General features: G+C 34.7%; 3 protein-coding genes across 7 annotated transcripts; 1 reads left to right on the top strand and 2 right to left on the bottom strand.

Moving 5' to 3' along the window:
- Positions 1-8,714: 8,714 nt before the first annotated feature.
- On the bottom strand, positions 8,715-9,584 carry LOC148947350 (uncharacterized). The gene has a single exon (XM_089095772.1). It carries the CDS (start codon positions 9,582-9,584, stop codon positions 8,715-8,717), a length of 870 nt encoding a protein of 289 aa, XP_088951898.1.
- Positions 9,585-25,265: 15,681 nt separating this feature from the next.
- Positions 25,266-68,357, top strand: LOC148947351 (uncharacterized). Its single transcript, XM_089095801.1, has 4 exons — positions 25,266-25,322; positions 28,884-29,061; positions 64,823-64,990; positions 68,052-68,357. Coding segments are annotated over exons 1-4 (603 nt in total). The 5' UTR covers positions 25,266-25,321; the 3' UTR covers positions 68,308-68,357.
- Positions 68,358-92,579: 24,222 nt separating this feature from the next.
- On the bottom strand, positions 92,580-118,363 carry RagC-D (Ras-related GTP binding C/D). Of its 5 annotated transcripts, none has more exons than XM_089095803.1 (2): positions 118,325-118,363; positions 92,580-94,126 (listed from the first exon to the last, which is right to left on the bottom strand). In XM_089095803.1, exon 2 carries the CDS (start codon positions 94,115-94,117, stop codon positions 93,032-93,034), a length of 1,086 nt encoding a protein of 361 aa, XP_088951929.1. In that variant the 5' UTR covers positions 94,118-94,126; positions 118,325-118,363; the 3' UTR covers positions 92,580-93,031. The 5 variants fall into 5 exon arrangements, with proteins under 5 accessions (XP_088951929.1, XP_088951932.1, XP_088951930.1 ...); XM_089095806.1 differs by lacking the exon at positions 118,325-118,363 and adding an exon at positions 117,983-118,113; XM_089095804.1 differs by lacking the exon at positions 118,325-118,363 and adding an exon at positions 118,039-118,063.
- Between the last annotated feature and the right edge of the window lie 25,816 nt (positions 118,364-144,179).

Genomic DNA, 144,179 nt, shown 5'->3' on the forward strand with positions numbered 1-144,179 from the left:
CGCCTATTGAATTGTTGGAAGACACCCAGTCCCCTGTATTATCCTTCCTTTGTCCCAAGGGCACTATAAATAGGAGTCCCGTGCAAAGCCCTCGTCTCCCATGGGGAGTATAAATAGAAGTCCCATGCAATGCATTCATGCCCAGGACACTATAAATAGATACCGGAAATGTGAGTTTCTATCAGTCTTATATAGCCTAATGGAGGTAATACAACTCTCTAAGAAAATGGACAATTCTAAAAAATTCCAAGAAGTAAGTCTCTTTTCTCTATTAGTACTAATTCGAAAGCAATCCAGTAACCCCTCCGTCCCCACCCTATCCTCCCCTCTTTTATACATAATGATGTTTGTACTCATTTTTCATCTCATATTATCCCTTATTTAGCATTTAAAAGCCTCTTCCCCCATCCCCCAATCGATGATAATTTATCCATTCAGAAAAATTGATCTTTTCCTCTAATAAATATTTTATTCGGGAAAAGCCGTCTTTTTGTCCCCACGCGCTTTAAACCTTGGCATACGACTCATCAAATTAGATCCCTCTCTCTCTCTCTCTCTCGCTTGTGGTCTATAATTTAACAATAAGATGTGTGAACAAGGCTGTTATTTCTGGGCGTAATTATTCAAGGTCTTTTTTTCACAAATAATAAATCTTATGGAGAAGAAATATACCATTTTTAATATGATTACCCAGTGTTTTATTTTGAGGTGGAAATTGTGTAGGGGGCGCCTATAACAACAACACACTAAAGTGAAATGTAACTTATTTGTGAAAGTATTCATTAAGCCAAAAAATTATGTATCTCCCCTGAAGTTCAGTGATTGCCTGGTTTATTTCTCGCAAGGCGCGTGATAATTCTTTCGATTAGCGAATTTTTTCTAAATATTAAAACAAAAAGATTTATTTTCCATCCTATGGTAAATTGTAAGCCTAGACTACAGACTAGTTTTTTATTTGGGGGATGCAAATTGTGTGTAAGGGGCACTTCTAACAAGTGGAAACTAAGGTGAAATGTAAGTCCAGGCTATAGACTAGTAATTGCCAGGTTTATTTCTCGCAAGACGCAATTTAAAGCATTCGCTTTGTCTAAATGGTAAAACATTTATTTGCAGTCCTATGCCTAGACTAAAAGTCTATTTTATTTCCTGCAAATTCTACTCTTTGCTTTCTTGAAAAGGGTTTGGAGAGATGAGATGGGTTCACAGACCTCTCCTATGAACGTATTTTGAAGCCATATTTTTCGACCATTCTCTGTCTATTAAAGTCAAATTTATTCTTTTTATAATACATTTAAACGGCCTTGCATTAAACATTTCTACCTCGAGTGTGAAAGCTTCACTATTGCCTATTATAGAGAGAATGAAATACTTGGGGTATATGATGCTCATTCAGAACACAGTTTCTAGTCAAAATATTCACTTTTTTCTCCGTGCACACTTTATTATTTGATTACTTGAACTCTATACCTGTCTAGCACCTCCTTATCTTTGATAAAGGATGTAATTACCTGAATTTAAGAGGGGATATCTGGAAGGTATTTGTAGCCCCCCCCCTGTTAATTAGGATGAATTTTTATACTAAATTTTATTTTATTTTCTAGAATTTCCCAGCCCTTCCATCATCTGCAAAGAGGGTAAGGTGCACTGAGGCGAAACTTTTAAGGCCTTCGATCATTATACCAGCCCAAGCTCTCACCCATCCAAGACCAGCGCTGCCTACGCAACCCCCCACCCATCAAGCTAAGGCTCAATCTGACACCACTAGTCCAACTGTCCAATGCCATAATGCAGCCCTCCACAAGCAAGATGTGATAACTGGGCCATCCAGCGCCCAAACCCGAGCTGTCTCCTGTCATGTAATACCTGAGCCATCAAGTGTCGGCATAATTTGAAGATGTAAGTAAATTTATTTATATTTATTGGCGCAATAAAAAACTTTCTGCGTTTTCTAGCTAATTTATATTCTTGTTCTGGCTAATGAAGGAAAATAACTAGGGTCTTGCTGGTTCTAAGAATAATATATTCTTCTCAAGTTTTCATTAGCTTTTTGCTAAATTTTATATTACTGTCGGAGAAAACCCTCCTAAGACATTAAAAAAATTGCAGGGCTTTTTGTTATGATTTAGCGCTAAAAAACAAAATTATTTATGTGAGATATACTTCACCAGCTATTTCCCTATAAAAATTTATATAATCCATTCTTTTAGGCTAATAAGGGCTTACTCGTTAGTGTTGAAAATTCTTTGATTATGTGACTCTATAGACCTGTTAGTTCAATCTGCTCTCCCCATTAGTTTTGAAGGCTTTTTCAATATAATAGCGGCCCCTTTTAGATTAATAGTTTTGTGAGAAAAATAGCTACATAAGACATTCTTTTCGGCCTAATAAAAGGCGTTTCTTGCAATTTTTTTAGTCTAATAAAGACAATTTTTTGCTAATTATTTTTTCAACCTAATAAAACCATATTTTCGCTAATTTTTTAGTTTATTGTCAGAAAAACCCCCTCCTAAGACATTAAAAGTATTGCAAGGCTATTTCACTAATTTCTTCTGGAAACTATTAAGAATGCTGACACTATTATCCCCAAAAGATTTTTTCAGCCTTATAAGGGATATGAAGGTTCTTATTCGCTAGAAAATTGAAGTTCTAGGCTATATGCTATTACACTTCAAACGAAATAGCTAACACTAGTGCTCTTGTCCTCTAAGAAGGTTGTTTGAAGGACCTAGTCTTGAATTTTTTCAGAGTAACTATAATATTCCTTTCACTGCTATTTTCAGGCCGAATTCGACATTGAAGGCCTGCTAACCGAGTTCTCTGGTGGAGAAGCAGTACCAGAGAACACGCTTATAAAATAAAGGCATGGATCGATGATATACTCGAAGCCTGCCCAAATGCAAATGCCCCTCGGTGAGTTCTCCGAGACTTAAACAAAACATTATAATAGCTGAAATGTAAGCTCTAAAATTCTTACCTGCTAGTGGGGGTGTCCGAGCTCTCAATACATTCAAAGGAGTATGTCTGTTAAATCTATAGCCACTAGTATGGCCCCAAATGAGGCTATGGAGAGCCATTTCATATATGGTTTTTCCCGCGGTTCTATGACTTTGAGGGGGTCACGGTACCCTTCTATACTCATAATACATACGAAGGGTTCCTATTGAGGGGCATTACATTTGAAGCAAGTAGTAGGGGGTCAAAATGCCCTTATATGCTTATAATACATACAAAGGTTCCTTATGGAAGGACATTACATTTATTGTCACTAGTAAGCCTCTGGTCATGTTTGATTTAGAGGCGTTTTTGCAGGTCCTCGGCCTCGATACGGACTATGAATGGGTCGAAAAGTTACCAGCTAGTGAGGATGAGACAGTGCCCGTACCGCAAAGTAATGAGAAGGGAGCAGGAAAAACTGGAGATCTATTGCCTCTATCGTCCCCTCTATTGCCTGATTTTTATTTGGCTATTACCGCTTTGTGCAATATTCATGTTCTTAGGGCTGAGTTTCGAGACCCATTTAAAAGTCTTACAAATTGTAGTATCCATACGACCCACAAGTTGTAGTATACAATTGACATAGCTCACTCATATGTCAGTAAGATTCAGACACTTTTCGAAAACCATATTCGGGTGGTGAGAGGGCGCAATAGTATAAAATCATCAATTACAGTTAAAATAATTTCTTAAATGCAAGTACGAGTGATTTGCTCCCGTATCACCTGCAAACAAGGATGCAAATGCTTCACCCTGACTTGCATAATTTTGAGTGAGTTTTTTTTGTATTGGGTGGGGGAATTTTAATAGGATGGAGGGGTATAATTAAATGAGAGCGGGTTGGGAGTTTTGTTTATTTACAAATTATAAATTAATATTACAAAATTCAAAAAAGAATTTGTTTTAAGGGGTGGGAAGGGGGAGTAATGCAGATTTAAAGGAGTGTAGAGGTCTTCAACACTTTTGTTTCGATACGGGCTTACAGTGTTACAAATATTCAGTCCTGATCACGGGGCAAAGACTCGAAGCAAAGGTTGTCAATAAGACTCATTTGGACGGTTTAGCAGTTAATGGGGGCAAGGGGAAGGCAGAACTTTCTAAAGTTAATTCTAATTGTTTAAAAGGGCATTACCCTGTAACACTAACGAGGATTGACATTTTTGAGTGGGCCAAAGAACAATTGAACATTGGGGCTACAATGTGGCAGTATGATACAGAATTCGAAAAAGGGGAACTAGCATATAAAAGGGGTGTTTTATATTCCGTAAGGGCTCTGTTCACTGACTCAGTGAAACACTGGGTATGGCATCTCTACGAGCCTGACAAAGAGCTTGATTCAATTGGACATATCTTATCCATTCCACATATTAGCAGGGTTTTAAGTGAGGGTAAAAATTTTAATCAAGGGAAGATCTGTTATTACTGTTCAATGTGTCTGTCTAGATTTTATACAGAGTTAAAATTGAAAAATTACTTGAAACACTGCAAGCATAATGGGTACCAGTCGTGAAAAGGGTTTCGTGCGACAATGCCATCTTGCGGTTCAAAAATTTTCAGAACAAGCTCCTGCAGAGTTACAAGGTTGTATTAGACACAGAAGCTGCACTCACGGATGTGTACGATTCATCACATTTGAAATGTGCCAAAGAACACGAATTCATTGTAGTCTCTTTTTCCCATGCGCAAAGAGACTCTAGTAATATCATGTAATTGGTTAATTTACTTGAGACATTTGATGGGGAGTATTGTGTATGCGTAGCTATGGTTGCACATATTACAAAAGCTAATAAGGCAATTTCACGATCGCGCAATACACAATTTCAAATGGCTCCATCACCAGAAGACGAGTTGACTATTAAAAATCAAGATAAATTCTGGGTTTGTAAGAAAAAAAATTTTGAGGATAGTGGAGATGCGAAAGTCTGCGACCAAGACAATTTGAGTGACCCTACTGAATCGGCGGGGGGAGTAACTTTCGGGGGATTGCTCATATATCATGTAGTGTAAATGATGTTAAGTTGCAATACTTTCTACCGGTTTACATGCATAATTCCAACTACGATTTGAAATTCATATTACCAGCGTTGGCACGTTTGAAGAAAGGTGAAGTTGTAGATGACACATAGATAGATAGTTCCAGATGTTGAAATGCATGATTTATTAACGTGCAAGAGCATATACCCGTACAAGTACAACAAAATCCGCCTCGAGGCTATATGAGGAAGGATTACCGTCCATCGAAGAGTTTTATTATTCTTTTCGCGACCGTGAATGCACCACTGTTCATTATGAATTTGCAAAGAGGGTTTGGGCTAAGGGAGGGCGCAAAAATGGGTGGGATTGTTGTTAAGTGTACCTGGCCATTGGTGTATTGGCGTTGTTGGATATTTTCTGTAAGAACACGGATAAAATTTATTAAGAACTTGGGTTGGATATAGGGTATTATTTTTCAACTCCTAAACTGGTGATGGATTTAATGGAAAAATTAGTGATGTTAAGACAGGGCTGATAACCAGTGTGGATAACACTTATTTGTAGAGAGATCCACGCGGGGAGGGTATGTTTTCCACAGGGATCGTATACTGACCCGACCGGACAACGTACCGGTGAAAAGTCGAATGTCATTTTCTTGGATATGAATTATCTTTATCCGTCGACAATGTCTCTTTTTTATTTGCCGTGTGGGAATTACCAATGGCTTAACAATCCTTCTGCTCCAATTTTCCTCAACATACATACTGTTAAGGAGAATTGACCACAAGGATGTTTTTTTAAATTGATAGTGACATAACTTTGGAACTTCATGATTCGGTAAAGGACGTTGTTTTCCTATACATAAATAGACCAGTGACTAGGGACTCTTTGAGTGCCTATAATTTATCTTTGGTAGAGGACGGGGATATGTACTGGAAACCTTCAAACCAAATGCTTATTGCCGACTTTGAACAAAAACGGAATATTGTTGTACATCACGTTCTTTTCCGGTGGATGCTGGCCAACCGTTACAAGATCACAAAGATTCACAGAGCTTTCCAATTCGATCAAAAGACATATATAAGGACGTTTGTTGACACCTTTGTCAAGAAACAGTCTTAAGCAAAAAAAGGCTGAAGAAGAGATCTTTAAACTCATTTTGAATTCGGCCTTTGGTAAAATGTGCGAGATTGTGTGCAATGAGAGTCGTTGTGAAGTTGTGACCGATCCAAAACAATTTGCCCTAATCATTGCAGATCCGAACTTCACATCGTTCACGATCATAAACTCCAATATGGTCCTCTTACATAGGAAAAAAGATACGTAAAATTAAATAAAAACATTGCCGCTGGCAGTGCCATTTTAGAAATTTAAAAATAACTCATGTTGGAGTTTTATTACAATGTGTGTAAGCTACGATGGCCAGGGGAGAAGGAGACTCACTATTGCTAAAAGTTACAACTGATAATCTAATAAACAATTTGGAAAATGGTACGTATATTAGCTTCCGAATGGATTACACAAACTTCGATTAGTCCGTTTATCCGGAGCTAGGGAAGCACAAGGGACCAAATCAGTTGTTAAAGTTAAAATCCGAGACGGGGAACAATTTGGTATTCTACGGTGTGTTTCCAGGTACGAAGGTGTACTGTGTGGAACCGCATAATGAGGTTACCAAACAAGTCTGCAAGGGGCTGCCGTCAAGTTCAAGTTCTTTTAATTTCTCATTAAATCACTACAAGACAAAATAACACTTTTACAATATGAATCATTGGAATCGAAATTATTTACAGAGGGTGCCTACACAGTGTGTTATACTCAAAAACAGGCACCCTAAAAAAAATAATAATTATTATAACAGATGATGAAAAGAAATAATAATACATCAGATATACTCGGAAGAAAAATGAGACACCACACTGAACCCAAAGCCCACACCTCAAATCAATATAATACTACATATTTAAAAATTTATCAACAATAGCACCGGCCTACATGACTTCAAATAAATAAATAATTATCTATAATTACTTATTAGATATAGTTTGAATTTAGATTTAGAAACTGGAATAGAAAAACGCGAATCTATATTACTGTCATAAATATTCCAGAACTTTATTATTGAATTTTAGGAGAAAATCTGGATCTTTCAGTTCGAATTCTAGGGCAAGGTAATTTGGCTGAACTTCTTCTTAAATTATAGTTATTCTGGACAAAAGAAACTAAAGAGAAGTTGCTAGAATTTAAAGCCAATGGTAATAATTCTTGTATTTGTTTTAGTCTTAAAAGGACACAATGAACAGGAACGACTAGATCAACTGGCAATATTCTTAAAAATTTATAAAGGCTCTTTGTAGGGGATTTATCGGGGAGGGAAGATGGGGAAGGATGGAGTGCTTTTAACGTACGAAGGGCATTTTTTTTAAGACGTTGAAGGGGCTTAATTAGAGATTTGAAAGTATTTAAATAAGCAATCGGAAAATAATTAAAACAAGAATGGATTAGAGAATAATAAACTGACTTAAGAGCAGGAAAAGGGAGGTGGAATTTTAGATACCGCAGTAAACCCACATTCCTTCTTAGCTGTATCCTTAGCCTATCAAGATGAAGTTTCTAAGATAAAATTTCATCAACTGTTAGCCCTAGATACTTACAAGACTCCTTCCTGGCAATGGTAACTAGTTCTCCATTAAAACGGACAGATATCTGAGAAATCGACGGTACGGCACGTGAAATTCGAGAGAAGATGATAAAATGGGTCTTCGAAGTGTTTAACACCATGAGGTTGTCAGCAAACCACTGCAATAGCTTCTTTAGACCAGAACAAAGGTTTTTTTTACGGATGATTCATCTGTGCCTGTGACAGAGTTAGCCGTGTCGTTTGTGAAAAGTACAGCAAGTCCGTCATCGGTGATAGTGTCCAGAAGGTCATTGGCGTATATTAAAAATATTAGTGGTCCAAGAATTGAACCGTGTGGTAATCCTACCTTTTCAGAACATGGCGTTTTTACCGATCTTACTGCACCTCCATCCACAAATTGATTCTGACCACTGAGGTAAGACTGTATGAGTAAGAGAGCATTACCTCTTATTCCTAAGTTGTCAAGCTTATCCAGAAGAATCAGATAACAAATCGTGTCAAATGCTTTTTTTACATCCACAAATATTGTAGCTGGTATCACATCACGGTCCATCGCATCATTCAAAACTGTAGCAAAACCAATATAGAATGTTCGGTTGAGTGCCCAGACCTAAATCCAAACTGAAGCTTGTTGAAGAAGTTAGACATAGTCAGATAATTCATCAGTCTTTTGTAGATGCAACGCTCCATAATTTTCGAAAAAGCAGAGAGAATAGAGATAGGGCGGTAGTTTGAAGGCAGCTTGGGGTCGCTATTGTGGAGGGGTATAACCTTCGCTGACTTGAAGACAGTAGGAAAGATGCCATCTTTAAATGAAGAATTGACGATGTGTGCGATAACGCCGACATAGCAATTGATGGTCTTCTTTTTTTTAAAGAGAAATTACTTTATTTACATAAATATTTACAAACTTCCAGAAGCCTGGTCATCCAGGCTTTTCAGGCACTAACTCCTTTCAACTTAACATCCTCGCATCTTTAAAAAAAAAAAAAAAAGACGAGACACCTCTTGCTCACTCGATTCTCCGACGGGTACCCGTAATATTCACTACCGATCCTCATACTGTTTGGCACTACTTTAGGTAAGAAAAAAACAAAAAAATACATTAATCAAAATCATAACAACCAGCACAATGGCCCCTTAGCAACCTACGGAAATCGAGTCTAACCGTCTGGTCTAGAATCTCACCTGGTAGTCTTTCCCATGTTAACGGAAGCTGGTGTCTGACCGAGGAGCCAGACCGACTCGATGGTTTCCTTGGTCGTTGAATCATACCTGTGTTACGAGTAACATATTGATGACGTTCAGAAACGGAATAAAAGATATTATGCGTGAAATCCGGTACTACATTATTCAAAATATTGAACATTAACTGTTCTCTATAGAACTTAAATAAACCAGAAGTCGGTAGTATGTGTAAACTCTTATACAGATCCCTTACCGAAGAACGAGAATCATTATCTGAAAGAATCCTGATAGCCCCATTCTGGAGAACCCGTAACTGCCTAAGATGTGCAATGAATGTGGACGACCACACTGAACAAAAGTAAGGTATATAGGGGTGCACTAATGAAAAATAAATAAGACGCAGTATTCTAACAGAAACATTACGGGCCACTTTAGAAGATACACACTGTATATGTTCTACAAACGAGAGGGTCTCATCCAATATAACTCCCAGGTATTTCACCGTACTTGTCCGAGATATCTGGGACGGACCAGCATTCAGGGTTGTTGACCATGAACAGTAATTCTTAGATCTCCCATAAATAATCCAGTTAGATTTATTAAAATTGATAGCCAGTTTGTTCGATGTCATCCATCGTTCAGTATTATGCAGGTCACCTTCTAACAATCCGACTAACTCTTGCTCCGTACGAGCAATAATCGTGAGATTTGTGTCACCTACCAACAATAAAAGGACCTTCTTTCGGCCTCTAAAATCTGAACTTAGGTCATTTCTAAGGCCAGACATAACGTTGCATAGGTCTTTAATATAAACAGCGAACAACAGTGGACCGAGTGGAGATCCTTAAGGAACACCGCACTGGATTGGGTAACGGCTATACGCGATACCTCCTACTTCCATATATAGTTACCTATATGCTAGATAAGATTCAATTAGCTTGATCATATTACCATGGACACCACAATTCCTAAGGCTCCCTAACAAAATCTGGTGGTTAACAGTATCAAAAGCTTTCAGTATATCTAAAAATAAAGTACCCACTTGATTTTTTTTTTTTAATCTGATTAAATCTAGAATTTTTTTGGTTCTCGCGAGTTTACATTTCAGAATAGTGAAGAATCAGATTCTGGCATATGTTTTGATACCAGACGTCAAGAGGGATTGGCTAAACTAGTCTCTTAACCTCCAACGGTTAAAGAATTCCACAAATCAATTACAATGCGAATTACACCCTGGCCTAACTCAAGTTTGTTCATGGTAAAAAAAAATGCAAGGATCAACGAAAACGATAGGGGTACAGGGAAATCAGTTGAAAAATCTAATAAAAATTTCAATAAAAATTTAAGCATAAAACACGTGCAGTAAAAGACAAGGCACGTGTGACGAAATAGCTTGAGCCCCATAGAAAAGAAAATAGAATTGTCATTCAGCATCCGCCAGTGAAGGTCATATATATTTTAAAAAGGATTAAAGAGTGACACAATTTTGTAATGGATTAAATCTTACGCAATTACCTGAATGCACTCAAATATTGGAGATTGGATTTTTTGACTGGATCGGTGACGTCACTGATTAGTTGTACACCTGAATTTTGAAGATTGCTTATAATTTGAATTGTTTGGATACTTGTGTATTTAAAAAAAAAATATTATCTGAGTTAATAACCTTAAATGGAATAAGGTGTGTTTGTTCGATAGAAGTGAATGAGTGAACATTTTAACTCAAATTGTAATAATGGATTATGATTTACGATCTATTACTGACTAGTTTTTGAATTGCCAAGTTGGTTAGTTTGGAATAAATTAACATTTGTAATGTTTTTCAACATGTATGTATTGTGGGTAACATGTCAACATGTGGGTATTTATCAACATGTATTATAATCTTTCGCAATGACTTGATGCTGTTGGTGAGCTAAGAATACAAATACCCACTTAAAGCGATGAAAAACAAATGATAACCGGAGATTTTGGTCGTAACGAACGTCAAATTAAACAAGTGAGAGACAAACAAGGTTAAAATAATTGGCTCTCGAGTGACCTTAGAAGATATAGCCTCCTTTGAAGGTGTATTTGTCTTTAAGAAACAACAGATTGTTAATGTTTAAACTTTTACATACGACAAGAGAAAGAGAGAGAGAGAGATAGAGAGAGAGAGGGAGAGAAAGAGAGAGAGAAAGAGTGTTTTTTTAAATTTTGTTTACTATGGACTACTGTTCGCTATTTACTACATTGCAGCTACTGCTGCAACCATGATAACTAGCTGATCATTTCTAATTTTAACAATTCCTTGCATACATCTTTCAAAAATGATAAACTCAGCCTTGGAGAGATTTGGGATTGAACCATTGCAAGAAAACCAGTGAATAACTGAATTTATTTTCATTATTAGACTTCACACAAACAATGAAGGGGATTTTAACTTCAACAGATACCAATGTGTCATCTGCAAACATAAATACAATGCAATTCATGTCGAATAAACAATTATGGCGATCTTTTATAATATTAATTTGAAAAACTTTTTCCACAAAATAAGTTTTTCAAAGAAAAGCAAAGAACTTCGTTAAACGAAAATTGGCAAGAATAAAATCGAATAATCTACGAATTGTGAAACTACCCCAAATCAGCATAAATTCATAAATGAAACACAAAACGAACAGAAATTACAATAATTAACCGAGTCAAACTCAAACCGAACAGAAATTACCATAGGTTGGGCACAAACCCCATTAGCATTCCCAAGGTCAGAACAAAATTATACACGTACATTATTTGTTTGTAGAAAAAGAAAGTCATAGAAAAGATTCAATTTACAGAAAACCAAGTCAGTTTCAAATCTTAGAAAATTAACAACTGTTTATCCTCGATATACAAAAATTCTCTCATGTCTTAAAAAGCTGTTTAAAATTACATCAGACATTGAAGAATCGACGACTACATTTGAGGTATTCATCACTTTTTTCTATCTATATTTCAATTTGCACTGGAGTTAAAACCTTCAAACAGCTAATAATAAACAGTAATAACGGTTAATTATTACCAAAATCATAAGGGAGAGGAATCTAGAAGAGTCACCGTCCACAATTCATCATTTAACCCCCTTGGGAGAGATTTCGAGCAGAAATACACATATTTCATCATTTAGATATTTAATTCTTCTCCGAAACGTCACTTTTTCCAAAATTGTCTAATCATTTTCAATCAATCAATCATTTTATTAATACTAAACTATATTACAAACGTAAAGAAAAATTATTTAGCCCATGAAGCTTGGCTTGTTGTGGGCCTTACAACAATAATAAAGTACTAAGACAACCATAAATATTGCTCTAAATCAAACAATATATATGAAATAAAGATTAAAGAGAATAAACAATACCATACAATAAAAAAAAAAAAAAAAAAAAAAAAAAAAAAAAAAAAAAAAAAGAATAACGATATATAAGGGAAAAATACAAAAGGAGAAACACTAGGAAAAGAGAAAACAGGGAAAATAAACGAAGGAGAGAGAAATTACTAAACTGGAAATACACGACGAATAACTGCCTTTGCAGACAGAAATAACGGGACATCCGGTGAGATTGAATTCCATAATTGAATTGATTTATAAACAGGAGACCTCTGGGCTGCTGTAGATGAACGTTTGGGCAAAATAAATCTACGAGAAGAACTACGTAGAAAAGTAGAGTACCTACCTGAGCCTGTCCGTGAAAAAAATTGCTGTAGAGGCGGTGGAAGTGTACCTAGAAAAGCAGAATGCGCTAAATAAAGATTACTTTTACTCACAATACGATCCAGCGGAGATATTCCAGTATCATTATAAAGATCAGAGGAAGGGTAAAGCCGAGGGAGAAGAAAAGTAGCCTTCACTGCCCTATTTTGGGCTCTTTGAAGTGAGCAGAGAAGAGATTTATTAGTATTACCCCAGACAGAGCAGCAATAAGAAAGGTAAGGATATATAGAAGCATAATAAAGAGAAAGCATAACATCTGGGGGAAGAAATGAGTTAACCCGGTGCAACATTGAAGACTGGCGGAAGATGAGGGAACGGGTGTGAGTTATATGAGGCTTAAAAGAGAGAAAACAGTCAAGATACACACCAAGAAATTTCACCATAGCAGCTTCCGGTATAACATCATTCCCATAAGTAAGGATGATTGGCTCCCTTACGTCTCTCATACGATAAGGGGTACTGAAGTGTATAATGGCACTTTTTTGGCTGTTGAGAGTCATACCATTTGACCAGCACCAATCTTTTACTTTATCAAGAAGACCTTGAGCTAGGGAAGTGGCAGATGGCAAGTCTACTGCAGCAATGAAAAAGTTACTGTCATCAGCAAAAAGAATAGGGTGCACAAGGGGATGAAGACCATCAACGAGATCATTAATATAAATTAAAAACAAAAGTGGTCCAAGCACAGAGCCCTGTGGGACACCCTTCAATATAGGCAAAGTAGTGGAAGAATTACCATTAACTGAAACATACTGAGATCTTCCTGACAGATAAGACCTTAACCATTCTAGTGGGACTCCATGCACTCCAAATGAAGATAGTTTAGACAAAAGAACAGAGTGGTCAACCATATCAAAGGCCTTTGAAAAGTCAAGAAATAGACCCAAAACACACAAGCCCTTGTCCAGATTAACACGCACAAACTCTGTTGCATCTGAAAGTGCATGTAAGGTAGAGAAAGTGGGACAAAAACCATACTGATGGTTAGTTATGAGAGAATTTCCTGCAGTTGTATTAGTACTAAATACAAATGAAGAGAGTCTACAATACAATACCCTTTCAACAACCTTAGAGATGACAGGAAGAAGAGAAATGGGTCTATAATTTGAAATTAGAGATGAATCACCTTTTTTATGTAAAGGTAAAACATTTGCAACTTTAAATAAATGAGGGAAAACACAAGAAGAAAGAGAGAGGTTAGTTATGTGTGAGATGCGGTTAGAAATAAACTGAACAATTTTTTTAAGAACATTATTACTCAAACCAAAACAATCAACTGAACGGCTACTTGGAAGCTGGGAAATAATACTATAAATTTCAATATCACTGCATGGGGAAAGGAAAAATGGCTTTTCTGCTATGGGAAAACTACTTACTCTATTCTTGGGTTGAATGGGAACTGAAGGAAGAGTGGTGAAATACGAATTGAAGGCATTTGCTGAAGAATTTTTATCCACAATAGATCCATCAGCATTCCTGTAATGACATGGGGGGGACTGTTTGAGTTTCTTGCGAGAAATAGCTTCATTAACTGCATTCCAAACCTTACGCAGGTTCCCCTTACACTCATCAATTCGACGCAAAAAATAGAGCTTTTTGGCTGCACGTACTGAAGTCGTTAGTACATTTTTGTAATGTTTATACTTCAAAAGATCATCCTGTGTTTTACTTTTACACGCAACCTTGAACAGAGACGCCTTCATATGTGTAGCATTAATCAGACCTATGGACATCCATGGGCATTTGGGTGTAGAATTCCTTAGTGTCTTCCTAAGAGGAAAATGCTTATCCAATAGAGCTCCCATACGACACACAAATAAACTTGTTGCACATTCAACATCATTAGCTTCAAGAACACTAGACCAATCATTACTCTGAAGACTAAGAATTAAATTAGAAATTTCATTATCTGTAAAAGTTCTAAAAGAAGATTCACCTTGCTTATTCACAGCAATCTCAGTATAAGGTACAAAAAGTGATAGATAAATAGGGAAGTGATCAGACAGATCAGTGAAAACAAGACCAGAAGTAAACTTCAATTTTGGAGAATGAAAAATGAAAATATTATATATCAAAGTGGCAGAATTTCTTGTAGGATCAACACGAGAAGGAAAAAAAATTGAAGGAAGTAGCCCAGAAGAAGAAAGCACATCAAACAGATGGTCACATTCATCACTTGATCCAACATTTAACATATTACAATTAAAATCTCCCAAAACACAAATACGTTTTTTTAGAGAAAGTCCCTGCGCCAGAAAGCTGATCAAGCAAATCACAGAACAGATGTGTGGGAAAAGGAGGGGGCTTATGAAACAAACAAACAATATCACATGCAAACTGGCTTTTCAGATCAATGACAAGAGAATAAACAGTCCTACTATTAGACACTACTGAATTAAACAAGGATTCAAGGTCATACCGTCTACTGAATTTAATATCAGATTTTATAAATAAAGAAATGCCCCCGGAGCACTTTATTACCACTCTAGGGACATGAATAGCAATATAACCATGCATATCATAAGCTGTTAAATTTTCACTATCAGATAACCATGTTTCTGTTTATCCAATTACATCAAAAGGTCAAGAATTATCAGACCACAGGTAAGATTTCAGACTATCCCACTTATCTCGTATCCCACGGACATTCAAGAAAAATACATGAAAGCAACTCTTTAATGAGAGAGAATTCATTATTTTATCACAAAATTAAATAGTGGTGTTATAATTTCCACTAGACCTAACAAGAGATTCAAGAAGAGGGTCAATTGCGTGTGCTTCTTGTTTGCCAGCACTAATCGGTTGATCAGAGATAGTTGAATCAATAATAGAATAATTCAAAAGAAAAGAAAAATCACCCAGAATTACCAGACATAACAAATGCACACAATATATTCACAAATGAACAAAATATCAAACAAACATGCTAAAATATCAGAGGGTAAATTTAAACTAAAAAAGTGAAAATTTTAGGCAAAAAAGAAAATAAAGATAAGAAAAAAAAAAGCGTGCAAGACAAAGAACAATAACAAGCTACTAAGCTCAAAAAGATTAAAAAATAACAAACAATTACAAGGATAAAGGCAAAAACAAAGTAAAGAAAAAGGCAAAACAATAAAGGATAAAGGCAAAAACAAAGTAAAGAAAAAGTCAAAACAATAAAGAAGCAACCAGAGGAAAGATTTATAAATGGTTTATTGATATAATTTAAAAAAAAAATTTAAAAAACAGAAAATGAAAGAATAATTAAAAACATTAGAAAAAAAAGGGTTAAAAAAAAAAAAAAAAACAACAAAACAACAGAGCTAAAATGGGCAAAATGGTTTATTTAAGTCCGGGGCGGGGGTTGGATGGGCGGTAGTTTAATGACGGATAAAATAAACTTTAGTTGCCTCGTTAACAGTGATAACTTTACCATCAGAAAGCTTGGTAAGTATTTCTCCTCCACTGGACCATGTAGACCTCTTCCCAAGCTTTGATTTAGCATAGTTAAGTAACTGAAGTCTAGGCTTTGTCAATGACTCAGAAATAAAGACACCCCTACCTTGCAAACTCTTCTTTTCTCTAAGAATAAGATACTGCATTATTGGACTACAGAAGTCAACAACAAGTAGCCAAAATTTCAAACCTGAGCCTTTTTTTCCCATTCTTTTAACAGAGACTATGTCATTCTTAGTCAGAGGACTACCAGGAAATCTAGTACTGCAAAATCCAAGAAATTTGTTTTCAGAAGCTTCTGGATAAGGGTCTTCTTTGAAACCAAATAGGATCAGCTGATTTGAAATTTTCATTTGGTCAAACTGATCGCTCAGACGATCCACATTGAGTTGAATTGTCTTCAGAGATTTCCGCAGCTCTGACAAACCTGAGTCAAGCAAATGAAGAGATGATTCAAGCTTTGACATCCTCAAATCATATTGTTTTAGTGATTTTTCCACAAGCACATCAAAATCCATTTTAAGACTATTATATACCTCTTGTTTAATAATTTCCATGTTGTTAGCATCAAAAGCAGGAGGTAGGTGACTAGAGGCAAGTTTTTTAACAGAGGCCTCAACCAAAGAACCAACCTCATTAGACAGTGCCTCACTGACAACTTCTGCAATAGTAGATTTAAGGTTTTGGTCATTTATTGAATCTGCAATTAGCTTCTGCTTGTTTTTAAGGGTATTAATGTGTGAGGTGAGCATAGTAATCTGCTCATTAATAGATTCAGCTCCACTTTATTAGATGGAGCTGTCTGATCTCATCTCTCTGTGACTAGGTGGTCTATAGCTCCTTTTAGAGTTGTCACCCATGATGTAGGCTACAGTGAACTCTAAACTAGGCTAATCAAGCTACACGCCAACAGCAGAAGACAAGGGATCTTCCAGCGGGCACAAGAACTTATAAAAGGTTCTAATACTTGCGAATCAGTGATGTAGGAACCAGGCAGACAAAAACTTGACAGGTCCTGGGGGGTCCCCAATCGCACTTCAGGGGTTGCGGCTGGTAGGCGTGCCTACCTTTTCCACTGGGCTGTTAGGCAGAGTAAACCAGTTCTTCAGATCAATTCAATTGTCTCAATGACTGTCTCAATCACCAAAATTAGATCAAAATATCCCACAATTATTTTTTAACATTGTTCTTCTCCTTCTTCTTTTTCGATTTTAGAGATGGATTTTTTTTTCAGCATAGTTGAAAGGCACAATAACTATGTCTCTAGAGATAAAATGCCCCCCCCCTCTTTAGCCCCTGGGGAAAGGTTTTATAAGTTATGAAATTTATACATAAAGCCAGTAAAAGTTGGGTATAGTTAGGTTAGGATAATTAACCTATTAAATGATATTGAGAAAAAATATAATTTATTTGTGAGAGGACCCCCACTCCTCCCACGTCACCTCTTTCCAAAATCGTCTAATCAATTTAGAGAAGGATTTTATATATATTAGGTTAAGTGGCGGGCCACAACCACGGTGCTTCCCGACCCACCGCAGTGACCACCCCAAAAGCGGGCGGACCGGGGAGCGCCGCGGGCCCGCTGGGGCAGGCCGAGGAGCGCCACGAGGTCCGCTGTGGTGGGCTGGGGAGCACCATGGGGCCCGCGGCAGGGTCCGCTGCGGTGGGCTGGGGAGCGCAGTTGGGCCCGCCACGGGGTCCCCTGTGATGGGCTGGGGAGCGCCGTTGGGCCTGCCACGAGCCCGCCGCGATGGGCTGGGGAGAGCCGTGGGGTCTGCCGCAAGCCCCCGTGGCGGGCTGGAGAGCGCCGTGGTTGTGGCGTCCCATTTAACCTAATATATATAAAATCCATCTCTAAATTGATTAGACGATTTTGGAGAGAGGTGACGTGGGAGGAGTGGGGGTCCTCTCACGCATAAATTATATTTTTTCTCAATATCATTAATAGGTTAATTATCCTAACCTAACTATACCCAACTTTTACTGCCTTTATGTATAAATTTCATAACTTATAAAACCTTCCCCCAGGGGCTGAAGGGGGGGGCCATTTTATTTCTAAAGACATAGTTATTGTGCCTTTCAACTATGCTGAAGAAAAAAAATCCATCTCTAAATTGATTAGACAATTTTGGAAAAAGTCACGTTTCGGAGAAGAATCAAATATCTAAATGATGAAATATGTGTATTTCTGCTCGAAAACTCTCCCAGGGGGGTTAAATGATGAATGGTGGACAGTGGCTCTTCTATATTCCTCTCCCTTATGATTTTCATAATAATTAACCGTTATTACTGTTTATTATTAGCTGTTTGAAGGTTTTAACTCCAGTGCAAATTGAAATATAGATAGAAAAAAGTGATGAATACCTCAAATGTAGTCGTCGATTCTTCAATGTCTGTTGTGATTTTAAATAGCTTTTTAAGACATGATAGAATTTTTGTATAGCGATGATAGACAGATGTTAATTTTCTAAGAATTGAAACTGACTTGGTTTTCCGTAAATTGAATCTTTTCTATGACTTTCTATTTCTAAATTCAAATAGTGTATGTGTATAATTTTGTTCCGACCTTGAGAATGCATATGGGGTTTTGTGCCCAACTTATGTTAATTTCTGCTCGTTTTGAGTTTGACTCGGTTAATTATTGTAATTTCTGTTCGTATTAGGTTTCATTTATTTATCGATGCTGATTTGGGGCAGTTTCCCACTTCGTAGATTATTTGATTTTATTCTTGCCCATTTTTGTTTAACGAAGTTCTTTACTTTTTCTTTGAAAAACTTATTTTGTGGAAAAATTTTTTCAAATTAATAATATGAAAGATTGCCATAATTGTTTATTCGATATGAATTGCATTGTATTTATGTTTGCAGATGACACATTGGTATCTGTTGAAGTTAAAATCCCCTTCATTGTTTGTGTGAAGTCTAATGATGAAAATAAATTCAGTTATTCACTGGTTTTCTTGCAATTGTTCAATCCCAAATCTCACCAAGGCTGAGTTTATTATGCTTGAAAGATGTATACAAGGAATTGTTAAATTAAAAATGATCAGCTAGTTATCATGGTTGCAGCAGTAGCTGCAATGTAGTAAATAGTGAACAGCAGTCCATAGTAAACAAAATTTAAAAAACACTCTTTCTCTCTCTCTCTCTCTCTCTCTCTCTTCTCTCTTTCTCTTTCTCTTGTCGTATTTAAAAGTTTAAAAATTAACAATCTGTTGATTCTTAAAGACAAATGCACCTTCAAAGGAGGCTATATCTTCTAAGGTCACTCGAGGGCCAATTATTTTAACCTTGTTTGTCTCTCACTTGTTTAATTTGGCGTTCGTTACGACCAAAATCTCCGGTTATCATTTGTTTTTCATCGCTTTAAGTGGGTATTTGTATTCTTAGCCCATCAACAGCATCAAGTCATTGCGAAAGATTATAATACATGTTGATAAATACCACTCTCTCTCTCTCTCTTTCTCTCACTCTCTCTCTCTCTCTCTCTTTCTCTTTCTCTTGTCTTACGTAAAAGTTTAAACATTAACAATCTGTTGATTCTTAAAGACAATTGCACCTTCAAAGGAGGCTATATCTTCTAAGGTCGCTCGGGGCCAATTATTTTAACCTTGTTTGTCTCTCACTTGTTTAATTTGGCGTTCGTTACGACCAAAACCTCCGTTTATCATTTGTTTTTCATCGCTTTAAGTGGGTATTTGTATTCTTAGCTCACCGACAGCATCAAGTCATTGCGAAAGATTATAATACATGTTGATAAATACCCCTCTCTCTCTCTCTTTCTTTTTCTCTCTCTCTCTCTCTCTCTCTCTCTCTCTCTCTCTCTCTTTCTCTTTCTCTTGTCATACGTAAAAGTTTAAACATTAACAATCTGTTGATTCTTAAAGACAATTGCACCTTCAAAGGAGGCTATATCTTCTAAGGTCGCTCGGGGCCAATTATTTTATTCTTGTTTGTCTCTCACTTGTTTAATTTGGCGTTCGTTAGGACCAAAATCTCCGTTTATCATTTGTTTTTCATCGCTTTAAGTGGGTATTAGTATTCTTAGCTCACCAACAGCATCAAGTCATTGCGAAAGATTATAATACATGTTGATAAATACCCCCTCTCTCTCTCTCTCTCTCTCTCTCTCTCTCTCTCTCTCTCTCTCTCTCTTTCTCATTCTCTTGTGATACGAAAAAGTTTAAACATTAACAATCTGTCGATTCTTAAAGAGAATTGTACCTTCAAAGAAGACTCTATCTTCTAAGGTCGCTCGGGGCCAATTATTTTAACCTTGTTTGTCTCTCACTTTTTTTAATTTTGTGATCGTTACAACCAAAAATCTCCATCTACATGTGGAGATACTTTTCACTAAAAACCGAATTCCAATTTTTTCCGAATATTTTTAAACTATATCTGCTTATGTAAGTTTCCAGTTCAAAACTAAAGGGCATTGTCTTCCAGGAATCTTTGATTTCCAATATAGAATGTGTGTGTGTTTTTGTGTTTTTATTTGTGTGCGTTTGTGTGTGTGTGTGTGTGTATGTGTATGTGTGTGTTTGTGTATGTGTGTGTGTGTGTGTGTGTGTTTTGGTTCAAAAAATAAACTATTTCCATAAAATCTAAACTAATAAAGGTTTTTGACCGTAAACTCTAGTTTTTTGTAAGAAAATTATGGAAAATACATTTCTTTGGCCTAAATGTGAAACTTTGGTTAGAAAAAAAATCCAGTTTTGATTTGAAAATAAACTGTTTCCATAAAATCTGAACTAATAAACGTTTTGATCGTAAACTCTAGTTTTTTGTTAGAAAATTATGGAAAATACATTTCTCTGGCCTAAATGTAAAACTTTGGTCAGAAAAAAAAATCCAGTTTTGATTTGAAAATAAACTGTTTCCGTAAAATCTGAACGAATAAAGGGTTTTGACCGTAAACTCTAGCTTTTTGTAAGAAACTTATGGAAAATACATTTCTCTGGCCCAAATGTGAAACTTTGGTTAGAAAAAAAAATCCAGTTTTGATTTGAAAATAAACTGTTTCCGTAAAATCTGAACTAATAAAGGTTTTTGACCGTAAACTCTAGTTTTTGTAAGAAAATTATGGAAAATACATTTTTCTGGCCCAAATGTGAAACTTTGGTTAGAAAAAAAAATCCAGTTCTGATTTGAAAATAAACTGTTTCCGTAAAATCTGAACTAATAAAGGTTTTTGACCGTAAACTCTAGTTTTTTGCAAGAAAATTATGGAAAATACATTTCTTTGGCCCAAATGTGTAACTTTGGTTAGAAAAAAAATCCAGTTTTGATTTGAAAATAAACTTTTTCCTCAAAATCTGAACTAATAAAGGTTTTGATCGTAAACTCTAGTTTTTTGTAAGAAAATTATGGAAAATATATTTCTCTGGCCGAAATGTGAAACTTTGGTTAGAAAAAAAATCCAGTTTTGATTTGAAAATAAACTGTTTCCGTAAAATCTGAACGAATAAAGGTTTTTGACCGTAAACTCTAGTTTTTTGTAAGAAAATTATGGAAAATACATTTATCTCGACCAAATGTGAAACTTTGGTTAGGAAAAAAAATCCAGTTTTTATTTGAAAATAAACTGTTTCCGTAAAATCTGAACTAATAAAGGTTTTTGACCGTAAACTCTAGTTTTTGTTAGAAAATTATGGAAAATACATTACTCTCGCCTAAATGTGAAACTTTGGTTAGAAAAAAAAAATCCAGTTTTGATTTGAAAATAAACTGTTCCCGTAAAATCTTAACTAATAAAGGTTTTTGACCGTAAAATCTAGTTTTTTGTAAGAAAATTATAGAAAATACATTTCTCTGGCCCAAATGTGAAACTTTGGTTAGAAAAAAAAATCCAGTTTTGATTCGAAAATAAAGTATTTCTGTAAAATCTGAACTAATAAAGGTTTTTGACCGTAAACTCTAGTTTTTTGTAAGAAAATTATGAAAAATACATTTCTCTGGCCCAAATGTGAAATTTTGGTTAGAAAAAAAATCCAGTATTGGTTCGAAAATAAACTATTTCCGTAAAATCAGAACTAATAAAGGTTTTCGACCATAAATTGTAGTTTTTGATCATAGTGTTCTCAATCTTTTTCGGATGTATGGAGCGAGTGGGACCTCACGCTTGAGGAGGAGCTTCTTTTGTGTAATACATGCATAGATGATAGTGATGAAGTAAAGGAAATCCACTATATGTCTGATGATAGTGATGAAGTAATGGAAATCCATTATACATCACTAGGATTATCATATACATCAGATGATATAGTGAGGAGGGGGCCTTCTGGAAGAATGTGTATTGAAGACGATGAGCGGTGTCTGCTCATCATCTTCCTATAAGAGTACGTGAAGATTTATTTCAAGAGATGCCCCCATTGAACAATATAATGGTAAATGATGAACCGGAGGTTGAGATTGAATGTATACCATCCCCTCTGGTAGATATAATGGTAGTGGAGGATGGTGACGATGACATTCAGATAATTGAACCTGACATTGTTCATTTAAAAAGCATTGTAAATATTGATATTTAAAAAGAATAAAGATTAGAAGTATGAATTATTTTTTGTTATCTTTGATAGAAAACTTGGCTGTGGACTGATAATACTCTATGGAGTGATTTAATCAAACTGAACTATTCATGCACAGAAGTGTCTGATGGTATCCTTACTCTATATATATCTGGTATGAGAAAATTAAAATAGTACAAACAAATTTATTGTATGATTACAATATAAAACTCATTATACATATCAATAATTAGATCTATCGTTAAATCATATATGAGAACTCTTCCACCACGGTTTTCTTTGTTTAAAATCCTTTCCGTAGAATGACCTCTTATGTTGTCTCTTAAATGGCCACTTTTTCTCTTCTCTTAGAACATATTCATCATGATATTCAGAGTTATATCTTGCTTTATACACATTTTTAATTGGGTTTTCAGTGCTGTCTTTTACACTATAGAGAAAGCCCTCTTTTCCCAGTCTCTTCTTTTCATCTTCTTTTTCTGTCTTATGAAACCTTCTTTTCTGTGAGTTTACTTGCAATCGATATAGATTTTCTTCCATTTCACATATGGTTTTACTTCTCATTTCCTCCAGATTCTTCTCATCTATCTCAGTCTCTATGCTGTCTAAACATGCAGTAGGTTCATAAGAATGTTCAAAATCATGAAAATATCCTTTACAAATAGAACAGTTGCAATAAAAGGATATTTCAATAAAAAATAAAAAGGATATAAATGTTCAATAAATATGCACTAAAAAGGATATAAAAGGATATATATATATATATATATATATATATATATATATATATATATATATATATATATATATATATATATATATATATATATATATATATATATATATATATATATATATATATATATACATATATACATATATATATATATATATATATATATATATATATATATATATATATATATATATATATATATATATATATATATATATATATATATATATATATATATATATATATTCAGTCCTGTTAAATTCAGTCCAGATTTTTATAGTTCAGTCCTGTTAAAGGGATTTGTCCAGTTTAGATATTCCCAAAATTCGTCTTTCACATTACTCTTATCAACTGATATGTATCGATAAGAATTTCCAAAGAAAATATTCTTTTAATCGACCAAATTTTTCCCTTCCCCTACAAAATGTACCAACCCAAATGCAAATAACCCTAACACAACAATTCTATCAGTAGCCGATATCGGAGTTTTGGCAGTGGAAAATTATGATATGATGCGAATACTGATGAGTTTTGAATCAGATCAGTAGAGAAAAAGCTATTTATCATTTTCGGGTATTATTTTGTTGTGAACACTTCTGCATGTCATCTAATTCAGGATAGTTTACAATTGAACTTTGCAAATAAACATATTTAGTGAAAAAATCCTTCGGCAAAATAAAAAGCCAAAATGAAAACTCTCCAGGCTTGGTTAGCATTTACAGGGGCTCCCTATTTTTATACTTTAATGATGTTCAAAAGGCCCTTTCCTCCTCCAAAATGCGATACATCTTGTTTATTTGCTTATAGAAATAGCTAAAAAATTGGCCTTTTCGTACCTAACTTTGTTTTTACCATATCTTGGTAGCATGGAAAAGTTTCCTGTAAAAAACAAAAAAGGAAATATTTGAAACATACCGATTTTACTGTTGTGTATGTAATACTCTAGCCTTTAGGGGCTAGAGAGGATGGAGGCCCTGATCTTATTATATTAAATTCTATTTGTCTTTGCGATGACTCATTTTTATTTCTGCTCGTTTTAGGCGTCAATGTTTTTAATCAGGGTAAAAATGAGCACAATCAAGAATGAAGTCTTAAATATTAATATTGGATAAGGTTTATATTAACACACTTATCAGATATACACACACAAAAAAACTACTAGCATCAAAATTTCTTCCTGAATCCAAATATGACACTCATTTCTATCGTAAATGATTTTCAAAATTACTTCTAAGCTTCTTTAAGTTTCTTCAATTTTCTTGTTTTTTTTTTTACAGAAACGTCATGACGGCGATTCGATTTGAAAAATACAATAATTTTGCTGAAAGCTCTGATTTGAATTAAAATATACTAAATCTTTTTGAGAGGTGATTTGATCTGAAAATACTAAATCAAAATTTAGTATTTTTCAAATCGAATTGCCACCATGACATTTCTGTAAAAACAAAAAAAAAAGAAAATGGAAGAAACTTAAAGAAGCTTAGAACTAATTTTAAAAATAATTTGCGACGGGAATGAGTGTCATATTGGATTCAGGATGAAATTCTGATGCTAGTTGTATGTTTTTGTTTTATCAATCTGATTAGTGTGTTAATATAAACCTTACGCTTAATATTTTTAATACTAGGTCCATTCCAGGCTTTGGAACAAATGTTCACTGTTCTTACAACTATCATACAAGATACACGCGCAGATAAAGGGAGGGGTTGTATTCTTGCCGATAATTAGCATCCCCATTAAAATATTGATATCTGCACTCTTTAATATTTCAACATTCGAATAGAAAAATTTATATCTTCACTCTTTGTTTCATAATTTCTGATGATATGGATAAAAAACTCATTTTGACATAGAACTTGAAAATAATGCTTACCAAATTAACGGAAAAGCTTAAACGAGACCCCATTTTTTTTTTCCTGTTCTTCATTCGTCACCAATTAGGAAGCCTAGTGGTTATAATTCTTGCGAAGTACGAGATGACCCACATAAATGTCCGACGACCTCCCCATAATTAATTAGTATTAGTCCATCATACGCTTTACCCGAGTTAAGTTGTCTAGTGAAAGTAACAAAACTTGAGAGATTAAAGTGAGTATATATACGCATTATGTATTTACATAATTATATATGAGTAAAAATATATATATATATATATATATATATATATATATATATATATATATATATATATATATATATATATATATATATATATATATATATATATATATATATATATATATATATATATATATATATATATATATATATATATATATATATATATATATATATATATATATATATATAGTATATATATATATATATATATATATATATATATATATATATATATATATATATATATATATATATATATATATATATATATATATACATATATATATATTTCCAGACAGTAAGCCTACATTATTTTCAAAAAAATATATTTATATTACAAATTATTTTCCAGCTTTAAGAAGAATCTGTTCGCCTGCGGCAACTCAAACGGTGTTATGTCATACAACATCAATTTTAGAGGAGAGCAAAAGCACTGAAAAAAATTATTCAAATTTGACTGTTTCAATCAAATCTAAAATACTTCAATAACTGAAACATTTTCAAAAACTCACTTACTTCCAAATAACCTAATAGTGTTCATAAATTAATCAATTTTATAATTTCTTATGTAGCGGGATAATTTTGAAGTAAACGATTTGTAAAATTAACTCATAAAACTATTACAATTAATATTAGTTATTTCATAATAAAATTAATAATAAATAGTTTCACACTTTTCAAATAGCTAAAATTATAAGAACTTAGGGCCAGTTGTTTGTATGAAAAAGGGAGATTTTAAGGTATACACTAGATGGCCACAAAACCATTTTGACATCAGAAGCTCAATTTCTCAATTATTTCTGTAGGGTGAGAAAAGAGGATATAATACGTTTAAAAAAAAATAACTTTTGAATGTCTTGAAAACCAAATAAAACAGGAGAAAAGCAATAAAGCTAATGAACTTACATAGTCTAAGGCTGTGGACTGAAAATCCTTTTTTTTTTCTTTTTTTTTAACGACGCCCAACACTTTTTGAAATGGTCAAGCCAAATTGTCCAATCGTTTCTATGACTCAATTACAACACAGCAAAATATCCCCACTTTCCTACGACCCCCATAGTCAAGGTAATTACTTTTCACAAAAAGTTGCAGTGACTAAGCTGTAATATGTTCAACTTGATTGGCTTGACACTATATTAAGCCATTATCTATTCTGTTCTATCTGTGCAGAATAACTCTATATTACTATTTTCATAGGATATCACATTACGTAAATAAGTTTCAATACCTAATTGTAGGTCTCAAACATACTTAAAATAATACCTCTTTATTATCAAATTAATTTGTACTTCGAATAAACTATATTTCAAAAGGATATGTATATTTCTGTATTATTGTTCGAAATAGAGGCCTTTGGGTACTAGGCCATTTAGGTATTTGGTTTTTCCACAAAGTGTCTCCAACACTTACATGTAAGTCCCAAATGTGGTTTATAAAGTTACCTTTTCAATTAAAGGGTTACTCAATTAAAAGGAATCTACGGTTCAAAACGATATTTGCAGGTATAGGATTGTATTTGATATACTGTACAATCAAATTGTAACACATGACATAATCGGAACTTTGCGTCACTTTGTCAAGAACATGGAACAGCCCACCATCAAAACACTTAAAAGTGATTATATCTTATCTTAATTAACTGATCTGAGGACCTGATCTCAATCAAAATGCTTTATATCTCCCTCCTTCCCTTCTTCTTCTTCTTCGAAATAGAGGCTTTTCGGTACTAGCCCATTTAGGTCTCTTCTACTTCCGCAAAAATGTTTAATTTATAGAATTTGAGAGAAAAACACGGGTATAATTTAAATAAAACAATAAAACAAAAAACAAAACTTTAAGTATAATAAAAGTACGAATATTTCGACTCCACGTCCGGGAGACCTTATCAACGGAAAAATTAGATGCACTGGGTGTGAGTTTGAGTATGAGTGTTTGAGTGAGTGTGAGTGAGTGACTTTAAGTGTAAGTGTGAGTGAGAGAGTAAGTGAGTGTGAGCGTCAGTGAGTATGATTCTGTCTGAGTCTGAGCCCTCCTGTGAGTGTGAAAGTTTATATGATCACCCCTCCATAAGAAATATAATATGCCCCCAGGGCATACCTTAAAATATGTACCCCCATGCTCAGGAGGGTGACAACCCCGGAGTTATTGTTATAGGATATTTGGACTATTTTGAACAAAATGGCAATCTCAAAATTTGTATCGAATACATTTGGGGAAGATAGGGGGGGGGGTTAGTTGACACCTGATCACTTTTGACTCTTAAAAAGGGAATTTGAACTTTCAATTTCCAATTAAATGGAATTCTTATAAAGTTATGCGTCCAAACCTTTCATAAAAACCTTATATACCCCCAAGGAATAGCTTATAACACCTACCTCTGGGTTCTGGGGGGGGGGTTGACCCCGAAGTTATTGTTCTCTGATCTTTGGACTGTTTTGAACAAAATGGCTATTTCATAATTTCGATTGGATGCATTTGGGGAAAAGAGTTTGAGGGGGGGGATAGTTGACCTCGGATTACTTTTGACTCTTGAAAAGGGCACTAGACCTTCCAATTTTCAATCAAATGAGCCTCCTACAAAGTTTATACGACCACCCCTTTCACAAAAACCCAATATGCCCCCGGGGCATAACATACAATACTTGCCACCGGGCTCGGGGGGTTGTGTCGAATTTGCAGTTATTGTCATCTGATCTTTGGATTATTTTGAACAAAAACAACTTTCCCAAAATTTTGATCAGATGTATTTGGCAAAAAGAGATCTTGGCGGAGGGGGGGGGGCTAGTTGCCCTCGAATAACTTTTGACTCTTGAAAAGAGCACTAGAACTTCCGATTTCCAGTCCAACTATCCCCACTGAAGCTTTTGTGACTACCCCTTCCATGTGTAGTGCCCCTGGGAAAAAATAAATAAATAACAAATAATAATAATAAAACATTAAAGTCTTATGGCCTTAACTATAGGCAACGCCACAGCGTTACCTCTGATAAAGACCCTTGGTGCTTAGGCTACCCTTGTTCCGCAACGAGGAGGTAACTGGAGGCATTAGCTGAAAAAAAAACATAACCGAGCGGCAAGTGTGATTGATGGGAAAACTATGACTGCATTTATGAAGTTAGAATAAAAAGCTGCAACACCAAACCGATAACAGGTATGACAGCAATAACAGAACCAAATATAACCAGAAGCCTGAAAGGTAGAGGCAGGTCTCCAACCATTGTAGAAAAACTTAAGCGATTAGCCCCCCCCCTCCCTTTTTTCTGTTCCTATAGAGTTTATACAGAGCTATCTTCTCAGTCCAGATTATGTTCCCAAAAGAGGTAAAATTATACTTGATCCCAACGTAAAAAATTTCCCTTTCTTTCGACATATCTTAGAAAAAATCCCATAGGCCATAAAACCTCTCTCCGCCTCCAAATGGCTGAATTATCTGCATAATATATTCATCTGTTAGTTTTTAGAGGGTACTCTTGTCTAACGATCCACTTGATCAAAAGCCAGAAACTATCAATTTCATTTAATGTTACAGTGGCAGCAAGTCCGGTTTTAGCCCGAGCAAAATGGACGATTCTTAACCAGTTCACACTCCCTCTTGTAACACAAGGATCAGGAAAACTCTCGGTCCGTGGATTACTTCTAGTTAACATACCAGTCACGTTGTTTCTGGATACCCTATTCGAAGAAGAAGGATTTCCTATCCAAAAAAGGTATTACCATTATTTTTCCCTTTTCGAAGGATGTGCTTAGTGGGAGAAAAGGATAATGTCCCATAGAAAGTTCATAGTCCCCAAGCGAATTTTAAAATATCTGATTTAAAGAGAAGGATTTCTCAAGAAAAGGTTTCATACTCTTTTTTTTGCTTTTCATAAATGAACCAAGTGGGGAGATCATAGGCAGCGCAATCGCTCTGCCTAAGTAAAGAACGAAGTTGGCACAATGTATTATTTATTTATTTATTTTTCCCTTAGACCAAGGCACTTCGTATCGAAGGAGTTGTCGTAGAAACTTCGAAAAAAGCCCATTCGATTGGAAATTGGAGTGGCTTGTGCCCTTTTTAATAGTCGAAAGTTATTGGAAGGCAACTAACACCCCTTCCACGCCCACCTTTTCCCCAAACACATACAATCAAAATTTTTAGATCAGCGTAATTGATTTCCACATAAAAATTATATTTTTAAGGAAAACACTCCCCCAGAGCACTCAGGGCAAGGGTTGTAAGTTATGCCCTGGGTGCATATAAGGTTTTTATAGAAAATGTTTATGTAGAAACTTCAAAAAAGGTTCATTCGATTGGAAATTCAAAGGGCTAGTGCCCTTTTTCACAGTCGAAAGTGCTTGGAGGGCAATTAACGCCCCTCTCACGCCCACCTTTTCCCCAAACACACCCAATCAAAATTTTGAGAAAGCCATTTTGATCAACGTAGTTGAAAGTTTTAGAAATTAGATCTTTGAGGATAACCACCCCCCCCCCCGAAAATTCAGGGCAAGGGTTGTAAGTTATGCCCTGTGGGTATATAAGGTTTTTAGTGAATGTGTTGTCGTAGAAAATTCAAAATGGGCTCATTTAATTGGAAATTGAAATGGCTAGTGCCCTTATTAATAGTCGAAAGTGATTGGAAGGCAACTAACACCCTTTCCACGCCCACCAATTATCCAAACACATCCAATCAATCTTTTAAGATAGCCATTTTGTTCAAAGTAGTTGAAATGTTTGGAAATTATATCTTTGAGGATGACACTCCCCTCACAGCCCTCAGGGTAAGGGTTGTAAGTTATGCTCTGGGGTTATATAAAGTTTTTATTGAAAACTCTGTCGTAGAAACTTGAAAAAAGGCTCATTTGATTAGAAATTCAAAAGGCTGAGCCCTTTTAAATAGATCGAAAGTGATTGGAGGGCAACTAACCCCCCTCTCGCGTCCACCATTTCCCCAAACACATCCAATCAAGATTTTGAGATAGCCATTTTGTTCAACGGAGATAAAAGTTTTATAAATTAGGTTTTTGAGGATGATAACCCCCTCAGAGCCCTCGGGGCAAGGGTTGTAAGATATGCCCTGGGGGCATATACGGTTTTATAGATAGTGATGTTGTAGAAACTTCAAAAAGGGCTCATTCGATTGGAAATTAGAAGGGCTTGTGCCCTTGTTAATAGCCGAAAGGGATTGGAGGATAACTAACACCCCTCTCACACCAACCATTTCCCCAAACACATCCAATCAAAATTTTAGAGATAGCAATTTTATTCGACGTAGTTAAAATGTCCGGAAATTATATTTTTGAGGATGACACTCCCCCCAAAACCCTCACGGCAAGGGTTGTAAGTTATGCCCTGGGGGCATATAAGTATTTTCTTATAGAAAGTATTGTCGTAGAAAATTCAAAAAGAAATCGTTTGATTGGAAACTGAAACGGCTAGTGGCCTTTTTAATAGTCGAAAGTGATTGGAGGGCAACTAACCCCCTCTCACACCCACCATTTCCCCAAACACATACAATCAAAATTTTGAGATAGCCATTTTGTTCAACGGAGTTGAAAGTTCAGGAAATTAGGTCTTTGAGGATGATAACCCCACAGCCCTCAGGGCAAGGTTTGTAAGTTATGCCCAGGGGGCATATAAAGTTTTAATAGAAAGCGTTGTCGTAGAAACTTCAATAAGGGCTCATTTGATTGGAAATTGAAATGGCTAGTGCCCTTTTAAATAGTCGACAGCCATTGGAAGGCAAATAACACCCCTTTCACGCCCACCATTCATCCAAACACATCCAACAAAATTTTGATATAGCCATTTTGTTCAAAGTAGTTGAAAGGTCTAGAAGTAAAATTTTTGAGGATGACACTCCCCCCACAGCCCTCACGGTAAGGGTTGTAATTTAAGCCCTGGGGGCATATAAGGTTTTCATAGAAAGCTCAGTCGTAGAATCGTAGAAACTTGAAAAAGGCCTCATTCGATTGGAAATTCAAAGGGCTAGTGCCCTTTTTAATAGTCGAAAGTGATTTGAGGGCAACTAAACCCTCTCTCACGCCTACCTTTTCCCCAAACACATCCAATCAAAATTTTTAGATAGTTATTTTGTTCAAGGTAGTTAAAGTTTTAGAAATTATATCTTTGAGGATTATAACCCCCTCAGAGCACTCGGAGCAGGGGTTGTAAGTTATGCCCTTGAGGCATATATGGTTTTTATAGATAGTGATGTTGTAGAAACTTCAAAAAGGGCTAATTCGACTGGAAATTAGAAGGGCTTGTGCCCATTTTAATAGTTGAAAGTGATAGGAGGGCAACTAACCCCCCCTCTCACGCCCACCCTTTCCCCAAACACATCCAATCAAAATTTTGAGATAGCAATTTTCTTCAACGTAGTTGAAATTTCAGGAATTTAGGTCTTTGAGGATGGCCATCCCCCCCCCACCCTCAGGGCAAGGGTTGTAAGTTATGCCCTGGGGGCATATAAGATTTTATTGAAAGCGTTGTCGGTGAAACTTACAAAAGGGCTCATTTGATTGGAAATTAAAAAAGTTAATGCCTTGTTTAATAGTTGAAACTGATTGGAGATCAGCTAATGCCCTTTCACGCCCACCATTTCCTCAAACACATCCAAGCAAAATTTTGAGATAGCTGTTTTATTTAACGTAGTTTAAAGTTCTGGAAATTAGGTCTTAGAGGATGACATTCCCCTCACAGTCCTCAGGGCAAGAGTTGTAATTTATGCCCTGGGGGTATATGTGTTTATAGAAAGCTTTGTCGCAGAAACTCAAAAAGGGCTCATTCGATTGGAAATTGAAAGGGCTAGTTTTCTTTTTAATAGTCGAAAGTGATTGGAAGGCTTGACATTTTTATAGTAAAGATCGATGTGGGTACAATGTGTTTTTTTTTAGACCAGGGAACTTCGTATCGAAGGTGTTGTCGTAAAAACCTCGAAAAGAGCTCGTTCGATTGAAAATAGAAAGGGATAATGCCGTCTTTTATAGGCAAAAGTGATTGGAGGGCAACTAGTCCCCTTCCCACGCCCAAACATCCATTTACCCATTATGTTTAAAAACTAAATTCTGCCTTAAGATTGAATCAAAATGCACTGTGTTAATGCTACTTCCCAATAAGACATCTCAGCAGTATCCCAAGAACGACTGAGGGTATTATGTTCAAACTTTCAGGGCTACTTCTGCTCTTAAAATTTAATCAAATCAAAATAACGTGAGTGTATGCAAGCTATCAAAGAAAGTAAACAGATTTTTTTTCGAATGATATCAAGTTTTCTATTTCAGGTCAACTAGAGGAGGTATGAAAGTAAATTAAACATTACTATTTGTGTCAAGATTTTTAAAAGTGTGTATGTTGTCAAAAATTGCTGAAAATTTTTTTCCAGCATACAAATAGCAGGCCAAACTATAAAGTCTTATAAAAAAGAAAATATTTAAAGCATAATTTTCTTTTTCCCTGAAAAGACTATGTCAATATCAAAGGAACAGAAATTAACTAAAAAAAACTTTTTCCACAAATAAGTTTTTCAAAGAAAAGTAAAGAACTCCATTAAACTAAAAATGATCAAAAATCAAATCAAACAATCTACCAAGCTTGAAACTACCACAAATCAGCATCAATATACAAATGAAACCCAAAACGAACAGAAACTACAATAAATAGCCGAGTCAAAATCAAAACGAGCAGAAATTAACATAAGTTGGGCGCAAAACCCCTATGCCTTCCCAAGGAGATCACATTAAAGAGATCACAAAACCGTGCAGTTAAGGCCACATATTGCCTTCCCAGGCTATAACCCTCAACAGACCTATACAGAGACACTGGAACAATAGATATAACAGAGATAATCGACGTTAGTAATCTGCGTTTAGCAAACTCGGCAATATCGAATAGGATTCCTCAAGGTCTTTCCAGGTACTTCGAACTTTGTAGCACAGATCATCGAGGAAGAGCTCTCCGCTGCCACTAGTACAATTTTAAACTACCGACAAGAAGGCTTACAAGTTCTCAACACTCTCAAGTTTATAGAAGTATTTCTGTATGGAACTGGGTTAATTAATCTATTAAATCCATAAAATCATTTGCTACATTCCAAAAACGATACCTCTCTTACACAGTTTTGAATACTGCATGAGTTAACGTTTCAATTTTTAGTTTCTATCTCATCCTCTCGCTCTCCTTCTTTGACTCCACCTCGTCTCAATTCTTTCCTTTCTAATTCTTTATCCCTCTCTTATGTTATCAGCTCTTCTCTTTTCATTTCATAGTGTGATATAAATTTGTTTACCAATATCTGTGTGACTCGTACAAGCATTGCTTTGAGTCGAAATGTTCATGTGAATTGTTTCGTTTGTTCATTTATTTAAAAATAAAAGGTTGATTGATTTATTGATTGATTGATTGAAGGCCAGAACAAAATTTGCACTTTACTGAAAAGATACGAATGAATGTGCATTGTCAGTTTAATATAGATATACTGATGTTTAGTAATCAAAATGTTAGTATTATTTGATTTATTAAAGTTATAAAAGTAAAAACATTTATATTTTTTTCAGTAAAGTACAAATTTTGTTCTGGGCTTGGGAAGGCATAGAGGCTTTGTGCCAAACTTATGTTAATTTCTGCTCGTTCTGAGTTTGACTTGGTTATTTATTGTAATTTCTGTTCGTTTTGGGTTTAATTTTTTTATCGATGCTGATTTGTGGCAGTTTTACGCTTGGTAGATTATTTGATTTTATTTTTTGCTCATTTTTGGCTTAATGGAGCTCTTTAATTTTCTTTGAAAAACTTATTTAGTTGAGAAAATTTTCTATTTTAATTTTTGCTCGATTTGTATTGAAACTGCACTTTCAGGGAAACAGAAAGTAACACTTTAAATTTATTTATTTTTTAATACTTTATAGTTTGGCCTGCTATTTATATGCTAGAGAAAAAATTTCATCCATTTTTAAAAGCATATACCCTTTTATAAATCTGGTAACAAATAGAACTGTTTAATTTAGTTTCATACCTCCTCTAGTTGACCTGAAATGGAAAACTTGATACCATTCGCAAAAAATCTGTTTACTTTCTTTGAAAGCTTAGATACACTTACACTATTTTGATTTTGTTAAATTTTAAGAGCAGAAGTAGCCCCAAAAGTTTGAACATAATACCCTCAGTTGTTCTTGGGATACTGCTGAGATGCCTTATTGGGAATTAGCATTATCACAGTGCATTTTGATTTAATCTTAAGACAACATTTAGTTTTTTAACATAATGGGCAAATGGGAGGATGGGCGTGGGAAAGTGGGAGTGGAAGGGTGATTAGTTGCCCTCCAATCACTTTTGGCTATTAAAAAGGCATCAGCACTTTCTATTTTTAATCGAATGAGCCCTTTTCGAAGTTCCCACGACAACTCCTTCGATACGTAGTGCACTGGTCTAAACAACAACAACAACAAAAATATCACTAATCATTTTCGACTATTAAAAAGGGTACTAGCCCTTTGAATTTCAAATAGAATGAGCCCTTTTTCAAATTTCTACGACAAAGATTTCAATAAAAACCTTATATGCCCCCAGGGCATAACTTATAGTCCTTGCGCTGAGGGTTGTGGGGGAGTGTCCTCAAAAATATGTTTTCTATCTGGATATCAACTAAGTTAAAAAAAATGGCTATCTCAAAATTTTTATTGGATGTGTTTGGGGGAATGATGGGCGGGGGGCTAGTTGCCCTCCAATCACTTTCGACTATTAAAAAGGGCACTAGCCCTTTGAATTTCTAATCGAATGAGCTTTTTTGAAGTTTCTACGACAACACCTTCTATAAAAACCTTATATGTCCCCAGGAAATAACTTAAAACCCTTGCCCTGGGGGTTCTGGGGGAGTGTCATCCTCAAAAACATATTTTCTATCTGGAAATCAAATACGCTGAACATAATGGATATCTCAAAATTTTGATTGGATGTGTTTGGGGATATGATGGGCGTTGGGGGGGGGGCTAGTTGCCCTCCAATCCCTTTCGACTATTAAAAAGGGCACGAACTCTTTGAATTTCCAATCGAATGAGCATTTTTTGAAGTTTCAACGACAACGCCTTCTATAAAGATCTCATATGCCCCCAGGGCATAACTTAAAACCCTTGCCCTGAGGGTTTTAGGGGAGTGTCTTCCTCAAAACATATTTTCTATCTGGAAATCAACTACACTGAACAAAATGGGTATCTCAAAATTGTGATTGGATGTTTTTGGGGGAATGATGGGCGTGGGGGGGGGCTAGTTGCATTACAATCACTTTCGACTATTAAAAAGGGTACTAGCCCTTTGAATTTCCAATCGAATGAGCCTTTTTTGAACTTTCTACGACAACGCCTTCTATAAAAACCTTATATGCCCCCAGGGCATAGCTTAAAACCCGTGCCCTGAGGGTTGTGGGGGAGTGTCCTCCTCAAAAACATATTTTCTATCTGGAAATCAACCATGCTGAACAAAATGGCTATCTCAAAATTTTGATTGGATGTGTTTGATTGGATGATGGGCGTGGGGGGGGCTAGTTGCTCTCCAATCACTTTTGACTATTAAAAAGGGCACTAGCCACTCCAATTTCCAATCGAATGAGCCTTTTTCGAAGTTTCTACGAGAACTTCTTCGATACGAAGTGCCCGGGTATGGAGAACAAAAAAAACACATTGTGCCCACATCGTTCTTTGCTTAGGCAGCGCTAGCGCGCTGCCTATGATATAAAAAAGGCATTTGATACGCTACACCACGAAATTTTGCTGGAGAAAATTAATAACACGGGTATTAGAGGTAAAGGTCTAGATCTAATAAAATCTTACCTACATGGTCGAAAAATTCAGGTAGAAATATATGGACACCTGTCAAGCCATATTGCTATTGATGATATTGGAGTCCCCCAGGGATCAATATTAGGACCATTACTATTTTTGATTTATATAAATGACCTTCTGAGGTGTTTGCCCCAAGATAGTAGCTTAGCAGTAATTTTTGCAGATAATACGGCGGTGATAGTAAAAACTAAAACCCCATCTTTGTTGGTTGAGAAAATGGTGATAGTAACGAACTATTTGAATGAATGGTTTGCATGTAACTACCGAGCTCCAAATTTGTCTAAAACTGAATTCATGATTTTTGGGCGGTCACAGTGAACAGTAAATAAAATTACCACAGAAGGGTTAATTGTAAATCAAAGTTGGATAAAAATAGTAAAATCATTTCGTTACCTTGAGATTATTCGCGATGAGCTTTTATCCTTCCGTAAACATTCTGATTATTTCAGTTTGAAACTTGCCCATAACTTAGGTTGTCTTCATAGATTGAAACATGTCTTTCCTTTTTCCATCCTTAAAGTTTTATACCATTCTCTAATTGAATCATATCTAAATTTTTGCCCTGTAAATCTATCTCAACACATTTACGGTCCATCTGCAACCTCTTCAAATAATTCAAAATAAGGCAATTAGAATTCTGGGTACTTTTGTTCATCGCCCAATGAGTCTTCAAAATCTCTCTGAAACCCAAACTTTATATGTTTTTCTCAATATATTTAATCTTAAACAACTGAAAGATCTGCATACAGCAATGTGCTATTATGATATTCAATCTTCAACAAATAGCTTCCAGGATTTGGGTATAATTGAGATTCCCATTTCTCCTCCCACCCCGTCTGCCCCAAGAAGTATCGCCTTCCTCCAATTAAATCAGAAAGAGCTACATTCTCAATCAGATACCAGATTCCTCATATTGTAAATAAACTTAATTTAGTAGAAATGTTCCCAAGTTTCAAGAACAGATCTTCTTTGTAAAAACATATTTCAAAAATGGTTCTTTGTCTGGATGTTGGGATTGATGAATAATTGATATTAGTATGAATTGTGTTGTGGTGTTCTCGCGCTGGGGTGGCCTCCTCTGTTATCTCCTACCTTGTATGTTTTTTTGTTGTTTTTTGTATGTCCTGTATTTGTTAATTCGGCATTTTCTTATATTTGTTTATGGCCCATACATCGAGCCCTGCTCTCAGTCTACCAGTTTAGAAATTTATTTGTTATGTTTTTTTGTCAATAAAAGATTTTGTCTTGTCTTGTCTTGGGAAGGCATATGGGTTTTGAGCCCTACTCATATTAATTTATGCTCGTTTTGAGTTAGACTCGGTTATTTATTGTAATTTCTGTTCGTTTTGGGTTTCATTTATTCATCGATGCTGATTTATGGTAGTTTCACGCTTGGTAGATGATTTTATTTTATTTTTGCTCGTTTTTGGTTTAAGGGAGTTCTTTACTTTTCTTTGAAAAACTTATTTTGTGGAAAAGGTTTTTTTAATTAATAAGGAGTAATACCCAATAGAAAACTCATTGTTCCTTGTAATATCCTAAAAAAAACGAGAATAAAAGTAGGAATGATCTAATATCTCCTGACCCCACACCATATATGGGCATAGAATACTGACGGGCTATAATTTATTCAAGGATTATCGATCGAGTCTAATGAAGTCAAGGTCAATTGATTTGCTGTTGTTTGTCCAGGTGTATTGTCTCCGGGGCGAAGTTTGCACATGCGCATTGACGGGGGAGAGATGTATTGATCTGGGACTCGAGGGGGAATTGGATTTCCGAGAACTTGATTGCGTAACCGAGGGGGAAAAGTGGATTTCCGAGAAATTGATTGCGTAACCGAGGGGGAAGTGGATATCCGAGAAATTGATTGCGTAATCGACTAGGACAAGTTTTTATTAGTGTGTGAATAGAATTCACTCAGATTAGAGTTGGCAGTTTGATAACATGAGTTAACAAGTTGAGTTAGAAATATCCTTTTATTGCAACTGTTCTATTTGTAAAGGACATTTTCATGATTTTGAACATTCGCATGAGCCTACTGCATGCTTAGACAGCATAGATGCAGAGATAGATGAGAAGAATCTAGAGGAAATGAGAAGAAAAATCATACGTGATACGGAGAGAAATTTATATCGTTTGCAAGTAAACTCACATAAAACAAGGCTCGATATGGCAGAAAAGGAAGATCAAAAGAAGAGACCAGGAAAAGAGGGCTTTCTCTATAGAGATATCTCAAAATATAGTGTAAAAGACAGCAGTGAAAACCCAAAGAAAAATGTGTATAAAGCAAGATATAACACTGAATATTATAATGAATATGTTTTAAGAGAAGAGAAAAAGTGGACATTTAAGAGACAGCATAAGAGGTCATTCTATGGAACGGATTTTAAACAAAAAAAACCATGGTGGAAGAGTTCTCTTTTATCATCTAACGATAAATATAATTATCGATATATATAATGAGTTTTATATTGTAATCATACAATAAATTTGTACTATTTTAATTTTCTCATACTAGATATGCATAGAGTAAGGATACCAGCAGATACTTCTGTACATGAATAGTTCAGTTTGATTAGATCACTTAATAGAGTACATTCAGTCCACAGTCAAGTTTTCTATCAAAGATAATAAAAAAACATTCTTCTAATCTTTACTCATCTGAAAAATCAATATTTATAATGCTTTTCAAATATATAATGTCCGGTTCTATTATCTCTACATCACTATCTTCTTCTATTATCGCTATACCACATAGAGGGGGTGGGATAAATTCAATCCCGTCTTCATCGTCTATTGTTATATCAATCAATGGAGGGCATCTCTGTTATCGCTATATCACATAGAGGGGGTGGGATACATTCAATCCCGTCTTCATCGTCTATCGTTATATCAATCAATGGGGGGGCATCTCATGGAACAAATCGCCGCGTACTCTTATAGTTGGTAAACTTGGACCCAACCGCTCATCATTTTCAATGTAAAGTCTGCCTGAAGGTCCCCGCCTCACTAAATCCTCCGATGTATATGACAGACCTAATGACGTGTAACGAACTTCCATTACATCGTCACTAGCATCAGTGGTTATAGTACAAAGAAGAACCTCAACCTCAACTGTGAGTTTCCACCCAATTCATACATTCTAAAAAGATTGAGAACAGTTTTAAGTTCACCAAGACATAAAGAAATTTAAAATTCTGTTCCAAATTTTTCCGTAGTAGATAGAAAAAGCTATACCATAGTTGTGAATATTTTCCCGGAAGATAAAAAGTTCCACTTCAATTTTAAATTTTCTCTATGAAAAAGAAATAAGTTATTGTTCAATTCTATTTTTCCAAATAATATAAAAATTTTCCACTTCAATTCTAATCTTTCTCAAAGAGATGAAAAAAATTATAATAATGATCCAAATTTTTCATAGAAGATAGAAAAGTTCAACTTCACTTCTGAATTTTACCAAAGAACACAATTCAATTCTAATTTCTCCAGAGAAAATGCAAATCTTCCACTCCAGTTTTGACTTCACCAAGACATAGAGAAATTTAAAGTTCTGTTCCAAATTTTTCCGTAGTAGATAGAAAAAGCTATACCATAGTTGTGAATATTTTCCCGGAAGATAAAAAGTTCCACTTTAATTCTAAATTTTCTCTATGAAAAAGAAATAAGTTATTGTTCAATTCTATTTTTCCAAATAATATAAAAATTTTCCACTTTAATTCTGATCTTTCTCAAAGAGATGAAAAAATTTAAAATAATGATCCAAATTTTTCATAGAAGATAGAAAAGTTCAACTTCACTTCTGAATTTTACCAAAGAACACAATTCAATTCTAATTTCTCCAGAGAAAATGCAAATCTTCCACTCCAGTTTTGACTTCACCAAGACATAGAAAAATTTAAAGTTCTGTTCCAAATTTTTCCGTAGTAGATAGAAAAAGCTATACCATAGTTGTGAATATTTTCCTGGAAGATAAAAAGTTCAATTCTATTTTTCCCAAAATAATATAAAAATTTTCCACTCCAATTCAGATCTTTCTCAAAGAGATGAAAAAATTTAAAATAATGTTCCAAATTTTTGATAGAAGATAGAAAAGTTCAAATTCTCTTCTTAATTTAAACCAAATTGAAAGTCATGAAGAAAATTTTTAGATTTTTGGAAAGTAAGGAGACGAGAATGCATAGCCTTTTCAAATATTTCACTAAGTACTAATAAAACTGTAAGTGATTGAAAATTGGCTGGATCATTTCCTGTGCCTTAGAAATATTTAAAAAAGCTTCTAAAGTAGAATTTTAGAAAATTTGAGTTTGGGGGAAAGGGGGATTTCAAACACATCTTCCCATAACATAAATTGTCCTAGCGCTTTAGAAATATTTTAAAAGTTTCTAAAGTAGAATTTTGTAAAATGTGAGTTTGGGGGGAAGGGGGATTTCAAAAACCTCTTCCAATGACATAACTTGTCCTCTAAAGACGATTCTGATGTTTGTAGAGCTCTATCTATTAGTGGTATAGAAATATTTTAAAAGCTTCTAAAGTAGAATTTTGGAAAATTTTGACTTTGGGGGGAAGGGAGATTTCAAAAACATCTTCCCATGACATAATCTGTCCTCTAAAGTTGATTCTGATGTTTGTAGCGCTCTATGTCTTAGCGCTTTAAAAATATTTCAAAAAGCTTCTAAAGTAAAATTTTTGAAAATTTTGAGTTTGGGGGGAAGGGGGATTTCAAAAACATCTTCCCGTGATATAACGTGTCCTCTGAAGTCGGTTCTGATGTTTTTAGCACTCTATCTATTAGTGCTTTAGAAATATTTTAAAAGCTTCTAAAGTAGAATTTTGGAAAATTTGAGTTTAGAGGGAAGGGGGATTTCAAAAACATCTTCCCATAACATAATTTGTCCTCTAAAGTTGATTCTGATGTTTTTAGCGCTCTATGTCATAGCGCTTTAGAAATATTTAAAAAATCTTCTAAAGTAAAATTTTGTAAAATTTTGAGTTTGGGGGGAAGGGGGATTTCAAAAACATCTTCCCATGACATAATTTGTCCTCTGAAGTCGATTCTGATATTTGTAGCGCTCTATCTATTAGTGCCTTAGAAATATTTAAAACGCTTCTAAAGTAGAATTTTGGAAAATTTTGAGTTTGGGGGGAAGGGGGGTTTCAAGAACATCTCCCCATAATATAATTTGTCCTCTAAAGTTGATTCTGATGTTTATAGCGCTCTATGTCATAGCGCTTTAGAAATATTTAAAAAAGCTTCTAAAGTAAAATCTTGTAAAATTTTGAGTTTGGGGGGGGGGAAGGGGGACTTCAAAAAACATCTTCCCATAACATAATTTGTCCTCTGAAGTCGATTCTGATATTTGTAGATTTCTATCTATTAGTGGTTTAGAAATATTTTAATAGCTTCTAAAGTAGAATTTTGTATAATTTTGAGTTTGGGCGGAAGAGGGATTTCAAAAACATCTGCCCATAACATAATTTGTCCTCTGAAGTCGATTCTGATATTTGTAGCGCTCTATCTATTAGTGCTTTAGAAATATTTAAAACGCTTCTAAAGTAGAATTTTAGAAAATTTTGAGTTTGGGGGGAAGGGGGGTTTCAAGAACATCTCCCCATAACATAATTTGTCCTCTAAAGTTGATTCTGATGTTTATAGCGCTCTATGTCTTAGCGCTTTAGAAATATTTAAAAAAGCTTCTAAAGTAAAATTTTGTAAAATTTTGAGTTGGGGGGGGGGGAAGGGGGACTTCAAAAAACATCTTCAAATAACATAATTTGTCCTCTGAAGTCGATTCTGATATTTGTAGATTTCTATCTATTAGTGGTTTAGAAATATTTTAATAGCTTCTAAAGTAGAATTTTGGAAAATTTTGAGTTTGGGGGGAAGGGGGATTTCAAAAACATCTTCCCATAACATAATCTGTCCTCTAAAGTTGATTCTGATGTTTGTAACGATATATGTCTTAGCTCTGTAGAAATATTTAAAAAAGCTTCTAAAGTAAAATTTCTGAAAATTTTGAGTTTGGGGGGAAGGGGGACTTCAAAAACATCTTCCCATAACATAATTTGTCCTCTGAAGTCGATTCTGATATTTTTAGCCTTCTATCTATTAGTGGTTTAGAAATATTTTAATAGCTTCTAAAGTATAATTTTGGAAAATTTTGAGTTTGGGGGGAAGGGGGATTTCAATAACATCTTACCATAACATAATTTGTCCTCTAAAGTTGATTCTGATGTTTATAGCGATCTATGTCTTAGCGCTTTAGAAATATTTAAAAAAGCTTCTAAAGTAAAATTTTGTAAAATTTTGAGTTTGGGGGGAAGGGGGATTTCAAAAACCATCTTCACATAACATAATTTGTCCTCTGAATTCGATTCTGATATTTGTAGTGCTCTATCTATTGGTGGTTTAGAAATATTTTAAAAGCTTCTAAAGTAGAATTTTGGAAAATTTTGATTTTAGGGGGAAGGGGGATTTCAAGAACATCTTCCCATAACATAATTTGTCCTTTAAAGTTGATTCTGATGTTTTTAGGAAAAGAATGCTTCCTAACCAGAGAAAATACAAATCGTCGACTCCAGTTTTAAGTTCACATGACATAAAGAAATTTAAAGTTTAATTCTAAATTTTTCCGTAGTAGATAGAAAAAGCTATATCGTAGTTGTGAATATTTTCCCGGAAGATAAAAAGTTCCACTTTAATTCTAAATTTTCTCAATGAAAAAGAAATAAGTTATTGTTCAATTCTATTTTTCCAAATAATATAAAAATTTTCCGATTCAATTCAGATCTTTCTCAAAGAGATGAAAAATTTAAAATAATGTTCCAAATTTTTGATAGAAGATAGAAAAGTTCAAGTTCTCTTCTGAATTTAAACCAAATTGAAAATCATGAAGAAAATTTTTAGATTTTAAGAAAGTAAGGAGACGAGAAAGCATAACCTTTTCAAATATTTTACTAAATACTGATAAAATTGAAAGTGATCGACCGAGACAAAGTAATATTCTTACCAATACCAGTGCAGAATGAGGTGAATGCCTCTAAAAAGGCTATTTAAACTTACAGTAGCCATTGAAGAAGCGGTGATTTCATTTGGAGTATTCATCACTTTATTCCTATCTTTTATTTTAATATGCACTTGAGTTAAAGCCTTCAAACATCAAATAATATACAGTAATAACGGTTTATTTTCTTTTGTTAATCAAATTAACAATGCTATATAGGACTATGGAAAACAAGTTCATATATAGTTCTTCTTTACATTTACATAGGACCTTCAATGTCACACTCAACAAATCAGTTATACAGAAGGCTCAATAACTATGTCTTTAGAGATAAAATGTCCATCCTTCAGCCCCTGGGGAAAGGTTTTTTAACTTATGAAATTTATAGATAAAGCCAATAAAAGTTGGGTATGAAAAAGATTTGTCTTCCAGCTCGAAACATGGATTTAGGGTGAATATTAAGAAAACCACTTGTATTGAATTTATGAAAATAAAGCTTTTGAATTACATACGTGCACACAAGGGAACATCAAAACGATGGGTACAGACCCTTGAGAGAGGGTTCATTCTAATGGAAATAAAAGATTCTAGTACCCCTTTTAAGTGACAAAAATAATTGGAGGACAACTAGGTCCCCCTCCCATCATCACCTTTTCCAAAATCGTCTAATCAAATTTTGAGAACCTGAAATCACACTTTCAGATTCGATATGTCAGGGAACACACTTTCAGGTTCAACATGTTGGAGAACCCTAAATAGTCATCCCTAAAAAGGCAAGTTAACCCTAAAAGGTTAAAGAATTTTTCTGAAATCACACTTTCAGATTTGGCATGTCAGGGAACACACTTTTAGGTTCGACATGTAAGAGTTTCAAAATCTTGTAAAAGATTGTAAACTCAAATCTTGAGTTTGGGGGGAAGGGGGACTTCAAAAAACATCTTCCCATAACATAATTTGTCCTCTGAAGTCGATTCTGATATTTTTAGCTTTCTATCTATTAGTGGTTTAGAAATATTTTAATAGCTTCTAAAGTATAATTTTGGAAAATTTTGAGTTTGGGGGGAAGGGGGATTTCAATAACATCTTCCCATAACATAATTTGTCCTCTAAAGTTGATTCTGATGTTTATAGCGCTCTATGTCTTAGCGCTTTAGAAATATTTAAAAAAGCTTCTAAAGTAAAATTTTGTAAAATTTTGAGTTTGGGGGGAAGGGGGATTTCAAAAACCATCTTCACATAACATAATTTGTCCTCTGAATTCGATTCTGATATTTGTAGTGCTCTATCTATTGGTGGTTTAGAAATATTTTAAAAGCTTCTAAAGTAGAATTTTGGAAAATTTTGATTTTAGGGGGAAGGGGGATTTCAAGAACATCTTCCCATAACATAATTTGTCCTTTAAAGTTGATTCTGATGTTTTTAGGAAAAGAATGCTTCCTAACCAGAGAAAATACAAATCGTCGACTCCAGTTTTAAGTTCACATGACATAAAGAAATTTAAAGTTTAATTCTAAATTTTTCCGTAGTAGATAGAAAAAGCTATATCGTAGTTGTGAATATTTTCCCGGAAGATAAAAAGTTCCACTTTAATTCTAAATTTTCTCAATGAAAAAGAAATAAGTTATTGTTCAATTCTATTTTTCCAAAATAATATAAAAATTTTCCGATTCAATTCAGATTTTTCTCAAAGAGATGAAAAATTTAAAATAATTTTCCAAATTTTTTATAGAAGATAGAAAAGTTCAAGTTCTCTTCTGAATTTAAACCAAATTGAAAATCATGAAGAAAATTTTTAGATTTTAAGAAAGTAAAGAGATGAGAAAGCATAACCTTTTCAAATGTTTTACTAAATACTGATAAAATTGAAAGTGATCGACCGAGACAAAGTAATATTCTTACCAATACCAGTGCAGAATGAGGTGAATGCCTCTAAAAAGGCTATTTAAACTTACAGTAGCCATTGAAGAAGCGGTGATTTCATTTGGAGTATTCATCACTTTATTCCTATCTTTTATTTTAATATGCACTTGAGTTAAAGCCTTCAAACATCAAATAATATACAGTAATAACGGTATATTTTCTTTCGTTAATCAAATTAACAATGCTATATAGGACCATGGAAAACAAGTTCATATATAGTTCTTCTTTACATTTACATAGGACCTTTAATGACACACTCAACAAATCAGTTATACAGAAGGCTCAATAACTATGTCTTTAGAGATAAAATGTCCATCCTTCAGCCCCTGGGGAAAGGTTTTTTAACTTATGAAATTTATAGATAAAGCCAATAAAAGTTGGGTATGAAAAAGATTTGTCTTCCAGCTCGAAACATGGATTTAGGGTGAATATTAAGAAAACCACTTGTATTGAATTTATGAAAATAAAGCTTTTGAATTACATACGTGCACACAAGGGAACATCAAAACGATGGGTACAGACCCTTGAGAGAGGGTTCATTCTAATGGAAATAAAAGATTCTAGTACCCCTTTTAAGTGACAAAAATAATTGGAGGACAACTAGGTCCCCCTCCCATCATCACCTTTTCCAAAATCGTCTAATCAAATTTTGAGAACCTGAAATCACACTTTCAGATTCGATATGTCAGGGAACACACTTTCAGGTTCAGCATGTTGGAGAACCCTAAATAGTCATCCCTAAAAAGGCAAGTTAACCCTAAAAGGTTAAAGAATTTTTCTGAAATTACACTTTCAGATTTGGCATGTCAGGGAACACACTTTTAGGTTCGACATGTAAGAGTTTCAGGTTTAGCATGTCGGAGAACCCTAAATGGTCATCCCTAAAAAGATAAGTTAACCCTAAAAGGTTAGAGAATTTTTCTGAAATCACACTTTCAGGCTCAGCATGTCAGGGAACACACTTTCAGGTTCAACATGTTGGAGAACCCTATAAGGTCAACCCTACCACTTCCAATGTAAGAGCAACCATAAAGTACGTTTACAACAGCCGCAAACATGTATAGTGAGAAGGAAATACTAAGTTGACCTGGGGGGATTTTCCGGCGAGTATGGTTAGGTTAGGTTAGGCTAGATTAAGTTAGGTTAGGTTAAGTTAGGGTTAACTTGCCTTTTTAGGGATGACTATTTAGGGTTCTCCAACATGTTGAACCTGAAAGTGTGTTCCCTGACATGCTGAACCTGAAAGTGTGATTTCAGAAAAATTCTCTAACCTTTTAGGGTTAACATACCTTTTTAGGGATGACCATTTAGAGTTCTCCGACATGCTGAACCTGAAAGTCCTACATGTCGAACCTGTAAGTGTGTTCCCTGACATGCCGATTCTGAAAGTGTGATTTCAGAAAAATTCTTTAACCTTTTATGGTTAACTTGCCTTTTTAGGGATGACTATTTAGGGTTCTCCAACATGTTGAACCTGAAAGTGTGTTCCCTGACATGCCGAATCTGAAAGTCCTACATGTCGAACCTGAAAATGTGTTCCCTGACATGCCGAATCTGAAAGTGTAATTTCAGAAAAATTCTTTAACCTTTTAGGGTTAACTTGCCTTTTTAGGGATGACTATTTAGGGTTCTCCAACATGCTGAACCTGAAAGTGTGTTCCCTGACATGCCGAAAATGAAAGTGTGATTTCAGGTTCTCAAAATTTGATTAGACGATTTTGGAAAAGGTGATGATGGAAGGGGGACCTAGTTGTCCTCCAATTATTTTTGTCACTTAAAAGGGGGACTATAATCTTTTATTTCCATTAGAATGAACCCTCTCTCGAGGGTCTGTACCCATCGTTTTGATGTTCCCTTGTGTGCAAGTATGTAATTCAAAAGCTTTATTTAAATAAATTCAATACAAGTGGTTTTCTTAATATTCACCCTAAATCCATGTTTCGAGCTGGAGTACAAATCTTTTTCATTCCCAACTTTTATTGGCTTTCTCTATAAATTTCATAAGTTAAAAATCTTTCCCCAGGGGCTGAAGGGTGGACATTTTATCTCTAAAGACATAGTTATTGAGCCTTCTGTATAACTGATTTGTTGAGTGTGTCATTAAAGGTCCTATGTAAATTTAAAGAAGACCTATATATGAACTTGTTTTCCATGGTCCTATATAGCATTGTTAATTTGATTAACGAAAGAAAATATACCGTTATTACTGTATATTATTTGATGTTTGAAGGCTTTAACTCCAGTGCATATTAAAATAAAAGATACAAATAAAGTGATGAATACTCCAAATGAAATTACCGCTTCTTCAATGGCTACTGTAAGTTTAAATAGCTTTTTTAGAGGTTTTCACCTCATTCTGCGCTGATATTGGTAAGAATATTACTTTGTCTCGGTCAATCACTTTCAATTTTATCAGTACTTAGTAAAACATTTGAAAAGGTTATGCTTTCTCATCTCTTTACTTTCTTAAAATCTAAAAATTTTCTTCATGATTTTCAATTTGGTTTAAATTCAGAAGAGAACTTGAACTTTTCTATCTTCTATAAAAAATTTGGAAAATTATTTTAATTTTTTCATATTTTTGGGAAAAATCTGAACTGAAGTGGAAAATTTTTATATTATTTTGGAAAAATAGAATTGAACAATAACTTATTTTTTTTTCATTGAGAAAATTTAGAAATAAATTGGAACTTTTTATCTTCCGGGAAAATATTCACAACTACGATATAGCTTTTTCTATCTACTACGGAAAAATTTAGAATTAAACTTTAAATTTCTTTATGTCATGTGAACTTAAAACTGGAGTGGAAGATTAGTATTTTCTCTGGTTAGGAAGCATTCTTTTCTTACAAACATCAAAATAAACTTTAGAGGACAAATTATGTTGTGGGAAGATGTTCTTGAAATCCCCCTTCCCCCAAACTCAAAATTTTTCAAAATTCTAATTTAGAAGCTTTTAAAATATTTCTAAACCACTAATAGATAGAGCGCTACAAATATCATAATCAACTTTAGAGGACAAATTATGTTATGGGAAGATGTTTTTGAAATCCCCTTCCCCCAAAACTCAAAATTTTCCGAAATTTTGCTTTAGAAGCTTTTTTTAAATATTTCTAAAGAGCTAAGACATAGAGCGCTATAAACATCAGAATCAACTTTAGAGGACAAATTATGTTTTTGGAAGATATTTTTGAAATCCCCCTTCCCCCCAAACTCAAAATTTTCTAAAATTCTACTTAAGAAGCTTTTTAAATATTTCTAAAGCGCTAAGACATAGAGCACTACAAGCATCAGAATCAACTTTAGAGGATAAATTATGTTATGGGAAGATATTTTTGAAATCCCCCTTCCCCCCAAACTAAAAATTTTACAAAATTTTACTTTAGAAGCTTTTTTAAATATTTCTAAAGCGCTATGACATAGAGCGCTATAAACATCAGAATCAACTTTAGAGGACAAATTATGTTATGGGGAGATGTTCTTGAAATCCCCCTCCCCCCCCAAACTCAAAATTTTCCTAAATTCCACTTTAGAAGCTTTTTAAATATTTATAAAGCACTAATAGATAGAGCGCTACAAGTATCAGAATCTACTTCAGAGGACAAATTATGTTATGGGAAGATGTTTTTGAAATCCCCCTTCCCTCAAAACTCAAAATTTTCCAAAATTTTACTTTAGAAGCTTTTTAAAATATTTGTAAAGCGCTAAGACATAGAGCGCTACAAACATCATAATCAATTTTAGAGGACAGATAATGTTATGGGAAGATGTTTTTGAAATCCCCCTTCCCTCTAAACTCAAAATTTTCCAAAATTCTACTTTAGAAGCTTTTGAAATATTTCTAAAGCACTAATAGATAGAGTGCTAAAAACATCAGAATCGACTTCAGAGGACAAGTTATATCACGGGAAATTGTTCTTGAAATCCCCCTTCCCCCCAAACTCAAAATTTTACAAAATTTTACTTTAGAAGCTTTTTTAAATATTTCTAAAGCGCTATAACATAGAGCGCTACAAACATCAGAATCAACTTTAGAGGAAAAATTATGTTATGGGGAGATGTTCTTGAAATCCCCCTTCCCCCCAAACTCAAAATTTTCCAAAATTCTACTTTAGAAGCTTTTAAAATATTTCTAAAGCACTAATAGATAGAGTGCTCAAAACCTCAGAATCGACTTTAGAGGACAATTTATGTCATGGGAAGATGGTTTTGAAATCCCCCTTCCCCCCAAACTCAAAATTTTCCAAAATTCTACTTTAGAAGCTTTTTAAATATTTCTAAACCACTAATAGATAGAGCGCCACAAACATCAGAATCGGCTTTAGAGGACAAGTTATGTCATTGGAAGATGTTTTTGAAATCCCCCTTCCCCCCAAACTCACATTTTCCAAAATTCTACTTTAGAAGCTTTTAAAATATTTCTAAAGCGCTAAGACATAGAGTGCTATAAACATCAGAATCAACTTCAGAGGACACGTTATATTACGGGAAGATGTTCTTGATAACCCTCTTCCCCCAAACTCAAATTTACAAAATTCTACTTTAGAAGCTTTTTTAAATATTTGTAAAGCGCTAAGACATAGAGTGCTATAAACATCAGAATCGACTTTAGAGGACAATTTATGTTATGGGAAGATGTGTTTGAAATCCCCCTTCCCCCCAAACTCAAAATTTTCAATTTCAATCACTTTCAATTTTATCAGTATTTAGTAAAATATTTGAAAAGGTTATGCTTTCTCGTCTCCTTACTTTCTTAAAATCTCAAAATTTTCTTCGTAATTTTCAATTTGGTTTAAATTCAGAAGAGAACTTGAACTTTTCTATCTTCTATGAAAAATTTGGAACATTATTTTAAATTTTATCATCTCTTTGAGAAAGATCTGAATTGAAGTGAAAATTTTTTATTTTATTTTGGGAAAAATAGAATTGAACTTTTTATCTTCCGGGAAAATATTCACAACTATGGTATAGCTTTTTCTATCTACTACGGAAAAATTTGGAACAGAACTTTAAATTTCTTTATGTCTTGGTGAAGTTAAAACTGGAGTGGAAGATTTGCATTTCTCTGGAGAAATTAGAATTGAATTTTGTACTTTGGTAACATTCAGAAGTGAAGTTGAACTTTTCTATCTACTATGAAAAATTTGGATCATTATTTTAAATTTTTTCATCTCTTTGAGAAAGATCAGAACTGAAGTGGAACTTTTTTATATTATTTTGGAAAAATATAAGGGAACAACAAATTATTCCTTTTTCATAGATAAAATTTAGAAAAAAATGGGAACTTTTTACCCTCCGGGAAAATATTCACAACTATGGTATAGCTTTTTCTATCTACTACGGAAAAATTTAGAACAGAATTTTAAATTTCTTTATGTCTTGGTGAACTTAAAACTGGAGTGGAAGATTTGCATTTGCTCTGGAGAAATTAGAATTGAATTGTGTTCTTTGGTAAAATTCAGAAGTGAAGTTGAACTTTTCTATCTTCTATGAAAAATTTGGATCATTATTATAATTTTTTTCATCTCTTTGAGAAAGATTAGAATTGAAGTGGAAAATTTTTATATTATTTGGAAAAATAGAATTGAACAATAACTTATTTCTTTTTCATAGAGAAAATTTAGAATTAAAGTGGAACTTTTTATCTTCCGGGAAAATATTCACAACTATGGTATAGCTTCTTCTATCTACTACGGAAAAATTCGGAACAGAACTTTAAATTTCTTTATGTCTTTGTGAACTTAAAACTGAAGTGGAAAATTTGCATTTTCTTTTGAGAAATTAGAATTGAATTGTGTTCTTTGGTAAAATGCAGAAGAGAACTTTTCTATCTTCTATGAAAAATTTGGAACATTATTTTAAATTTTTTCATCTCTTTGAGAAAAATTTGAACTGAAGTGGAAAATTTGGTATTTTTAACCTAACCAAACTTGCTAGTTCGAACAGAAAAAGTGTTATCACTGATGAAAAATATTATTTCTATCAGAAATTTTGATTATAGTGTTCTCAATCTTTTTAGGATGTATGGCTCGGGTGGGAACTCACAGTTGAGGATGAGGTTCTTCTGTGTACTATAACCACTGATGCTAGTGACGATGTAATGGAAGTTCATTACACGTCATTAGGTCTGTCATATACATCGGAGGATTTAGTGAGGCGGGGACCTTCAGGCAGACTTTACATTGAAGATGATGAGCGGTTGGCTCCAAGTTTACCAACTATAAGAGTACGCGGCGATTTGTTTCATGAGATGCCCCCCCCCCCCCATTGATTGATATAACGATAGACGATGAAGACGGGATTGAATGTATGCCACCCCCTTTATGTGATATAGCGATAACAGAGATGCCCCCCTCATTGATTGATATAACGATAGACGATGAAGATGGGATTGAATATATCCCACCCCCTCTATGTGATATAGTGATATTAGATGAAGATAATGATGTACAGATAATATAACCGGACATTATATATTTGAAAAGCATTATAAATATTGATTTTTGAGATGAGTAAAGATTAGAAGAATGATAATTTTTTTTTATCTTTGATAGAAAACTTGGCTGTGGACTGAATGTACTCTATTGAGTGATCTAATAAAACTGAACTATTCATGTACAGAAGTCTCTGCTGGTATCCTTACTGTATGCATATCTAGTAAGAGAAAATTAAAATAGTAAAAACAAATTTATTGTATGATTACAATATAAAACTCATTATACATATCAATAATTAGATTTATCGTTAGATGATAAAAGAGAACTCTTCCACCATGGTTTTTGTTGTTTAAAATCCTTTCCATAGAATGGCCTCTTATGCTGTCTCTTAGATGTCCACTTTTTCTCTTTTCTTAAAACATATTCATTATAATATTCTGTGTTATATCTTGCTTTATACACATTTTTCTTTTGGTTTTCAATGCTGTCTTTTACACTATATTTTGAGATATCTCTATAGAGAAAGCCCTCTTTTCTTGGTCCCTTCTTTTGATCTTCTTTTTCTGCCATATCGAGCCTTGTTTTATGCGAGTTTACTTGCAATCGATATAAATTTCTCTCCGTATCACGTATGATTTTTCTTCTCATTTCCTCTAGATTCTTCTCATCTATCTCTACATCTATGCTGTCTAAACATGCAGTAGGTTCATGCAAATGTTCTAAATCATGAAAATGTCCTTTACAAATAGAACAGTTACAATAAAAGGATATTTCTAACTCAACTTGTTCAATCATTTTATCAAACTGATAACTATAAACTTAGTGAATTCTATTCAAAAGCTAATAAAAACTTGTCCTAGTCGATTACGCAATCAATTTTTCAGAAATCCACTTCCCTCTCGGTTACGCAATCAATTTCTTGGAAATCTACTTCCTCTTCGGTTACGCAATCAAGTTCTCGGAAATTCATTTCCCCCTCGAGTCCCAGATCAATACATCTCTTCCCCCCGTCAATGCGCATGTGCAAACTTCGCACCGGAGACAATAAACCTAGACAAACAACAACAAATCAATTGACCTTGACCCCATTAGACTCGATCGATAATCCTTGAATAAATTATAGCCCGTCAGTATTCTATGCCCATATATGGTGTGGGGTCAGGAGATATTAGATCATTCCTACTAATAAAGCCAATTTTTGTCAATGGACATGCATTCACCCCCCCCCCCCCCGCCCCCACTTAGCTGCCTCCCTTGGAAAATTCTCTAGCTACATTCACTTTCTTCTTTTCTTTTTTCGCAGGGAATTCCAACATCCTACTACTACTACTAAGGATTCACCGCAGCACCAAGCCGCCTGACGCCAACACATCTACGCACGCCCCTCCTGCATCCTAATATATTCAAAGCCTCCCTCTTTACACCGTCCCAGGAAGTTAATACTTCCTTTAAATCTTTTTTTACGACATCCTCCCATCCCAACCGCGGACGAACTGTTTTCAGTTCAGCCTTAGACGGCTGACCAAAAAGGACAATCTTTGGTAATCTGTCATTCTTCATTCGCAGAACGTGCCCTCGTCATTTCAACCTTTCTGTCATTATAGCCCTAGATAGCGGGATTGGACCAGAGTTTTCGTGCTGCCTACTGTTTGAAATACAGTCAGTCACCCGGGTACCCAGAGCAATCCGTAGGCAATTTCTCTGGAAAACATCTAGCATATCTCCCTCCGTTTTTCGGGTGTCTTCACTGTAACTTCCAATATTATAATATAGGGAGTTGGAGTTGAGTTAAAGGGGAGAGGTAGTTGAGTATATTGAGTAATGGAGACTGGATTTGTTATTATTAATTTTTGTTTATATTTTTATTTATTATTATTTTTAATTCGGTTATTTATTTATTTTTCTATATTTTTTATTATTTTTTTATAAATAGGTTATAGTTTATCTATTTTTGTTTTATTTATAATAGTTTTAATTAAATAGTTGAGGCTTATCTAAATAGTTGAGTTAATAGGTAAGTAGTTACGTGGACTTTCGCGCAATCGCAAACCTTCACAGGTTTTCTCCAGCGTGAAAGTGTTGTTTAATTTATTTATTTGTTTGTGAATGTGGATCAACAAACTTATGAGCTTAAAAAAAACTTATTAATTCGTAGACTTACCTTCCAACTATTCCAATCTTTTTTCAACTGTGAAAAAACACCCAAACCCTTGGCTATTCTATTTTTAACGTCTTCACTGCTCCCACCATCTTTACTAATATTACTACCAAAGTAAGTAAAGCTGTCCAGATGATTGATTTTTTCGTTATCCATCGTCAACTTTTCATCTTCACTTATTCCAAGCCTTAGTATCTCAGTCTTCTTAACATTAATTTTCAAACCTATTCTAATACCCTGAACTTGCAAAACCTCTAAAAGCTCATTTATTTTGCTTACAGATTCATCTAGGATGCTTAAATCATCAGCACAAACTAAGTCCAGGAACGGTTTTCTTCCTCATTCGATTCTGTGTTCTCCAATTGCCTTTCCTGTGCTCCTTAACTCAAAGTCCATCCAAATATTCATATAAAGGGGGATAGAACACAACCGTGCCTAACTACTGATTTAATACGAAACCTACTACGAACCTTATATCCTACCTTAACCGCAGCAGTGTTATTCTCGTACATAGCACTACTCACTTTAATGTATTTGTCTGGTATACCATTCAAGAATATGACCTTAGCTTAAGTTCTTCTATCAGTTGAATCAAGCGCCTGCTCATAATCTATAAAACTAAGGACTAAAGGTGTTTGAAAACTCAGGCACTTCTCAATTATTAGCCAAAGAGTGAAAATTTGGTTGACACATCCTCTACCCTAACTAAAACTGCATTGCTCTTTTTTTTAACTTTATCTATAGCATCTTTTAGTCTAATAAGTACGGTCATACAAAGTAATCTGCTACCTACAGAGACAAAGTTAATGCCTCGATAATTACTATACTCCCTCTTATCATCTTTCTTTTACAGAGGTTTAATTAGGGTTTTCCTAAAATTGCTAGGTACTTCCCGTTCTTCAAAAATCATATTCATAATATTTAATAATTTATTTATAATCTTAAAGCCGCCATATTTCAGAAACTCATTTACCACACTACCTGCACCTGGGGCCTTATTACTTTTTAATTCTTTCAGTACCGTCACTAATTCTTCCTAACAAAATAAATCTCCCTTCACATGCAAGGGGTCACAAACTTTTTCATTTTCCTCTATATATTTTCCTGTAACTCTATCCCGGCTTAGCAAATTCTCAAAATATTCAGCCCATATCTCTTTCATTCTTTTCTTATTACTTATTGGGGCCCCGTTCCTATCTTTAACTGGGATAAGTACTTATTAAGTACTCCCTCTCAATTTATTAATATGCCAGGACAATCATTTTCTATTATTCCATCTAGCTGCATCTTCTAGATCCTCGACAATTTTATCCATGGTCTCCACTTCACACCTCCTTAGTTAATATTTTAATGCTTTCTCAACTTTTATATTCCTCTTATTTTCATATGATCTTTCACTCAGACAATACGTGTGCAAGCCCCTTCTCTTCTCTTTTGGACATAAAGCCTTATCACTGATATTCTTAGTAGTGTTCCTAACTTTTTTACCTAAGACACCATAAGCAACTTCACAAATTATGTTCCTAAAATTATTCCATCCATCTTCTCCATTGTCATATCTCCATTGTCAAATCTCCATTGTCAATTGTCATTCAACGGTTCCTGGAAAGTTTTCCCTCAAATTCTCATCCTGGACCTTATCAACGTCATAGCTTCCCGGAAGGTAGATATCTTTCCGAAATTTCAGCGTTCAATTAACCCTAGACACTACTAAATCGTGATCTTTACTTGCAACATCAATAACAGCCCTCTTATATACCATAGTAGCCTAATTTGTATTGATTCTGCCAGTCTTCGGTTTACAATAACATAATCAATAAGGTTAGCTGGCTTATCATCGTCTGATACCTAGTTAACTTATGGGCCATTTTATGACCAAATGCTGTATCGGTTATAACTAGATTGGTATTCCTAAAAAATTGGAGCAGTCTGTCGCCATTACTGTTTTCTTTTCCTAAACCAAATTTATCTAGGCTAGGATGTCATCTATCCTACTTCAGTTGGAAGTAGGAATAGGAATTATAATGATCCTAAATCGGTTATTGAAAGTAAATATGTTTCGGAATTAAGTGGTTCTGCCTCTTCTAAACAAGATGGTATTTTCTCTGTGCTTCACCTAAACATTCAGGGACTTTGTTCCTCTTTTGATGAGCTGAAACGGATCGTCAGTGGTGGAACTCCTGATGTTATTGGATTGTGTGAAACTTTCCTGGATTCAAAAAAGGATATGCTTTTAAATATCCAAAGATTTAGGATGGAGAGGATGAACCGAAAACAGATGGCGAAAGGTGGCCTTGCCCTGTATATTGCCGATCATCTTGTATATAATTTCCGAAGTGATTTGAGTAGCAATGAGGAAGGAATCTTTGAATCCCTTTTTATTGAGATTAAGTCAGGTTGTAAGAATTTAGTTGTTGGTTTGGTTATACAGATCCCCTAGTGGATCTATTCCTTCGTTTATGAAAATTCTAGAAGAGGTTTTGGACTTAGTCCAAAAGCATCCTTGCGAACTAATCCTTATGGGGATTTCAATATTAACCTGCTGGATCAAAATTCTGCTTTGGCTGCAGATTTTTTGTCAATGATGCTTTCTGCGGGAGCTCTACCTTCAGTTTGTATACCAACCCGAGTTACTGAGATGCATGCATCACTTATTGATAATATTTTTTCGTCACTAGATGTCTTAGATAATTCGGTGATGATTAGTGATATTTCTGATCATTTCCCTGCTATTTCACGGTATAGGACTGCTAATCGATCGCAGCGTAAAGTTTCGCCATCTAATCTCCCATTTTTCCGTTTTGGTGTCAGTGAGATCAGTCTACTTAAATCTCGTTTGACTGATCAGTCATGGGATAGTTTGGATTCTGAATCGGATTTTAACCGCTCTTTTGATTTCTTTTATGATTCAGTAAAAGAAGGTATCCTAGAAGTTTGCCACTAGAATCTAACGCCTCATACCTCGAAAAGGATAGTACTGCTGAATCCGTGGATGACTCCAGGTCTCCATAAAAGCTAGGAAAGGAAAAATTATCTGTGGAAACTATATAAGGCTTCGTCATCTGCTTCTCATCATCAGCGGTTCAAGGCCTATAGGAATATATTTAATTCTCTGTCTCGGAAGACCAAGTCTCAATATTATCACAGGAAATTTTCTGAGTGTGGAAAGGATGTTGGGGAGACATGGAAAATTATTAATTCTTTACTTAGACCTACTCCCCCTCCGCCCTCAGTTCCAACAAAGCTTTTAGTTGACGGTAAAACTGTCCAAGGATAAGAAAATGTTCAGCTAGAGCTTACTTCTTATTTTGCTAATATAGAAAAAGCGACTGCTTCCTCTGTGAGCTCTACAACTCCGCGTTGTGATTTCAGAGCCTGTCTTGGACCCTCATGTTTAAAGTCAATGGTCTTGAACCCTGTTTCTGAGTTTGAGGTAGCTTAGATCGAAAATGCACTTACTGGTTCATCTTCTTCAGGAACAGACAGAATTCTTACAAGTGTTATCCGTGCCGTTCTTCCTGCTATTCTGTCACATTGACTAAGCTTGTCAATCTGTCTTTCGTGAATGGAATTTTCCCTGAATCAATCAAGCGAGCTAAGGTTATAGTGCTGTATAAAGGTGGGTCCCAGAGTGATCCTGCTAATTATAGGCCAATTTTTCTTCTATCTGTTTTCAGCAAAATTTTTGAGAAGGCTATGCTATCCAGGCTTCTTAGTTTTCTGGAACCCGGCCAATTTTTCCATGCTTTTCAGTTCGGAGTCCAAGTGAATCACTCTACAGGGCAAACGGACACATTTTTCTTGAAGTTAGGTCATTTGGTAATAGATTTTTGTCTTTTCCAGGAATCGTTATTTTTGGATGTTCGTACAGATTTTGATTATTTGACTAATCATATCATTCTTTGAAATCTATAGAAGATTGTTATAAAATCAAACGTTTTTTCTTGGTTTTAATAATATCTTTCCGGTAGACTTATTTCAGTTTATCCGCTTTTCCGAAGCCCTTCTGAAGTAGAATATGATGTCCCCCAGGGATCTGTTCATGGCCCCATTTTATTTCTGATTTATGTCAATGATCTGATTTCAGCAGTCAAGAACACCATTCCTCTGGTATGCTGCAATCTATGTCATCCGGATGTTCCTTTGTGTCCCAATGCTACTTCTAATGAAGATTGCGTCGTTGCTTTTGCTGACGACAGCACTTTTGGGACTCTAGGGAAGACGGACTGTGACGTCAGATCTAATCTAGTGGCAATATTTGAGAGTGCAATTTCTTAGTTTGAGGTAAATCACTTGGCCTTGAATGTTACCAAGTCACATTTTCTTATTTTTTTTCGAATTGGTGTAGCTTTCCCTCAACTGACACAGCTTCAGGTGTCCCAAGGCTTCTTGTGTAGACCAAAGAATCGGTTGGTCCAATTTCTTGGTATCCTGCTTGATGAGAACCTTTCGTTTAGACACCATATAGCCATGATTAGGGTTAAGGTCTCACAGAGTTTGGGTGTCATTTGAAAACTCAAACACACCTATCCTGGATCTATTCTGAAGCTTCTTTTTTTCTGCCTTGTCCAGTCATATGTCTCTTATTGCCCCATAGTATGGATGTCTACTTTTCCTTCTACACTGCGGTCGCTTTATGTCATGTATTATAAAAAACCGTGTCTGGTTATTGACACCAACCCTTCTTAAACAATACCGCGTATAAATCTTCAGTCTATCTACATTCTTTCTTGTGTTTCTTTTGTTTTTAATCAGCTTTATGGCAATCTTCCAAAATCTCTTCAAAAAACTCCTCAGTTTATTTCTGATTCAGCTCCATATAACCTTCGTTCGTCACATAATATCTGCAGTCCTCCTACTCCCACTGTGCGGTCAGATTTCAATCCCCTCATCGCTTGTCATCAGGTTTGGAACTCCCTGCCTTCTTCAGTACAGAAATGTCACTCGTTTTGCCCTTTCAAGAGGATTCTTAAGGACCATTTTAGTTAAGAATCAAACTGAATAATTTTTTTTTTTTTTTTTTTTTTTTTTTTTTTTTTTTTTTGTGGAGTTGATGTCCCCTGAATGGTTAGTTTGTTTTATGGTGGTTTTCTCTGCGCTATGACTCCCAGGCCTCAGGTATGATTATCATTTTTTATTGGTGAAACTTGTATAGTTCACTAAGGAGTAGCATTCATGAAGATAGGTTAAATTTTATTGCTTTCGCACCATTTTATTACAGTCTAATAATTACAGTCTGTTTCGGCGACAGGAATTCGCTTACAGTATTTTTTTTTTTTTTTTTTTTTTTTTTTTTTTTTTTTGAGTCTATTTAATATAATTAATTAATTTAGTTTATTTATTCTAATTTTTTCTATAGTTTCTATTTTTTTTTTTTCTTTTATTCTCCTTCATATGTGAGTAAGTGATCATTTTAAATTTTCTTTTGTTTTTTATCCTTGAGTATGTAATTCATATGTCTTCCCTCTTTGTACAGGCCAATGAGCCTTTGAGGGATTTATAACATCTAATATTGTATGTGTATTTGATGAAGAATAAAACTTATCTTATCTTATCTTATATCTTATTTCGGCTTACCTGGGCGTTAAAATCTCCTAATAAGAACACCATATTTCTGCCTGGGGCCATGTCTATTTGTTCCTGTAACTGTAAGTAAAATTCATCTTACTCACTACTATATATATATATATATATATATATATAGTGGAAGAAGGTTTTTTTAATTAATTTCTGTTCAATTTATATTAACATAATCTTTTTCAGGGAAAAAGACTGAGCCTCTTCTGAAGTTAAACAACCATCCCTTCCATAAAAACCTTAAATACTCCCTGGGCATACCTTACATACCTTGCCCCTAATCTACGGGGTTTGTTTTAACCCCAAAAGTCTTGTTATATGATATTTAGACTATTTTGAATAGAATGACTATCTCAAAATTTCGATTCATTCAAGACAATAAGACGCATTTCGATTTTTCGAAATGCGTTTCGCATTTCGAGACAATACGACGTGTGTGTATGTGGGGGGGGGGGTAGCTACCCTCGGCTCACTTTGACTCTTAGAAAGAGCACTAGAGCGTCTAATTATCAATCCAATGAGCCTCTTCCGAAGTATATTTGACCAAGCTATCTATAAAAATTCTTATTTGTCCTTAGGGCATAAGTTACAACCCTTGCCCTGAGAGCTGGGGGAATTTGATATCCTCAAAGACATAATTTTCAAACCTTTCTGATACGCTGAACAAATTCGTTATCTCAAAATTTTGATTAGAAGTGTTTGGGGGAAAATGGGCGTGGGAGGGTATCTGCCCTCTGATCACTTTCGGTTAATAAAAAACACACTAGTCCTCTAAATATCCAATCGAATGAGCCCTTTTTGAAGCTTCTAAGACAAAAATTTCTATAAAAAACCCTATGTGCTCCATGGGCATAGCTTGCAACCCTTGTCCTGAGGGCTATGGGGGGAAGGTTGTCATCAAAGACATAATTTCCGACCTTTCAAAAACGTTGAACAAAATATCCATATCAAAATAATGATCGGAAATATTTGGGGAAATGATGGGCGTGTAGGGAGGGGGCGGGGGGGTTATTCTCCCTTCCATTACTTTCGACTATTAAAAAGGGCAATAGCCCTCTCAATTTCCAATCGAATGAGTCCATTTTGAAGTTTTTACGACAACGCTTTCTATAACAACATTATATGCTCCCAGGGCATAACTTACAACCTCAGCCCTCGGGGCTATGGGGGGGGTTTATACTCAAAACATAATTTCCGGAACCTTCAACTACGTTCAACAAAGGCCATCTCAAAATTTTGATTAAATGTGAAGGGCATAACTTAAAACCTTAACCCTATGTGCTGTATGGGCATAGCTTGCAACCCTTGTCCTGAGGGCTATGGGGGGGTGTCATCCTCAAAGACATAATTTGCAGACCTTTCAACTACGTTGAACAAAATAACTATATCAAAATAATGATCGAAAATATTCAAATAGCGACGAAGACCACACTGCCTTTCCATCATAAGCAAATAAGAAGAACAACAGGGAAATTTTTATACAAGACAGTGGAACGCAACTTTAAATGAATATTTCGACCCTATATCCAAGGGCCGTCCTCAGCAAAACAGTCCTGGTTGAACTTCCTTGAAGTAATGACATTAGGGCTGTTTTTAAACTTTTTTAAACAGTTTTAATGATTGAATTTTAATGTAAGTTTCTTTTACAGTGTTTTATTCTCTTTGTCTGTTTTGCTGAGGATGGACCTTGGATATAGGGTCGAAATATTCATTTAAAGTTGCGTTCCACTGTCTTGTATAAAAATTTCCCTGTTGATCTTCTTATTTGTTTATCGAAAATATTTGGGGAAATGATGGGCATGGGGGGTGATTCTCCCTTCCATTACTTTCGACTATTAAAAAGGGCAATAGCCCTCTCAATTTCCAATCGAATGAGCCCTTTTTCAAGTTTTTACGACAACGCTTTCTATAAAAACCTTATATGCCCCCAGGGCATAACTTACAACCTTAGCCCTCAGGGCTGTGGGGGGGGGTCATGTTCAAAACATAATTTCCGGAACCTTCAACTACGTTCAACAAAGGCCATCTCAAAATTTTCATTGAATGTGATTGGGTAAACAGTGGGCGTGAGAGAGTGATTAGTTACCCTCCAATCAATTTCGACTATTAAAAAGAACACTAGTCCTTGCAATTTCTAACCGAATGAGCCCTTTTTGAAGTTTTAATATCAACGCTTTCTATAAAAATCTTACAAGCCCCATGGGCATAACTTACAACCTTTGACCTGGGAGCTATAGGGGGGTTTGTCATCCTCAAAGACATAATTTTCGGACCTTTCAACTACATTGAACAAAATGGCTATCTCAAATTTTTGATTGAATGTGATTGAAGAAATGGGGGCGTGAGAGGGGGGTTAGTTACCCTTAAATCACTTTCGACTATTAAAAAGAGCACTAGCCCTTTCAATTTCCAATCAAATGAGCCCTTTTTGAAGTTGCTGTAACAGCGCTTTCTACAAAAAAAAACTTATATGCCCCAAGGGCATAACTTAAAACCCTTACCCTGAGGGATGTGGGGGGCTGTCATCCTCAAAACTTAACTTCCAGAACTTGAAACTACGTTAAACAAAATGACTATCTCAAAATTTTGATTGGATGTGTTTTGGAAAATGGTGGGCGTGAGAGGGGGGTTAGTTGCCCTTCAATCACTTTCAATCGAATGAGTCCATTTTGAAGTTTTTACGACAACGCTTTCTATAACAACATTATTTGCTCCCAGGGCATAACTTACAACCTCAGCCCTCAGGGCTATGGGGGGGGGTCATACTCAAAACATAATTTCCGGAACCTTCAACTACGTTCAACAAAGGCCATCTCAAAATTTTGATTAAATGTGAAGGGCATAACTTACAACCTTAACCCTATGTGCTGTATGGGCATAGCTTGCAACCCTTGTCCTGAGGGCTATGGGGGGGGGGGGCGGTGTCATCCTCAAAGACATAATTTGCAGACCTTTCAACTACGTTGAACAAAATACCTATATCAAAATAATGATCGAAAATATTTGGGGAAATGATGGGCTTGGGGGGGGGTGATTCTCCCTTCCATTACTTTCGACTATTAAAAAGGGCAATAGCCCTCTCAATTTCCAATTGAATGAGTCCTTTTTGAAGTTTTTACGACAACGCTTTCTATAACAACATTCGTATGCTCCCAAGGCATAACTTACAACCTTAGCCCTCAGGGCTGTGGGGGGGGTCATGTTCAAAACATAATTTCCGGAACCTTCCACTACGTTCAACAAAGGCCATCTAAAAATTTTCATTGAATGTGATCGAGTAAACAGTGGGCGTGAGAGAGTGATTAGTTACCCTACAATCAATTTCGACTATTGAAAAGAACACTAGTCCTTGCAATTTCTAACCAAATGAGCCCTTTTTGAAGTTTCTATATCAACGCTTTCTATAAAAATCTTACAAGCCCCATGGGCATAACTTACAACCTTTGACCTGGGAGCTATAGGGGGGTTTGTCATCCTCAAAGACATAATTTTCGGACCTTTCAACTACATTGAACAAAATGGCTATCTCAAATTTTTGATTGAATGTGATTGAAGAAATGGGGGCGTGAGAGGGGGGTTAGTTACCCTTAAATCACTTTCGAGTATTAAAAAGGGCACTAGCCCTTTCAATTTCCAATCAAATGAGCCCTTTTTGAAGTTGCTATAACAGCGCTTTCTACAAAAAAAACTTATATGCCCCAGGGCATAGCTTAAAACCCTTACCCTGAGGGATGTGGGGGGTTGTCATCCTCAAAACCTAACTTCCAGAACTTTAAACTACGTTAAACAAAATGACTATTTCAAAATTTTGATTGGATGTGTTTTGGAAAATGGTGGGCGTGAGAGGGGGGTTAGTTGCCCTTCAATCACTTTCAACTATTAAAAAGAACGCTAGCCCTTTCAATTTCCAATCGATTGAGCCCTTTTCGAAGTTTCTATAACAACGCTTTCTATAAAAACCTTATATGCTCCCATGGCATAACTTACAACCCTTGCCCTGAGGGTTGTGGGGGGATTGTCATTCTCAAAGACCTAATTTCCAGAACTTTCAAGTACATTGAACAAAATGGCAATCTCAAAAGTTTGATTGGATGTGTTTAGGGAAATGGTGGGCGTGAGAGGGGGTTTAGTTGCTCTCCAGTCGTTTTCGACTATCAAAAAGGGCACTAGCCTTTTGAATTTCCAATCGAATGAGCCCTTCTTGAAGTTTCTGCGACAACTCGTTCGATAAAAAGGGCCCTGGTCTAAAAGAAAAAAAAACAAATAATACTTTGTGCCAATATTATTCTTTACTTGGGCAGCGCTATTGCGCTGCCAATGAAGCCCGGGATGCATCCGTAGCCCGGATCTTACTAGCATAATTTTTCAATGCCAGGTTTGCAGTTTCTTTCAGATTTTCTACAATAGGCATACCCATGTAAGTAATGCTGCTAGCAAAAGGAACTTCAGAGCCGGATAGACTTATTAAATTTCTATTTCCGTTATAGTTGAATGGTAGGACAACTATAAAACAGTTGTGAACCTCAAACCAATTTGCTCATAAACTTCTTGGAGAAGCTCAAAAGTGGAAGAGTAGCCTTGGAAAGTGCACGAAAGGTTCAGTAAGTCATCCGCAAACGTAACTAACGAGAGATCAAGTCATTTGAAGATAAATGTACTGCTCAACCTATCCTGAGCACCAGTAACACAATTACTAAACACAACTGGAGAAGTAAAAGCTCCTTGGCGTACACCTTTCAGGATCGAAAATAGTAGACTACCACCTTTAATTCCAGCGTTCAGATTTCTATACATGTATCTTACCGCCACGGTAATTACTTGAACAAGTAATTACCGCCGCATCAGTACTTTTTAAATGGGCCTCAAGTAGCACCTGCGATAATATACACTAGTCAAAAGCTCTTGCAACATCGAGTGCACACAAGACCAAGAAATCATCTCTGTCTTCAATATTCTACAGCACATTTATAAGAAGAAAGAGAGCATGATCTCTACCTAATCCTTGCTGGTACCCAAACTGGCGAGGAGAGGCGGAACATTTTTCTTCAATGTTACTTACCAAAAATGACTCAAAAAGCTCGTTTAAAAATTTCCATGGCTGAGTGTGTTTTATCACAGTTGGAAAAAATTTGGAACCATAGGAAGATAAGTCTGCGAACCAAGATTAGAATATTGGAAGCTACAGTGATCGTCCGCCGTTGGGACGGGAGGATGTCATAAAGAAAGATTTAAGGGAAACGGGAACTTCATGAGAGAGAGCAAAGAGGAAGGCTTTGAATAGATTAGGATAGAGGAGGGGCGTGCGTAGCTGTGTTAGTCTCAGGCGGTTTGGTGCTGTGGTGAGTTGTTAGTAGTAGCAGTAGTTTAAAATTTCCGATTATGATGGGCTAGGGTTCATTTGTTACTAAGTTGCCCCTAAGAGGGCAACCAGTATGTTTCTCCGTCTTTGCTTTATTCGTATGTCTCCTCCTTCGGCTCCTAGTTACGGCATTTATTGACCTGAATTTATTATTATGCCATGTCATGTATTTTCATGCCAGCACTCGTGTCATTTATTATCTAGGAGCGTAGCCCACAGTGATCAAGATCATATATTTCACGCCCTTGAATTTGGCCTGTCAACAATTGGGGTTAACGGCAGAGCTTGTCTACTTCGTACAATATGTGAATTACCAAGCCATCCCATTATGAACAGTGGCCTGATGGGCGAAATACTGACAATAATTCTAACGTAAGTCTTGAAATCACTTCTGAATATTTTTTATCAAGCACAAAGAACATAAGTGCTTTTGCTTTTCTCTTCTATATGGAATAGGTATTACACAGTATCATAATAATCATAGTCTATGGCAGCGGTTCTCAAACTGTGGTATACGTACCCCTTCGGGGCAGTGGCGTAATTTTGACAAAATCCTGGGGGGGGGGGGATTGGAGCCAATTTTCCCAAACCAAGTGAAAATGAAAGTGAAAAAGGAAAAATGACCCATATATTACCATAAATGTAAAGATATATTAAAGAAAACTGACCTGTTCCTCTGGATACTTGAATTATGCAGGCTTATCTAAGTTTTGACAAAATTGCAGAAACTAAATTTCAGCTGGGGTGCAAACTGCGGTCTTGGGGACCAAACTTAGGTCTGGAGGGGAAAGCTTCCTCCTGCCCCATGGCAAACTATGCCCCTGCTTGGGGGTACGCAAATTTTTTGGGGGGTACCCGGCCGGACAACAAAAAAATAAAACAACTCTAGGACTGACATTTCTGTTAATATTTTAGCTATAGTTTACTAAGTACCGGTAGCTGAGAAGGGGTACCTAAAATGTTTTGTGGGTAAAAAGGGGTGCAGTGTTTAAATTAGTTTTGAGAACCACTGGTGTAAGGAATCACATAGACTTAGTAAAGAGCGGTGTTTTTCCCATCTGCTTTCCTTGAATACATATATATTACAGAACGAATGATCGTAAATTTGGTCTTTACTAATCCTGAACGAAACTGTTATGACAGTTTCTTTAGATTTAGGAGCTACTAAGCCCTAAACCCTTACCCCTATGGATTAAACTCATTAAAAGTGGATAGCTCCACTTTTAACTTCATTAGAGCGTTTAGCTGTTTATGCAAGGATTTTGTCTCACTGCAAGGGGATGGAGCTGAAAATTTTATTTTAGAAGGGGATGGGCTGATATTAAAGGGGGCCATAATTTTGTGTTAGAAAGGACGGCACAGCAAGGGGTTTTTAAAATAGAATTAGAAGCAAGGGCACTCTTTTTCGAAAGTTATGTTAAATGTAAACATACTTTGTTACATTCATTCGTTACAAAATCCATGAGTACATAAAAAAGTACTATGTACAATTATAGATACACAATGTGCAAATATTCATTCTTTAATTATAATTTTACATCTTCTTGAATAAATTTAAGAATAATTAGTCTTCAGCTTATTGATACAAATTGCATTGTTTTTAGATGGGAAATTTTCTAGCTTTTTCAAATATTTAATGAAATGAAATGAATGAAAGTTTTTCTTCTTCATTCATTGATAATGGCTCTGAAGACTCATTAGCTACTTGGCAAATCAAGGTAAAGACTTTATGGGCCGGGTGTAGTTCATGATATCAATGCAGAATTTTTAGAATGGAGTGTATTTTTGTCAAACAACGAATACGGAGATAATGAGATAAAATCTTATGATAATCTTAACTACTGTTTTTATCTAGCTTTTCAGCTTCTGTCGTCTACTCTCTTTCTCTCTCTCTCTCTCTCTTTCTCTTTCTCTCTCTCTTTCTCTTTCTCTCTCTCTCTCTCTAAACTACTCTATGGTAACAAAATTGTTGTGGCGCAGTAGGTTTGATTTTAGCTTGACAATACGGATCCCAGATTTCAAACTCACCTGTAGCAATGCACTGCTGGGTCGATGCAAGGACTTTAGTATTCAAGAACCGTCGTTAATCCAATACATACAGAGAAATTTAGACGATTGCTCTTATGGAAGATCTTAATGGGTTTTATTTACCGGGTTACTAAAGTTTTATAACTTTATTAAAGATTCAGAGTATTATTATTACCCTGTGGTATAACCTCTGGTATATGTCTAAGTAATTTTTCAGGCAATATGAAGCAAGAGTTTTGAGTCTTTTACCTAATAAAAATTAAAAAAAGAAGTCATCACAGAAAGTCAGAAGAAATTTTGGCAATTGTTCAGACGTAAGATCTTAGCAGGTTTTATTTGCATGGTTGATAGGAGTTCTTATACCTTTAAAAAGCAGGTTCAGAGTAATTTTATTCCCTATCTTATTCTGGAAACTAGCAATATACTCGTATTTAAAGAAAACAAAAAAAGCAGCGAAAACCGAACAACACGAAAAATTCAAGGTCAATACCTGTGACACATGTCAGGGTGAGCTGTCAGGGTAAGTAGTAAGCCCCATTGATGCATTCATGTCATCTTCTGTTGACTGCAAGAGTTCTTTAATGCGCAAAAGATGATCTCAAATATTATGGAGAAATTTGGACAATTGTTTAACGTAATACATTTTAAAATGAAAATATTGTATATAAAATTTTTATATATAATATTCTAAATTATATATTTATATAAAATATTTTAACAGTTTTTATTTACAGATTTGGTAAGAGTTTTTAGAGCTGTATTGTAAACAATTCAGTTTTTTTATCCTGTAAACGGTTTTGGGAACTATTGATATGTTGGAATAAACAAAAAAAAACATGATAGCAAAAATACCACAAAATCAAAGAAACAAAATTACTCCTGCAACACTGACAGAGTCTCCTGTCAAACGCAGCAATTTTTTGGCGTCAGAAGAAAAATGACGTAATTTTTTTGACGGGTCACAGAGAGTAAAGAGAAACTGTGACAATTGTTTTAACATCAGGTTATTTATCTCTCCCGTAAAATGTTTCTTTTGCAATTCCTAGTGTCTGCCCTAGCTACAACTTTACAAATGTTGAAACTGCACTAATTTGCAGCGCTTACCATTCCCTTATTAGGATATCTAAACAGGTTACGCGGAGGCTTTACGTATCCACCTCTATATTATCTCACAAATTTATCCAAACCTTAATGTGACTCATTCTTTGCTGTCACAACAGATTTTAACTACGTATATAGCTATAATATTCCAATTATAGCCATAACTTTCCAACTATTCACCATAATTTTCTTTCGTTGCGAGTGCAGTAAGACCACCCTCCCTACAAAAAATTTAACTCTTTCTTGGGTGTTATAATAAATTTTTGGTTTTTTCGTTTTTTTACTTAACCTTATTCTTTTACAGTCCAAAGCAAGGGATGAATGATTTCTTTAGAGATTATCTACAATCTAAAGGTGTGGATCTGGTGGTAAATTCAACTGCCCAAAGCTGCGAACGTCTTTTCTCAGATTGTCCGTTTTCAGTCTTTGACGTTCTCAAGAAATGGAGTAAATCACCCTACACTGAACAAATTATTTATCTTGATGATAAAAACGAGAAAAATGACACTAATATTTATGGAGGATATAGCAGTGCTGACAGCTCTGAAAACGAACTATGAATGTGATATTATTGAACTGTGAATGTTAAAAGAAAAATAAATTATTTGATTTTTTTTAACTGAATGTGGTATTAATTTAAAAATCACTGAAGGAATTTAGAATCGACTTAAAAAATCGCCTGAAGAATTGGTACCCAATAGATTGACTTGAGACTATGAGGTTTAAGTAATACAGCAACTGTCTGAGTTAAGTAATTTTGATCTTTTTTCCACTTTCATAGATCAATATTTGTATATTTCAAAATACTACGAGAGAAATCAAGCCCAAAAGTAAAAATTAATAAAAAAAAACTTTGGAAAAACTTTTTATCTCCAACAGCCGAAAATGTAAAATGTGGTTTATTCGATTTTTTCATACTATCAAGAAAAACAGAAATTTCTTAAGACTTGGAATGGGCAATCATCACGTGTTTCATCACGTGATTTCTTTTGTCATGAACATCAAGTGCTTTTATTTTAATGTGACACAAAATAAGTTCTTCCAGCTAATAGGAAAAAGAAACATTTTTATTAAGAATGAATTTTTAAACGTTTTTATCAAAATTTATAAAACATTTTAAGTTTCAATGATTTTTTTTTATTTTCGGTTCAATTGAAAATGCAGTTTTTTTCATGAATGTACTTTTTTGTGTATTTCTTTTTAGAAATATCCCAGTTAGAATTTGCAAGAATTGGAAAGTCCGTACTCTAAAGTAACTACTGTAAGTATATTACGTACTCTATTAGTTAGTCTAATACAGTACGTACTAATATAGTACGTACTCTAGTAGTTAGTCTAACTACTGTTAGACCAATTTATCCCTTTCTTTTTTCTAAACGCATTGCACCATGGATAGACTAAAGAAAACTTATTGAGCTGGAAACTCTCTTAACAGAGGAACACTACCGCCATCTAGGGCGTCCACGTAAGAACCTATAGCATATTATAAAAATAAACATATATTATAAATATAATCTATGTAGAGTATTAGAATATGTCAATGAAATAAACCCTAATTAAGGAGAGTTATTGTGATAGCAGCTCGAAGATTTGGATGAATTTCGCTTCCCGATCTTTTCCTCGTCGTCGGTGCCGCTCAGCACTGTCTACATTTAGCAATTTGCTCTACATCCTGCATTGGTCTACGCTTAGGCTCAATATCAACTCAATCCATTCACTCACAAAAAAACTATATCTGAGTTTAAATTTTGGAAAAGGGAGCAAGTTTAGAGGGAGAATCCTAAAAAGAAGAGCATTAAGAGATGGATTCTTTAAAAATAAAGTAAAAATCGTGCAAACCATGGGATTTTACTGAAGTCTAAAAAGCCTCCTCCAACGTATATCCTAGCCCTTTAAGAAACGATCTGTGACATAAATGCATTTTAATTGCCAGTGATTATTTATTCAACAATCACAAATTGTTCAATACGCTAGAATGTGTTTTAAAGTCAAAAATTGTGTTTCAAACACAACCGCATTCCAGACAAGAGTGAAACCACTTCGGACCAGGGTTTAACTTGATTTTAAAGAGTCATTTGCAAAAATAACGCATTGGGGATGTTGAACGATTTTATTCAATTAGAAGATATCACTCAATTAGTTGTCAAAAATTGTTAACTTAAACGGCCGTTTAGTTTACTAAAAGTTTATGAGGTCAAAATTATGCCATTTTAATGGATAATAGAGGTTAAGATAATGAGAGGCAAGTTATATTTTTTTTAAGTTTTTTTAGAGGTTGAAGTATTAATAGGTAAATTAACCTTTCTAGAGATTTTTTTCAGAAATGTTAAGGTGCTGATAGGTAAGTATATTTTTTTACGAGACTTGTAGAGTAATAAAATCTTTAGGGGGTAAATAAATCTTTTTAAGGAGGTTGATCAGAGGTACTGATACTGACACTGAGAGGTAAATAACATTTTAAGAGGTGTTTTTGGAGGTTAGTTGGAAATTGTGGTACTAAGAGGTAAATAAATCTTTTCTCCATTACTTTTTTCTAGCTTGCTACACGATTTTGATTTAATAACAAAGAAAATATCGCTTGACAAGCGATACATATTTATGTCGGGGAACTTTCTTTAAGATGGTGATTTTTTGCTAATGTCGGCAATTTTCAATCTGTTTTATAAAGTGTATTTTCAATGTATTTATTTACAATCTACAGCTTGTATATGCTGTTCAAAAAGAACAGGTTTTATTTTGTTATTTGATTCGCTTAATTGTTCTTTTTTATCATATAATTCCAAATGGCGTGAATTAAAAGGGGGGGCTGTGTCCCCCAAGATATATTGCCCTCCCTCCCCTAGGTTTTTAAAATCACCCTTTTGGGGGTATTTTCATTGAAAATGCCCATTTTTGGCATTTTCATTGAGAATGCCCATTTTTGGTATTTTCAGTGAAAAAACTGAAAATAGCAAGAAATTTCCCCCCTAAATTTTCGTGAAATGAAGCCACTGATAATTCTAAGTCGAGATCCTAAAATTGAAATATGAATGGCTATTTCAGGAAAGTTCAGTCAAGTATTGATTGAACGGTTGATTTCCTTTGGGTTATTTTAGAGTAAATTATGAAGTTTCATTACTCCTCCAAAATTTATTAAATCTTCTTAATTTCTGCCATCCTTGTGAACTGCCTAAATTCACTAAACGTTGCCTTATAGGCGTCATTGGTTTAATCTAACTTTCATCAGTTATTGCTTTATATTTCATTTATTCAGTTATTGTTTGGCATCTGACCTGTAAACATCTGTTTTGATTTTAAGCCGGATTAAATTTGAAATACATTACAGTAGACAGTTTTGCAATAAGTGAAATAATAAATTGATATTTACTGACATTTACTTATTCAGGTGCTGTATTATCGTACTGTCTTTTTAACTTATGAGCAGTTTTTTTGACCATCAAGAATGACGGATGATTTCTAATTTACTTATATCACGGAAAATGGAATATCGAAGGTGGTCGTCAATTCAGGACTATTTTTTCTACTATATGCCTTTTTTAGTGGAATAGATAGAGAAGAAATTATTGAGGCTGCCTCTTCTTTTATAAGCTTAGAAAATCTCGTCTCCCTAAAGACGCTGCTATGGAATATGACAAAATGTCGTATAAAGCCTATCGAGAGGAGGGGTAAAGCTGCTGCCACTAATACGCTAAATGACATTCTAGATCGCTTGGTTGAATATGATTCGGCCGTTTTCGTGTGGCCTATTATTGTGCCAAAGAACATACGTGAAATTCCAGTCCTGAAAAGTGAATCATCAGTTAGACTTGACTGCTTATAAGAAATCCAAAAAATACAGATGAATGTGCATTGTCAGTTTAATATTCATATACTGATATTTAGTCATCAAAATGTTAATATTATTTGATTTATTAAAGTTATAAAGTAAAAACATTTATATTTTTTCAGTAAAGTGCAAATTTTGTTCTGGCCTTGGGAAGGCATAGGGATTTTGCGCCCAACTTATGTTAATTTCTGCTCGTTTTGAGTTTGACTCGGTTATTTATTGTAATTTCTGTTCGTTTTGGGTTTCATTTATTTATCGATGCTGATTTGTGGTAGTTTCACGTTTGGTAGATTATTTGATTTGATTTTTGCTCTTTTGTTGTTTAATGGACTTCTTTACTTTTCTTTGAAAAACTTATTTCGTGGAAAATTTTTTTTTAATTAATTTCTCTTCGTTTCATATTGAAATAGTTTTTTTCAGGGAAAAAGAAAATAACACTTTAAATCTTTTTGTTTTTAAGACTTTATATTTTGGCCTGCTAGTTGTATGCTGGAGAAAAATTTTCAGCAATTTTTAACAACATACACCCCTTTAAAAATACCTCCTCTAGTTGACCTGAAATAGAAAAATTTATACCATTCGCAAAAAAATCTGTTTACTGTCATTGATAGCCTGGTTACACTTACGCTATTATGAATTGTTTAAATTTCAAGAGCAGAAGTAGCCCCGAAAGTGTGAACATAATACCCTCAGTCATTCTTGGGATACTCCTAAGATGCCTTATTGGGAATCAGTATTATCACAGTGCATTTTGATTTATCTTAAGGCAACATTTACTTTTTAAATATAATGGGCAAACGGGAGGGTGGGCGTGGGATGGTGGGAGTGGAAGGGGGATTAGTTGCCCTCCAATTATTTTCGACTATTAAAAAGGGCATCAGCCCTTTCTATTTTCAATCGAATGAGCCCCTTTCGAAGTTCCTACGACAACTCCTTCGATACGAAGTGCCCTGGTCTAAACAATAACAACAACAAAAATTATCATTAATCACTTTCGACTATTAAAAAGGGCACTAGCCCTTTTAATTTCAAATCGAATGAGCCCTTTATTGAAGTTTCTACGACAACACCTTCTATAAAACCTTATATACCCCCAGGGCATAACTTAAAACCCTGGCCCTGAGGGCTACAGGGGAGTATCCTCCGCAAAAACATATTTTCTATCTTGAAATCAACTACGCTGAAAAAAAGGTTATCTCAAAATTTTTATTGGATGTGTTTGGGGTAAATATGAGCGTGAGGGGTGGGGGTATTAGTTGCCCTCCAATAGCTTTCAACTATTAAAAAGGGCACTATCCCTTTGAATTTCCACTCGAATGAGCCTTTTTTGAAATTTCTACAACAACACCTTCTATAAAAACCTTATATGCCCCCAGGGCATAACTTAAAACCCTTGCCCTGAGGGATGTTAGGGAGTGTCAGTAGTATGTCTCGTCTGGATTTGCTTAGACGTATAGCAATTTCAACGTTATTTGCTTGCACCTCTACACCTTTTCAAAGAGAGTGACTATCCCCATGCATATAGGTAATACTTCTACAGGGCATTACACCTTTTCAAAGAGAGTGAGTATAACTTGATTTGTGGTTGGTAATTGAATAAAAGAAATGGTTTTCACTACAATTCATATTAGTAAGAGAATCGAATTAAGAGCTAAAAGTTTATATGAGAGGATATTAGTGGATAAAAAATGAGTGGTGTATTTACATTATTGGAGATTAATGATGGAGCTGACAACAGCAGCAACGATATACGAATACCCAATGGGGCTGTGGAAATGACCACTGGCTGTAGACTTTGTCTTGAATGGGACGCTAAGTATGCCAGATACGTGATATCATTAAGCAAACTTAAGCAGAAGGAGCAGCTATGTTTTGCTGGAAAAGTGAATAGTCTTCATATAAATAAACTTTGGTCAGCATTATATGTCCTATTGAAATATATTGATGAGTACAAAATACATCAGTGAATATTATTATTAATGTAATTATTTTGATTAAAATTGTTTCCAAATCAAAGGTATTTTTTTCTTTCTATAGTAGACTATCGTATATTTTTTAGAGTACACAAAATTCTGGTTAGTCTGAAGTTGGTTGTGAGAGAGTTATGACTCTAAAAAATGGATAGATTCGAGAAAGAGCGAATCATGGGGAATCTAGTTCTTATGTAAAAACGTTTGATTCTAGATGACAATTTTCTAGAGCTGTCTATTCAAAGGAAGATATTTTCTCGGGGAATGCTTGTCGATATAATGAAAACTGATTCTCCATCATTAGACTATTGTATGACGCATCTACGTCAGGGTTCAAATGCATTTACACAATTTATTCATATATTGAACACGACACGGCAAAATTATATTGTGGATATGCTTTTAAACATTAGTTTAGAAATTTAGGACTTTTTTTTTCATTAGAAAGATGGTGCTCAAGGATGATTTACTCCTCTCTGTCTCTCTCTATCTCAGACAATTTTTGATGTTGCTAGCTCAGTTTCATTGTGGCAGTGAGAGTGTCAACACATGACAAAATGTTCCATACATGTCCGTTATGTATGTACTCACTGGGCAGCTGGTCATTATGTGAGAATTGCACAATGATTGATGAGTATGATGAAAAGTGTAGATTATGCAACCCATGTAAATTGCATAGAGGATATACTGTACAAATTAAAGGTTGTAATTCCTGTCTTGCAGAGCTGTGTGACTCTCATCCTAGAGGCCACCTATGCTCCAATTGTCATTATGATAAATGTAAGCAGTGGGAGAATACATATCTCGGTAGGATTAGAAAGAATCCTAACCTTGATTTTAGGTTATTGCTACGACATTGGTATCGTCGTGGTTTTAGATTGTTCTGGGAAGAGGAACCGGATCAACATTTCAACTGTTGGGACAACAGAAGAATATGGTTTCTACGTCATTGTTGTGAAGACAATGGATTTTATGATTATAAGCCCACTGATTTTTATTTGGTTGTGACGGAATGTGATTTGACACTCGAGGACACTGTTTATGAAATTGCTTCAAATAAGCAAATTGAAACATGTGAATTCTATAGAATGAATGAGAATAGTATCATTGACTGTACAAAGAGATATGACAAGAGTGAAGTCACGCTCTACTGTAGAAAATGTGACCCCGACATTGCAGTACATCAGGATCAGTACACTGTGAATTCAGATAATCTACCTGCACTAGTTGTTGTCGACAAATACCTAGTATTGGATGAAATCTAAAGAGTAGAAAAGTCGTTTTATCATGTATATAATTTTTTTTTATTAATAAACAATTTCACATACACCTTTAGAACATTTTATTCTTAGGGCACTAAAATCAATATTAAATACACTTGTAAGTATATTCTCCACTAGAAAGTCGTTCAATCGAGGTAAGTCAACGTAGATCTTGAGAAACTGCTTGTAAGTGTAGCCACGACATCTGAACATGAAAAAGAGTAGTGCATGAAAGCCACATGTGTTAGTCGTTAAATCCTGTACTCTTCGTTGATTTTGAATAATGGTTGTCCCACTGCTGTCAATAAAGTTGCTGATGTATGGAGCGTAGAATTTATACGATAGTCCAAGAGGATCAAAAAATTCATTTTTATTCGATTTTTGAAAGATGCAAATCCACTTACCGGTCTTCAAAGTCGATGGACTGCTATTAACAATGATTAGGGTATTGTTAACATTTGGAATTTTTCCAATGAAGTCCGAAGGTATGCAATAGGACTTGTACTGGGACATGTATGGATCCATACTAAATACGTTGATTATTGAGTTTGTGTTCATGATGCTAGGTCTATTAGAACACTGCCGTCGGGTGTGATTTCCCACTAGGTTTCAAATTGACTCAGAGATGTTAGCGTGATACTCTCAGTCAAAGCATCAGCAAATTTACACTCTAAACGTACATTCCCTGTTCGTACTATGCTCATATCCTGTGTGCCAGACAAATCCAAAACAATCACCACATGATTTTTTTAAAACATTGAATCGGTTATTCAATTTTCAAATAGTTGAGAGTCATGATATAGGGATTTCATTGTCAACTCGTACAAATTTCTATAGAATTTTTTGTCAAATGATAGAGTTTACAGTGGAATACCATTCACTTTGCACACAAGGCTAGATAGACCGAAAACATTAAAATCATGGGGAGATTCAGTCCAGGATCCAACGTCACTCCCACTCCTCACAAAGGCCAAAGCCAATTTTGATGGGATTTCTCCATTGATAAATGATGAATCGCTATAGCTACGAGAGCCGGTGGCAATGTGACGTTGAGTGGTGATTGTATGGGGGACAAGAAGTTTAATGTTGTTACCATTGGCTCTTAGCTTTTCCACTGCCAATGCAACAGAGCTCATAACCTGTTGTTTTCGGACGTGGAGAATCGCCGATGTAATAATGATATTTGCATCGGGTTCTACAGGAATTGTATTTATCAAAATGAAATTAGATGGGGCCATCTGTAACTTTATGTCAATCTTGACTTTGGGGGGGTAGACATTTGGATATATTTAATGTCTAATGATTTATTTTTAAAACTATATGATAATCATTTGTCCCTGAAGTAGTCAACTCATCTTCAGTATCAACACCTGACCTATATTCATAGCCCAATGCTTGTCCTCTCAACTCCTTGTAAGCATTTGGTGTCATCATCATAAATTGTATGTAGCTTGCATAGTTTGATACATTTTTGCGAGTGCTCACCAATGTTCCATTAATAAATACATTAATTTGTTTGAATAGGTTGTGTAGAATACAGTTTTCATAGGAGAGACCATCGCCGGCATTTGGAGTTGTATTATCTGACTTTTTCTTCACCACAACATTTAAATCAATAAATGTTGATGACAAATCAATGAAATAGTCTTCATTGGAAAATATTTGAAAGTATATATTTTCCAAGAGGGGTTGTTGGGGATGAAATTGTTCATAGTAGCCATACTTGACACTGACATCAACATTTTCAGCATTGAAGAGATTAGATGAGGAACTGATTAATGGATATGATTCCTTGTGGGGGAGATAAGTCATCTTAAGAGAAGAAATCCTTCTTTGATCTAACAATATTTTTCTTTTTCTTCTTCTTCTGTTTATTGGTCTTCCTTGTTTTATTCCTCAAAGTCCTTGTTGATGTCCATCGCTTCCCGCATGGCTGGAGACTGATGAGTGAATGACGCGCACGCATCCTTTTCAATCCCTCCCCATTTTGTCGAGATTTTAGTTGCTCACGAACGGCTCTTGCTGAAGATCTAATATTTTCCTTAACACTCTCCTTGAAATTTTTGCCCGACCCCCAGTCCTGTAGTGTGGAGGCAGCGAAATTTGATGCAGCAGATACAAGATATTTTCTGGCAAGTGGTAGTGCAGAACGAAAACCAGACATTTTAGTGCGCCACTTGTTAGTAGTCTAATTTATTCCCTAATCTATTAGGCCTCGAAACACCGGCATAACAATTAATATCGGGACAGAAAAATGGAATTCTCCTATTGCTCATTCTAGGTGATCTTGTCATCGCTGATAATGGCTCAAAAACTACATATAATCACTGCTAGGCCTTTTGTTATAGCTAGAGGATCACCCAATTCACTTCTTAGTGTTAACTGACAGAGTTCCAAATACAAAATATTTAAAGGAAAATACTGAAGATGCTTCATATTATACTGATGAACAAGTTCATAAGTTGTTTTTCGTTCAAGGACACGTTGGAGGGGGAATTTTGAGTTACTGACTCTCAATGTTTCCACAAAGGATGCATATAGAAATAAGCAGAAGTCTGAGGCAAAACCAGGGGGATAATCAGCAAAAAAAACTTGATTCATCCCGTAAACGGTGTCAGTGTTTTTCCCAGTGATCATATTCTGTTTAAAACCAAGAACGTCTCTCAGATTATCATTGAAAATAATTATTTCAGTGTCAAGAGGTGTGCTAATGTAAATTCTATAAAGTTCCAATAATTAAAGTCGAATTTCCCATTCCTACGATATGAGATTTTTCTATTGATTGAACAACACAAATCCCCATATTATCATATTCAATATATTTCAATTTGGCATATGGATATTCACTAGATTTAAGTGCTTCAACCCATTCATAGTCGACATAGTTCAGCCCCTTCATAGTCCAATCGAGTGGTATAACTTTTATATCATACACACGATCCTTTCTCAGGATGTCATAGGTATTTTTGAGAATACAGTCGACAAGAGCCACTTCATATGCACCGTCAAATTTGATGGCAGGGGAGAGTTTTGTCCAAAAATCACTTGTCGTATTCAAGTCATTGTAGAGATGATCTGAAACGTTGGACATTAAAATTACTTAGAAATCATTGGGCATTGTCAATATTTTCAAAACCGATCCAAGAATAAAAATCAGAATTGTATCCTACCCATCAAACAAGTGACTGTTTCTTACCCGTGCGAGTACGGCTATTTAAAATCTTTTCAATTTCATAGATTTCAACATTATTTTTATCTTTTTGTAGTTCGTAGTTATAAAACCCGCCGAAACTCTCTTCATCTTTGGTATCACGCGAATTAAAAGCTATGGGTTTAGTGTCTAGGATTTTTACGACTTTAAAAATTCCTGTGAAACACAAGTAATTTCCTTTTTCAAAAACATTAGTTGTTCTATTAATTCGAACAGTATCCCCAACATTGAATTTATTTTTCTTCTTGACAGTCGTTTCATTGGAATACTGTTTAAGAAAGGTGTCAATTGTATCATGATCAGAATGATGAACTTCCGTTGGTGTAGAGTTGGACAATGATCGATGAGGTCGTTGATTATAAATCAACATGATTTTATCTAGATCATGAATAAAAGTCGACGTATTTTTCAATGTACAATATCTTGAAATTAAAATTCGAATAGTTCTTATCAATCGTTCGTCCAATAAAGCCTTTATAGGACTGTTACTATGATAGAGCAGTGGACTATATTTCTATATTAATTTTACAACATGGGGATTAACAAATTCACTACTATAATCTGTTTGAATTTTTTTATATGAATCCTGTTCGAGGAAACTTCCAACGGCCTAAGCAACTTCAACGCCTCTCGTTGAGCGTATTGGAATGGCATAGGCATAGCGACTAAAAACACTGATTGCAAGTAGAATGTACTTGTACGGTGTATTATGACGTCGTTGAAGCTCATTTAGAATCAGGAGATCTACTTGCATTATATGCATTGGGTAAAAGGCTTTAGTTTTTCGATAATTATTGGCACTAAGTCTATGATTTCTATGCAGAGTGTAACTTGATTCATTTTGTAGATATTCTTGTACACTTTTAGTGTGAACACGAGTGACTTTGGAAAAAGTGGTGGGTGAGCTCAAACTCCCCGCTTCACCAATATTTTCATTAGCATCTGTAAGAAATGCAGCCAATCTGAACGTAAGTACGTTGTGTAACGTCGGCTACCCTTTTGTATACGGGTGATTGGTGGTGGTGGTGATTGCGACTTGATTCTTTTCTGCTTTTGTCAAGATGTTAGTGTTTAGCTGGTGTTTATAAAAATTTATTTGAAATCTTCTTCTTCTTCTTATTTTAATGGTGTCAATGTTGTTGATGATGATGATGATGCATGTTTATTTAATTTTTTTAGAATTTGTCTATTGCTAATAAGACTTTTGGGGAAGTTTAATGTATTTAGAAAGTTGTATAGATGAGTGTCAAATGATAATAGTCCTTTACGATTTTTAACCGTGTCATAGATTAAATCAAGTAGATTATAGCTCTTGCCCTGAACTATAATCCCTTTCCCTTTGGTCTCAACTTGAATATAATCTTGACCGCTTTCCATGAGATGAACTAGGAGTCGTGTTCAATGTTCACGATAATTTTTGGGGCATAGAATTAAAAATTTAGAAAAAATATAAACAAATTCAACAATATTTAATTTTGTTCCAGCAGCAGCAGCAGCAGACTCTTGAGGAGATGATTCTTTTTTGGGGTCAATACCACCAGCAGCAGTGGGCTTCGACCGATAGGACTTGTGTTTGTCCACTCGGCGAAGTGCATCTTGAAGTAAAAGCAGTTTTTTATCATCCTCAATATTCTCATTGTCAAGGAATTTACTCGGATTGTTCTCAAAGTGTTCCACGGGTGAGAGAGCGAGTTCTATTGGAGTCAATTTATAGGGTTTTGCCATTCTCTAAAGAAAACTGTTTACAAGTCCTGCAATTATTGGCATTAAAAGTGTGAAAAAGCTACCGCCCGCCTGAAGAAGTCGTTTCCTTTTAAAATTGTTTCCTTTGTTTTTAGAGGCGACTGTACGTACAATGGAACGATGTTGCTTTGCCTGTTCCTTAACTACTTCTGGCAGTTGAACATTACACTCGGTCAAATTTAAACAAAGTTAGGATATAAGATTAATGAAATCATTGTCAATACTGTGTTTGAGTATTGCCTTCCTAAGCGGAGGTTTTGAAGTGCTTAGAACTGAAATCAAATGTCTATTTTCAAGTAGTTTCTTCAGTGTCATGATAGTCACTAATAGGTCTTTTTAGTGTTCACAGGGAGATATACTGTAATTTCAGTGTCGAAAATATCTGTGACTACACGCAAATCCTCGGATGCATTTTAATTAAGATCCAATTGGATGTAACCGTGGGGTTTATTAGTTGCCTGATTGTATGCCAAGATTAAAAATTTAGGGACACCTGGATAGATTTGTTTATTGAGGGTTATTAGCGAGCTAGAATCACGAACAACTCTGTAGATGATATAGTAGGTGCAGTTCGGAGCAAGTGTTCGTATACATTTGCTCTGATGAAAGAGATTGTATAGAACCAGAGTAACGGAAATCTGTTCATGATGAGAGCGAACAGTGAACAATTGCAGCATTTCCTGGGACCATTGTTCAATAGTTCAGCCAGATCGTCAATGATCAGCCAAGAGTTTGGTTCAATAATGCTGAAAACATCAAGTCCCTGTATGAATTGTATCTGCACCAATCCCATGGTGGTGGCAGCAATTGCTTTTATTTTATCGTATGACTCCTGCCAAATACTATAGCAATAGTATATTTTTTTCGGCTTTTCCACAAACATTTTATCGCAATTTCTAATTATTTTAGTTAAGAGTATTGTTTTGCCTGACATTGAGGGCCCACACAGAAACGATCTTAATAATGTTTTAAATTGATACGAGTTCCTTTCAGCAATTAACTTGGACAACTAACTGTAGACCATAGTTGTCTAATGACTAAATAATTTCCCTACTACTACTCCGTTCAAGAATAATAATAATAATAAGACGAATAAAGAATCATATTTTCTTTTATTATATACATAAAAAAAAAGTAACAATACATTAAAAAAAAGCACATTAAACATGAAAAAATACACTTTTTTTAAAATTTATTTATAAAAAATACAACATTTACATAGGCACACTGAGAAAAAAAACTTAAATAAATTCACTTTTTTTTTCTTTTTTTTATAGAGAAAAAATACAACATTAGATTAAAGCACTTTTTTTTTTTTGAATGAAACATTTACAAAAAAAAATCTGCTCTAAGTAAAAAAAAAGATAACTTTGATAGTGGCAGTGCACCCCCCACTGGTGGCCGCCCCCCCCCCGGGCCACCGAGCCCCTCCCCCCCCCCCCCCAAAGGCAGTGAGGCCCCCCCCCAAAGGTCTTAGTAAAAAATTTACTGGACTTTATTCATACCGAGATTTTCCCTATGGATAACACATTCGGCCCGGTCTGAAGTTAAATAGTGAACAAGGGGGAGGGTAGTCACACCATCTTGACAAACATAGACCTTGTCGGAGATGGTACTCTTGGCAGTTTTTTCTACATTTACAGTAAAGTTTCTGTATTTGAGAGAATGAATTTCCAGCAATTTGGCTCGTGGAATTGTATTTTCAACAATACACATTTTTTAGATGTCCATTTCGAAATTCTTATCCACATAGTGCGTGGGTACTCCTTTGCAACGTTTCTTGATTTACTCGCCGTGTGTCTGTATAAAGTACACCTTCGGACCTACAAACATACCACTGGAAATCAAGTCGCTTCCCGTTTCTGATTTAAAAAATAAAAGCTGATTTGGTGCCCGACGTTTCACTAGCTCTGGGTAAAGACCATCCCAATTGGAGTAGTCCATCCGTGAGCTGATAATTTCACCGTGCGCCAAATCATAAATTAGATTTGGGGTTTTTACTTTTAACAGTAGAGAATCTGTGTCCCCGTAACAGACCTTTACATGCCCCTTCTCCGACCACTATACCCTAGCCACATTGAAGTAGAATTCCAACATGAGCTTGTCTGAGATCTCCAAGATCGCACTGCCTGCAGCAATATTTTTATTTACGACACTACTTCTTTTTTTCCTACTCAATAGTACCATGTCCGGGCCAATGATTGATAAGGAGGTGTAAATTGGATCAGCAATAATTCGTGCAAAGTGTTTTGGGTTGGTCATGAAGTCACAACGAGTCCTATTAGAAATACTTGCACACATTGTGCCGGAATGCTAATTCAAAATGAGTGTATAAATTTCTTGGTCTGCTTTTGTCTTCGCTGCAGAAAATATGTTGCCAAAAATGTCAACAAACGTTTCCAGATATGGTTTTTGACTTAACTGGAGTGCTCTATGAACCTTTGTGACGTTTAAACCGTTGTTGTTAATCCATTTTAAAGTCACATGATGTACAACTATGTTTTTTTTTGGCAGAAGGTCAGCAATAAGTTTTTGTTTTGAAGGTGACCAATGCAATCCATCCACATCGACTAACCGCCTATTGCGAGGGCTCAAAGAGTCCTTAGTCACAGGTCTATTGATGCATGGGAAAACAAAATCCTTTACTGAATCGTGAAGCTCGACTGGTATCTCTCAATTAATTTCAAAAAACAATCCAACCGGCTCATTCTCCTCAACTCTGTCGTCGGCAATGTTGGGGAAATGGTGAGCTTGAAGGTCATTGAGTCATTTATAATCACCACAAGGTAGCGCATAATGGGACATGGCCAAGGGGTAGAGAGAGTTCATATCAAGGAAAACTGCATCCGATTTTGTCCTTGTCTTCTCTCCTGTTGGATCAGTTTCCAAGATACGATCCCCGTGAAAAACAAATCCACCCCTCATTGACTTTTCGATGAACAGATGCTGATCAATGTCTGTGATTAGCCCAATTTTTTCCCCACTAATTTTTAGGATGAGGTCCATCACTAGATGAGGAGATGAAAAATAATAGCCCAATTCCTCATAGATTTTGTCCGTATTTTTACACATAATGTCTAAAAAGGTTAACACGTCAGTCGAAAAATAGAGGTTCCTACAGTCAAACCTTTTTTTACAACCTCCCTCTGAAAAATAGTTTTTAGAAAAAATGTGTTTCTGGGTGGTGCACCTACGGTCGTGTAGGCTGACGTAAAATGATTCGATCGGAGGAATAGATTCCTCGGCGAATCTTGACATGGAATAATAATAATAATCATAAGGATATATGCCTTTGACCGTCAACAAATCATATAAATCATTTGGAAATTGTTGCTTGAGAAGGGGGAAAGCGTTGCAGCCGTCATCGTTTTTCTGCACCTGAATTAATTCGCTCAATAATTTGGGGAAAAAACTGTAGGAATCTAAAAAGCGAATTTTATTCGTGTACTCAACGTCGGCTTCAACAAATTTCCACATAAATTCCAAAACAAGCAACTTTTCCGATGATTTAGGTATGATTTTGTAGGTAAAGCTGTCTATCACCCATGCGTCATCCACTGTTCCATTTCTTTGAAGATGCACCAATGATGGTAGCACATACTTTAGATCGTAGTTAGAGTTATGTATAAAAAACGGAAGAAAAAGTTGCTGTTTAATTTTTAAATTACATGAATTGTGAGCCCACCCCCGAAAGTTACTTTTCCCCGTTGAATTGGGATCAATAAGGTGATTGTGATCCTGCACCGCGTCTTTTGGGGCAAGAACACCCCTACAAACCCAGCAAATTGTCCCCTTTTCTAATGCCAGTTGCTCTTTATCTGACAATTTCATTGGGTAGTTGGTGTGACGTAATCGTGAAATTGCCCCGTTCGCTGTTTTTATTGAGGATACCAATAACTTTTCCATGCTGCCCTCCTCATCCATAGCCAAAAAAACTCTTCCAATTGCATTTTATTGTTGAAATCACGACAAGCGTGTGCGTAGGAACACGCAACTAGTTTGTGTTCCTTGACTATATTTGGCCTTGATGGGTCTGATACCTCAACCAGTCTTGTTTCACAATCCAAAGACATTTTATCAACTTGTAGCAGGGTCGAAAATTTTTAAATTGTAAAGTATCTTTCCCTTCTACCGGAATTTCAATTCTTTTATTCCCATGAATTTTGCAATTGTTCATGTGGTTTGAGAATGTTGTTTGAATTTTAAATGGGGAAACGTACATGGGGCAGTAGAGATTTTCCCAATATTTTTTGCTTTGAGATAGGAGTCGAATTATTGCTGCGACCAGAAAAAAATGACCATAGGAATTTAGATCTTTGGGAGATTTCTTAATGATCCACACCCAATTTCTAATATTTTCCACCATCGGTGTCCTCACTGAATATAAAACCCCTTTTTTATTTGGTTTTTTTCCCCCATCTACAAATTCAGTGTCGTACCTAAGAACGACCCACCCCCCCCCAACAAATTCATTTTCTTTCTCGCAAATGCTTATTTCTTTCAAGAAAAACCGAGACATTCTCAAAAAACAAAAAAAAATTAAATTAGGACAAATTTCCACCATGTTACTTGCAAGTCCGTCGTTATTTTTCAATGATAATTCATTTTTTAATGCGTTATTGGCTGCTGCCGAAAATATATATTTAAAGCATTGCAGCACTGTGTCAAAACCGAAACTCCGAACTCCTCCTGTAGCTGACACATATGCGTGGCAATTTTTTTTTGTTACCCCGCCCTCCCCTTAAAATAAAGTTTTTTTTAAATATACTGAGATTCAGATCCATGTGTTCAATGTATAAAATGGTGGACCCACTTCCCCTCTCATTAAAAGTGTCCAAAGTTGATATCAATTTATTCGCCCACTTCGAAAAGTTCTCTTCAAATTCATTTAGACCTGGGTAAAAAGTCTGGTTCCCAGTTGAAAAATGAAAATAAAAAATATCCCCAGATGTTCCCTTTTGTAAATAAACTTTTTGATTAACTGATGCTTTAACTCCCCCTTGACCCCCCCAAATCTGAATCTGAATGTCAATTTGTGCTCAAATTTTGTCGATGTAGCTATGAAGAGCATTTACAGGGGCAGTTAAAATAATGCCCCCCTTAACCACGTTGTCCTCGGGAGGGTTAAAATCTACCCTATAAGTTTGCATGTGACCAAGAGCAGATTTTAACAAATAAAATTCACTTAGTTCCGGGGACGTGACACTATTTTCATGTCCTGCACTTATTTGCACAGGATCCAATTCACTATTAGTACAGTTCTCGTAAAAAATGTCCTCAGAAGATTTAGACCCAACAATTTGCATTGTTGTATCATTAAGCGAAATGGTGGGGGGTGACATAGAATTGTCAATACCCCCCGTCTGTTCAACTGCAATGGTTGGAGATGACACGAGGTCCCCTAGTACATATTCCATGGTGTTTAGGGACAATTGATCAAGCCAGCCTGTATTGTCCTGCGATGTAATTTCTTTACGAGGACGTGGTTCACTTGTACTACTAAAATCGCTTAAATGTTCGTGCATAAATCTATCGGCCCAGTCCAACTCCTCTATTGTATCGATATCACACGTTACCTCGTCTAGGCTAGTTATTTCCGCAAAAAAAACATCGTACAGAAAACCCCCCTGACAGTCTAGATTATCTACAAATACGACAGATTTAGCTCTGAACTCAATTGGTGGTGACAGTATTTGTCCTGTAAACTCAGTTGTTTTATCATTCAACAGCGGTGCTATTTCATTAATCTGTAGAAAAAAGGTTTTATTTTCTATAAAAAATATTTTCTATAAGTTGTCATCAAAAATGTCCCCGGAAGAATTAGGCCCAACAATTTGCATTATTGTATCATTAAGCGAAAAGGTGGGGGGTGGCATAAAATTGTCAATGCCCCCTGTTTGTTCAACTGCAATGGTTGGAGATGAAACGAGGTCCCCTAGTACATCTTCCAAGGTGCTTGGGGACAATTGATTAAGCCAGTCTGTATTGTCCTGCGATGTAATTTCTTTACGAGGACCCGGTTCAGTTGCACTAGTAACATCGCCTAAATGATCATGCATAAATCTATCTACCCAGTCCGAATCCTCTGTCATATCGATATCACAAGTTAAATCGTCTAGGCTAGCTATGTCCCCAAAAAAACGTCGTTAATGAAACCCCCTTGCCAGTCCATATTATCTACAAATAATGCAGGTTCGTCTCTGAACTGCATTGGTGGTGATAGAATTGGTCCTGTAAATTCAGTTGTTGCATTATCCAACGGCGGTGCTATTTGATTAATCTGTAGAAAAAACTTTTTATTTTTTATGTAAAATAAACATTATTTTTATAATGTTAATAAACTATGTAAATTTTTCGTAGTCACTGTCCCACAGCCTGAACAATTAAAAGAAGAAGAAAAAAAAAAGTTACATTTCTATATATCTTTTATAATGACAACAGAACCCGTTAAAAATATATATATTGTTTTGGTCAGGGAAAGGAAGTCTTATTCTTAGAGGATATGTTAGAACAAGAGAATAATATATAAAACTAATGGTTTAATTCAAAAAAAAAAATTCAGAATAAAAATGCAAAATAGGGATCCAGCTCTAGTGCCTGTCCCTCTTGGCTATAATTCTCAATAAAATCTGACCTACTTTCAACCAATGCAGTATATTCTATGAAACACTGTTCTTCAGCCCCGGTTAATGGACATTAATCCCATGTATTGGTTGCTGGTGTTGGTGTAACTTTCTCGACAATACAAATTTTCCTATGTCGTTTGGCAATAGATTTGATTGAAGTGCTGGACTTCGTTAACCTGTACTAAATAAATCATTGTAATCGAGGAACTTTTTTTTCTCCTTCCATATCAACAATTAAAGTGCACTTAAAATGATGGATGGTTCATTTTAGAGCTCCGAGGAGGACCTTCGGGGACCAAGTGATTCCTTTGGGTTAGGAGTTTTCGAGCCCTTTTAACTTGAATGTGCGTAATTCACAACACTGTTCAAATATAAATTGTTTATTATCACGACCCTAGAGTTTCAGCCTAAAATCATTTTCGAAAATATATTTTAAAATGTATTTAATTGTTTCGTCGAAATAATTGCCTAAAATGACCAAAAAAACGGTTTCGCTCAAATAATGTTTTTGATAACACTGTGTTGTCACATTTTAAATTATTAAGAATCCTTTTTTCCTGTGTTAATGCCTCTTCATCTAAGATAGAAAACATCCGATTATTTGAAATCCCACTTTTGTAACGAACGTTTAAAACAAAAACAATTTTTTTTTCTTAATTGGATTCGAATTTATCAAACAAATGCGTAATAAATTACAAATTTTTGCTTATAGCATTATTTAAAAAACAGTGCATAATAATTTAAAAGTTTTGTTAATAACACACATACACACGCGCACATGCGCACACACTCACACACGCAAACACACACACACACACACACACACGCGCTGAAATATTCTTACAGGTTGAAATTGCGTTTTTAACCCCTTAGCCTATATTCTATTAGCCTATAACATGCTGCTGAAACAGCGTCAGATAGAAATGCGCTGTGGAAACAATTTATGCGATTTTTCCTGTGTTATTATCTTATCGAAGGTAAACATCATGTTATTTGAAACCCACTATGTAACGAACGATTAACAGTCAAATTATACCTGTCGGATTAATATTCAACTTTCCCGGTGGGACATTTGATGAGAACCGGATACGCACAAAGCTAATGGCAAAAGATAACCCAGTTTAAGAATGGTTGTTCAATTTTCAACTGTGAAATAGTTTTTTTTTTATATAGAGATTGTTTAATGAAATAATGAATTATTGCATTAGAAAACAACTTGCTTAAAAGAGAAGTTACAGGTAAGGTTTTATAGAAATGTATGATAAGCTATTTGCTACTTCAGTGTTATATACTGCTAATTTGGTTAATGGTAATGAAATAGGATTATTATAGAATAGTTTAGAAACAAATTTAAGTTTTACTCATTAAAAGTTACGCGCTTGAGAAAATGTGAATTATTTTTGAAAATACGGAAAGAAAAAAAAAATATATACATTTACAAATTATGACTGCACTTGTACATCTGAAGTCCCTGGCAAAGCATGAAGAGGAGTGTCCTCTCGATCTTGATTGGATGAAACTGAAGCATTATATGAAAGCATCCATTCCCTCTTGAATTTTCTGCCAGGTTGCATAGAGGGTTTTTGCGCAGAGCTGACACTGGCTTGAGAGGGTCCTGGCTGGTCCATCGAACTTGTATTGGAACTGGCATATCTGATGACTGATGGTCTTGCAGCTTGCATCGATGTGATATCACCCCATCTTGGTCTCTTTTCAGAGGGAGGGTAATTGCATGAATCCACCTGAACATCCTTAAAAAAGAAGAAAAAATTTAGTAACGAAATAATATGCCCTCTTTTACAGATAAATTGCCCTCTAAAGTTAATTCTGCTGTTTCTAGTACTATATGTCTCTTATCACTTTAGAAATATTTAAAAGGAAATGCTTTTAAAGTAAAATTTGGAAAATTTTGAGTTTGGAGGGAAGGGGGGCTAAGTCCCCCTGAAAAAAAAACATATTTATGCATTTTTAGATATTTTATACTTGAAAGCCTTGAATTACGTAAAATGGCAGCTGAAACTGCTTTCCCTCTCTTAATCATCTCTTTTACATGCTCTTTCTATCCTCCATTTGCTGAAAGTGTTACTCCCAAATATTTAAAATTTTCACTCGCTTTTACATTTTTCACCTTTATAATAAAATTCTACTTTTTGATCGTCATGATTCACGCGAATTCCTCTAAAAATCACAATCTCAGTCTTTTTAATATGCAACACTAGTTTCTTTCTATCTGAATATTCTTCTAATATACTCAATAAGATTTGGAGCTCCTCTGGTGACTAGCCTATTAACACCGCATCATCATCAGCAAGAAAGCAACAGAGATAATGTCAGGTTCCCTAGTGACACCGTAGGGGCCCCATACCTTTTTTAAAATGATCAACAATATCATTTATATACAACGTGAACAACCTAAGCGAAATACTACTACTACCCTGTTTTACTCCTTTTCTAATTTCGAACGACGACGATAATCCCTTCCCAAAATCTTTAACTATACCAAATGTCTTTCTATACATATCAGCTAAAATCCTAACAAAAAGTCTTGGTAAGCCTACCTTTAAAAGTTCTAAGCACAGGAAAATCCTATCAATACTGTCGAAGGCCTTAGTAGTATTTTTTTTTTTTAGCATTTTCAAAAGAGATATCTATTCTACCTCTCTTTTTTGAATATTTACTAAAATTGAAATACATGGAATGTTTAATATTTAAAAGAAGGAAGCTTTTTAAAAGAGCTAACAGCACAGTGAAAAAAAAAGTGTAAGCATTGAAATTATTCCTTAACTTAATGACGAGACAAAAAAAAATAGATTTCTTTTTATTATAATAATTAGAAAATTTTACTCACTAGAAGTCGCTTAGAATATTCCATATCTATGTAAATGATTGCAAAAATATTCATACTGGTAGATTGAATGAACTATTCAAACTGTAGAAAATTCCAATCTGAAACCTGAATATATACAAAAAAATAATTGAATATATTGGCTGCTAAACAACACTCACCGGTTTTTCTGGCATGGATTTACCCTAAAAAAAAAACATGTATATCATGAAATAGAAATCTAGTCTACGTAAATTATGTAAAAAAAACTTGTCCTTCATAGCATATTATGCAAATCCCAAGTAGCACAAGATGGAACATAGTATAATGCCATGTGAGGGAGCTCTGAATCTCTTTGAAAAGGTGAAGAAACGCAAGCAAATAACGCTGAAATTGCTATACGTCTAAGCAAATCCAGACGAGACATACTACTAGTGTCCTCCTCAAAAACATATTTTCTATCTGGAAATCAACTACGCTGATCAAAATGGCTATCTCAAAATTTTGATTGGATGTATTTGGGGGAATGATGGGAGCGGGGGGGGGCTAGTTGCCCTCCAATCACTTTTCGACAATTAAAAAGATCACCAGTCCTTTGAATTTCCAATCGAATGAGCCCCTTTTGAAGTTTGTACGTCAAGGCCATCTATATAAACCTGATATACCCCCAGGTCATGGATCAAAACCCTTTCCCTGAGGGTTGTGGGGGAGTGTCCTCCTCAAAAACAAATTTTCTATCTGGAAATTATTTACGCTGAACAAAATGGTTATCTCAAAATTTTGATTGGATGTGTTTGAGGGAATAATGGGCGTGGGAGGGGGCTAGTTGCCCTCCAATCACGTTCGACTACTAAAAAGGGTACTAGCCTTTCGAATTTCCAATCGAATGAGCTTGTTTTGAAGTTTCTACGACAACACCTTCTGTAAGAACCTTATATGCTCCCAGGGCATAACTTAAAACCCTTGCGCAGGGGGTTGCGGGGGAGTTTCCTCCTCAAAAATATATTTTCTATCTAGAAAACAACTACACTGAACAAAATGGCTATCCCAAAATTTTGATTGGATCTGTTTGGGGGGATGATGGGCCTTTGGGGGCTAGTTACCCTCCAATCACTTTCGACTATTAAAAAGGGCACTAGCCACTCCTATTTCCAATTGGATGAACCCTTTTCGAAGTTTCTACGACAACTCCTTCGCTACGAAGTGCCCGGGTACGGAGAAAGAAACACATTGTGTCCACATCGTTCTTTACTTAGGCAGCGCTAGCGCGTTGCCTATGATAGTTATCTGGAGTGCTGCGTCGAATCGAGAAAACGTGAGTTTGTGGGTATCATGCACGGAATTGAGAAAGATTGAGATTTGGAAGCCATAGAAGGAAAATATTTGGGGATTTGTGATTTCAAGCGGCTTGGACAATCTCCCGTGGTGAGAATAACTTATGATTTAGAATTTTTCCTTACAACCCCCCTCCCCCTCCTACTCTTATAATGCACATGTGTATCGCACCACCTTTTCAATTACCAATCAACCTGTTTAAGGTAAGAATAAAAAGCAAAATCCCGCACTTTTTTAATCTGTTCAAAAGTTCTTCTTAAAAAGCAACCCGTGTTATTGTCTTTATAAGTGATCGCATCTCAGACACAATCGTGTACCTAACAAGAGTGTAAACACTCGTTGCTTTATAGTGGCACTGGTAAATGACACGACCACATTTTAGACATTAGCAGTAAAAAGAAAACCTTAGAAGTTTTCAAAATACAAGGTTTTCTTTGATTTTCGGATGGAATTTATTTGTTTACTGCATCAATAGAACTAACACTAGAGTATATCAACTGCCAGGGGAAAATGCTAGGCTACTAGGTCAATTTGGCGAAAGTAATTCATAACACATTTTGTTGCATTTTTGTATAACTGAGATTCATAGCCACTGTTGTACCCAGGGTTATCACCCGGTGAGGGCCAAATCATTAAATTTTAGTAATTCTTTGGTTGATTTAGTGATTTTCTGCAATAGTCTAGTGATTTGTTCTAATTTAGCGATTTTTTTTTGTTTAGGCAATATAAAAAATCCCTAGAAATAGTGATAAATCACTAAGGGTGGCAACTCTGGTTGTACCCTTAGCCCTTTCGAACGATTGGTCCATTCCCTTTCTCCAGATTTTACCTGGTGCTAAACATATTTGCAAACTCATATTTTTGACAAAATTTGGCCGCAATTTCTGGTAATTTTTCATTTCTAGCTAGCCTGTTGCCTCCCCCCTCCTTCCCGCAACATAGGAAAGTTCCATAGTTACGTTTACCAGACAGTGTAAAAGAAAAATTTATTTATCCTCCCCGTCCTATAAAGGTATAGCATTTATAAAAAGGAGGGGGGATTCAAAGTGCTTTTCAAAAAAAAAGTTTTTCTAAGAAAAAGAACTATCAAATAAAAATTGTAAAAATTGAAAGTTATTATTAGCTAAAAATTGTTTACAGGCATTTTTAAAATACTTTCAGGTGATTCTATGTTCTTTTTTAAAGAAAATTTTCAAAAAACTTTTCAACAAATAGAAGTGTTAATTACTGCATATGTTGCATAGCTGGCAAATTTTCGCCAGTGTGCTAATAAAATTAGAATGTATTTTCGCAGGGATTCCAACTTTATTGATACTTCACACGAATAATGTTCCCTTACTAGTTGGCCAGTTGCCTCCCCCTTACACCCTCAAACTAAGAAAATTCCATAGCCCCCCACACACAAAAGCGTGCAACTTACCAAAAAAAAAAAAAAAAATCATATTTCAAGTACTCTTCAAGAGAACAATAAAAAACAATTCTACAGCAAATCACTGTTAGACAAATATTGCAGAAATCGAAGATTATTATGAATGGAAAAATACTGATAGGCCTTTTTAAATACTTTCAGATGTAATTGTATTTTCGAAAAACAAAATTGGCCAAAAAAAATACCTTCAAAACTCTGAGGGCATAGATGTGTTTATTACTGTGCAAGTGGTACAACTGGGTAATTTTCGTCATTTTGCCTACCTACATATATTCAACAGTCGAAAGTAGAAAGAAAGGTGTGAAAAAAAGGAGATGAAATCGCAAGGTACTTAAAAGTGCAAAACTAGTCTTCTTCCTGTCTTAAATGGCAGCAGTTTTCAAGCTATTCTTCGACTTTGATTAAAATCACTAACAGCGTTTGCATTTATTTCTCTTCTTTACATATATATATGAGCAATCCATATATTAGCAGTTATAGGCAAAATAAGATTAAAAAATGGGGGGGGGTTGAATGAAAAAAAAGCGTTCTTATGGAGGGTTTGGATCCTCGGATATCTTTTCAATCAAATTTCGAGTCCCAGCCCCCTCTATATGCAAGTATAATAACAATAAACAACCTTTGCTAAAACTAACATATGAATTTATTTGTTCATTTTAAAACAACTTAATCTGGCATGATTAAAACAACTTTAATAAGTTAATCCATATATTTACCAGCTATAAATTTATTCAAGCTACAACAAAAATAATAACATTAGTTGAGACAACCATTAGTCAAGCCTCATGCCAACCCTATACAAGCAAAATTATAATATAATAAAGGAAAATAAAAGGAAATAAAATCTATTAGATGCCTTTTGCTCCATCCCTACTCTTCATGAAGGTATAGTAGCAATAATAAATTTTTCATTACAATTAAAAAAAACTTGTGAATTTACTTATTCAACGTCAAATAACTCTTAATCTTGTATAATTAAACAGCTTTATCAAATCAAAAATTTTAACAATATATTTATCAGGTAGGAATTTATTCAAGCTACAACGAAAACAATAACATTAGATAAGGCAACCATTGGTCAAGCCTCCTGTCAACTTTAAATCAAAGACATTATGTATACCCTCCCTTAAACAAACAAAATTATAATCAATTAGTCCCTGCTTTTCAAAACTATCCTCCCGCAGTATGCACACTAGCGCCAAACAGCGGCTAACCTCCCTCAAATACAAAACAGTTGAATTATTCAGATGAATCACACACTGGCTTTCATGATCAAATGGCCCTTTATCTTCTGATTTCCATCCATAGATGGTGCTGATATCAAACACAACATCAATCATATCACAACACAATTCATAGCTTTGCATATCAACAGGGCTTGAGTCTGTTGCCACATATAATTTAGATAATATATCAAAAAGGAATGCCTTCTCTATACCTGAATTTGATATAAATATATTCAGTAGATTTTCTAGTGTAGGTAGTTGAGAGATCAGCTTTTGCACAACTTTGCTGAAAGCTTCAAAAATACTATGATCATAGATTGAAGTCAGGTAAAAACTGAGATGAACACCCTGATAGCCCATATCCAAAAGATCATCATTTGCTCGTTGGTGTATATCTCTCTGCGTTTCTATTTTATGATCATCAGAGAGTCCATCCACTTTATGAATGAAAACTTCAAACTTTATATCAGGATTGACCTTATAGGCTTTCCGCACAGTGGAGCACAATTTCGACAATGCGTCTGTATAGTCATCTTGGGCATCAATCACAAAAATGATGGCACCACAATCACCAAAGCACAAATCACCGTCAAAGGTGCTATCATAGAACTCGTACTGTCCAGGAAAATCCCAGATCTCAAACTGGACAAAAGTCGAATTACAAATGTTGTCCTTCACAATTTTGTTTGTACTCTCCAAGAAAAGGGTCTCGTTAGGAGACATCTTGTGAAAAACAACCTTTTGAATACTTGATTTGCCACTCCTTCTCAGCCCCATCAGCAGAATCTTGGGTTTTCTAATGCCACCAGAGCCATTTGATGACGGACCATCACCATCAACTCCTGTTTCAGAATAGGAGCCAATTTCAAAATTGCTTGTATACACCTCTTCCTCCTCATTTCCATAGGACATTTCCATTCAAACAGTCTATAAAAATAATAAGTAAATTAATTCACAAACTCATACCTTAAAAGAGAAGGAGCAGTGATTATTTTCATTCCCCAGATCCGTTTAAGATATCACAGGGAAATTTTTTGAGAAATTTGACGTCACCCTTAATAAGCAGGCATTTTTTACCTCTGTTCATATTCAGCCAAGGCTGCATCCAGGGGGGGGGGGGTAGGGGGTATGCAAAACTTAAAACTTTTTTTTGTATGCCTGTTACTAGAAAACTTGTGAATAACATTGGCTGAAATGCAGTTGCTTTATTTACTAACGTCGTCATAAGAAGCTTGCCAAGGCAAACATAGATCTGTCTTTACGGAACTTTCTGAACCCTAAAAATAGGGAGGGGTGAATTGAGATAAGAACTTGAAAGAATACTTCAGGTTCTAGATCTATTACTAGATTTTTTATTCATCTACCTTAACTATGGTAAAGAATTGCTTCAAGGACAATATTTTTTTTATGTTGGATTGGGTTAATTTAATACAACAATATTTAAATTCATCCAGCAAAGAATATGACAAAGATTTATATACCCCTTAGTGCTATTAAATAAAAAAACAAGTTTTTTTAACTGAAAATAAGGAGCGACATTAAAACTTAAAACGAACAGAAATTAATCCGTATATGAAAGGGGCTGTCCCCTCCTCAACGCCTCGCTCTTTGCGCTAGTTTTTTATTGTTTTAAAAAATAAAGTTGTGAGATCTGACAGCCCCTTTCATATACGGAATAATTTCTGTTAGTTTTAAGTTTTAATGTCGCTCCTTACTTTCAGTTAAAAAAAAACTTATTTTTTATTTAATTTCTGAACGTTTCTGAATTAATGCAGGTTTTGATTTTGGCTCACCGTACATGAGTAGTTAAAGCGAAATTTGCATATTAATTTTACTTTTTTTTTGGGTTAAATTGCTTTCTCGAAATTTGAAAAAAAAAATAGAAAAAAATCCCCCTGAAAATGTCTGTATACTTCCCAATAACCAATACTATATGTAAACATTGGGCAAAGTTCATAACTTGCAGCCCTTCCCCTGGGGACTGTGGGGGATTAATCATCCTCAATGACATAGTTATTATAGTTTTTGACCATTCTGAACAAAATGGCTATCTAAAAATTTTGATCAGGTGACTTTGGAAAAAAAATGAGCGTGGGAGGGGGCCTAGTTGCCCTCCATTTTTTGATTACTTAAAAAGGGAACTAGAACTTTTAATATCCGTTCGAATGAGCCATCCCGCAATATTCTAGGACCGCTCGGTCGATGCAGTCACCCCTAGGGAAAAGAAAAATAAATAAACACGCATCCATGATCTTTCTTATGGCAAAAAATACAAAATTCCACATTTTTGCAGATAGAAGCTTGAAACCTCTACTGTAGGGTCCTGTGATATGCTGAATCTCATGGTGTGATTTTCGTTAAGGTTCTGTGACTTTTTTGGGATGTTTCACCCTTTTTTCGAAAATAAGGCAAATTTTCTCAGGCACGTAACTTTTGATGGGTAAGACTAATCTTGATGAAACTTATATGCTTGAAATCAGCACAAAAATCTGATTCTTTTGATGTATCTATTGGTATCAAAATTCCGTTTTTTAGAGTTTTGGTTACTATTGATTTGGATTGCTCCTTACTTACAGTTTGTTACCGCAAACTGTTTGATAATCTTCAATATTAACTAGGCTATAAAGATAGGCTTATAAGGCTATATATTAACTCTAATGCTTTTAACAAATTAAGTCATTCAGTAATTTTTTTTTTTCTGCAAATAATAATATAACAAATAATTTAGTAATGTAGCTACCTCTGGACTATCGAACAAAAATAAGATTTCAGAGGTGAAAATCCACAATAGACAAATGAAATTGGTGCAAGCATATTAAAAGTTACTTAAATCGTGAAGGGTAGTATTCATGCTGAATTAACAATAAAATAATTAGGCTTTTCTTTTTAAGAGCTGGTTAAAGAAAGTGTTTTTGTTTTTGTATTTTAACTCTTGGACTATATCTAGATGATGAAAATTTTGATATTTGGGAAAGTAAATCCAGATCCAGGCCTAAATTATATCCTGGAAAGTTGCTCATTTCTCATCCTGAGTTTGTCTCATCCTGAATATCTTTTAATTTGTTAATGAAAATTGTGATGAAAGTTGGCAATGAAAATCCTAAAATATTTATTTAAATCATTCCTAAAAGTGCTTCACTTTACTTTACCCCCTCCCCCTAGCATACAAATATATAGCCTAAATTATATATATTATATATATATATATATATATATATATATATATATATATATATATATATATATATATATATATATATATATATATATATATATATATATATATATATATATATATATATATATATATATATATATATATATATATATATATATATATATATATATATAAATGTTATATTTTCCACGCAATTGTTTCTTGAACTTGTCGGCATTGCTTCTTTGCTGTTAAATCTATCTGAGCAAAAGAGTCACATAATCAAGAAACAGTAAAATGCATGGGAAATATTTAATTAATGCCAAAGAACATACGTGAAATTCCAGACCTGAAATGCATTGTCAGTTTAATATTCATATACTGATATTTAGTAATCAAAATGTTAATATTATTTGAGTTGGCAATGCTTCTTTGCTGTTAAATCTATCTGAGCAAAAGAGTCACATAATCAAGAAACAGTAAAATGCATGGGAAATATTTAATTTGTGGTATATTTTTGCACATTAAGGGGGTTGGGGTTGATATAAGTATTTTAGGATTTTTTTAAAGTTGTTTTCAGAATTTTATAGCGTTTCCTTTTCAATTGTGCATTGACACAAATGTGTGCATAATGTCTAGAGCTAAAGACCTATGTAGGCATCAGGAAAGGGAGAAGGGTGAAAACAGGGTTGCCACCGCTAGTGATTTAAGACTATTTCTAGTGATTTTTTAGATTGCCCAAACGAATCACTAAATCAGCACATAACCCACTACATTGTTCAAGAAAATCACTAAATGAACCAGAAAATTGCTAAAATCTAGTGATTTTATTTTTACAGGGTAGCAACTCTGGATGGAGATGGGATGCCATCAAACTCGAAGCAACCCTGAAATCTAATTAATAAGAAATTCTGAATGCAACATAATAAGAATTTCGCTATTATGGTGTTTAATTAAGAACAGGATATAAACTCTGCTGTTGCCATATTTTGTATATGCGTCTTTTAGTGTAGTTTTGAAACGTTCATTAACAATTTTAAAGTTACTTGAAACAGGAGAGAATCTGGGAATGAGAAGATAGTACTAAGCCCCTAGACTGCAAATTTACCTGAAGTTATAAGTAAGTCACTATCTTTTAGGGATTTCCTAAATAGATTCATGCTCATCACAACATACTGGGAACCTCATCCAAAGAAAAAACATATATAGAAGAAGATATATCATTCATGGTGAAGATGATGCTTAAGGGAACCCTGAGCGAGGAGACAAGTTCAGAAATAAAACGTATATGCCTGTCATGAATGTATTGGAGTCAACTTCTGGCAGGGAGGACCTCAGTATGCACTGATGAAGCAAAAATTGTCATAGGCCTACCTAATGAAATTGGAAGCCACAGAATAAAAGACTGATGAAGGTATTGGTGTTTTACACCAAATATATCCTGAACTAATTCCCTACCTTAAATAGGGTTACTGTAATTCATTTTTGCAATATTTGGTGTTCAACAGGCAATTGCAATTATTTAATTACAAGTGTTATAAATGATAATTCGTTGGAAGAAAAAGAAGTTTGTGTCCCACTACCCGAACAATTAAAGAATTTACAACCTGGACCATCATGCAAGATTAGACCAATAAGGGCAGCAATTGGGAAGGGCATTGGCAAATTGTCTGAAGTAATGAAAATCTAAAATGAAGAAGAAAGAAAAATTCAGTTAGAAGATAAGTGACAGCAAGAATCAAAACTCGTCAAAATTGACGAGAAAAAAAAATCAAATTTAAACAGTTGTCCCAAAAATACAAGAAAACAATTCTTGGTGTATTTATCTATCAGGACAAATTGAAAATCTTCTTGTGCAAAAGCTTTCTGAAAAAGTGTTATGTAGCTGCAAGACTTTTTAACTGTAATGCTTTCTAAGTCGTTGCAATCACAATTTTTTGTACAATAAGAAAACCAAACAGACATAGAAAGGGAAAGTTAAACCACTAGGCTTTGACCACTTCATCCAGTTTTCAAATCACTCAGGTAAGATTTATTTCGCTGTCCAAATGGCATTTAATCGAGCATAATAACTGCATTCATTTAATAAGTAATTGCAGTTATTTAAAACAGGCTATATTGAATATGGTAGTACAATAAAGATTTGACAAAAAAGGGGTAGACCTTGAACAAGTTGTAACAAAAATGATCTTTATACAATTTGATAGAGAAAAACGCGATTATTAACATATTCAAAATCGGCATTGCTACCTCTAGGCAAAATCGGTCAAATTTACCCTTAAAGTGCAGAGAAGGGGCAAAAAGATAAAAGTCCATTAAGCAATAACACATAGAAAATATGTCTTCTATGGGGTCATTGGGTTACATATAAAGGAAACTGAGGAAAAAATGGGCCATCACCAGTAAAACAGGGATATTTTTGGAAATTCCTCTTTAGTATTTGAAGTGGGAGGGGTTATCTCTGATAACCGACAACATAAATGGGAAATAAACTAATTAAGTTAATTAAATAAATTACACTACTTTCGACTACGTTAGGGGGCGCCCCCCCTTGATCCGACACTGCCTGAAAATGTGAGAGGGGGGTGTGAGACTCAGTCTGTGGGAAGAAGATATGCATGTAGCAAAAAGCATCCTTCCCTCTCTTACAGAAGCAGGCCATAACCAGTATGCAGAGACTGCGAATAACTTACCTTATAAAAATAGACGGGTCATCGGTTTGTCACCCAGAAACTTACACATCTTTTTGGAATGATGGCCTTCAGTGATAAAGAAGTGGGCTGGGTTGTCAGCTGGCCTGGTTATAAAATAAGAATTTACAAGGAGTCTTTAAGATATCAGGAGACCTTACTGGTGAAGACAGAATGAAAAAATTTCAACAAAATCTTGGGGTTATGTTGCATCTTGCTTGCATCGAAGTAAACTATCTCAAAAAATACTGGACTAGCAAACAACACAAGGAGATGGGGCTCTCAAGGCAAAAAAGGGTCAAAATGACACATTGCTTGTCACAGAAATCCTTGAAAAGTCAAATCGATTTGAAGATTGTGAAGGACTGAGAAATATAGTGAATGGAATAATGGCTCTCATGGAATACAACACGGCCCCATAGAATCTAAAAGACAGAACGGCAATTCTTGATGGTCTTGTCAATAAGTCAGCAGAGGATTATGTATTCAGAAAGAAATTACAAGCAACCCTCATGACAGCTAAGAGAGCTGACTGACTAGACATCAAGCCAATTGATGTCTAATCATTGCCTAATCTTCCTAATCATTGCCTAATCATCATTTCCTAATGTTCCAGAGGTTCTTGGCTGTTGTAAAATATTCGATTATACCAGGAAGAGACTGCTTCAAACACGAATTATGTGCTATTCTTGTATCAATCTTTGACAACAATCTTTGATCTTGTAAAACTTCATTTGAAGCTTGTAAAGACATAGATAACCTGTGCTCAAATAGGGAAAAAGAATTAGGACTCCATCTTCACATTTTGGATGGTGGAGCTCTTCTTCATAGACTTCATGGAAAATTGAAAGCAGCTTTTCAATGATGCTCGACTAGTACTTGGTGTTTATTTGAATGTAATACCCATACTATACAGTGTTTTTTCATAGATGTGATGGAGGGCCTGACAACAAAAGACCAGACACAAAGCAGACGTTTGAAATTTAACAGAACAGAGGTGCTGTTTACTTCAGAAACATTGTATTCAAATGCCCAAAGACGAATTTCTATCTAAAAAAAAAGCAAGCATGCTTCATCCACATGCTCAGTGAAAGCTTATATGAAAGGGGGATCAGAGTTATTCATGCATAAGGTGATGCGGATGTGAAGATTTTAAAAACTGTTGTTGAGAAGTCATAAATTCTTCCTACTGTCGTAGTTAGTGATGACACTAACTTACTTGTTGTTTTACTGTTTCATGCCAATGTGATTTCAACAAGATATATTATTCACAAGAAGCAGTACAAGGTGGTATAAGTGTTGCATATGAAATACAAATGATGAAAACTAGCTTGGGAATAGAACTCTGCAACTCCATACTTTTCTACCATCCATCACTTTACTGAAATACCGCTTTTCAACTACATGGTGTTGGAAATGGAAAGGCTACAAAAATATTTAAGGCGAACGAAGCATTCCAGAGAAGTTCTCAAGTTTTTCTGAAAGTGAGCACAGAAAAGAAGATAATTAATGCTGGAGAATGTGCTTTATTGACTATCTATGGACACAAAAGTAATGAAGACCCAATCTCAGCTTGCTGTTGTATCTTCCAGAAGAAGCTTGCAACATCCTCAAAATTTGTGAATCCTTGAGACTTGCTACCTGCGTATCTGAAAAGTTTTCCTGGCTGCGCATATATCATCAGGTCCAAAATTCGAATGAGAATAGCAGTCTTGGCCTTCTACAACAGTGATTCAGGTGCAAGTATGGTGTTCTTGGCAAGCAGGGATTCTCGGCCTTCTTCAGCAGGGATTCAGGTGCAAAGAAACTGTCTTGGTTCCTATGATGACTGATTTATCTCATGCTCCATAAAAGCAACTGAAAGTTGGAAAGTGCTCTTGTAAGCTGAAAAGCTGTGACTCAGAAAGATGCTTATGCAAGAAGTTGGGTCTGGATTGCTCTATAGCTTGCAAATCATTTAGAAGAATCTCCTGCCAGAATGCCATGGAAGCTACAGACAATTTTATTGCCTTTAATGCCAATGATTTTTGAAGGTTACTCAATTTTTGTGTTTGACAGTGTTAAAATAATTGAAGCATTAGGGAATAGTTCATTCCCTAATCTTTATGCTTAGCAATTTTGCTGCATTATTAAATGAGTCATCCTGTATATATTGCAAAGTTCTCTTGAGCAGGGTATTTGACTAAGATGTTTGCTATGCCCTACTAGTACCTATTCAACTAAGAAAGACTTTTCTCAACTTAGGGTTTCAGCAAAAGTTACCCAATTCTCGAGAAGAAGCATGTAATTTATGTTTTGTAATATTACAATTGGAGGTGTTTTGAAGTTTACAAGCAATTTTCATTTCCTTTTTTGTTATCTACAGTCAAGAAAATCCTCAAAAGGACTTTTTACTCACTAAAACAGTGGCTTTTGTTTTGTAGATTTTCACTTTATTCCTCTAATTTTTAACTTTATGGGGGAATTTCGAAAAATATTGCTATAGTACAGGTGATGGACCGTTTTCCTACATGTTCGTTTTCTATAACCTCAATAAACCCATAGAAGATATCCCTTTCAATGAAATTAAAAAGAAAAAAAAAGAAGTTTTTTTCCACTGAAAGCACAGTTTATATAATTATCCAGTAAGCTTATCGCAGATCATTTCTGGTCTTTGTTCTCGGTGCGACAAAAAGGTCCTCCCACTTCTTTCTTCACTTATGGATCAGTGTGTTTACGTCTATCAATGAGAAATGGTTACTAAGTGCATTATTCGTAATAGCGGGTTTCCACTTGTTTCCGATTGTTTCTCCTCTGACTTGTCTACCCGTGAAAAGATCTCATGCCGCTTATGTTTCTATCTGCAAAAACGTTCTCCGGAGCACTCGCACCCCGGTCCGAGTTTTTACAATGGGTGAGATAGGGAATGATCATGCTGGATAATTATATAAACTGTGACTGAAAGTAAGGAACAACACTAAAACTTAAAACAAATAGAAATTATTACGTATATGAGGGGGCTCGCCTCCTCCTCAATACTTCCCTCTATATGCTAAAGTTGGAATTTTGTCCCAATTCTTGAAGATTTACTCCTGAATCACAAACACCATTTACTTATAATAAAAAGTTCTTTTAACAATGTTAAAAACAACTTTAGAGCAAAGAGCTAGGTATTGACGAGGGAGCAACCCCCCTCTTATAAATAATAATTTCTGTTCGTTTTAAGTTTTAATGTTGCTTCTTACTTTCAGTTGAAAAAACTTGATTTTTTTACTCAATTTCTGATTGTTTTTTTTTTCAAATAATGCTGGGTAATCTGGCTCTCCCTACAAGGAAAATTCCGTTCCTCAATGAAAAATTCCTCTATGGAAAGATCCTCCCATGTAAATCTCCCTCCACCAGAAAAATCCCCCCTGAAAACGTCTGTATACTTCCCAATACCAATACTATATGCAAACAATAGGCAAAGTTCTTAGTCTGTATATCTTTCTTTGGAGACTGTGGGAGGTTAAGTCACCCTCAAAGACATAGTTATTAGATTTTTCGACTATGTTGAAAAAAGATGGCTATCTCAAAATTTTGATTGAGTGACTTTGGGGAAAAAATTAGCACCCTCCAATATTTTTTGGTTACTTAAAAAGGGCACTAAAACTTTTGATTTCCGATCAAACGAGCCCTCTGCCGACCTTCAACGATCACTGGTTTGATACGATCGCCAATGGGGAAACCAAAAAAAAAAAAGAAATAAATCAACACACATCTGTGATCTTACTACTGACAAAAAATCCAAAATTCCACATTTTTGTATATAGGAGTTTGAAACCTCCACAGTAGGGTTCACTGGTATGCTGAATCTCAAAGTTTGATTTTTATTAAGATCACTTGATGTTTTGTGGGATGTTTCCCCCTTTTTAAATAATTGGGCAAATTTTCTCAGGTTTGAAACTTTTGATGGGCATAATGAAATTTGAAGAATTTTACATATTTTGGATCTAAATTTGATTCTTTTGATGTATCTATTGTTATCAAGACTCTGTTTCTTAGAGTTTCATTTATTATTGACTGCAGTGCTTCTTACTTACAGATTGTTACCACAAACTACCTGATTATCATAAAATAAACTTTTTACACCCTTTTTAATTTTGGATATCTTAGTAGGCTAATTTTTTCTATCAATTGGTTAATTTTTTTTTGCATCACAGTCTTTGCAATAGTCAATTTGTTCACAGTCTAGCCATATTTGAGTGTACTAGTGCAGAGATATATTGATAATGGGAAGTCAGGTTTATTTGCTATAAATAGTCATTTGACTCAATATAACACAATAATCTGGCACATAATGAGCACTGAAGGAGACAAAATATGAACATACTTAATATATGTTCATATTTAATATGAACATATTTAATATGAACATATTTAAACATATTATTAAATATATGAACACACTTAATAATAATGTCCCATCAGCATTTCCTAATGTAGAAGCAATTTTGAGATTGTTTCTTAGCATGGTTGTAAATTACTCTAGAATAAGATTTTTTTTTCTCAGTTTAAGAGGATAAAATTGAATTTAGAAAGCAATGGCCCGAGATGAATTACGTTCGCTTAGTAATGTGTGCATAGAAAGTTACAAACTAAGCAGTTTTTCATTTAATAATGCCATCAGTGACTTTGCTCTGGTAAAGGCAAGAAAGAGAATATTTAAGTTTAATACAATTCTTTGACTTATAACATGTTTCATGGAATTAGATACTAAGCCTTTATAGAGTGAGCTTGGTTCTAGTCTGATGTATAACCTCTTCTGAACAAAATACTAGGCTAGGCCAGTAAAAGACAAAATCACTTAGATTCCATAAAATTCTATCAACCAGTTTTTCAGAGTTGCTTCTAGTTTATTCACATTTTTGTATATAGGAACTTGAAACCTCCACAGTAGGGTTATCTGGTATGCTGAATCTGGCAGTTTGATTTTCATTAAGATCACTTGATGTTTTGGGGTAGAGACTGTATCCAGCCTCTCCCTCCCTTCCATGCCAATATATAGCCCTGGGATATTTGTCACAATTTGCTGATTTTGAGGTAAATTTTCCGATGATTCCATCATTTACATAGGGACAAGTTGGGTGCACTATTTGGTGCTTTTTTTGTTATTTTCAAATATAATAATCATTTTACTTGCAAATCCATTTTAAGGTCTTTTAATAAGCACCAAAGTGACATCTAATTATATAAATTTTTTAATTACTTAGATAGATTGGCTTCCACGTATCCTGTCAAGTCAATTCAGTGAACCCAAACTGCATATGGAACCATCACGGGGGAGGAGTGTGTCCACTGCATTGTCAAGGTAACAACAATTACAATGAAAAAAAGCATAAAATAAAGGATGGTATTGTTATTATCACTCTAATTTTATTGTCACTACTCTTGTCAAGTAGTGAGAGGAATAATGTGTCATTTTTGGTACATTCCAGGGCTTCAAATTGGATGTACAAGCAAAATAATGTTCGGATTCACAGATTTTAAAGGCTATAAAGATGAACAACAGATTTGTTGTTGTGATCACACAACAACAACAGCAACCGTACAAGAAAATTGAAATATATTTTCTTGATTATTATCGCTTCTAATCAGTAGTTGTACCAAACCTATCCTGCTCAAGTCATCCTCAGGGCTATACTGTGGTGTTTATCCTTCCCATAGTATAGTGCAGACGGTTTGATATCATCTATTTTCCCTTCTTATTTTAGTTTTATATTTGTGTTTAAAGCTTTTTCCAATAGGCAATGTTCAGAAGTCCTCCAAAAAAAACGTCCCCCCAGATCCCAAATCAAATTCCATAGTGAAAGATACCCATCCTGGCTGGTCAAGCACATTATCTGAAAGTTCTAATGATGGCTCCGATTCGGAGAATAGGACAATGATAACTGTTGGTCCTAATGCAACCATAAATGATGATAATGGGTTTCAAGAGGTCCTCTCTAGAAGCTCTAAAAAAAGGAAAAAATATCCCCAATTAAAAGCATTTCCCCTCTCCCTGCCCAAGATCCTCCCTCCAAAAACTTACGAATTGACCTTAAAATTACTCCCACTACCCCCTTTGAAATAAAATTGATCACTGCAATAAGAGTTGCAATTTTTAAATTGCTAAAATCAATGTTCTCTCTCAACATTAACCGTGATGGATCTCTGCTTATAGCTGTAGAAGATCAGAAATCAGCAGATACAATAATTAACCTTAAATCCCTTCTGAATATCCCAATTATTGCATCTAATTGGAACCCAAAACAATCACCAACAAAAATTGTAGTTTACAATGTTCCCCCAGAGATATTTACTCAGGAGTTAAAAGAAGGCCTCTCAGATAGGGCTGGAAACACAATCCCAGTTGAGGATGTTACCCAACTTGGAAAACCTAACTCTACTGGCCTAAAAACTAGTAGATCCTTCTTATTCACACTAAAGGATAAAATTGATATCCCAGAAAAATTATTCCTATTTGGGCAAATCAAACCACACAAGGAATACAAACCTAAGCCTATTCAGTGTCAGAAGTGTTTCAAACTGGGACACACGACAAACAAATGCAATGAAATTCTCCAAGAGTGTAGTAATTGTAAATCTTTCCATCCTAAAGAGCTGACAACTTGCAAAAACACCCAGCCTACATGCATCAATTGCAAAGGTCCACATGAATCTACAAATAAATCATTATGCCCTGCATACAAGAAAAGAGCTCTAACACTCCAAATATCAACAGAGAAGGCCATCCCATACCCCTTTGCAGCAATGGAAGCAAATGCTGCCCAACAATACCAAATAAAGCCTGTAATGAAACCAACCAAAACCCCCAAGTCAAATGCCCCAAATGCATCAAGCAGCCCATATAAAACAACATCTTCTAAGCCCCCTAGCTCAAATCCCTATCAGAAGGAATCACCAAGCCAGCAAGCCTTGTTTTCCGGTGAGATGAGGCCAGCCTGGCCCTCCCTCCCAAGAAGAAACAAACCAGAAACACTACCTGGAATCAATCCCTTAACCAACAAACAGGATGCACTACCAAAAATGCAATCCCCAAATATATGCTTATTCATTCTAAACTGTAATGCAGTTCAGGCAATGAACATACATCAACTACAGAAAACAAAAATTATTGCAGAATTGGCAAAAATCTACATCCCAGATGATATGCTCATTCAAGCAAAAAAAGATCTTGCTTTACTTTTAACAAAGCTGAACATTGATACACAGTCATATGAAGAATAAATCAACAACACAACATTTATCAAGACTCCAATGGAATGTAAGATCACTCACAGAAAATAAGCTAAATGAACTAATATCATTTATGAATAATAATTCCATTAATATTGCTTGCCTCCAGGAAACTCATTTAACCCAAAATCAACAAATTAAGTCTCTGGGATATACTATCCTGAGAAAGGATAGATCTTCAGAGAGAAAAGGAGGAGGTGTAGCTTTATTAATTAATAATAATATAAAATTTTGCGGCATCAATTTTCCAGATTTTGAAAATGATGTTGATGTAATTGGTACAAGTGTTTGGCTGAATAATTTAAAAACCTACATAATAAGCTTTTATAACCCTAATGGTCAAACTTCAGATCCCAAGGATTTCTTTAATTATATAAATAATTCTAATATGTTAAAAAACATCATTATTTGTGGTGATTTCAATGCCCACAGCCTTTTGTGGGGGAATAAACCAGCAAATAAAGCTGGTAAATTTATTGAGCATATGATTTCAAATAATAATGAATTAGCTGTTGCTACCCCTCCAAACCTAAATACATATTTTAACCCCAAAAGTGCCAAATTCTCCACAATTTACCAACAAATTGTGTCTAAATTTTTTGAACAAAATTTACATAAATAAAATTGATAGTCTGTGTACAGACCACTTTGCTATAGTTTGCTCCCTAAATGAGCCTGCTGAAACTTCATCTCATACCTCCAAATATATCATCACTAAAGCAAATTGGTCTATTTTCCAAAATAAGCTAAATGATGAAATTACAAGTTTCACCAAAAGTTCATGCATTTCTAATACAACAGTTGACACACATGCTGAAGCCTTGACATCTTTACTAATAAATACAGCTAATCATGCTATCCCCAGGACAACACCTAAGAAAACATTCCCTAAACAAATTCCTAAAGCATGGTGGACAAATGAGTGCCTAAATAAATGGAAGATAAAAAAGGCAGCTAGGACAGAATTCATAAAAAAACCAACACCTACTACATATTTAAAAAAATTACAAGCAGAATCTAATCTAAAAAGGACTATAATAGATGCTAAATATAAATACTGGAATAATTTTGCAAATAATCTCTCCAGAGAAATGCATGAGCCAATTATACATAAAGTCATAAGCCACATATGTGGGAAAAAGACTTCTCCCAACCCACTCCTGTATGAGCTTATACATAATAATACCCATTATGACAATGATATTGAAAAGGCTAACCTATTTGCAACTCTTTTTGTTAATAAGCTAACATCAAATAATCAAAGCAAACTGTCCACAATTCCTATGAACACTTGTTACAAACCACGCCCAGTATCAGAGTACATAACTAATAAAATTTCAATACAGTAATTTAATAATGCAAGACATCATATTAGGTCCAAAACTAGCAGCAGCTATGACAATATAAACCCTACATGGATAAAGAATCTCACACCTTCATACAAACAAGAACTGCTAAATTGTTATAATCACGCTTGGGCATCCTCTAGGTTCCCCAATATATGGAAATGTTCGTCCCTCCTACCAATCCTAAAGAAAAATAAACCAAAAGATAACCCTGAGTCTTATAGGCCCATAATGATTACACCTGTGATGGGGAAAATAATGGAGAAAATGATTTATCACAGACTCCTCTGGTTTGTTGAGAATAATAACATGATCCCACACACTCAAACTGGATTCAGGAAATACCACTCCTCAACAGATGCTTTCATTTTGCTAACAAATGCAATAAATGAATCTTTCTCAAAAAAAAATATCCTAGTGGCAGCTTTCCTAGATTTTGAAGGAGCATATGACAATGTGAACCACCAAATCCTTTTAAATAAACTTGCAAACCTTGGAGTACCTCCCAAGCTAGTATCCTTTATTAAATCCTTCATAGAAGTGCGAAGTTTCATTGTTTGTGTTGGTTAAGCCTCTTCACCCCAAAAGACAATATCCAAAGGCCTAGCTCAGGGAGCAGTCCTCAGTTGCCTCCTATTTGCCCTATATCTCTGGGACATGAACCTACCCCACACGAATCTACAATATGCTGATGATCTGGTGCTATGGTCATCTGGCAACACCTTTCAGATAGCACAGTCAAATCTGCAAAAGTCACTTTTCCAGTTTGAAAAATTCTCTCAACATTCAGATTTACCCATTGCACCCACCAAGTCAAAAATAATCCAATTTCACAGGAAGCGAAACCATGTTAATGCAAAACTAACTCTAAATAAAACAACTATTCCAGAAGATAATAATATTAATTACCTAGGTCTCATGCTTGACCAAAAACTTAATTTCCACCTCCACATTTCAAACACAATAAAAAAATGTTATAGAAAAGCAAATATACTAAAAAGACTCCTTTCCACACCCTGGGGTTGTAAGGAGAAAACCTTACTCCAGTTTTATAAATCACATATAAGACCCCATATTGACTATGGGCTCATTGTCTATGGTGCATGTGCAAAGACCCAGATGCAAAAAATTGAAACAACACAAAATGATATAATACGTCTCATATTTGGTCTTAGGAAACCCACAAGCACCAAGTCTCTGCTTATGGAGAGTGGATTAACAACAATAAGGGAGAGACGTAGCTTTCTCTTGATAAAACATCTTACAAAAATTGAATCAAATAGCTCACACACATTACATAATTGGTTAAGAAATCCAGCCATGTATAGAAGTATTGCAGATGAGTATGCCAATATTCAAAAGAAGTTCCCTATACCAGCAAAGACTGTTGCACCTACTTTCCCCCAATCCCCTCCATGGAATTGGTCATTTCCCATAATAAATACTGAATTTTCAAAATGGAATAAAGATTTAACCCCCATTGCTTTTGTTCAGAAAAAATTTGCAGAACTTAATACAATTACCTATAAAAATCACTTCCAAATATTTGTTGATGGGTCAAAAATGAATGAGAAGGTTGCAAGTGGTGTTTTCCTTCCTCACCTGAAAATTGCAATGGGCGAGAGATTATTTAATAATTTATCTATAATGTCTGTTGAGTTAAATGCCATAATCATGGCATTAGAACACCTTAAGCAAAACCAATCTTTGATTGAAAATTCGAATAATATTATCATTTATTCCGACTCTTTATCAAGCCTTGAGTTGCTGGCCTCAGCTCCTCAATATAAGTTGGACATTGACACTTATCATTGTCTCAGTATTATTGATAATCTTGCTTCAAGTGGCATAAAAACTTACTTTCAGTACATTCTTAGCCACTCTGGCATAAGTGGTAATCATCAGGTTGATGAAATAGCAAAAAATGCTATAAATATTGACCAGCCAAGTGGGAGACCAATCCCCATTAGAGATATTTACCGATGGAGGCTATCAGATATTAATTTTAATAAGATTAATCCTATCCTTTCCCCCTTTCCCAATAAGTATCTTTCTAAAATTTATCATAGAATTCGTTCTGGAACAAATGGACTAAATTTCCTTGCAGTCTCATATACGCTTTCTAATTCAAGTGGTTCAAGTCCCCTGTCCCCTCTTTGCAGGCATTGTAATATGAATAATGAAACAATTGACCATTGCCTATTTGAATGTAATATGCTGACGTCTGCACAACATACCTTGCTTTCTAAACTGTTAAAATACTTCAAACACCACAAAATCCCACTATCAGCCAAGAGCCTAGCCAACTATACCTGCACACAGAGTATAGAAATCGACATCTATCATCTTATATTTGAACACCTAGAGTCGAAAGATCTGCTGAAAGATATCTGAATATATCCAATAAATTTGAGGCAATCAAGCCAGTAGCTCTGTAGCCCACATAGTGAAGCAAAAGGAAAAGGGCTAAATAGTGTTACTGAAAAGCCCGCCTGCTGTTAAAATAGAAGAAGAAGATGAAAAGAGCTGTAACCACTAGCATCATTAAGCATGTTCTATTTCTTTATGAAAGTAAAGAACTTGTAAGTTCCTGAGGGTCTAAAAACTCTCCCTTATTGTTCATGAAACAACTGACTAAACAGCAACAAATTCTCTTGTGTTGAACAAATTCCATTTGAGAGCTTTAAGATCCCGGAGGACCTTAAAGCTCTCAAATGGATTAAGGTGAAGGTTAAATACTGGAGCCACTCCACAAAATTTGTGAGAAATTTATTGGTCTAATAAAAGTAGAGGATAAATCAAACTATATGCTAGAAGTCATCATCAATAGATATCTAGAGAAAGAAGGGCTACCAAAAAAGAACAAAATTGGTGTTGCTTTTGACAACATGTTGGTGGACACTCATACTGTGGGAGGTCTTAGAGTACTGCTTAAAATTGACTAAACAAACCTGTTTGTTTTGGGCTGCACTAGCCACTAAATGGAACTGGGTATAAGTTATGCAGTGAAAGCTTTACCTTATGATCTTGAGGAAGCAGCAAGAGACAGAAATAAATTCAGAAAATGCAAGAATCTGCAGAGTAGGGGGTCCATAAGTTTCTTTAAATAGCTAATAACCATTGGCTTTTGACAGAACAAGCTGTCATTAAAGTGCTTGAAAATTGGGCTTCTCTTCAACTCTTCTTTACCAACCATGCATTAGGTAGAGAAGCACCATATACACTGGCTGAGGGGAAAGCTTCAAAAATTTTTGAGGTATACGCATGACCCCCTAGAAAAAGCTTACCTATATGTCTTGAGTCTTGTGATACAGTAAGTCAACAGGAGGAATATTGAGTTACAGTCCTCTGACACACAAATTTGTTCACATTTTGGAAGCACATGCACACTTTTAAAGTCAGTGCTTAGTTGTTTCATAGAAGCTTCTGTAGTGGAGAGGCAGGAGCCACCAAAAAGCTCACCTAAGAACAGTTGAATTTTTGACCAAACTCTATGGTGCACCTGGGAAAGCACAATAGTGAATTGGGTCCCGTTGAAATTACCAGATTTAGGTAGAACTTTGTAGCATATATGGTTGAACTTGTGGTACATTTGGAGACCTTGTCAGTACTGAGCTATGAATTAGGTGAACACACCACTTGATACCTTCTTTTGTGCTCTTTCCAAATATAATAGTTTTTTTACTTGAAAATCCGATTTTAAGCCCTTCTTGGATCCTTAAAGATGATACTTTTCTCTCATTTTCGACTATAGAAAAGAGTTTAAATATTGTTTGGACACACCACTTGATACCTTCTTTTGTGCTCTTTCCAAATATAATAGTTGTTTTACTTGAAAATCCGATTTTAAGCCCTTCTTGGACCCTTAAAGATGATACCATTTCTCTCATTTTCGACTATCTATTTTGTCAAAGTTATGAAATCCACAGGCATTGGATCATAATGATCCAATTGAAAAAACAAATTATAAATCTTCCAATTTTGCCATGTTTACTTTATGCTGTTAGCCCTTTTCATCCTATTTAATGTTTTATGAGTGCTAAACGTTGTTGAAAATTATCAGAGCCCACAGAAGAAGATGTAGATAAGTTGCAATATCAATAAAACAAACATGCCAAAATCAGATTATTCATAAATTTGTTATCCAATCGGATCATAAAAAACCATTGCCTGTAGATTAAATAACTCTGACAAAATAAACAAAATAGTAAATTTTCACCAATTCTTTAATATAACCAAAAATAAGAGAAAAGTGTATGATCTTTAAATGTCCATAAAGGCCTTACAATTGAATTTCTCAGTAAAGTGATTATCATATCTGGAAAGAGCATAAAAAGAGGCATTGAGTGGAATGCTCACCTGTTTTTTAGCAGGTTAATGAAAAAATGTCCAATTTTACTAAATTTGCTAGTCCAATCAGGAATGGAATTGACAACAGAGACAACACACTTGAATACCTGTTACTTGTGGATCCAGAAAATAGTCCTTGGTGTAGAACTTGATTGCATTGTACCTCTAACCAGTCAATTTTCCTACCTGCTTGGGGAAAGTGAAATTGAACATAAGAAAGTGCAAAGCAATCTTGACAAACTTTGGAAGTCCATGTTCATTGAAAAATAACACATTATTTGTGTAGCTGTTACTAAAGTGAAACTGTCAGAGAAGGCATCATAACATCTAACCATCTGGACCACTAATGTCAGGACATCAACAAAATCGTCATAACATCAACAAAAAAATCTGTCATAACCACTAACCATCATAACATCTAAAATTTCAAAACTTTAGTTTTTTGGGGTTTAGGGGGGAGAAGGTACCTAGGTTACATTAGGTTATGTATTTAATATATGCTATGCTTTACCCCCACCCTGCTGATGAGCAAATACATTGCCAAAATTTGTTTTCTAAACTATTATATACTTATTACTAGGGTAAAGGTACCGATGATTCAACAGTTTTTGTAAAAAAAAGAGTTTTTCTACTCTATAAGTCCTAATTTAAAGACTTTTAGTTTGTAAAGGGTTTTAGTATGTAGGAAAAACATCTAGGAATCTAACTGTTTGATGAGAAGTTTGAAGTTTTGTCTCGAAAGGGTACAAAACTCCAATTTTCCAAAATTAGAAGATTTTCTCCTACAAATTCGACACAACAATAAAGTTACCTGTTTTCGACGCAAGTCGGATTCCCAATTCGACACCCGTATTGGGTGTCAAACCGATGATTCGACAGTTTTTGTAAAAAACCAGTTTTTCTACTCTAGAAGTCTTAATTTAAAGACTTTCGGTTTGAAAAGGGTTTCAGTATGTAGGAAAAAGATCTAGGAATCTAACTGTTTGATGAGAAGTTTGAAGTTTTGTCTGGAAAGGGTACGAAACTCCAATTTTCTGAAATTAGAGCATTTTCACCTACAAATTCAACACAACAAAAAAGTTACCTGTTTTTGATGCAAGTCGGAACATTTGACACCCATCTAAATACTTGGGGAATACTTGTGGGTGGAACCTGGTGTATTTGACACGTATATTCTTGTTTCTTTGTTTTCGTTCAACTTAATTTAATGTATAAAAGTATAAAACACTATGCAAAAAGTAGAAGTAATAAAACTAACAAAATCGTTTCAAGTATTATTTGGTATAACAAAATTGGTATAACAAATTTCAATATACATTAATAAATACAAATTAGTATAACAAAATTGTTTCACTAGCATTTCGGAAGGGATAGGGTCTAGGAAAATAGGAGTGCAACGTTTCAACGTTGGCTACATTTCAGAGAAGATCAGATGTATCTCGACACATTGGCGCTTATCCCAACTTTTTTTTGCAATAAATAACCAAGTAATGACAGTTTGAACATTACATACCTGAAAAAGTGTTGGGAGCTCCTTTTGTGTTGAAAACAGGAAACTGACCGAATTGAACGTTCTTTTCTTATCTGAGTGTACCGGATATAGTGTCCACGTTCTGCACCGTCGAAATATAACGACGGCTCTAAGAGATGGCGCTCTAAGTCACGGCTAAGCAGAGCTATCCCGTTTTGAAGGAAAATTTCAACAGTGGTTCCGAAAATGCACTGTCAAATCATCAGTGCCTTTACCCTATTATATAAACTTATAAATTTTTTGTTGATGTTATGATGGTTAGTGGTTCTGACAGTTAGATGTTATGATGTTTAGTGCTTGTGATAGTTAGTCGAAATGATAACACCCCATCTGTCAGTTTTCTGCCTTACAAAAAATTAAGGATCAGACATAGTCAGAATATATTTTACCAACAGGCTAAAAACCGAGATTGGAACCTGATTTCATTGAGGTTCAGCTTGTTGTCTGCTAGAACCACCCACATGTGCAGTGGCATAGTGGGTTATGATTTCTGTACCAGTAGCCATCTGAATGTAATATTTTTATAGTAGAAGAAGAAACATTTAATTGCCACAAGGTATTGAAAGCATTTAATGTGCTGTAAGAAGGCTAAGGGTTTAATTCTAATAAATAAAATTGGAAAAGTGAAATTCTTTTTATAATAAATAAAATGGAATAAATAAAATTTGAAGAGTGTATTATGTATTTTCATTTCAATGCTGTAATAACTACAAAAGAGAATATTTGTAATATAATTTGCTTTCAGTGAAGCGCCAATGACGCAGTAGGCTTTAGATTTTTAAAGTAAGGAAAGGAGGCAGTGGCTAAATTCTTATTTGTAGTGAAACTAAATTTGTCGGGAATGGTCTTGGGAAGAAATAAGGTTAAACTAAATATTTGATATATAATGATATCAACTGCTGAACAGCCCATCAGTTCAAAATTTGACTTTACTGTAATTTCATTTTTTAGTTTCAATGTTGTAATAAGTACGTAAGAAAATATTTGTAATAAAGAGCCATTTTCAGTAAACTGCCAGTGATGCAGTACCCAAACTCTTCTTTGAATTGATTTTAAAATATTTGTGTTTGTCTTAAGCTTGATTTGCATATTCAATTTAAGCTGTACTTGTCTTAAGATTTATTTAATCATTTTTATTAATACAACAACAGAATAAAACAAAAGCAATACTGCTGAATTTGAAACTGCTGAATACTTTGCCAAACCAATTGCTATGATGTTTGAGATGTCCCTCACTTCCAAAATACTTCCAAATGATTGGAAGCAAGCCAAAATCAAGCCAATACACAAGAAAGGGAGAAGGGATATTGCTAGTAACTATCAGCCTATAAGTCTCACATCAGTTGTATGTAAAGTACTTGAGGGCATCATAAACAATGCACTGGTCTCCCACCTCAAAAAAAACAAAAAACAATTGCTTAGCAAAAGCCAACATGGTTTTCGAAAAGGCCACTCAATTGATACTAATCTAATTGAGTCATATGATTTTGTGACTAGACTCTTGGACACTGGTCAGCTGGTGGATGTCATATTGCTCAACCAAGCCAAAGCATTTGACAAAGTTCAACACCAACTACTAATTTTGAAATTAAAGGCATATGGAGTGCATGAAGATATAGTAGCTTGGATAGAAGCCTTTCTAACTGGCAGCAATCAGAGGGTGTTGGTGTACAACTGCAATAGCAATGCTGTCTATTCTGAACTGCTACGAGTAACAAGTGGAGTGCCACAGGGCACCATCCTGGGGCCCACATTATTCACCATGTACATCAATGACTGTACAATGAACCTGAAGAATACTTTGATGCTATATGCTAATGACTGCAAGTTCCTAGGACTGGCCCAGAACAACCTAAATCTGTCAACTATGCAAGAAGATCTGGACAGACTATCTAGATGGTCATTGGATTGGTGTCTACAGTTCAATGCCTTAAAATGTAAAGTTCTACATCTTGGACACAATAATCCAAAACTTGCATATCACATAGGAGATGCCCAGCTTGAGGCAGTCAGTGAGGAGAAGGACCTGGGGGTTATTGTTGACAGTGAGCTGAAGTTTCACTGCCACACAAGCTCAAGTTGCAAAAGCAAACCAAGTCCTTGGCCTCATAAAGCAAACATTTACCACCAGGAAGTCAGGAGTGATTATGAAACCGTACAAAGCCATGGTCCGTCCTCACCTGGAATTTGGCATGACCTTAGCCTCTCTGTACTATAAGATGGATTTGAAAGTACTTGAGTGTCCAAAGAAGAGCAACTAAGCTTATCTCTGCATTCCAAGACAAATCTTATGAGGAACATCTCACCTTACTCAAACTCCCTACCTTAGTATACTGTAGGAAAAGAGGAGACATAATAGCAACTCGTAAGTTGCTAGAAAATAACCAATTAAGTCATGTCTTTTCCCCGTCCTTCTCAACTACCACAAGAGGACACACCAAGAAGCTGCACGCCCCCTGTTTCATCAAGCAAGAGCACCAACAGTTCTTCTCAGTCTGTTCTGTCCCACTCTGGAACAGCCTATCTGAAGCCACCATCCAATCTAAAACTCTAGATACCTTCAAGAAAGGAGTTGATCAAGACTGGGCCAATGCTGAATGGAGGCTGAACTGGGGTGTCAAATCATAACCTTGAAACACCAACAGAAAGATTTCTACAGGAGGCTCAACACCACCTTATCTCACTGGACATGCAATTTAAGGTAAAACCAGAAGAATGGAACAACAAGAATAATACAAGAAGAGATGAGAAAACCAGAAACAATTTTTTTTTAAAAGGAAAAGCAAAAACAACTGACCCCCCCCCCCCGTCCTGCACAAAATAAGAAAACCAAATGTATTTAAGCTACTCTAACCAAATCCAGGTAATAAGAGTCCAGCCTAATATGGGTTAGATTTTAATTACTTATAGTTTTAATGACAAACAATTCTGATTTCACCTTCTCTTCTTCTTTTGATTAGTCCCAATCCCTTTTTTCTTATTGTTATATGTTTCTCTTCTTTTCTGGTTTTTATCAGCATTGAACATGGCTTGTTTGATGCATATTTTTTATTAAAAATTAAATTTTTTTTTTCTTTGCTTGTCCTTTTTTGGTGAGAAAATTTCATCCTACACAAAGGACTAGAACTCTCAATTTCTGATCCAATGAGCACACTCCAAAGTTTCTATAACCTTGAGAAGGAGGTGTGGATGAGGGAGAGCCAGTCCTCCTCCTCTGTGGAGTAAATTCTGCTCATTCTGGGGTTTAGTGTTATTCTTTATTTTCATAATAACAGCTTAGAACAGAAATATTCCCAGAAATTGTAAGGGAGTAGATATTAATTTCACTTTTTTCATACATTTTTTAAGTTTCTCCCCCTCCCCCTAAAAAACTTTTTCTGGAAAACACCCTTTTGCTGCTGCCTTTTTGCTGGGAAACGTTTCCACCAAGAAGGGGATAACCAGCATGATTTTAAAGACAATCAGAAATTAAAGTCTTTTTCAAATGAAAGTGCACTACAAAAATTTTTTCACAAACATCAAAACATCAAATGATGTTTTCACTTTTATCTTAGCTAAGTCATAGGGCCACCTTGAGATTTACCAAAAAATAACCTCCCATTGTTGTGCTTTCATAAAAGACACATGTCTGCAAAAAAAAATACATTTTAACTGATTGGGGACACATTTATGGAAATAATAGTTGGCAAATATTGTTTCATATAGGCCTAGCTTAGGGCCTTATAAAGTCCAAATTAAGGTAAATTTGGTACTTGTGCATTATACAGTACCCCTGAAAGAAGTCTATTTTGGTTAATGCTAATGAAATGAAATAAAATAGATGAATACCATACATAATAGTCTAAAAACAAATTTGGGCTATATATTTGCACATTAGGGGGGGCAAATTTTATTTCTGATGTAAATGGGAGGTAAGTTTACACTTTACCCCCACCCCCTAATACACAAATATATAGACCTACCCTGAATTGGTATATAGGGGGGGGGGGGGGTAAAATTCATTTCTGACAAAAAATGATTAGCCTAGGCTATTAGGCTATATTTGGAAAGAGCATAAAAAAAAGGCATTGAGTGGTATAGCCTATTCACTTTATGGTAAAGTTCTACCAAATCATATTATTGAGTTAGGACTAAAGTGAATTCATCATTCAATGCCTTTTTTTATGCAGATTATGAATATAATAATCATTTCTATTGTAATTTAATTTCTGCCCCCCCCCCCCTATATATGCCAATTCAGGGTTAGGTTGGGTTATGTTAGGTATATAAAGGCGGGGGACTGAAATTCATTTCCAATAGAAATGATTATTGTATTTGTAATCAGAATAAAAAAAGGCATCAAATGGTGTATTCACTTTATTCCTAACTCAATAGGCTAATATGATTTGATAGAACTTTACCCACTTTATTTGTAGGTCAATAAGTCAATAATATGATCTGGTAAAAATTTACCATATAATTTAGCCAGGATGAAAGTTTTATACTCTTTCATAATTCATATAATATACCTTTGGGGCCCCTTAAAGGGCTCAAGATGTTATTACCCTCAGAAGCAATTATTGACTTATGAAAGAGCATAAAAGGCATCAGATGATGTTCTCAATTTCATCATAGCTATATTATAGTGCCACCTAGAAATTTACCCAAATTAGCTCTGTAGTCTAAGTCTATAGCCTAGGCTATTATAAAGGCATCCCTATCTAAACTCAGCTTTCTATTGAAAATATACAAAATCAGTAGGAATGAAATAAAATAATTCCAGTTACAAAGGTACTAAACTTATTATTTCTTTACCAGCCTATAAATGTGATTATTTTTAAACCCCCAATTTACCAGTTTTCATTCATATCTTCTAAAAACGTAAGACGGTGCTTTTTTTAAAGAAAATAATAATAGTTAGCGCTCTTCCAAGAAATGGAGAAACACTATAGCCTTCTAGGGGCAGAAATGTGCAATATGTGTTTTGACAGTTGAATGTCAAAGTTTATTTTGGAACAATTTTTTCCACAACAAGTTAGATTATTTGCTACACTAAAATTAGAATCATCAATACTTAGGCTTATTTTTCTCATCTCTGTCTCATCGTAAATACGGGTTTTTCACTGTACAGTGGTCGTTTGGCAAGAAATGCAAAAGTTGCAATGGCTACTTTTCTAAACTTGTCGCCCTATCAAATCCTTTAGATTTCCTTTTGGAAAATATAAAGTGCAGCCAATTTTGCGACCTAGCAATAAAGTGCATAAATCCCAGCAGTTACAATAAACTCGGCATTTAAATCGTACGGAATTCTAAAAATGCCAGCAAAATAAAAATGTCTGAAAATATTGATTTTCACTATATGAAATAGTGCAATTTTATATTCCATATCTTTTAAAAAAATACACCAAAGACTTGGTCACGACAGTACAATCATTCGTTAAGCTGCTTTTTGTCTTTAAGGTTTTTTGTTTCATAAGTTTCTAAGTAAACTTGAAATAGGAAACTATTGCATGTGTACATATGCCATGGAACACCTACAAATGGGAATTTCTTCAACCGCCAAGGATTTCAGATAACCAAAAAGGGGTCCAAATACAACAAAAATGATTGGTATTTGTTCTTATCGCTCTGTTTTACCTTTTGATTAAAAAAAAATGACAAAAATTTGTGAAACAAATTTCTCACAAATTTCACAAATTCAAAATTTGTGAAACAAATTTCACAAATATCTCATTTGTTGATTGGAACCCGAAATTTGATGTTTTCTAGATACCTCTTAGAATAAGGAATGTTTGAGTTTTTTTTCAGATTATTTGTTCTTCGAATTTTCTCAAAATCTACATTTATAATTTTGAATACGCCGTGGCTTGAACCGGACAAGCTAAAAAAAAATTGCCAAAAATATGCCGGCGGTCCTGAACAAATGGTAAATTTGTCTATAAAACAGTTTTTTGTATTTTTTCACTTTGAATGCGGTTCTACAAAATTACAAAATTATAAGCATGCTTGATTAAGACATATATTATTGTGAAAAATAAAATTGCTTGTGATACCTTTGAGGCACTCTGCTGATCCCTCCACAGGAAAAAGCTTTTGGCAGACCTTGGAGAATATCAGAAAAATCCACACTTGAAAGATCTTCTGTCTCAGAGAAGAAAAACCTTTTGCTTTTTTTGTGCATGAAACTAATTGTAGCTTCACCGACTGCATTCTCCTGCACTAAGTAAAAAAACAGTAGTGGGTTGACTTCTTAAGCTGGAACTTGACAAGGGTTTAATCTCCTACTGACAAGGTTGATGGACTAAACGGCAGTTCATCATCATTGTCTTCTTCACCAAGATTTAATGATTCATCAGATGAATGGGGGTTCCCTTGAGTGTTTTTTTCTCTCCCTTTCTACACTTTTTTTCCTTAATTTCTTCCTTTTCTGGAGTGTCAGTGATTATCCTGCTTCTGCCTGTTTTGCGGCACTTACGAGAGCTTGGCTGAACATTTCCTAAAATCGGGAAAGGTCTAATCATTTGTCAGGTTTTTCTTTCCAACTGACCTTGCAGGCTGGTGGTTGATCGCCTGGGAGCAGGACTGGGATCAGTTGGTCGTCCAGGAGTATAAATATTACAATTGGCACGAGACCGGCCAATTTTGTAAAGTTCCAAAGCTGCTGCATATGCCTGATTGGAACTTACCTGATTTGAAATGATCTTGAGTAAGTCGGTCCGTCACTTTGGATGGGAGCAAATTCACCTTACTAGAAGTGGTCAAGTGGACGTTTTTCACAGGCAGTCTCTTTGCTTACTGAATATGAAAACAAATTCATGATTTGATATTTATGATTAAAATCATTTGAAATTTAAGATTCACGTTCCTAAGCAAAGAAGTAAAACAACAATCTACTATTGCCCATGTAGAATAGAACCAGACTCCGGGATTCGATTGAGAAATCCATTTGGACAAAGAGTATTACAGAAAAGCTAGACAGTGCAAATTTTTACGATTCTAGAATGATAAAAGCATTTAGAGAGCGAAAAAATAATAGAGTTATACTTACAGCTTAGCAGAACAATGCGCAAGATGCCAGAAAAACCTAAAACAGTTTTTGCAGTTTAACTTTTGAAAGGATCAGTTAACCAAACTAGGAATTCGTCCCTGAGACAGGAAGGTAAGATGGTACTCTTCCAATTTATTGTAAAATTTTTCACCAAGTCATGTCTGAGTAATTGTGGGTGTTCGGTTCAACCCACTGCCAGTTCAACTCTGACCTCCCCTACTTCTAAATTTATGTCTGTGTAGTAACTGTGACTTTTGTTGACATATTTTTCCTCAAAAAGTTTGTAATAAAGGATTTAAAAACTAAGCAGAAGTTAATGGAAGTTCCCTTACTAACCTTAGACTCCTGTATTGCAAGGAAGTATCTTAGTTATTGTCTAAGAACTTAGTATTCTGCTTATCGGCAAATTTATAGAGCTGACAAGGGAAAATGTACTATTATTTAGGTGTATCTGTGTCATTGACATATGTTTTCTTTTTGTTTTTCGACGAATCATGACTGTAGGAGGCTGCAACCTAGTAAAGTATGATCCCTAGCCCATAGTAACAGAAAACTTAAAAACATGTTAAAAAAAAAACTTTCAAGTGAAGAACAACCATCATTTGAAGAAGAAACAGGAATGGAATCTATTATCTTGGTTAAATCTTAATGGTAAAAGTTTATTGTGAAAGAAAATTTATATTATATTAAATTATATTATATTATTTAAATTATATTAATTTATATTAAATTTATATTAAAATTTATATTTATTTTGACTAGAAAAACAGCCAACACCATAAAAATGGTGTCGCATCAAAATGAAAACTGGACAGTTTGAACCAACACAGCTGGAAACCTTATTTAGAAGAATTCAGTCCCCCATCTCGAGCAACAAGGAAAACCATTTTTTCATATGGGAGGCATTGATATGTCTTTTTTTATTCTTTTTTTACGCCATTGGGGCACCAACACTATAGAGAGGTGCTTAAGGGCTCATTTGACAGCTAATTATTATTGCTTTGTGCTTCTTGTAAGTAACAAAAAATAATATTAAATTAAAACGCAATTCTTGACAAAACTGCATCTTCATATAAAAGATGATAGCTACTCCGCTGTTTTACTTACTGTTTTTCGTTCTTTCCTAGGTTCCAGAAAAGAAAAGTCTAGAGGTTTTTTCTTGTGTTTTAGAGCCACAATTACCATACATCTCAAAACTCAGCTACAAACTTGAAAAAAAAACAACAATATCTCTATTTCTTTCAAAACTGAACAAAAAGTTGAACAATTTTTCAACTCGGGAAAGAATAAAACTGACCCTTTACTCAGTAGTGGTGTCTACAGAGTCTCGTTTTCATGTGGGAAATTCTATATAGGTAGGACCTATCATCAACTAGGTAAACGTCTGCATGAACACAAAATTTCAATAGGTAAGTCCCTGACAGTCGAAAATAAAAACGACAACTTTGATTCCACCTTGGCCCAGCATATCTATGAAAGTCCTGAACATTTGGTTCTTTTTGAAGAGGCAACTTTAATATCTACTGTAAATGACCTACCACAATCTTTTAAAGAGACAGTTGAGATAAAAAAATATATATATAAACAGATATTTGGTTACAAATAGAGGCACCGGAAATATTTCCTTAAGCCCAATTTATAACAGCTTAATTTCAAAAGACTCAATCAATATTTTCGTCCAGTCTAATTTAAAACAACCTGTCCGCATATCTCATGAAAATCGAAGTTGGAGAATGGCGAAGTCTATTGCCAGGCAACTACTACTTATTCAATCCAATTGGTGAATTTACTCTCATTTATTTCTGGCTGGGTTTTTGATTCAGTATCTATTCTGGTCTTGTTAGATTCACTTCGAAAGGGGTTAATTTTTTTTATTTTTTTTTTCCATTTTTTTATTTTTTTTTTAGCACTGATGACGACTTGGCGGAGGTTCTTGTTGAAATATTTGCTTGTTCTTCGTCTTCATATTTTTCCATTGGCTGACAAAATCTTCGTTTTCTCACCTATTTGATTTTATTTTTCATTTATTATATCCCTTCCTCTCTTGGTTTCATAATTAAAAACTACGCCTTGAATATACCAGCCAAATCTAAAACATGTTTTTGCCTACAATCTTTCTCTCATGAATCAAAAAAAGAGGAGTGTCACTGAACAAAATAAAAGAGGAACATCCCTGAATAAAAAAAAAACTAAAAAAAAATGGGTTTTTGTTGACTGAGCTTCGGAACGGTTTTGCTATCCATAACAAGAATAATAATTATAATAACTGTAAAACATTGAAAACAAAATATCGACTTAATTCTTGAGGTGAATCTGCTGTCGTCGAAACTACATTGTCAGGAGCTTGTCCATCTTCTGCTTCCTGAAAAAAAAGACAACATAAAAAAGAGGAAGGGATATGATAAATGAAAAATAAAATCAAATAGGTGAGAAAACGAAGAAAAAAAAATTGCTGAAAGAAGAGGAGCATGACTAAAAAAAGAGGAGCAAAGCAAGTATCAATTTTTGACTTCGCAAACCTTTAGCTTATTAAAATTTATATACTCAATATATGAACAAACTAAGACTAGCGGGGGGGGGGGTGGCAATCTGGGACTGGTCTAGCATGTGTGATTGCACCAAACTGAGTTGTTTTTTTACTTATATTGTAGTCTCAGTTCTTTTAAAAAGTCTCGGTTTTATCTAAATACAATATAAAGTTTATTTATAGAAAACCATGGTTGCAATTAATGCTGCGGCCAAGCCTTACTTGGCTTGATTAAATCAAGTAAGGAATGATCTTGAATCAGGAATTAGGGGTTATGGGAGTAAAGAGCGAAGTTGAAGCTCAGAACCAGCAAAAAAGCAAGCCCATAGTAGCTGAAAATTTAAAAACGTGTCTTGAAAAAAAAACTGCGAAGTGACAAATCGCCATTTGTTGGCATACAAGATCAAATTAAATTTTAGGATAGATTCATCTCACCCATTCAGGGCTTTTATTTTTTTACCAAAACTTTGACATAAGTACGACAGAAAAATGAGTAATTTACTTTTTGATAAGCGTTTTTTCTTTTTGATTATAGACCTCAGTAATTAGAAATTCTCTAGTTTAAATGTGTAGTTTTGCAGTGGATAGGATTTTTCTCCCTGATTCATCAAAGCTTTTAATTCACCTGATAGAAGAGCTTTAGCAAAGGTCCTATCCTTGAATGATATACCAGATATAAAGTGATTTGTGTTATTTAAGAGAATAATATTGCTGCAATTAAGGTGGAAAATGAGGTTAGCAGTTGGTTTCGTGTAAAATCAGGAGTCAAGGAGGGTTTCGTCCTATCCCCAATTATATGGATCATCATCAAGGACTCCGTGCTAAGGAGCACAGCAAAGGCTCCTTAGCTAAGGAGCACAGCAAAGAACAAGGAATCAATTGAGGAAGTAAAACTCTTCAAGACTATAATCAAGCTGGTGATTTAAGTATCCTAGATGAAAATGCTAGCAAAATAAAGAATTTTTAAAGGTTTTGTGAGTTCAGGGTGTAAGAATAGGTTGTGAAAATTTATGTTTAGAAAACTAAGTCCCTAAGACTAGGAGTAAGTGAAGATGAGAGGGAAACGTTGGGTAACAAAAAGATAGATCAAGTAGAAAGCAATGACCTTGGTAGTATTATTAGTAAAGATGGTGGGTGCAGTGAAGATCTTAAAAGAAGAATAGCTAAAACATGGTGTATTTTTCACAGGTGAAAAAATTTGGAAGAACAGGAAGATAAGTCTGTGAACCAAGATTAGAATATTGGAAGCTAAACTGATGACGTGGTTAAGTATGGTTCTGAAGAGTGGGTGCTCTGAAAAATGGAGGAGGGTTTGATATTTTCCAGAGAAATTGCCTACGGGCTGACTGACCGTATCTCAAGTTGTAAGCCATACAAAACAATGTTGTTCAATCCCACTTTCTATGGCTATAATGAGAGAAAGGTTGAGATGGCTAGGACATGTTCTGTGGATGAAGGATGATAGATTGCCAATGATAATCCTTGTTGGCCAACCGTCTAGAGCCAAACAAAAGCAGGTAGTCCCGAATGGGGTGGGAGGATGTCCTAAGGAAAAATTTAAGAGAAATGGAAACTTCTTGGGAGGGTGTAAGAAGGGAGGCTTTCAATAGATTGGGATAGGAGAAGACTGTGCGCAGCAGTTTTAGCCTCAGGTGGCTTGGTGGTGCAATGAGTTGTTAGTAGTAACAGTAGTAGTAGTTTTGCCCGTAGTTATAATTATTAACTAAAAAATACACTTTTAAAAAATTCAAAGAAAACATCCTAAAAAGGAGTTATTTTGGGGAAACCACACTGTCATATTCAGAATCACTGAAAACCCTGTAACAGAGCTTCGAAGTCCCTTTGAGAGAGAACATGGAACTTCAGATTTTTTTTTTTTTGAATCCCACCTCCTATCCTCTCGGTGACAAAATAATCTTTTTCACTTAATTTCAAACTTTAATATCATCTACACTAATTTAATAACAACTTTTATTTTTTTAAATTTGGATTTGCGTAGCCAAACGTAATTGACAAAGACAAGGTATACCACAAAAAAATTCAAACCGCAAAAAAGTACCATTCCCGGTTTAGCAGGGTGCCCTTCTGCCATAGGGCACCCCCTTCACCGTGGAAATACCTTAATAATACACAAATAATTTTCATAAAACCTTGTTTTCAATTAACTATACATCATCCTCCATCCTCCCAACCTTCCCTCAACCCGAAAACAAACTTAGGAGGAGTAGAAAGCTGTGCTCTTACAATATCTTTAGGCACGCCATTCTAATCCTTCTTTACTAACACACAAATAAACTACTAAAACCTTTTTAATACCCATTTGGCTACTCAAAAATCAAACAATTTTGTGGTGTTTTTAACCCCAAGGGGACTCATTTATGTCTATCAATTGTCAGAAGATCGATCTCAAATAGACAGCGAAAGTTCTAGTGCCTCTTTTAAATAACAAGAAGGACTGCACTATGATAAAGTATTGAGTTGTGCCATTTTTTGGCACAAAATAACAACCGAAGACCGATAAGGCCCAAACTCTGCTAAAGGAAAATTCTGAGAGTTGATGAATTTAGAGCAATTGAATAGTTTTTGTATATTTATTTCTATATCTTTATATAGAAATGGAATATTATAGAATTATTTCTATATCTATATCGTAAGCCTTTTCTATATCTACATTTTTGCGTATCTTTTTTTTGAGTCAGTAAAACGATACTTGTCTCTCTCTCTCTCTCTCTTTCTGTGGGAGGAGCAATAACACCCTAAAAGCAAGAACTTTTTGCCAGAATTCAACTTAAAAAGTGGTAGCTATGATTTTTCGTATTTCAGACGCCCCTAGAAATATTTTAATTCGTATACATTTCAGGGTTTGATATTCATTCTCGAAGAACATACATTAAGAGAACATGTAATACAATAAGAAAAAAGAGAAAAATCCTAAGTAATGGAAAGATTGAACAAAATACAAATATTTCGGCTGAGACCATCCTTTAGCCATTCTCTAATTTCAAAAAGAATAAATTGAAATCCTCAATCCTTGATTCATTCAAGGATTTTTAATTGATTTTCTTAATCTTAGTTTTAATGTTTATTTTTGAACAAACTACTTTGATAATGTGTTACTTTTTACAAACACCGAGTCTAAAGGCATTAAATATTTTGGTGTTTGATAGCCAAGTTCAAAACTGTCGATATTGTTAAAAAATATCACGTTCAATGCTTCGGCATTCCTCAAAAGAACTGAATGATGGGAATTAATATCTTAGTTTTTGTAACTGGGCTTTTGTTTTATGTATTTTTGTATCACTTATTTTTTTTCATTTTTATATACTTTTACTTTAATTGACGTACTTTTTCCATTGCCTTTAGAAATTTCTTTTGTCTCTAAGCTTCATTAAATAAAAAAACACGTTTTTTCAACTGAAAGTAAGGAGCAACATTAATATTCAAAACGAACAAAAATTATTACGTATACGAAGGGGATTGCCCCTACTCAACACCTTGCTCTTCATGCAACAGTTTTTCGGCACTTTGAAAAAGTTACTTATTGTTCTAATTAAACGACCCTTGTATTCCAGGAGTCGTTTTCAAAGAAATGGGACAAAATTTAAACTTTAGCGTAAAGATCGAGGTGTTGAGGAGGGGGCAATATCCCTCATAAATGTAATACTTAATACTTACTGTTCGTCTTAAGATTTAATGTTGCTCCTTACTTTCAGTTGAAAAATTTGTTTTTAAAAATTTAATTTCTGATCGTTTTTTAAATAACACCAGGATATCTTGCTCCACATCCACGGAAAAATCCCCCTCCCCACACAAATATCCTCTGGACAATTCAATCCTGGCAAAAATTTAGGCCGAACAATTACCTTTAACATCTCTACGCGTAAAATTGAATTGGTAAAGGGAATGCAAGACAAAGAAATTTCGGTACTGGTGCGTTATATGGACACTTTTGTATATTGTATAAGGAAACCAGTCACGAAATAGCCGTCAAACAGGCTATTCTCAAGAGACCTCTATACATAAATGACTGCAAAGCCGTGGTTTATCAATGAATTACAATATTTAAACGATTGTTTTTTGGGATTTAAGGGGAAAAGGTACCTAGGTTAGTTAGGTTAGGTTACGTATTTAATATATGCTATGCTTCCCCCCCCCCCTCCATAATATGCAAATATAGCCCAAATTTGTTTATAAACTATTATATATTCATCCTATATTATTTTATATCATTAGCATTAACCAAACTTGACTTTTTAGAAGTGTCCATATAACGCACCAGTACCGAAATTTCGTACAGGAATTCTGGCAAATTCATCTAGTGTAAAATTCCCTCTCAAAAGATCACCCCCTGGAAACTGCCCTCTCCATGGAGATTTCTGCACGTGCAAAATCCTCCCGGCAGAAAAATTCACCCTCCCCATCCGAAAAATGTAAGCATACTTCCCAATAACAAATAGTATACGTAAACAATTGGCAAATTTTTTAACTTAAAAACCTTTCCCCTTGGGCTGTAGGGGGTGATTTAATCTCCAAGGACATAGTTATTGGGTCTTTCAACTATGCTGAACGAAATAGCTATCTCAAAATTTTGATCAGACGATTTAGGGAAAAAGTAGCGTGTGAGGGGGCCTAGTTGCCCTCTAATTTTTTGATCACTTAAAAATGGCACTAGAACTTTTCATTTTAGTTAAAATGAGCCCTCTCCCTACGTTTTAGGCCCACTGAGTCAATACGATCACCCTTGGAAAAAAAAAACAACAAACAAATAAACACACATCCGTGATTTTTCTTGTGGCAAAAATTACACAATTTTCCACATTTTTGCAGATATGAGCTTGAAACCCCCACAGAAGGGTTATTTGATACGCGGAATCTAATGGTGTGATTTTCATCAAAATTCTATGACTTCTAGAGGGTCTTTCCTCCTTTACCTGAAAATCAGACAAATTTTCTCAGGATCGTAAGTTTTGATGGGTAAGACCAAACTAAATGAAACTTATATATTTGAAATCAGCAAAATAAACCGATTCTTTTGACATGCCTATTGCTATCAAAATTTCGTTTTTTGGAGTTTCGGTTACTATTGAGCCGGGTCGCTCCTTACTTACAGTTCTTTACCACGAACAGTTTGATTACCCAGCAAAATCCAAACAGAGATTAATGAAATACTGATCGTTTTCTGCGTTATCAATAGTAGGTAATCATAAGACTCAACAGTTTCATGAAATATATATACACAAATAGAAAAGGTTTTTCAACTAAAGTAAGGAGTAAGTTTAAAACTTAAACGAAAAATGAAATTACTCTGTACATAAGAGGGACTGTCCCCTTCTCAACACTTTGTTCATGAAACAAAAATTTGTTAGTGCATTGAAAAATGTTTATTTTCCAATTGCTAATTTTTTTTTTAAACTTTGAACAAAAGCTAAACTTCATAGTTACGAGTAACAAGGAGGCAACCCCCTTTATATAAAGAGTAATTTGTTCAAATAGGTTTCAAATCTGTTCCTTGCTTTCAGTTGAAAAGCTCCTTTTTTATTCAATTTCTGATTGTTTTCCAAATCATACCCAGGCCTAACCAAAATATAATTTGAGGTACCGGTCTCTTAAATCCCTGGTTAATTGCTTTTAAAATGTGGAAATGAATAATTGTACGTTGATTAGTACCATCCTACGTTTATATTTGAAATTTCAATTTTGGATAAAATTTGAATCAAACAGTTCGTGGTAACGAACTGTAAGTAAGGAGCGACCCGGCTCAATGGTAACCGAAACTCTAGAAAACGGGTATTTTTTCTATTGGTATTTTTGATACCAATAGATATATCAAAATAATCAGATTTCAATGCTGATTTCAAATATATAACTTTCATTAAGTTTAGTGCTACCCATCAAAAGTTACGCGCCTGAGAAAATTTGGCTGATTTTCAAAATAAGGGGGAAAGACCCCCTAAAAGTTATAGAACCTTAATGAAAATCACACCACCATATTCCGCGTATCAGAGAACCCTACTGTTGAGGTTTAAAGCACCTATCTAAAAAATTGTGTTTTTTTGCTTTTTTTTCCATAAGAAAGAAAACGGTTGCGTGTTTATTTTTTTTTTTTTTTTTTTTTTTTTGTTTTTTTTTTTTTTTCCCAGGGGTGATCGTATCGACCCAGTGGTCCTAGAATATCGTGGGAGGGCTCATTGGAACGGAAATTAAAAGTTCTAGTGCCCTTTTTAAGTGACCAAAAAAAATGGAGGGCAACTAGGCCCCCTCCCACGCTCATTTTTTTCCCAAAGTCACCCGATCAAAATTTTGAGATAGCCATTTTGTTCAGCATGGTCGAAAATATGATAAAAATGTCTTTTAGGATGACTTGATCCCCCAAAGTCCCCAGGGGGAGGGCTGAAAGTTATGAACTTTACTCAATGTTAACATATAGTATTGGTTATTGGGAAGTATACAGACTTTTTCAGAGGAGATTTTTTCTGGTTGGTGGGGGAAGGAGAGGGCCGGGGGCTATATGGAAGGGACATCTTTCCATGAAGGAAGTTTTCATGGGGGAAGGGACATTGCTATGAAGGGGGCGCCGGATTTCCCAGCATTATTAAAGAAAAAGATCAGGAATTAAATAAAAAAAAACACGTTTTTCAACTGATCAACTGATTGTGATTAAGAGGTCATTTTTAAAGAACTGGAGAAAAAAATTCGAACTATAGTTTAAAGAGCAGGGTATTGACTAGGGGGCGAACCCCCTAATATACGTGTTAAAAATTTATGAATATAGAAGTTCGTTACGTAAGTTAATTCTAAGTTACGTATATTTATTACTAATAAAAACGTTCGTAAATAAAATTAAACAAGTTTCGAGAAAGCTATTTAACCAAATAATATGAAATTTTGTTTTAATTATTCATGTACGGTGAGCCACAATCAAAACCTGCATTAATTCAAAAACGTTCAAAAATTAAATAAAAAAAACAAGTTTTTTTAACTGAAAGTAAGGAACGACGTTAAAACTTAAAACGAACAGAAATTATTCCGTATATGAAGGGGCTGTCCCATCCTCAACGGCTCGCTCTTTACGCTAAAGTTTGACTTTCTCACAACTCTATTTTTTTAAACAATAAAAAAACTTTAACGTAAAGAGCGAGGCGTTGAGGAGGGGACAGCTCCCTTCATATACGGAATAATTTCTGTTCGTTTTAAGTTTTAACGTCGTTCCTTACTTTCAGTTAAAAAAACTTGTTTTTTTTATTTAATATACTTAAGAACTGGTGATGAATAACAATTTTGGTAAAAAGTCCTTGTTAATATTACTACTAAAGAATTTCATGACGGCTAAAGAAGGCTTAAGAATGTCGGGTGGATGAAAAGGAGAATTATAGTTTATATAGTTTAAATATAGTTTTTTGTTGTTTTTTTTATCGATAAATACATTACATACATTTGTTTAAATACATTGAAGTACTTCATACAAATAGAAAAAGAAAAATATTACCATTTGAAATTGCTGAAAACTAAGTTCATAGCAGTATTTGCCACCCCAAAGAAATTTCCTGACGGGGCTGATGATGGTCTTCCTTGCCTTTTCCACCTCTGTGCTGGCAGGATTGGGAATGTAACATTTTAGCCGTATAGAGAAACATTTTATATAAATTCTACTCCCCCTACCTCTTTCAATATTTATCTGAAGCCTCATGAAGAGTAGGCAGTTTGTCCATTAAAATGTACTTTTTTAGGAATCTACCCTACCCCCACTCAAACAATGACAGACCCCACCCCCCTCATTATAGCTGATACGCAATTACAGAACACCAAACGTGGCCTAATTTCAGTACAAATAAAGCGAATCAACTTGGTTGAATCCATTACTGCCACCCTTTGGCATTTCTCCTTTTGCAACTGGGAAGCCTAAGATATAGTTATTGATACTTTCAAACCAATTAGCTTCTCATGATTTTAAATTGATTGTAAATTCGTCCTTATTGGGTTTAAGTCGTAGTTTGGTGCCCTAAAATGGCAGAAAGCAAGACTTCCCCCTGGCTCAATCTGTATGGTCACTTCAAAAGAGCTTTAAATTTACGTTTGAATGAGCTCCCTCCGAATTATCTTGGACCTTCAGTCTGATACAATCACCCCTGCCCTGGGAAAAAACAAAACATATAAACATGCATCGACGATGTTTCTTCTGAAAAAAATAAAACAAAATTCCACATTTTGAATATTAGAGCTTGAAACCTCTACGGCAGGGTTCTCTGATATGATATAAAAAAAGGATTCTAATAAAAGGATTTTCAATAAGATCCCTTGCTTTTTTGGGGGTGTTTTCCCTTTTTTTTCAAATCAGGAAAATTTTCTCAGATTTATAGTTTTGGGTGGGTAACAATGAACTGAAAGAATTTTATATATTTAGAACCAGCATAAAAAGGCAATAGGCTACTGCCGGTCTAGCAATTGTCATGAGAATTCCATTTTTAGTTTTGGTGAATATTGGCCCAAGTCACTTTTTACTTCCAGTTTTTTATCACAAACTATTTTTTAAGATTCTCTTGTGACGAAAGTTTTTTTTTTAACCTGTTCATTTTATTTGGTTGAATAGGAAAATAAAGAGAAAGAGGGTCCATTTGACAGATGGATAATTGAGTTTAATATTATTTTTTTCTGATATTCCATTTTTTTTTATTTCTGAATATATGAGAGATTTAAGTTCAAGGAGGAGAATTGTCCTGTTATGAAAGAGGTACATTTTACATTGCCGTTATAAAATCGAAAAGAGGTATCTATGCAGGCAGGATGATTTTTGAGTATCTCTACTCCTTCTTTAAACTATTCTAAGGCGTAGGAAATTGCGTAAAGACAAGGCTATATCTGTTATAATCTATCAAAGCAATAAATCTTTCTGTAATTTCGGTTTGAGTTTGATTTATTTTAAGATTAAATGCATAATGATTAGATATATTATTGGTTAAATAAATTGATCCCTTTGCCAGGAATCCTTGTCGTTTAACATTTTCTGCATTTTGTTTCATTTTGGATGTAATTTAATTGCTCCTTTTATTTGAGAGTTCTTTCCTAAAAGTGTTTGAAAATAAACTTTACCTACGAAACAAAATCCTGCAATATATTCCCTGTCTCCCAAGCACCTATTTGATTATTTTGGAGTCCCCACCCCCCGTGGAAAATTTTCTGCCGGCGCCCTTGATGATTACTATTATTTTGATGCAATAACGAGATAAATCGAAAGACACCAAGTGAACTCGGGCAACGGCGTATCTAGGATTTTTGTCCGTGGGGAGGCCTATATTTTTTTTAGGGGGGGCTACAAAAAACTTTAAAAATACGTCAAAAATTTGTTTATATACATTTTGTTGTATAAAGTTTCTGCTTGGTCTGCCACTTTACCTCCGTAACACTGGTCTGCTAGAAAAGTATCATATACCTGATCCTGTTGAGTTCATGCCGAATTTTGAAAAACAAGCTCTCGTGAAACACAGGGCACTATTATTTGATTTCCCAGCGACTTTCTTGCTTGATAGTTGAAGTGTGATTTGTTTGTATTTAGTAGATTATTATGTTCGGTTGATTTGTGTTCGTTTTTATTTTCTCTTTTCTTTTGTTTTGCTCCGCTTCTTCTTGCTTCTTTTTTATAGCGGGTTTGTAATAAATTATTATTTATGGGTCGATCAAAATTTTGGGGGAGGGGTTTAAGCCTCGTAGCCCTCTCCCACTAGATAAGGCCTTGTACGAAGGTTATCAAAATAGCAAATCGGTATACTTGCTGCTTATGGTCTTATGATTTATTCAAATTTTTCTATATCCTTCTCTCAAGTATCCTTTTCTTGTATAACAGCTGGAGGCTAAGATAAATTCAAATTGATAGTGACGTAATAGCTGTAGGGTCTTTCAACGAGCCTTCTACTTACCTGTCAACAACCGATGAGGTTCTATTTTCTGACACCAATTCCCTGTCAATCATTTTAGCCTTTTCCACTTTGGTATGTTTTCCTTGTCAATCACAGTTGAGTGCGATCTCGTTTTCCAGAGAAGAAAAAACATTTTTGAATATTCATGTTGTAAATTTACATGTGATTAAACAAAAGTCAAATCCGACATAAACGAAGTAGCTTACATCTGCAGCACAACCTTCAGTAGCGCATTCTAAAAGCATTAAGGTTGGTGAACAGGGAATTGGATTGTTTGAATTGGCTAAGTGGAAGGTTTGCACAACCATATATACTTCTTAAAAAATTGGAAAAATCAAAATCTCAGTTTCTAATGAGAGCACCCTCCGTAAGTGGTTATGCAGTTTTGGTAGCAACAGATGCCCAATCAAATAGTTGTAACAAACTGTAAGTAAAGAGCGACTTGGCTCAATAGTAACGGAAGCTCTAGAAAACAGAATTTTGATAACAATAGATACATCGAAGAATATAATTTTTGTGCTGATTCAAAACACATTAAGCTCAATAAGTTTAATGTTACCCGTCAAAGGTTATCAGCCTGAGAAATTTTGCCAAATTTTTGAAAAAGGGAGAGATACCCCCCCCCCCCAATAAAAAAGTCAATAGGTCTTAATGAAAATCACGCCATAATATTCAGCATATCAGAGAACCCCACTGTAGAGGTTACGAGCTCCTATATACAAAAATGCGGAATTTTGCATTGTTTTGCCAGAAGAAAGATCACGGATACGTGTTTATTTATTTTTTTTCAAGGGGTGATCATATTGGATCAATGGTCCAAAGAAATCGAAAGAGGGCTTAATCGAACGGAAATCAAAAGTTCTAGTACCCTTTTTAAATGACCAAAAAGAATAGAGGTCTACTAGCCCCCTCCCCCACCCCTTCTTTCCTTAAAGTCATCTGATCAAAAATTTCAGATAGCCCTTTGATTAAGCATAGTTGAAAGATCCAATATCTATACCTTTAGGGATCACATGACCCCTCCCCTCATAGTCCTTTTGGAAAGGCTAGTAATTTATGCAATTTCCCATTGTTCACACTATTATTTATAGTATTTCTGGAACTCGAAATATTTTTCAATGATTTCCAGTTCAGATTCCGAGTGAATCACTCTACAGAGCATACTTGCGCATCTCTCTTGAATTTAAGTCATTCGGCAATAGATTTTTGTCTTTTCCCGGAAGCTGTATTTTTGGATATTCGTAAAGCCTTAGATTCCTTGACTCATCAGATTCTTCTTTGGAATCTATCGCATATTGGTATATGATCAAATATTTTCTCTTGGTTTGGATCATATCTTTCTGGTAGGCCTATTTCAATTGATCCGCTTTTCCGGAGCCCTTCTTAAGTAGATTATGGTCTCCCTCAGGGATTTGTTCTTGACCCAGTTTTATTTCTGATTTATGTTAATGATCTGATTTCAGCAGTCAAGAACACCAGTCCTCTAGTATGCTGCAATATTTCTCATCCGGATGTTCCATCGTGTCCCAATGCTACTTCTGATGAAGATTGCCTCGTTGCTTTTGCTGACGCCAGCACTTTTGGGACTCTAGGGAGGAAGGAATTTGATGTCAGATCTAATCTGGTGGCAATATTTGAGAGAGTAGTTTCATGGTTTGAGGCGAATTACTTGGCCCTGAATGTTACCAAGTCACATTTTCTTATTTTTTCTCGAATTGGTGTAGCTTTCCCTCAACTGACACAGCTTCAGGTGTCACAAGGCTCCTTGTGCAGACAAAAGAATCGGTTGGTCCGGTTTCTTGGTATCCTGCTTGATGAGAACCTTTCGTTTAGACACCATATAGCCTTGATTATGGTTAAGGTCTCACGGAGTTTGGGTGTCATTCGAAAACTCAAACACACCTTTCCTGGATCTATTCTGAAGCTTCTTTTTTTCTGCCTTGTCCAGTCACATTTCTCTTATTGCCACAGAGCGTAGATGTCTACTTTTCTTTGTACCCTAAAGTCTCTTTTTGTTATGTATAACAAAATAACGCAACAGAGTATGGGACCCCACCGTTATTTAAATAAACCACGTCTAAATAAACCGTATATAGAAACTATTTCCTTCGGGTATTTTTATTTTCATAATCTTAATGGCAATCTTCCAAAATCTCTTCAAAAAAACTCCTCAGTTTATTTCTGATTCAGGTCCATATAACCTTCGTTCGTCACATAATATCTGCAGTCCTCCTACTCCCACTGTGCGTTCAGATTTCAATCCCCTAATCGCTTGTCATCAGGTTTGGAACTCCCTTCCTTCTTCAGTACAGAAATGCCACTCGTTTGGCACTTTCAAGAGGATTCTTAAGGACCATAGTAGAACCCTATCAGGAGGTCCCGTACGAACACCGTGCTGCCATCTACAATTTAGTTTAATGCTGACGGGGACATAATTTATTCAAGGATTATCGATCGAGTCTAATGGGGGTCAAGGTCAATCGATCTGTTGTTGTTGTTTGGCCACGTGTAATGGCATGAGGGGTGATTTACATACTCGATGGGGGAATTATTGATTCACGTCTGGGTGGAATTATGAAACAATATGGTCATAGAGTCCCTAGGGAGAAAGATTACGTAATCGCTCAATGACCTCTTTTTCCAAGATCGATTTATTTGTTGTTTATCTCGGATGTCAACATCAAATTATGGATGTTTTATGGTTTTTGTCAGTGAGAATTTGAAAAACAGGAACTTTGTCACATTTATGGATGTCAACAGCAATTCATGTCTGTTATATGGTTTTCTCAGTGAGAATGAAAAAACATGAATTTTCTCACTTGGATTTACATAATCGCTAGGGGAAATTATTTATTCTCAAAATGGGGGCCTAATAAAAAAACATGGATTCATTGTTGTTTGGTTGGCCAAACATTATAAGTTGATTTAAATAGTAACTCTGGAAAATTATTTATTAGAAACGGGGGGACTTATGTAAAAAACTATGCTTCATTCATATTTAGGCCTGATGAATTTACATAATTGACGGGGAAATTATTCATTCGCGAAGAGGGAATTAAGAAACATTAAGGCTTCTTTAATCTTAGGTCTGAGGGATAAACGTTCTTTAGGACAGAGAGAAAAATTAATATTCTATTTTTAAATAGGGCTTCATTGATCTTTAGTGTCAGGAATCATAAATGACATCACTTGTTATCTTGGAATTACGCGGGAGTCTAAAGACATAGAAATTATATTTTTAAATACGGCTTCACGGAGCTTTAAGTCGGAGAGGTAAATTGATATTCTAACGAAACCATAATAGTTTAGCTAGGAACATTTATGAGATGAAGAGATTAACGTAGGAAAGGGTTTCCTAGAAATTTGAAATGTGAAAGCACAGAAATGCCGAAAAACAAAAGGAACACACAGAAATTACTTTTTGGGGATTATTTGGGCGAAACGGTTTTAGATAGGTTATGGAATTATTTTGGCGAAACCGTTAGAGACGTTTTAAAAGATGATTTTAGAAAGGGTTTTAGAAGAGGTTTTGAGTGTGGTCGTTATAGTAAACAATTTCTATTTGAACAGTGTCGTGAGGTCCTCTACCCAACCCCAAAGGGCCCCGATCGCCCTACCCCGATCCAAAGGGTTCCAATCCCCAAACCCCAATCCAGAAGGAACCCCCCGGTCCCCAAAGGTTTCCAGGGCTCCCACCGGCCCCCCAGACCCACAAAGGCCCACCCCGGGCCCCCCAAAGGCACATCGAGCTCCCAAAAGACCACCGGGGTCCCAAAGGACTTCACCCGGTCTCCAAATGTCCCCCAGGCTCTCAACCGGCCCCCAGGACCCCCAAAGGCCCTCCACCGGCACCCAAAGGTCCCCCAGGCTCCCAAAGGGCCCCCCTCCTCCCTCTCCCTCTCCTCCCCACTCCTCACCGTCACCTCCCCTCTCCCCAACCCCCTCCCCCCAACACCCTCCCCTCCCCTCCTCCCCCTCTCCTCCCCTCCTCCTCCCCTCCCCCTCCCCTCCTACCCTCCCCTCCCCCTCCCCATCCTCCCCCCCCCATTTTTTTAATATTTTTTGTGCATTGAGACACAGAAGGGACACCCTCCCCCAAGGGTCCCCCAAACACCCTCCCCGGGCCCCCCAAAGAGTCCTCTCTCCATTTTTTTTAATACTTTTTTATGGCTTTATTATATCTTCTGAACAAGTTCCATTCATAATGTCATTCCTAAACCCATTTTCCAACCTCAAAGAGTCCCCTCCCCAATTTGTAAATACTTTCTTGAATTTTTTAACATGGTATTTTTTAACTTTTTACGTTCCGACCTTTCTCAAAGAGTCAAATTTAAATTTCTATTCCAAATATTTTCCCGGAACAAGAAAAGTCCAAAGACATAAAAAATTTAAAGTTCACTTCTAAATTTTTCCGTAGAAGATAGGAAAAGTTATACTATGATTGTGATTATTTTCTATGAAGATAAAAAATTTCACTTTAATTCCAATTTTTTTTTAATTCAGTTCTGACCATTCTCAAAGAGATGAAAAAATTTAAAGTTCTGTTCCAAATATTTCCCCGGAAGAAGAAAAGTTCAACTTCGATTCTGAATTTTCTCAATGAAAATGAAATAAGTTATTGATCAATTCTATTTTCCCAAAATAATAAAAAATTTTCCACTTCAATTCAGATTTTTCTCAAAGAGATGAAAAAATTAAAAATATTGTTCAAAATTTTTCTTAGAAGATAGAAAAGATCAAGTTCTTATCTGAATTTTACCAAAGAACACAATTCAATTCTAATTTCTCCAGAGAAAATAAAAAGCTTCCACTTCAGTTTTAAGTTTACCAAGACATAAAAAATTTAAAGTTCAGTTCTAAATTTTTTCTTAGAAGATAGGAAAAGTTATACATTGATTGTGATTATTTTCTATGAAGATAAAAAGTTTCAATTTAATTCTAAATTTTCTTAAATTCAGTTCCGACCTTTCTCAAAGAGATGAAAAAATTTAAAGTTTTGTTCAATATATTTTCTCGGAAGAAGAAAAGTTCAACTTCGATTCTGAATTTTTTCATTGAAAATGAAATAAGTTTTTTATCAATTCTATTTCTCCAAAATAATATAAAAATTTTCCACTTCAGTTCAGATTTTTCTCAAAGAGATGAAAAATTTAAAATACTATACCAAATTTTTCATAGAAGATAGAAAAGTTCATGTTCTCTTCTGAATTTTACCAACAAACACAATTCAATTCTAATTTCTCCAGAGAAAATAAAAAGCTTCCACTTCAGTTTTAAGTTCACCAAGACACAAAAAATTTAAAGTTCTGTTCTAAATTTTTCTGTAGAAGATAGGAAAAGTTATACTATGTTAGTGATTATTTTCCATGAAGATAAAAAGTTTCACTTTAATTCTAATTTTCTTAAATTCATTTCCGATTTTTCACAAAGAGATGAAAAATTTAAAGTTCTGTTCCAAATTTTTCATAGAATATTTGAAAAGTTATACTTTGATCGTGAATATTCAAGTTCTCTTATTAATTTTACCAAAGAACACAATTCAATTCTAATTTCTCCCGAGAAAATAAAAAGCTGCCACTTCAGTTTTAAGTTCGCCATGACATAAAAAATTTAAAGTTCAGTTCTAAATTTCTACATAGAAGATAGGAAAAGTTATACTATGATTGTGATTATTTTCTATGAAGATTAAAAAGTTTCACTTTAATTTTAAATTTTCTCAAAGAAGTGAAGAAAAGTTCAACTTCGATTCTGAATTTTCTCAATGAAAATGAAATAAGTTATTGATCATTTCACTTTTTCCCAAAATAATATAAAAATTTTCCACTTCAGTTCAGATTTTTCTCAAACAGATGAAAAAATTTAAAATACTGTTCCAAATTTTTCATAGAAGATAGAAAAGTTCTTGTTCTCTTCTGAATTTTATCAAAGAACATAATTCATTTCTAATTTCTCCAGAGAAAATAAAAAGTTTCCATATCACTTTTAAGTTTAAAAATACATAAAAATTTAAAGTTCAATTCTAAATTTTTCCATAGAAGATAGGACAATTTATACTATGATTGTGATTATTTTCCATGAAGATAAAAAGTTTCACTTTAATTCTAAATTTTCTTAAATTCAATTCAGACCTTTCTCAAAGAGATGAAAATTTTTAAATTTCTGATACAAATATTTTCCCTTAAGAAGAAAAGTTCAACTTCAATTCTGAATTTTCTAAATTAAAATTAAAAAGTTAATGAACAAATCTTTTTCTACAAAAATAATATAAAAATTTCCAATACGGCTCAAATTTTTTTCTCAATGAGATGTAGAATTTTAATTTTCTGCTCCAAATTTTTCTTATAATATATGAAAAGTTATACTTTGAACGTGAATATTCGTGTTCTATTCTTAATTTTACCAAAGAACATAATTCAATTCTAATTTCCCCAATAAAAAATTTAAAGTTCAATTCTAAATTTTTCGATGGAAGATAGAAAAAGTAATACCATACGTGTGAATATTTCCCCGGAAGATAAAAAGTTCTAGTTCAATTTAAAATTTTCTCAATGAAGTGAAGAAGAATTCAATTTCTCTTCTGAATTTTACCAAAGAACACAATTCATTTCTAATTTCACCAGAGAAAATAAAAATATTCCACTTCAGTTCCTTATTTCACAAAGACATAAAGAAATTTAAAGTTCAATTCTAAATTTTTCGGTGGAAGATAGAAAAAGTAATACCATACTTGTGAATATTTTCCCGGAAGATAAAAAGTTCTAGTTCAATTTAAAATTTTCTCAACGAAGTGAAGAAAAGTTCAAGTTCTCTTCTGAACTTGACCAAAGAACACACTTCAATTCTAATTTCTCCAGAGAAAACAAAAATCTTCCACTTCAGTTCTTTATTTCACAAAGACATAAAGAAATTTAAAGTTCAATTCAAATTTTTCGGTGAAAGATAGAAAAAGTAATACCACACTTGTGAATATTTTCACGGAAGATAAAAAGTTCTAGTTCAATTTAAAATTTTCTCAACTAAGTCAAGGAGAGTTCAAGTTCTCTTCTGAACTTTACCAAAGAACACACTTCAATTCTAATTTCTCCGGAGAAAACAAAAATCTTCCACTTAAGTTCTTTATTTCACAAAGACATAAAGAAATTTAAATTTCAATTCTAAATTTTTCGGTGGAAGATAGAAAAAGTAATACCATACTTGTGAATATTTTCACGGAAGATAAAAAGTTCTAGTTCAATTTAAAATTTTCTCAACGATGTCAAAGAAAGTTCAAGTTCTCTTCTGAACTTTACCAAAGAACACACTTCAATTCTAATTTCTCCAGAGAAAACAAAAAGCTGCCACTTCAGTTCTTTATTTCACAAAGACATAAAGAAATTTAAAGTTCAATTCTAAATTTTTCGGTGGGAGATAGAAAAATTAATACCATACTTGTGAGACTAAAAATGAAGATATTTATGCAGAGTTTCAACTAGCTATGGCTAAGTTTGCTAAAGACAAGCTATTTTCTTGCGAAAACATACAAACTCAGAAAAAATGTTCAATGTTCCTTTAGTACCTACGCAATTAGACTAAAAATGAAGATATTTATGCAGAGTTTCAACTAGCTATGGCTAAGTTTGCTAAAGACAAGCTATTTTCGTGCGAAAACACACAAACTCAGAAAAAATGTTCAATGTTCCTCTAGTACCTACGCAATTAGGCTTAAATGAAGATATTTATGCAGAGTTTCAACTACCTATGGCTAAGTTTGCTAAAGACAAGCTATTTTCGTCCAAAAACACACAAAATCAGAAGTAAAATGTTCAATGTTCCTTTAGTATATACGCAATTGGGCTTAAATGAAGATATTTATGCAGAGTTTCAAAAAAAATGTTCAATGTTCCTTTAGTACCTACGCAATTAGTATGAAATGAAGATATTTATGCAGAGTTTCAACTATCTATGGCTACATTTTCTAAAGACAAGATATTTTCTTTCGAATATACAAAACATCAGAACAAATGTCCAATGTTCACTTAGTGCCTACTCAATTGGGCTTAAATGAATATATTTATGCAGAGTTTCAACTAGCTAAGACTAAGTTTGCTAAATACAAGCTTTTTTCTTGAGAAAACACAAACAAAATCAGAAAAAATGTTCAATGTTCCTTAAGTACCTACGCATTTAGACTAAAAATGAAAATATTTATGCAGAGTTTCAACTAGCCTTGGCTAAGTTTGCTAAAGACAAGCTATTTTCTTGCAAAAACACACAAAATCGGAAAAAATGTTCAGTGTTCCTTTAGTACATACACAATTAGGCTAAAAATGAAGATATTTATGCAGAGTTTCAACTAGCTATGGCTAAGTTTGCTAAAGACAAGCTATTTTCTTGCGAAAACACACAAAATCAGAAAAAATGTTCAATGTTACTTTAGTACAAACGCAATTAGGCTGAAATGAAGATATATATGAAGAGTTTCAACTAGCTATGGCTAAGTTTGCTAAAGACAAGCTATTTCTTGCGAAAACACACAAAATCAGAAAAAATGTTAAATTTTAATTTAGTAAATACTCACTTATTCTAAAAATAATATAATTTATAATATATTAAAATAGATCATTCAATTTTTTATAAACACAAGCTATTATATATTGATAAAACAAATAAAATCAGAAAAAATGTTCAATGTTCCTTTAGTACCTACGCAATTAGACTAAAAATGAAGATATTTATGCACAGTTTCAACCAGTTATGGCTAAGTTTGCTAAGGACAAGCTATTTTCTTGCGAAAACATACAAAATCAGAAAAAAATTTTCAATGTTCCTTTAGTACATACACAATTAGGCTAAAAATGAATATATCTATGCACAGTTTCAACTAGCTATTGCTAAGTTTGCTAAAGACAAGATATTTTATTGCGAAAACACAAAAAATCAGAAAAAATGTTCAATGTTCCTCTAGTACCTACGCAACTAGACTTAAATGAAGATATTTATGCAGAGTTTAAACTCGCTAGGTCTATGTTTTCTAAAGACAAGTTATTTTCTCACGAAAACACTCAAAATCAGACAAAATGTTCTATGTTCCTATATTACCTACGCAATAAGGCTGAAATTAATATATTTTTGCAGAGTTTAAACTAACAATGGCTAAGTTTGCTAAAGACAAGCTATTTTCTTGTGAAAACACAAACAAAATCATAAAAAATGTTCAATGTACCTTTATTGCCTAAGCAATTATGATAAAAATGAAGATATTTATGCAGAGTTTCAACTAGCTATGGCTACGTTTGCTAAAGACAAGCTATTTTCTTGCGAAAACACACAAAATCAGAAAAAATTTTCAATGTTCATTTAGTACCTACGCAATTAGGCTAAAAATGAAGATATTTATGCACTGTTTCAACTAGCTATGGCTAAGTTTGCTAAAGACAAGCTATTTTCTTGCAAAAACACACAAAATCAGAAAAAATATTGTTAGGTTAGGTAAAGTTAGGTTAGGCTAGGTTAGCCTACGTACGCGCGCGTACGTAGGCTAACCTAGCCTATCCTAACTTAAACTAACCTAACTTAATCTAACCTAACCTAACCTAACTTAACCTAACCTAACTTAATCCAACCTAACCTAACCTATATGCGCGCGTACGTAGGCTAACCTAACCTAATCTAACTTAACCTAACCTAACAATATTTTTTCTGATTTTGTGTGTTTTCGCCGGAAAATAGCTTGTCTTTAGCAAACTTAGCCATAGCTAGTTGAAACTGTGCATAAATGTCTTCATTTTTAGCCTAATTGCGTAGGTACTAAAGGAACATTGAACATTTTTTCTGATTTTGTGTGTTTTCGCAAGAAAATATCTTGTATTTATCAAACTTATCCATAGATAGTTGAAAATCTGATTAAATATATTCATTTTTATCCTAATTGCGTAGGTACTAAAGGACAATTTAAAATTTTTTATGATGTTTTTTGTTTTATATAAATAAAAAATATTTTCTTTATAAAAATTAGACATTTTTAGTATAAACTATTAATAAATATATTATTTTAATACTTATTGCGTAGGTAATACATGAACATTGAACATTTTTTCTGATTTTGTGTGTTTTCGCAAGAAAATAGCTTGTCTTTAGCAAACTTAGCCATAGATAGTTGAAACTCTGCATAAATATCTTCATTTCAGCCTAATTGCATAGGTACTAAAGGAACATTGAAAATTTTTTCTTATTTTGTGTGTTTTCGCAAGAAAATAGCTTGTTGTTTAGCAAACCTAGCCATAGCTAGTTGAAACTGTGCATAAATATCTTCATTTTTAGCCTAATTGTGTATGTACTAAAGGAACATTGATCATTTTTTCTGATTTTGTATGTTTTCGCAAGAAAATAGCTTGTCTTTAGCAAACTTAGCCATAGCTAGTTGAAACTCTGCATAAATATCTTCATTTTTAGTCTAATTGCGTAGGTACTAAAGGAAAATTGAACATTTTTTCTGATTTTGTTTGTTTTATCTCAAGAAAATAGCTTGTATTTATAAATCTTCAAAATTTCTATTATAACCTCTTAATAATGTTATTAAATTTATCACTTTTTCGTATTTACTACTTTAAGAATTAAAAATTTTTATTATTTTGTGTGTTTTCGCACTAAAATAGATTGTCTTTATAAAAACTAACCATTGCTAGTTGAAACTCTGAATAATTATATAATTTTGAGCCTAATTGCGTAGGTACTAAAGGAACATTGAACATTTTTTCTGATTTTGTGTGTTTTCGCAAGAAAATAGATTGTCTTTAAAAAACTTAGCCATAGCTAGTTTAAACTGTTAATAAATATCATCATTTTAGTATAATTGCGTATTTAATAAAGGAAAATTGAACTTTTATTATGAGTGTGTGTGTTTTGGCAAGAAAATAGATTGTCTTTAGCAAAATTATCCATAGATATTTTAAACTGTGCATAAATATTTTCAGTTTAATAATATTTGAGTATGTACTAAATGAACATTGAACATTTTTTCTGATTTTGTGTGTTTTTTCGCAAGAAAATAGCTTGTCTTTAGCAAACTTAGTCATAGCTAGTTGAAACTCTGCATAAATATCTTCATTTAAGTCTAATTGCATATGTGATAAAGTAACATTGAACATTTTTTCTGATTTTGTTTGTTTTCGCAAGAAAATAGCTTTTCTTTAGCAAACTTAGACA

This window comes from Artemia sp. Qi Xiang Cuo, chromosome 10, assembly GCF_049724085.1.
Source record: "Artemia sp. Qi Xiang Cuo chromosome 10, ASM4972408v1, whole genome shotgun sequence".
Taxonomy (NCBI): domain Eukaryota; kingdom Metazoa; phylum Arthropoda; class Branchiopoda; order Anostraca; family Artemiidae; genus Artemia; species Artemia sp. Qi Xiang Cuo.

What these genes read in the sequence shown, in the direction of transcription:
- LOC148947350 (XM_089095772.1), bottom strand. Translation starts at nt 9,584, where the DNA reads ATGTCTGGCCTTAGAAATGACCTAAGTTCAGATTTTAGAGGCCGAAAG.
- LOC148947351 (XM_089095801.1), top strand. An exon ending in GGATTTCCTATCCAAAAAAG is followed by an intron (nt 29,062 to 64,822) that starts GTATTACCATTA and finishes TTTATTATCTAG; the next exon opens with GAGCGTAGCCCACAGTGATC. An exon ending in ATACTGACAATAATTCTAAC is followed by an intron (nt 64,991 to 68,051) that starts GTAAGTCTTGAA and finishes ATTCTTTTACAG; the next exon opens with TCCAAAGCAAGGGATGAATG.
- RagC-D (XM_089095803.1), bottom strand. Translation starts at nt 94,117, where the DNA reads ATGGAAATGTCCTATGGAAATGAGGAGGAAGAGGTGTATACAAGCAAT.